This window comes from Oryctolagus cuniculus, chromosome 3, assembly GCF_964237555.1.
Source record: "Oryctolagus cuniculus chromosome 3, mOryCun1.1, whole genome shotgun sequence".
Classification (NCBI taxonomy): domain Eukaryota; kingdom Metazoa; phylum Chordata; class Mammalia; order Lagomorpha; family Leporidae; genus Oryctolagus; species Oryctolagus cuniculus.
Window position 1 is genome coordinate 90,927,877 of NC_091434.1, and position 144,179 is coordinate 91,072,055.

Consider the following 144,179-nt stretch of genomic DNA (forward strand, 5'->3'; position numbering starts at 1 on the left):
GGTCATCGTTTCAGAACTCTGTGAATTTACTAAAAAATCATTGAATTGATGCTTACCTGTATGAATGTCATGATATGTAAATTGCACCTTACTAAAGTTGTTTTAGAAGTGAATAAACCAATACATCTACAAAACAGATTAACCACTTAGGTAATTCCCCTCTGCGCTCCGGTTCCGTATAGAGCAAACGAATTTCTACACGATTTAGAAAGAAGAAATTATGATTTACATACACCTCCTTCATCCATTGTATTTCTTCTCTGTTCAAGTTAATGATTTAAAATTTATTTCTCCCTGATTGGTGACAACTAACCGAACACCAAAAAGGAAACCTGTTGAAGTGAAATGAATACTATGAAAAACAGTGACTTGATCAGCCCTTGTCCTGAATGTTGATGAACAACTTAATACTTTACCCCTTTTAGTATTTTTTTGTTATACTTAATACTATTGGTTGAACTCTTTAATTAATATACAATTATTCTTAGGTGTTTACATTTAACTGCAAAGTGATCCCTGTTAAATATAAGAGTGGGAATAAGAGAGGGAGGACATGTACAGTTTGGGACATGCTCACTCGGACTTGCCCCAAATGATAGAGTTAGAAACGTGTCAGGGGATTCCAATTCAATCCCATCAAGGTGGCATGTACCAATGCCATCTCACTAGTCAAAGTGATCAGTTTCAGTTCAAAATTGATCATAATGAAAGGACTAAGAGTCAAAGGGATCACATAAACAAGACTAGTGTCTGCTAATACTAACTGAAAGAATTAAACAGGAGAGAATGATCCAACATGGGAAGCGGGATACACAGCAGACTCATAGAATGGCAGATGTCCTAAACAGCACTCTGGCCTCAGAATCAGCCCTTAAGGCATTCCGATCTGGCTGAAAAGCCCATGAGAGTATTTCAGGAATGGAAAGCCAAGACACTCTGGCAAAAAAAAAAAAACCACAAACAAACAAACAAAAAAACCCAAACAAGCCTAAATGAAAGATCTCTGCGAATGAGATCCCAGGGGAAAGAATGGGCCATGAAAGAAGGCGGTACCTTTCTCTGAAGGGAGGACAGAACTTCCACTTTGACTATGGCCTTGTCTAAATAAGATCGGAGTTGGCAAACTCAAAAGGCTTCCATAGCCTTGGCAACTCATGACAAGAGCCTAGGGTGATTACTGACACCATAAACAAGAGTGTCAATTTGTTGTCAACAACAAGAGTCACTGTGCACTTACTCCGCATGTAGGATCTCTGTCCTTAATGTGTTGTACAATGTGAAATAATACTATAACTAGTACTCAAACAGTATTTTACACTTTGTGTTTCTGTGTGGGTGCAAACTGTTGAAATCGTTACTTAATATATACTAAATTGAACTTCTATATGTAAAGCTAATTGAAAATGAATCTTGATGTGAATGGGATGGGAGAGGGAGCAGGAGATGGGAGGGTTGTGAGTGGGAAGGAAGTTATGGGGGGGGGGGAAGCCACTGTAATCCAAAAGGTGTACTTTGGAAAATTATATTTATTAAATGAAAGTTAAAAAATAAACTTTATTTAAGATATAATATTGGAATGATACTTTAAATGCAATTAGTATTGTAGTTGTGACAATATAAAATACTATGAATACAGTAACTTAGTAGCAATAATACTTTAGCTCCAATCCTACATTATCTGAGTTAAATTAAAGGAGCAAAAATAAACCGAGGCTTGAAATAAGAGCAGACTGATCTTAAAAAACAAAGAGCAAACTCATGGCATGTTGGAGGACCTTTAACCTGACTGATTGACTGGTCAATCTATAGCAAATGAGCAGCGCTGCTTACTAAGCTCTTGACTTCCTTACAGTTCTAGAGAAATATCAGTGGTTGAGTTATATAGTGAGACTAAAGTTAATGTTGGGAAATTGCCTTGTCTGCACTACAGCAGTCTCTGTAGTAAGCCATGCCACAGACTTTCCAGCCCTTTAGCATTAATTTCTTAGTTACTAATCTATCCTAGTAACTAAGATAAATTGAAAAAAGCATGAAGGAAAAGGTAAAAAATAACCTCAATATTATACATTTGGTAACTATTAGATGTACTTTTCCTTCCCTTCCCATTGTTCTTACACAGCCCTGGCTACTAATCTTCCAGCAGTGCTATAGGGTATGGCTGGAGGTGGGAGGGGAGGGTAAGCTGAATTACAGAGGCACGGAAGGTAATGAAAGCCCCATTTCTTACATTTTTAGATCTTATATATGTGTCAGTTAAATTTATTCATTCACCATACATCTTTTTGAGACAAACTTATGCTCCAGGGGAATGTGACTCTATATGATTAAGAAACACTTGGTTTCTTTTTGAATGATTCACAATCTGGTGCAGGATAGGAGAGAAAGTGAAACATAAAAGCTCAGTACAGATATGGGAATAATGCTAGGTAAATGCAGACTTGGGTTCTATGCAGCCTAGGAGAGGGAATACCCACAGAGAAAATAAAGAAACCCAGAATGTCCTTGGCTATTCTGTAAGATTTCTAGGTCTAGAGAACAGTTTGCTGGGTAAGATTAGTCTCATAGCTATGCCAAGAGGTACCAGAAATTTCTGCTGCTTAATAATTATTCCCCATGACTGGCTGCTGATTGCTTTCAATTATGTTACTGGGTATAAATAAATTTAATCTATTCATATCCAAGTATAAAATTGTGGCAAAGTCAACTTCATAAATTTTACACATTCCTTAGCCTTGAAAATACACATGCCTTTTAGAAAGTAAATTAAGATGATGGAGAAAAATGATAGTCTGAAGCCATCACATATGTTGAGTGGAAATGTGTAAAACAAAATAGGAAGGGAAAATAAGCAAGAAAAAATGGAAAATAACTGAAGACCTCCCTAGTTCACAACATTGTTTGAGTATCTCTACCACTCTACGTGTAAACTTTGGCAAGCAAATACTGTTGTTGCTTTAAGTAATGATATGACCATAATGCAGCTTGTGGCTTAGGCCAAAGCAAATCATATGGGAAATTCGTTGATACCTTGTGCTCTCTAGAACCATGACATCACTTCACTGTGACCAGAAACCTGTCTTCTGACCTTGTTCTGTTCCTAATATGAGTGCTTTTCTATTGGCTCTATCATTGCAATCCTTCTCAGTGTAGTATCTAAGCACATAGCATTTGGACTGAATCCATGTTTCTTTATGATATTTTATTTTAGAAATCATTTGGTTGATAATCAAACATTGGACTAAGGCTCCACTATAGAATTCCTGTGAGACAGTGTTTCTTAAAGGCTAATTCATGGCCCCCCTGCATCAGAAATTACCCAGTGGGGCTCATTAAAATAGTATATTCCTGATTCCATCCCATGCCAGAACACACAAAGGTAGGCCATGGTGATTCTTGGGTTTGTTCAAGGCTGAAACTCTGAGCTAGCTACCACAGTAAAATTTCATAGGATTGAAATATGTAGAAAGTAAATGACAACCAACAGGCCCTTCCCTTAAGACTTAAAGACCAAGAAAATAGAAGGTTGATGACTTCAAGCTTGGGGAGGCCATCGAAGAAGACTATCAGCTATGCAGTGCAGTGGGAATCCATTAGGACTAGAGAAGACATTTTGGGAGACTGGCTTTCCATTCATTTGGTGCTGCTGTAACAGAACACTAAAGAGAGAGTAATTTATAAAGAACAGAAATTTATTTCTCACAGTTTTGGAAACAGGGAAGTCCAAACTTAGGGGGTGTGCATCTGATGGAAGCCTTCTCACTATCATCCCATGGTATAAAGTTAAGGAACAAGAGGACATGCACACATGAGAAAAAGAAGAGGACCAAACTCATTCTTTTTATTAGGAGCCACCTGCAACAATGGCACATTGATTCTGCTTTTACAGCATAACCAACTCTGAAGGTCCTGCTTCCCAAGATTGTTGTGGAAAATGTTTCCAGCACAGGGACTTTGGGAGATGTTTTCAAAGCATAGCACTGGCAGGCCAAGGTGGGTATTTCATGTCATCACCACTGTCCCAGTAAAGAGATATGTGAATTCACATCAGGAGTGATTTTCTACTCCATTTCTTTGGAGAATACTACTGTGTGCTAATTGGTGAGCTAACAGTTACGGAAGTACACAAAAATTGCCTAGGCTTTATCCTAAAGAGAATTGAGATTTATTTATGGAACTACATGGAAAAAAGCCCAAGGAGGGCAAGTAGTCCAGTGCTAAGATAGCATCAAATTAAGTGACATTAACAACGAAATGAGAAAGCACATACATTGTGTTTTTATAGACAATGAGCACAGCTGTGACTGCCAGGATAGGCTCTGCGAGTTCACCAGAAGTCCCACCTGTCCCTCACACGAGGATCGTCTGTCAGACCATCATCTTTCACATAGTTCCTCTGTGTTTTCTCTGGCAGATCTGTGAGGGATGCCGGTAATGATGCAGTTACCTTAGGAAGCTTCCTTTGTCTAACGCTTCCTTTGCATTGTTGAAGGGCAAGACAGTCTTGTTCAACCTGCCAGAATGGATTACAATTCCCCGTGGAGTCGACTCAAATTGAATTCCTACTCAGTTAATTAATTTGTTTCTGTCCTTGTTCTACCTCTTGCCACTGTCTTTGCCCATATGGTGCTGGGTTACAGAAGCATCACTTCATGAGAACTCAAGAAATACTCGTTATTATCTCTTATTCTCATCATTCCCTTCCACACTGTGCAATAGTACATAAGAATAATAGAGTTTTTTTCCTCAGGAATCCTAGAGGTGGAGAATTTCAGAAGTCACATAATTTATTGTCATTAATTTGATATTAGAATTGTCTCTACTATGCTGACACATATGCAAGAAGGCATCCAGGCACTCTCTGTCTTCTGGCTCAGCTCAGAGCACTATTAGAGATCATGAGTAAAGCAGGCAATTTGGTGTCCCAGGGCTTGGTCTGAATACTTAGACTAGTCCATACTGAAGTCCCAAGAATCTGCTTTGTTTCTACATGTGATTCTGCCTATCGCCATGGCTTCATTTCTCCTTCAAAGAAGCCAGAGTCTAGCACTAGAGCTGTACTTTGCCATTTTTGAAGTGAACTCTCATGTCCCTGTAATCTCCCTTCTTCAATCACTGACAGCAGGTCTCCTGCGCATTCTCCATGTGCCCTTCTTGGCTCATGCTTGTGAATACTTCATCCGGAGTGTGTGTGGGGGTAGGGAGTGAGATTTGTAGAATCATAAATTGAGGGAGGTGCACAGGTCCAGAGCGGCAGGCCTGGAATGAGAACATCAGTTCAGATTTGTGGGAGGCTTTGGGCTGTTCACTTAATAGGCCTGAGCCTCAATCTTCTCATCTGTCAAGTGGAAACAATAGTAATTACTATATAGTTTCTGCATGAATTAAAAGAGATGATGTGTGATGAACTGCTGAGCACCAAGCTTGCCTCTCATGACACTCAATTTAATACCCATGAATGCAGGCCTCTCTGGGCTTGTCTGAGATTGTGAAGTAGATAGGCAGTAATGATAACCCCTGGAGGCTGTTTCAACAATTGGTCGGCATGGGGTGAATATTAATTTGGAATTAGCCCTCAATGTCTCATCATATCATGCATTATCTCAAGCAAAGGGGTGACGGAGAGGGTAAGAATAAATGTGGGGTCTGGAAAAATATTTTATACAATGTATGTATTTATTTTTATTATTTGAGAGTCAGGGAGAGAGAGGAAGAGAGAAAGAGTGCTCCCATCTACTGGTTCCCTCTCCAAATGCCTGCAATGGCCAGGGCTGGGCCAGGCCAAAGGTAGGAGTTGGGAACTCAATGCGGGTCGGTCATGGAGGTGGCAGGGTCCAAGCTACTTGAACCATCCCTGAGGTGAAGCTGGAGTCCAGGAACAGAGCGGAGATTTGCCTATGTCCTAACTGCCAGGCTAAATGGACAAGATTTTAGAGATGGTCTTGTTTGCTTCATTCATCTCACACCTGTTGTCCCTTTTCTACATGAGACTGCCTTCTCCTTATCCTGGCAGCTGTCAGGTATTTTTCTTGAGCTGATTTATTACCTCAAGTATATCATCTCCTTGGATGTGAGAGATACAAAACAGTAATGTTCCCTGCTTCCCCCACCCCCGCCATTCTGTACTCCTGGATCCTTCCATGGCACAGAATGAGAGCTTTAAGGATAAGGAGATGAGACCCCACAAGCTGCATTTACTGCCCTCCTCCCTCTGTGACCCCCACACCAAGTGCATAGCTGCCAGTACCCATGATGTCATATAAATCCCTTCCTCACACTTCAGCTTGCAGGGGCTAGGGTGGATTTTTGTGTTCTTGCCAGACATGGTCAGGTTCAATGTGAATTCTTGTATGTCATGCTGTTAATGACCTGCATCTTCACCCAAAGCACTTTCTCAGGATAATTTCCTTGTTCCTCTGGAAAGAGAGTGTCACTTGTGTATAAATTTAATCTTGGATGTGATATAACAGAGAATCCTTGTTTTATTAAACTGGACAAAGTTTGTAATCTTGACACTAGTCAAGAGGAGAGCAGAAGACAGATGAAGCACATGGTTAATATGTAACTATTTTGTGTTAGTCAGGTGGTAGAAAGCAATTACATATTTTGGGTACATTAGGAAAGACAACACTTGGAAAGGCTATATGTCTAGGAGTAAGACCTCAGAAAAATTCCCTTCAAGACCAAATAAAGAAATTAGCCTTTCTGTTATCTGATGGTGGATGGAACAACACTCACCGACCTTGTCTACATGAACACAGGGAACATTTCTATGAGCAGATGTGTAGGAGGTTCTCTCATGAATCAATTTTCCACTGAACACCAGTGGGTTACCTTCTAGTTCAATTTGGTTCTGACCTCATCCACCTGGTGTCAGCATCATGGTTGATGGCTCAATCCCACAAGATTGCCCAACTTCAGATGCAAGGCACAAATGAGAGCCTCTCATGCTCCTGACCATACGGCTCCAAATCAGAGATTCTGATCACCTCTTCTAAGGTTTGATAATTTTCTAGAATTGGTCCCAGAGTGTGGTGGAATGAGAATGCCATGCCAAGATGGCTGCGGACAATGGAGCCTGCCAGGCAACAGGCTGTGATTGGATGGCTTCAGAAACCACATGGCAACGGAACCTGCCTGGCAACAGGCTGTGATTGGATGGCTTCGGAAACTGCCTGGCAACAGGCTGTGATTGGTTAGGGCATAGACCACCCCTTGACCAGATTGGCTGCCTTGGCTATATAAGCTGCTGTACCAACTGAAATAAACAAGTCTGTGGGCTGCTTGCCTCTGGCCTGCTTTCACCTGACTCCCAGGGTCTGTGTGGTGACTCTGCGCCTCTTGCCCCCACCACGCTCCTCTTCTCAGAATGAATCCACTTCAACAGCAGAGCTCAAAGAAACACTGCATGTACATCGACCTAGTGATTATGAAGGATTCCAACCCTGAAACTGCCAGATGAGAGATTCCCAGGGCAAAGTTTGTGCTGGCAACCGTGGAGGGGAAAGAGGAGCAGGAAGCTTCCTGGTCATCTCTGGGGCACAATACCCTCTCACTCTCTCCACATGTTGAGCAACCCAGAAATGCAGAAATTCTGTGACTCAGGAGTGTCTGAAGAGCTTTATCTCCATTTCCAATCCTCTGAGTTGTAAGCCCTGGGTCTTTGTAGTGACAGACCCTAGTCTGAGTCACTTCATTAGTATGAATCCATGTGTTATGGAAAGAGGCCCCTCATGAATAGCAAAAGATACTCCCACCTTTCACTCAGGAAATCCCAAGGGTTTCAGGAGCTCTGTAACTGGAAAGGGACAAATATATTTCTTATTATCCCACAGCATGCTACCTGAAGCAGCCTGCACTAAGGGGAGTGAATAAATTTGGGAGCCAGATAGATGATTTGTAAAAATTTTTAAATTTAAAAGTTCTTACTTATATGAAAGAGAGAGAGAGAGAGAGAGAGAGAGAGAATCTTCCTTCTACTAGTTCACTCCCCAAATGCCTGAAACAACCTTGTCTGGACCAGGCTGAAGTCAGGATCCAGGAATTCTATCCTTGTATCCCACATGGGTTGCTGGGGCCCTGGCACTTGGGTTATTTTCTGCTGTCTTTCCAGGCACCTTAGCATAAAGCTGGACTTGAACCAGCACTCTGATATGGTATGCTGGCATTACAAGTGGTGGCTTAACTGGTTGTGTGAAACCAGATAAATGGTCTAAATCTTGGCTCTGTTGCTTTGTGACCTTGATTAAATTACTTCGTGTCTCTGAACCTTAGAAACATCACCTATAAAATGGTGTGTATGTGTGTGTGTGTATGTGTGTATGTATATGAGTACCTACAGTTTTGACATCAACTAAAATATGTAATAGTATTTATCACAGTGCTTAGTTCATATCTACATTTCTTCCTTCCCGTCCTGTTCCGTCTTCTCCCTGCCCTGTGATTGCCTTCCAATCATAAATTTTTCTTGGTGTGTAAGTCAGTCATGCAGAAAAAGCCTCCACCTTCATCAGGCTGTTTGAAAGGAGCTAAGAAATCTGCTGCTGTATACTCTGTGTGCCACTGTTATGAAAGTGTTGTCTGGCTTCAAAGCACTAAAGGAATGCAAGCCTTTGGCAACTTTGCAAGTGTTAACCAGTTTGAAGGGGAGAGAAAGACATGAGCCACATGGAAGCTGTCTTTCATGGAGGAAATGAGGTAAGGAAAGAAGCAGTGGTAGTGGCTGCTGGGGTGAGGCTAGCAGACGCCATGATAAAGTCACACGGGTACCATGGGATGGGTAGTGGGTGTGGGGATGTGGAGTAATGAGGAAGGAGAAGCAAGGGCAGAGTGCATGCAGAGGACAAAGAGCCAGCAGCATTGGACTCGAAGCCTGCCAGGTACAGGAGTTTATGGTTCATCTCTTAAGTGTTTACATTCTTATATTGACATATTGACTGTCAAAAATGTAAACAGACATAAAGAAGTCGAAGCCTTCTTTTCTCTCTCCCCTTCTCTCTTTCTTCTTTTCTTTTTATTAACACCAAAGGTTTGCCTTTTGGCAAATGATCACGTAGGCACTTAACAGCACTGCAACGTCCAATTCAGCCCATTTGAATGAACAGTATCTCCCCAGGAGAACATTATCCACTCAGGCTTGATGGCACTGGGAAATCGTTTTAGCTTCTGGGCAGCATAGTGCCCACCCCCACCCCCCCAGTTCCTTCATTGCTGTAAATACTAATGCAAGGATTACAACACAGAATCCAGGGCTGTTTTGTTTGGCTTGTCATTACTATTTATACACACAAATACACACCTCTTTCCAAATTGTACCAAAGGAAACAGCGACACTGCATAGCTGCATATTAATTCATTTCCATGCAATGCTGGCCTCCTCTGAAAACATGCAATTTGGTTTGTTAAGAAAGCATGATTAATCTAAGAAGTATTAGTGGCATTCCAGACAGCTTCTAATTCGTGCCTGGAAGTATTTCTGCATCCCATTTTCATCAGGAAAAGAGATGTAACAATTTAGGGTCTAATGGTCAAATGGTTCTGCCACTACCCAGATAGCATCATTTATGCACCATGATTATGCTGATAGATATCTCCCATTTTGTCAGTTCCTTCTGTACCATTATCTACTCAGCTGGTTAGTTTCTGGCTTTCCTGTCATCCCCAAAGAAAAACAATTAGTTGTGTTCCCATTTCTGGTGCTAATCTTTGGTTTATTAGATATTTTCCCATAATTGCATTTCAGAGAATCTGCTGAGCTGCTGGAGAAGTTGGTGTGTAGCAGGCATGATTGTGAAATGTGGGAATGGTAATCCTGGGTTTCACCGGAAAGACAAATGTGGTATCAGAGGAAAATAGATTGTTGATGGTGGGGCTTAGAAAGAAACATTTGTTTTCCTCCTAGTCTTGGTTGTTAGATGAAATGATGACTTTGAGGAACAGGAGCTCTAAATTCTTTCTTCCTGCCTTGAAAGCACATTCAGTTAGGATTTTACGCTGGGTCCCTTCTCTCACTCTGTCAGGGGCTGGCACCCTGATGAAGACTGCTGTCAGCTTAAGATAAATCATATTTCAAACATTTTTTTCCCTTTCAGATTGGGCAGCCAGAATGAGTGCAAGGAATGTCAGTCTGTTGCCAGATCTGTCAATATTGGGTTTAGATCACAGTTAACTGGTGCCAGTTTAGTTAACTACCTGACAAAAAAGGCTCATAATATGCTGCAAAGAATGATTTCATTCTTAAAATGATAGATGCTCAAAGTCAGCAGGGATGCTGAAACTGACACTGGCCCTTTTAAAAATGACTTGATTGTGTTATGGAATAATGGAAGGAAGGGAAGCTTGACCTGGAAATAGATGGAGGTTGAAAAAAATCCCATCTTTATTTTATATGACTTATCTGCTAGTGTGTGTGTGTGTGTGTGTGTGTGTACACAATACCCTCCACTTGAGGCCAGGCAGAAATTTGTCATGTGGTAAAATAGCTTCTTGGTTAGCTCAGTCTGCTTGTAAGGGTCTTGTTGATATTTGAAATTCTAGGATAGAGTTCATACTTAAGACTGTTTAGGAATAGATCTGTTCAGTTGTATCTGTAAATAGGATCATCTGTGTTAACAAATAGAAGCAAAGAAAATACTATGGTTCATACACAGTTTATTTCTAGGTCTTTCATGCATCCAAGGCATATGTTTCTGGTCCGCTGATAGCTTTCTTACAAGTGACAGTTCAAGGATTCGTCCTTTTTTTTTCATCTGGCAGTTCTAGCATCTTATCACCAGCCTAGACCGGTGCTCCCTCATTTTTTTTTTTTTCACTTGTGAAAAAGCTTGTTTATTTCTCAAATGTTTACAATAGACAGGGGTGGGCTGGGGCTGAAGCCAGAAGCTAAAATCTCAGTTCAGGCCTCCCAAATGGCTGGTAGGAACTTAACTTCTGGAGCTATTACCTGTTGCCTCATAGGGTATGCCATTAGAAGGAACCGGGAAACAGGAGTTGAACTCAGGTTCAGCTGAACTCTGATATGGGTTGTGAGCATCTTACTTACTACCCTATGTGGTTGCTCCTGCTTCTCAAAATTTAACACATATAAATTAGTTGGAAAGCTTGCTAAAATGCAGGGTGTGTTTCAGATGGGAGGTCTCAGATTGGACCTAAGATTTTGCATTTCTAACAAGCTCTAGGTGATGTCAGTTCTGCTGGGTTCACGGATTCAGACTTTGAGAAGCAAGGATTAAAGCATCTCACCATCAGTTGCATTTAGCAAGAAAAGAAAAAAGACTAGGGAGCACGTTGAGAAGTTTTGTGGCGCAGGCGTGGAATTCACATATGCCACATTTGTGCACATTTTATTGCCCAGAACATAGGAAGTGGCTTCCTCAGCTCAAGGAAGGCTGGGAAATGTGGGTCAGCTGAATTTTCAGGAACAAATAAAAATTTTTTGGTAATCTTATGAAAATTCCTCCTAGATGTTCTTTCCCCCTACTCTTATCTTTTTTTTTTTTTTTTTTTGACAGGCAGAGTGGACAGTGAGAGAGACAGAGAGAAAGGTCTTCCTTTGCTGTTGGTTCACCCTCCAATGGCCACCGCGGCTGGTGCGCTGCGGCCGGCGCACCGCGCTGATCCGATGGCAGGAGCCAGGTGCTTCTCCTGGTCTCCCATGGGGTGCAGGGCCCAAGCACTGGGCCATCCTCCACTGCACTCCCTGGCCACAGCAGAGAGCTGTCCTGGAAGAGGGGCAACTGGGACAGAATCAGGCGCTCCGACCGGGACTAGAACCCAGTGTGCCGGTGCCGCAAGGTGGAGGATTAGCCTAGTGAGCCGCGGCGCCAGCCTTTCCCCCTACTCTTACTATTTTTTTTTTTTTTTTGGACAGGCAGAGTTAGACAGTGAGAGAGAGAGACAGAGAGAAAGGTTCCCCTTCCGTTTGGCCCCCCAAATGGCCGCTACGGCAGGTGCACTGCATCAATCCAAAGCCAGGAGCCAGGTGCTTCCTCCTGGTCTCCCATGTGGGTGCAGGACCCAAGCACTTGGACCATCCTCCACTGCCTTCCCGGGCCTCAGCAGAGAGCTGGACTGGAAGAGGAGCAACTGGGACAGAATGTGGCGCCCCAACCGGGACTAGAACCTGGAGTGCCGGTGCCGCAGGTGGAGGATTATCCTAGTGAGCCGTGGCCCAGCCATTATTATTTATTTTTTGAAACACTGGCCGTTTGCTGATCTTTTCTGGGAATGATAATATCTGGAACCTATCAATAATGGAGAAAAGCATGTGGTCTACAAATGCAGTAGAATATTATTCAGGTATAAAAAAGCAAAAGGTTGTTTTGAGCATAGTTTCATTAACCTTATAGATTAGAAAAGAGGTTGGATCATGATTTGCACACCCAGAATACTAAGGTGAAGTGATCCTAACATACCAAGAAAAATGTATTCCAAGTCCTCAGGGGATGCCTGAAACTTCAGATAGTACTAAAACCTATATACACTAAGTTTTTTCTACACATCCTACACAGACATGTCTATGATAATGTTTAATTTGCAAATCAGGCACAAGAGATAGTCTTTTATTTATTGGAAAACAATAATAACTATTAAAAAAGTAGAATGATTATAACAACATATTATAATAAAATGACGTGGCTATGGCCTCTCTGTCTCTCTTTTTAAAATTTTATCTAAGTTATACAAGTTTCATGTATTTCATATATACAGATTTAGGAACATAATGATGCTTCCCATACTACCCCCCTTCCTGCCCATGTTGCAACAATTCCTCCACTGCACTCCCGGGCCACAGCAGAGAGCTGGCCTGGAAGAGGGGCAACTAGGACAGAATCCGGTGCCCCAGCCGGGACTGGAACTCTGTGTGCCAGCGCCGCAGGCGGAGGATTAGCCTATTGAGCCACGGCGCCGGCTCCATATCTTAACTATTGTGAATTGTGCTGCAATGAACATGAGGGTCAGATAATTCATAGGCTAATTTTTTTGGTTTGGGTGAATTCCCAGGAGTGGGATGGCTGGATCATATGTTAGATCTATATTCAGATATCTGAGGTATCTTCATACTATCTTCCACAGTGGCTGTACCAGTTTACATTCTCACCAGCAGTGGATTAGGGCACCTTTTTCCCCACATCCTAACCAGATTTTGTTGTCTGTTGATTTCTGTATGAGAGCCATTCTAACTGGGGTGAGGTGATCCTCATTGTGCTTATTTATTTATTTATTTGACAGGTAGAGTTATAGACAGTGAGAGAGAGAGACAGAGAGAAAGATCTTCCTTCCGTTGGTTCATTCCCCAAATGGCTGCTATGGCCGGAGCTGCGCCGATCCAAGGCCAGGATCCAGGAGCTTCTTCCTGGTCTCCCATGTGGGTGCAGGGGCCCAAACACTTGGGCCATCCTCCACTGCTCTCCTGGGCCACAGCAGAAAGCTGGACTTGAAGAGGAAAAACCAGGACTAGAACCCGGCACCCATATGGGATGCTGGCGCCGCAGGTGGAGGTTTACCAAGTGAGCCAGGGCGCGAGCCCTTCATTGTGGTTTTGATTTGCATTTCCCTGGTGGCTAGTGATCCTAAGGATTTTTCATGTGTATGATGGCCATTTTATTTTCCTTTCTTGAAAAATGCCTGTTCAAACCCTCTGCCCATTTTCTAACTAGATTGTTGGTTTTGTCATTGTTGAATTTATTGAGCTCTTTATAGATTCTTGATGTTAATCTGTTATCAGTTGCGGCGGAGCCAAGATGGCGGAATAGTGAGGGCGCGCACCGATAGTCTGGGAAAATTTAGTTTAATAAAAGGGGAATTACGGTAGCCTCAGAAAAAAGAACCAGGAAAATATTGCAGACGAAACTCTTCTGGATCCAGTGGGCGTAAATTGGAGGACCTACTGGGAGAACAAGGTCGCCCACCACGCGCGAAAGCCTAGCCGAAGGACCGAGCCGCGGGACGGAGCCGCGGAAGCCGAGCCGCGGAAGCCGAGCCGCGGGACTGAGCTGCGCAAGCTGCAGGGTCTGCGCGCAAGTGCTCAAAGGGGAGTGCAACAGCGGGGAGACTTGGGACGTCCAGGGCTCCGAGTCCACACATCGGCGCTGGAAGGGGAGCAGACCTGCGTGGAGAGCGTGGGAGCCCACAGTTCGGGACACCAGCGGCAGACTCAACACACCAGCGCTGGAACGCGAGGGCGAGCAAGACAAAGAGCAGGCGCCATCTTGGACATACGTCATAAGCAGAGTGACCTCAGGTCTGCACCGGCCCTGAGCCTAGCAGAAAAACCTGACTCTGGGCGGGGCGAATCAACAGGAGATTAGGACCTAGTAAATTTGTGGTGCTACTGAACTGAGACTGTGAAAAAAGAGACGGTGGGGGAGAGAACTCACGGAATTCACGTGAGCACTCTCCAGAGACGCTACAATTCCGTAACTTTGGCAACCCAGTGGGAGACTGAAGGAGAATTTGAGCCCACTCCGAGGGCCGAACAGATTCCCTGTGTGGTCCTTGGGAAAGAGCATCCGATCTCTGGCTCCTGTGGGTATATCATTTGCCTGCTAACTACCTCCAACTTCGTTCAGCTGTGCAGAATAACTTCCCTTTTGAATCAAAAAAAAAAAAAAAAGAGAGAGAGAGAGAGAGAGAAAGGTTTACCACGCCCAACCTGGGAGTGTCACCTTTGGCACACCAAACAGAGCTCTCAGGCCACACCCATCTCAAGCCCTAAGGCTCCATCAAAAACAGATAGTCCACTTAATCTAGAGTCATAGTATAACAAGAAAAAGCACCACAGTGAAGAAACCAAATATCTCCAATATGACAAATAACAAACGCAAAAACCAAGGTAATAAAAACAAGGAAGTCACCATGAAGCCCTCAAATGAAAAAGACACCCCAATTCAAGATTATGAGGATGATGACATAGAAGAAATGCAAGAAGCAGATCTCAAAAAATTGATAAGAACATTAAGAAGTTCTCAAAAACAAATTCTTGAACTACAGAAATCCTTAATGGACAAGATAGAAAATCTCTCTCGTGAAAATGAAATATTAAGGAGGAATCAAAATGAAACGAAACAACTAGTACAACAGGAAACTGGGATAGTGACTGAAGTGAAGAATTCAATAGATCAAATGAAAAACACAATAGAGAGCCTTACAAACAGAATGGGAGAGGCAGAAGAGAGAATATCAGACTTAGAAGACAGAGAACAGGAAAGGATACAGTCAGACCAAAGAAAAGACGAGGAAATAAGAAATCTAAAACATATTGTCGGGAATCTTCAGGATACTATTAAAAAACCCAACATTCGGGTTCTAGGAGTTCCTGAAGGCATGGAGAGGGAGAAAGGATTAGAAGGCCTTTTTAGTGAGATATTAGCAGAAAATTTCCCAGGTTTGGAGAAGGACAGAGAAATCCTAGTACAGGAAGCTCACAGAACCCCTAATAAACATGACCAAAAGAGATCCTCACCACGACACGTTGTAATCAAACTCTCCACAGTGAAACATATAGAAAAGATCCTAAAATGTGCAAGAGAGAAACATCAGATTACTCTCAGAGGATCTCCAATCAGACTCACAGCTGACTTCTCATCAGAAACTCTACAAGCTAGGAGGGAATGGCGAGATATAGCCCAGGTACTAAGAGAGAACAACTGCCAGCCCAGAATATTATATCCTGCAAAGCTATCATTTGTGAATGAAGGTGAAATAAAGACTTTTCATAACAAACAGAAATTGAAAGAATTTGTTGCCACTCGTCCAGCCCTGCAAAAGATGCTTAAAGATGTGTTACACACAGAAACACAGAAACACGGTCATCAATATGAAAGAAGGTAAAGGAAGGAAAGCTCACAGCAAAAGATCACAGGGAATTCAAAGCATATATTAGAACTTATCTTTGGCAAATGGCAGGGCAAAGTTACCACTTATCATTAGTCACATTGAACGTGAATGGCCTGAACTGTCCAGTTAAAAGACACCGTTTGGCTGATTGGGTTAAGGAACAAAACCCATCTATTTGCTGCTTACAAGAAACACATCTTTCCAACAAAGATCCATACAGACTGAAAGTGAAAGGCTGGAAAAAGATATACCATGCCAACAGAAATGAAAAAAGAGCAGGCGTAGCCATCTTAATATCAGACACCATAAACTTTACTACAAAAACCGTTAAGAGAGACAAAGAGGGACACTACATAATGATTAAGGGATCAATTCAACAGGAAGATATAACAATTATCAATGTATATGCACCTAACTACAGGGCACCGGTTTATCTAAAAGATTTGTTAAGGGACTTAAAGGGAGACTTAGACCCCAATACAATAGTACTGGGGGACTTCAATACTCCACTCTCAGAAATAGACAGATCAGCTGGACAGAAGATCAACAAGGATACAGTAGATTTAAAGGACACTATAGCCCAAATGGATCTAACAGATATATACAGAACTTTCAATCCTACAGCTAAAGATTTTACATTCTTCTCAGCAGTACATGGAACCTTCTCTAGGATTGACCACATACTAGGCCATAAAGCAAGTCTCAGCAAATTCAAAAGAATTAGAATCATATAATGCAGCTTCTCAGACCATAAAGGAATGAAGTTGGAAATGAACAACTCAGGAATCCCTAGAGCATATGCAAACACATGGAGATTGAACAACATGCTCCTGAATGAACAATGGGTCATAGAAGAAATCAAAAGAGAAATCAAAAACTTTCTGGAAGTAAATGAGGATAACAGCACAACATACCAAAACTTATGGGACGCAGCAAAAGCAGTGTTAAGAGGAAAGTTTATATCAATAGGTGCCTACATCAAGAAATTGGAAAGGCACCAAATAGATGAGCTTTCTATTCACCTCAAGGATCTAGAAAACCTACAGCAAACCAGACCCAAATCTAGTAGGAGAAGAGAAATAATTAAAATCAGAGAAGAAATCAACAGGATTGAATCAAGAAAAACATTCCAAAAAATCAGCCAAACGAGGAGCTGGTTTTTTGAAAAAATAAACAAAATTGACACCCCATTGGCCCAACTAACTAAAAAAAGAAGAGAAAAGACCCAAATCAATAAAATCAGAGATGAAAAAGGAAATGTAACAACAGACACCACAGAAATAAAAAGAATCATCAGAAATTACTACAAGGACTTGTATGCCAGCAAACAGGGAAACCTATCAGAAATGGATAGATTCCTGGACACATGCAACCTACCTAAATTGAACCAGGAAGACACCGAAAACCTAAACAGACCCATAACTGAGACAGAAATTGAAACAGTAATAAAGGCCCTCCCAACAAAGAAAAGCCCAGGACCAGATGGATTCACTGCTGAATTCTACCAGACATTTAAAGAAGAACTAACTCCAATTCTTCTCAAACTATTCAGAACAATCGAAGAAGAGGGAATCCTCCCAAATTCTTTCTATGAAGCCAGCATCACCTTAATTCCTAAGCCAGAAAAAGATGCAGCACTGAAAGAGAATTACAGACCAATATCCCTGATGAACATAGATGCAAAAATCCTCAATAAAATTCTCGCCAATAGAATGCAACAACACATCAGAAAGATCATCCACCCAGACCAAGTGGGATTTATCCCTGGTATGCAGGGATGGTTTAATGTGCGCAAGACAATCAATGTGATACACCACATTAACAGACTGCAGAAGAAAAACCATATGATTATCTCAATAGATGCCGAGAAAGCATTTGATAAAATACAACACCCGTTCATGATGAAAACTCTAAGCAAACTGGGTTTGGAAGGAACATTCCTCAATACAATCAAAGCAATCTATGAAAAACCCACAGCCAACATCCTATTGAATGGGGAAAAGTTGGAAGCATTTCCACTGAGATCTGGGACCAGACAGGGATGTCCACTCTCACCACTGCTATTCAATATAGTTCTGGAGGTTCTAGCCAGAGCTATTAGGCAAGAAAAAGAAATTAAAGGGATACAAATTGGGAAGGAAGAACTCAAACTATCCCTCTTTGCAGATGACATGATTCTTTATTTAGGGGACCCAAAGCACTCTACTAAGAGACTATTGGAACTCATAGAAGAGTTTGGCAAAGTAGCAGGGTATAAAATCAATGCACAAAAATCAACAGCCTTTGTATACACAGACAATGCCATGGCTGAGGAAGAACTTCTAAGATCAATCCCATTCACAATAGCTACAAAAACAATCAAATACCTTGGAATAAACTTAACCAAGGACGTTAAAGATCTCTACGATGAAAATTACAAAACCTTAAAGAAAGAAATAGAAGAGGATACCAAGAAATGGAAAAATCTTCCATGCTCATGGATTGGAAGAATCAATATCATCAAAATGTCCATTCTCCCAAAAGCAATTTATAAATTCAATGCAATACCAATCAAGATACCGAAGACCTTCTTCTCAGATCTGGAAAAATTGGTGCTGAAATTTATATGGAGGCACAAGAGACCTCGAATAGCTAAAGCAATCTTGTACAACAAGAACAAAGCCGGAGGCATCACAATACCAGATTTCAGGACATTCTACAGGGCAGTTGTAATCAAAACAGCATGGTACTGGTACAGAAACAGATGGATAGACCAATGGAACAGAATTGAAATACCAGAAATCAACCCAAACATCTACAGCCAACTTATATTCGATCAAGGATCTAAAACTAATTCCTGGAGCAAGGACAGTCTATTCAATAAATGGTGCTGGGAAAACTGGATTTCCACGTACAGAAGCATGAAGCAAGACCCCTACCTTACACCTTACACAAAAATCCACTCAACATGGATTAAAGACCTAAATCTACGACCTGACACCATCAAGTTACTAGAGAACATTGGAGAAACCCTTCAAGATATTGGCACAGGCAAAGAGTTTCTGGAAAAGACCCGGGAGGCACAGGCAGTCAAAGCCAAAATTAACTATTGGGATTGCATCAAATTGAGAAGTTTCTGTACTGCAAAAGAAACAGTCAGGAGAGTGAAGAGACAACCGACAGAATGGGAAAAAATATTTGCAAACTATGCAACAGATAAAGGGTTAATAACCAGAATCTACAAGGAGATCAAGAAACTCCACAAAAACAAAACCAACAACCCAATTAGGAGATGGGCCAAGGACCTCAATAGACACTTTTCAAAAGAGGAAATCCAAATGGCCAACAGGCACATGAAAAAATGTTCAAGGTCATTAGCAATCAGGGAAATGCAAATCAAAACCACATTGAGGTTCCACCTCACCCCGGTTAGAATGGCTCACATTCAGAAATCCACCAACAACAGATGCTGGCGAGGATGTGGGGAAAAAGGGACACTAACCCACTGTTGGTGGGAATGCAAGCTGGTCAAGCCACTATGGAAGTCAGTCTGGAGATCCCTCAGGAACCTGAAGATAACCCTACCGTTCGACCCAGCCATCCCACTCCTTGGAATTTACCCAAAGGAATTTAAATTGGCAAACAAAAAAGCAGTCTGCACCCTAATGTTTATTGCAGCACAATTCACAATAGCTAAGACCTGGAACCAACCTAAATGCCCATCAACGGTAGACTGGATAAAGAAATTATGGGATATGTACTCTTTAGAATACTATACCGCAGTAAGAAACAACGAAATCCAGTCATTTGCAACAAAATGGAGGAATCTGGAACACATCATGCTGAGTGAAATAAGCCAGTCCCAAAGGGACAAATACCATATGTTCTCCCTGATTGGTGACAACTGACTGAACACCAAAAAGGAAACCTGTTGAAGTGGAATGGACACTATGGGAAACGGTGACTTGATCAGCATAGCCCTGACTGTTAATGAACAACTTAATACATTATCCCTCTTAGTATTTTTTTTGTCTGTTCTACTTAATATGACTGGTTTAATTCTGTAATTAATACACAGTTATTCTTAAGTGTTGAAATTTAACTGAAATGTGATCCCTGTTAAACATAAGAGTAGGAATAAGAGAGGGAAGAGATGTATAATTTGGGACATGCTCAAGCTGACTTGCCCCAAATGGTAGAGTTAGAAACGTACCAGGGTACTCCAATTTAATCCCATCAAGGTGGCATGTACCAATGCCATCTCACTAGTCCAAGTGATCAATTTCAGTTCACAATTGATCATAATGAAAGGACTAAGAGTCAAAGGGAGCACATAAGCAAGTCTAGTACCTGATAACACTAACCGATAGAATAAATAAAGGGGAGAGTGATCCAACATGGGAAGCGAGATACTCAGCAGACTCATAGAATGGCAGATGTCCTAAATAGCACTCTGGCCTCAGAATCAGCCCTAAAGGCATTCGGATCTGGCTGAAAAGCCCATGAGAGTATTTCAGGCATGGAAAGCCAAGACACTCTGGCAAAAGATCTCTGTGAGTGAGATCTCAGTGGAAAGAACAGGTCTTCAAAGAAGGAGGTACCTTTCTCTGAAGGGAGGAGAGAACCTCCACTTTGACTATGACCTTGTCTAAACAAGATAAGAATCGGAGAACTCAGAGGGCTTCCATAGCCTTGGAAACTCATGACTGGAGCATGGGGAGATTACTGATGCCATAGACAGGAGTGTCAATTGGTAAAGTCAACAACAGGAGTCACTGTGCACTTACTCCTCATGTAGGATCTCTGTCCTTAATGTGCTGTGCATTGAGATTTAATGCTATAACGAGTACTCAAACAATATATTTCACTTTGTGTTTCTATGGGGGTGCAAACTGTTGAAAGCTTTACTTAATGCATACTAAACTGATCTTCTGAAAAAAAAAAAAAGAAAAGAAAAGAAACTATCAACTCCCAACTTGACTCTCACTGGGATTAAACATGACAATAGGTCTGATCTGATTTCATCATCATTAAAAAAAAATCATCTATTATTTTTCACTTTATGTTTCTGTGTGGGAGCAAACTGTTGAAATCCTTACTTAATGTATACTAAGCTGATCTTCTGTATATTAAGATAATCGAAAATGAATCTTGATGTGAATGGAAGGGGAGAGGGAGCGGGAAAGGGGAGGGTTGTGGGTGGGAGGGAAGGTATGGGGGGGAAGCCATTGTAATCCATTATTCGTACTTTGGAAACTTATATTCATTAAATAAATAAAAAAAAATCTGTTATCAGTTGCGTAGTTTGCAAATACTTTCTCCCATTTAGTTGGTTGTGTCTTCACTTTGCTGAGTGTTTCTTTTTCAGAACAGCAGCATCCCAATTTGATATAATCCCCGTTTGTCAATTTTGGCTTTGATTGTCTGTGCTTCTGGGTCTTTTCCAAGAAGTCTTTGCCTGTGCCAATGGTTTGCAGAGATTCCCTCAATGTTCTCTTATAATTTGATTGTATTGGGTTATAGATTTAGGTATTTGATTCATTTTGAGTGGAGGGGTCTAGTTTTACATGTCTGACTGTGGAGATCTAGTTTTCCTAGCACTATTTGTTGAAGGGACTGTCCTTGCTCCAGGTATTGATTTTTACTCATTTGTCAAAGATAAGTTGATTGTACATGCATGTATTGATTTCTGGAATTTCTATTCTGTTCCATTGAATAACTCTTCTGTTTTTGTGCCAGTACCAAGCTGTTTTGATTATAAATGCCCTATAGTATGTCTAGAATTCTGGTTGTGATGCCTCTGGCTTTGTTTTCATTGTATAGCATTTCAGGATCTCTTGTGTATAAATATGAATTTAACATCTTTTTTTCTAGATCTGCAAAGAATGTTGCTGATATTTTGATTAGAATCATGTTGAATCTAAATTGCTTTCTTTACTATGGACATTTTGATAATATTGGTTCTTTGAATCCATGAACATGGAAGAATTTTCCATTTTTTAATGTCTTCTATTTATTTCTTTAATGTTTTGTAATTTTCATCATAGAGATCTTTGACATCCTTGGTTAAATTTATTCCAAATAATAATAAATAAAACAATAAAACAAAGTTCTTAATTCTGTTTGTAGGTATATTGAATGGCATTAATTTTAAAATTTCTTTATCAACATGGCATTGTCTGTATATAAAAAGGCTATTAATTTTTGTGTGTTGATTTTATAACCTGTCACTTTCCAAACTCTTTTTGAGTTCCAATAGTTTCTCAGTGGAGTCTTTTGGATCCCCTATATATAGAATTATGTCATCTGCAAATAGCGATATTTTGATTTTCTCCTTTCCAACTTGTATCCTTTTAATTTCTTTTTCTTGCTAAATGGCTCTGGCTAAAACTTCCCGGACTATATTGAGTAGCAATGGTGAGATTGGGCATCCTTGTTTGGTACTGAATCTTAATGGGATTACTTTCAGCTTATCCCATTCAGCAGGATGCTGAGTTTGTCATAAATTACCTTGATTGTGTTGAGGAATGTTTCTCAAATACCCAACTTGCTTAGGGTTTTCAGCATGAGAGGATGTTATATTTTATCAAGTGCTTTTTCTATATCTAGTGAAATAAATATATGGTTTTATTAATCATTTTTAAGGTGATGTATCATATTTATAAATTTGTGAATGTTGATCCATCCCTGAATATCCCGCCCCCTTCCCCTCCTCTCTTCTTCCTCCTCCCTCTCCCCCTCCTCTTCTCCTTCCTTTTCCTCCTCCCCCTCCTCTCCTTCCCCTTCCTCCTCACGTTCCTCCTCCCTCCACTCCTGTTCTTCTTCCTCCTCCCCCTCCTCCTCCCCCCACTCCTTCTCCCATTCCTCCTTCTTTACACCCCCTCCTCCCACTCCCCCTCCCCCTTCCTCTTCCCTGTCCTCCTCCCCCTTCTCCTCCTCCTGCTCCTCCTCCCCCTTTCTCCTCCTCCCCTCCTCCTCCTCCCTCTCCTCTTCTTGTTTTTCTTAGGTCTTTTTATTTTTATTTTTTTTTTTTGACAGGCAGAGTTAGACAGTGAGAGAGAGAGAGAGACAGAGAGAAAGGTCTTCCTTCCGTTGGTTCACTCCCAAATGGCCGCTACGGCCGGCGCACTGCGCTGATCCTAATCCAGGAGCCAGGTGCTTCCTCCTGGTCTCCCATGTGGTTGTAGGGCCCAAGCACTTGGGCCATCCTCCACTACAATCCGAAGCCACAGCAGAGAGCTGGCCTGGAAGAGGAGCAACCAGGACAGAACCGGCACCCCAACCAGGACTAGAACCCAGGGTGCCAGCGCCGCAGATGGAGGATTAGCCAAGTGAGCCGCAGCGCCGGCCTTTCTTCGGTCTTAATGAGATTTCCAATGGTTTGTCTTCTACCTTGGATATTCTTTCTTATGCCTCACCAAGTCTGTTGCTAAGGCTTTCCACTACATTTTTTATTTAATCATTCATAAATGAGAGTTTTGCAGAGTACAGTATTCTAGGTTGGCAGTTTTTTTCTCTTATGACTTGGATAAGTCTTACCATTCTCTGATAGCCCATAGAGTCTGATGGGAAGTCATCTCTGAGTCTAATTGGAGATCTTTTGAAAATAATCTGGTTGGCCAGCACCATGGCTCACTAGGCTAATCCTCTGCCTGCGGCACTGGCACCTTGGGTTCTAGTCCCAGTTGGTGCGCCGGTTCTGTTCCAGTTACTCCTCTTCCAGTCTAGCTCTGTGCTGTGGCCTGGGAAAGCAGTGGAAGATGGCCCAAGTGCTTGAGTCCTGCACCCACATGGGAGACCAGGAGGAAGCACCTGGCTCCTGGCTTTGGATTGATGCAGTGCAACTGACGTAACGGCCATTTGTGGGGTGAACCAACGGAAGGAAGACCTTTCTCTCTGTCTCTCTCTCTCACTGTCTAACTCTGCCTGTCCAAAAAAAAAAAAAAAAAAAAAAGGAAGAAAGAAAGAAATCTGGCATATCTCTCATGCACATTTTAGAATCTTCTTTATGTTTTCCTGTGGAAAGTTTGACAATAATGTGTCATGATGAAGATCTTTTCGAGTCATGTATGTTAGGACTTATGTGGTTTTTCTGTAATTGGATGTCCATTCTTTTCTGCAAAGTGGGGAAGTTTGCTATAATTTTTTCACTAAATAAGCTTCTAGTCCATTCAGTCTTTTCAGACTTTCAGGAACTCCTAAGACACATTTGTTGGGTCATTTGACAGTATTCCATAAATCTCTAGCTTTGTTTTTATGTTTTCTAATTTTTTCTTCTTTTTTTATCTGACTGAAAGATTTCCAAAGATTTGTCTTCTAGCTCAGATATTTTTTCTTCTCCTTCACCAAGTCTGTTGTTAAAGCTTTCCACTGCATTTTATTTGATCTATTGAATTCTTAATTTCTAATATTTCATTTTATTTCTCTTTAAAATCTCAACTTCATGGGAAAAATTTTCATTCATTTCATGTGTGGTTTTTTTTTTTTAGTTCATGGATTTGCTTCTGATTGTTTCTGAGTAATTCTATGATTAATTTTTTGAATTCCATTTCTGGCATTTCAACAATCTCTTCATCTTCACATTCTAACAATAGAATGTTGTTGTGCTCCTTTGTGTATGTGGGGGTAATGATGTCTTCCTTATTCTTGTTTCTTGAATTTCTGTATTTATTTTTAGACACTGATGGAGTTATTTGGTTTTTTCCTCTGATGGCTTTTATATTTGAATTATGCCTCTGTGGCTTTGTGGGATATCTGCACTTTTAATGAATACCAACAGTTGTGTGGTGGCTGTGGCCCAGGAGCTCTGGTCAGTACTCCAGGGTGGGACAAGTATCCCGGGTAGCACCCAAGTTTGGTGTGGTAGATCTCCTCTTGTTAACAGAAAGAGGGGGAATGGTTACCTCTTGGTGTGATCACAAAAGATCCTCCAAGGTGAGTAATGCCCTCATGTTAGCCCCCAGTGGGTTCAACACTCATCCACATCACTGTATGAATCACACAAATGATCTGTACAGTCCTCACTCTGAGCACGTTCCCCACTGCAATGATCTGCCCCAAGCAACCAAGGAGCTGTGGAGCCATACCCAGTGAGTGCCCAGAGTCCCATCTATACCCTGCACCCTGTCACAGAGTCACTAATCCCAGTGGCCTCAGTACACAAGGATCCCACAGATGCTGGGTGCAGAGGTTTCATTCTCTACTGCCAGCCTGCCCAGTTAACAGGGAAGCAGATGTTCCCCAGGCCAGCTCTGCCAAGGCATCTGTTGGGAGGCTAGGGGTGACTCACAGTCCTATGTCCTCCTAGCCAGTCTCAAAGTCACTGGGTCTATGAATTCTTCCTTCCACTAGAATCTCTGGACCATAGTCATACACAAGAGCCACTGGCTGATTGCTGCCCTCTCCTTGCCACTGCCAGCAATACTGCTGAGTAGTTGGCAGCCTGCCTTATCCTGTTGCTATCCATGTACACAGAAGCTTCTGCAGCTGCCACCCAAAGCCAAAATGTTGCCCACCCTTTCTCAGGTGGGCAGTGGGTGTTGTTGAGGGGAGCTTGGGGGGAGATAGACACATCCCTTTTGCTTCCACTGGGTCTGCGGGTAACTGCTCATAACCCCTAGCCCCTAGGGTTCCAGTTCAGACTCATGCATGCTCCCCCTCAAGCTATGTCACCACAATTGCTGCAGTCTTATCTCATCCCTGTCTCCAGGCTGCCACTGGGTCTGGCTCTCAGCTGCTGCAGTGGTGTGTTGTGTCTGTGTTTGCGTTGTGTGTCTACACCTTCCACCACACAGGTCTACAGCATTCCTCTTCCTTTTATAGGATTTTCAGTGTGGTTTTCTTTCTAATTCTCACTTGAAAGTGCACTTCCTACCCTTTTTTCCCTCTATTTATCCCTAGCCTAGTGCATTATGGCACAGCATGTTGTTATGTAATCTGCCATCTTGGAATTCCCATCTCTGTCTCTTTATATATTTACTGCAGTAGTCAGTTTAATAAGCAAGATAACTAATGAGCAAGTAGCATATACAGCATAGGTATGCTGGATAAAGGGATGATTTTGTTCAGAGCAGGAAGAAGCTTGATTGTGCAAGATTTCATCATGCTGCTCAGAACAACATGCAATTTAAAATTTACAAATTTACTTATTTGTAGAAATTTTCATTTAATATTTTCAGACCATGATTGATGGTGGTAACTGAACCCACTGAAAATGAAACCATGGGCAAGGGGTCTACTGGATGCAGAGTGGATGTGGCCTCTCTGTGGCAAATAGAGCAGCTGCGACGTGCAGTGTTCTGTTGCTCCTCCTGGAGCCCTCTGTAGTTTCTTGCAATGGCAGCACATATGTCCTTCTCCTTCCCCTATTCTTATTGCAGGATTTGCCTTATTCCTTAATGGAATAGAGTTTTCTTGCAGATGTGTGCTGTGTTTGTATTCATATGGTGCATTTTCCCCCAAGAGGTTTCAAGAGCCATTTAAGCCATGTAATTCATTTTAAATAGCTTAGTGAAAAGCTAGCTGGACTCAAACTCAGAGTACAATTTCAAAAATTGCATATGTTTTTTAAAAGTTGGTCATCAAACACATATAGAAGGGCATGCCTTGGGGTCAGTTCGTGTGACACTTGTTTGATTGCAGTTTGTGGTCATCACAACATAATCCAGTTATTTAAGCTGTAGATGAGAAATAATGGAGAGTTCTATTATTTCTACAATTTTATGCCAGACTGGGGCAGAGGAAATCCCCAAAGCTTCTATTAAGCTTTGATATGCTTTGCAATTATATTTTCCCAACTTAGATGTGGTTTGCAAAGTAAATGAGGTTATAGCAGTTGGCAGTTTTTCAAGCCTAATAAATGTGTTTGGCCCACAAAGCTGTGCTGATAAAATAGCTTTTTTTAGTTATTCCTGTTTTTTCACTTATACACCTGCATGGAATTGTTTGTTTAGCCAAGAAGAAGAAATCAATAACAAAGGAAGTTTATTGTTTCATAAATAAACTGCCAGTTCCTTCTCTTTCCTCAAGGGATTTGTTCTATTCTGTGATACTTCTGAACAAATGTGATATTAGATATGTGTTTCTAAGCTGTGGTAGAAATTTCATTTGATAGCATATATCAGGGACAGAGCCTACATACACAGAATCTACCAAAGTTTCAATGAATCTGCAACCATGTGTGCCAGTTTCTTCCTTTATGACTTTCTTCACACATTTGAGAAAATGATAGCTAGTTTCATAGTAGCATTTGCTTCATCTATGCTTACTTCTTTAAGAATAATTCTGTATTTTGGGTCCAACTCCACTGTGGTCCACCATTTACTTTGCTTGTGGTTGTTGCCTTGAACTCTTGGATCCTGGCCCCTCAAAGGTCTTATCCCTGTGTATATATAAGCAGGAGGGTGATTAGATCAGATCACCCTTCTTCATCTCGCCCTGTTCCTTCTGTTCACACTTAATCAAATACCTGTTTTATGCGACTTCACTAAGATGTTAGAGAAACTAAAGGTAACTCTGTCCTAGGAAGAGAAATATTTTCTTTTAATTTATTTGGGAAGCAGATAGAGAGAAAGGGGAGAGGGGCAAGGGGAGGGGGGGAGAGGGGAAGAGAGAGAGAGAGAGAGAGAAAGAGAGAGAGAGAGAGATTTCCCACATGCTGGTTCATTCTCTGGATGTCTGCAATGGCTAGGGCCTGAAGCTGGAAGCCAGAACTCAATGCAGATCTCCCACATGAGTGGCAGGGACCCACCTACTTGAGCCATCACTATTGCCTCCCAGTATCTGCATTAAGCAGGAGTCCAGAGTCAGGAGCCAAGCCAGTTGTTGAACACAGGCATGCCAGTGTGGGGCACAGATAACCTAACTAGTTCCTCAGCTGCTAGATCTAACTTCTCACCCTTTCCTTTATTGTAGAGAGAATTTTAAATTCCATGTCTCATCTGAAAGTTTCTATAATTCAATGGAAAACATAGTGTTTAAATTCTTTCTAGGTGTTCTCAAGCAAAAACTCAGTAGCTAGTCTTGTTTCCTGACTATGTTTCCTTGCTTTTGAAAGGAGGACCACCTCCTTCTGGAAAAACTCTATAGATCAGATCCTCACTTCTTATGAGGTCAGTATTGCCCTAGAATCCTTTCTTACCCATTCATCTGGTCTTCAGTAAAACCCAGTGGCAGGAAAGTCTAGGTGAATCCTGGAAATCTTAGTCCAATAGAAACAACCAGATTGAATTTAGAATCTCTCAGCCTAAAGAAATGGTTGTTAAGAATTCTTGTGGGGCCTGCATTGTAGTGTAAGTGGGTAAAGCCACCGCCTGCAACTCTGGCATTCCTTATGAGTGCTGTCGGGTCCCAACTGCTCCACTTCTGATCCAGCTCCATGCTAATGTGCCTGGGAAAAGCAACAGAAGATGGTCCAAGTACCTGGTCCTCTGCCATCCACATGAGAGACTCAGAAGTTCTTTGCTTGTTCTGGCCCAGTGATGGCCATTGCTGCCATTTTGGGAGTGAACCAATTGATGGAAGTTCTTTGTCTATGTCTCTCCATCTCTCTCTGTAATCCTGACTTTCCAAATAAATAAATCTTAAAAAAAAGTTCTTCTTGGTTATCCAGTGAATAACTACTGAATAGAATATCCAAGTGCACCCAAGAAACTCGCTCACTCCTAAACAAATATTCATTCTCAGAAACAGTAGTGTTGAGATGCGTATTAAACAGAAAATAGTTCTAATTTATAGTGACTCTTGGATTATGTTTGGAAGATTCAGGCAAGATTTCTCTCTAATCCTGGCTATTTCCATTCTCTAGGTCCAGGGTAGACTCTTGAATTTTCTGCCTAATAAGTACATGACAAGCTGAATCCATTACACTGAAGACTACACTGAAAATATCCAATTAAAGCTTTGAAATGGCCATTTTGGGGGATATTAGTACAGATCACATTCTTAGTTACAACAAACTAACTCCTTTCCCTCAAGTTTAAGAGAAGCACAATTCAGGTTGAGGTGGGAAGGTAGGCTCTCCCATTTCAGTGGCTTTGTTTGCTCTAACTTGCATTGAGAAACTTACTCATTATTTACTTGTATATTTATCTATATTTTGTAAGGCAAAAAACCCCTTGTTAGTTAACTCAATATAATTAAGAGAGATATTTCTTTCATCCCACTCATGTATATGGCTTCTCAGTTAAGGTTAGAGGATATTAGCATCTTGCAAGTTCCTAACTGCATGAATTACATATAATTCATGTGGTATATATATATATGCATATATATACACATATATATGTGTATGTGTTTGTGAATATATATATATGTGTGTGTGTGTGTATATATATATATTATTGACTGGATTGGGCCATTCTCTGCTCTAATAGCAAATTTGTCAAGACTCTTCTGTTTTGTGGGAATAAGACTAATTCTACCAGTGTTGAGTTTCTTAAACATTATATTTGTCTTTGAAGGATTAAATAGGAAGGAAAACATGAACTTCAAGAATATGCCAAAAATTTGAAGAACCCAAATCTTAGAAATGCACTTTGAAATTGTCTGGGAACCCAAAAAGCTGTTTGCACATTAATGTTTATTGCAGCTCAATTCACAATAGCTAAGACCTGGAACCAACCCAAATGCCCATCAAACAGCAGACTGGATAAAGAAATTATGGGACATGTACTCTATAGAATACTATACAGCAGTCAAAAACAATGAAATCTGGTCATTTGCAACAAGATGGAGGAATCTGGAAAACATTATGCTGAGTGAATTAAGCCAGTCCCAAAGGGACAAATATCATATGTTCTCCCTGATCAGCGACAACTAACTGAGCACCAAAGGGGAAACCTGTTGAAGTGAAATGGACACTATGAGAAATAATGACTTGATCAGCTCTTGTCCTGACTGTTGATGTACAATGTAATACTTTATCCATTTTAGAATTTTTTTTGTTCTAGTACTGTTGGTTGAACTCTGTAATTAACACACAATTATTCTTTTTTTAAATTTATTTAATGAGCATAAATTTCCAAAGTACAGCTTATGGACCACAATAGCCTCCTCCCCCCCCCCACCATGTCTTCCCTCCCATCCACAACGCTCCCCTCTCCCACTCCCTCTCCCCTTCCCCCTCATATCACGATTAATTTTCAATGATCTTTATATACAGAAGATCAATTTAGCGTATGTTAAGTAAAGATTACCACATTTTGCTCCCACACAGAAACACAAAGTGTAAAATACTATTTGAGTACTAGTTATAGCATTGATTAAACACCTAAGAGTAATTGTGTATTAATTACAGAGCTCAACCAATAGTTTTAAGTAGAATATAAAATGCATCTTTTGTATTGTTGTGGCTTCCCCCCGACCTCCCTCCCTCCCTCCCTCCTGTGGCCCTCCCCTCACCCACTTCCTCTCCCATCCCGCCCTTCATCACGTTTCATTTTCAGTTACCTTCATATACCGAAGATCAATTTAGTATGTACTAAGCAGGGATTTCAACAGGTTGCACTCACACAACCGAACCAGGTATAGGGTATTGTTCGACTAGTAGTGTTGTTTTTGAGTTTCATAGATAAACATATTAAGGACAGAGATCCTGAGTGGGGAGCATGAACCCAGTGACTCCCGTTGTTGATTTAACAATTGGCACTCTTATTTATGACGTCAGCAATCACCCAAGACTCTTGCTATGAGCTGTCTAGGCTATGGAAGCCCCTTGAGTTCACCAACTCTGAATTTGTTTAGTCAAGGCCATATCACAGTGGAGGTTCCTTCCTCCCTTCAGAGAAAGGCGCCTCTCTCCTTGATGGCCTGATCCTTCTGCTGGGGTGTTGTTCACCAGGATCCTTCATTTAGATTGTTTTTTGCCACCGTGTCATGGCTTTCCATGCCTGCAAGACTTTCATAGACCTTTTAGTCAGATCCGAATGTCCCAAGGGTTGATTCTGAGGCAGGAGCGCTGTTTTGGGCATTTGCCATTCTATGAGTCTGCTAACACACAATTATTCTTAGGTGTTTAAATTTTAACTGAAAAGTGATCCCTGTTAAATATAAGAGTGAGAATAAGAGAGGGAGGAGATGTACAATTTGGGATATGCTCAATCGGACTTGCCCCAAATGGTGGAGTTAGAAACGTGCCAGGGGATTCCAATACAATCCCATCAAGGTGGCATGTACCAATGCCATCTCACTATTCCAAGTGATCAATTTCAATTCACAATTGATCACACTGATAGGTCTCAGAGTCAATGGGCTCACACAAACAAGACTAGTGTCTGCTGATACTAACTGATAGAATCAAAAAGGGAGAGAACGATCCAACATGGGAAGCGGGATACACAGTAGACTCATAGAATGGCAGATGTCCTAAACAGCACTCTGGCCTCAAAATCAGCCCTTAAGGCATTCAGATCTGGCTGAAAAGCCCATGAGAGTATTTTAGGCATGGAAAGCCAAGACACCCTGGGAAAAAAAAGAAGACCTAAATGGAAGATCTCTGTGAGTGAGATCCCAGTGGAAAGAATGGGGCCATCAAAGAAGGAGGTACCTTTCTCTGAAGGGAGGACAGAACTTCCACTTTGACTATGACTCTGTCAGAATAAGATCGAAGTCAGCTAACTCAAAAGGCTTCCAAAGCCTTGGCAGCTCATGACAAGAACCTAGGGTGATTACTGATGCCATAAACAAGAGTGTCAAAGTGTTAAGTCAACAACAGGAGTCACTGTGTACTTATTTCTCATGTGGGATCTGTCCTTAATGTGTTGTCCAATGTGAAGTAATGCTATAACCAGTACTGAAACAGTATTTTACACTTTGTGTTTCTGTGTGGGTGCAAACTGATGAAATCTTTACTTAATATATACTAAATTGATCTTCTGTATATAAAGAGAATTGAAAATGACTCTTGATGTGAATGGAATGGGAGAGGGAGCGGGAGATGGGAGGGGTGCGAGTGGGAGCAAAGTTATGGGAGGGGAAAGCCATTGTAATCCATAAACTGTGCTTTGGAATAAATAAAAATAAATAAAAAAAAGAAAGAGGAAAAAAAAAGAGAAATTCTCTGAGAACCACAAGTGGAAACTGAGGTTCAGAGAGATCATATTAGGTTTTTCTTGTATACATCATTTAAAAAGTTTTGATGTAGAAGGAACAGCAATGTAGTCAGAACATTTATACATTGCCAAATCCTAAGTCAGTCAATTTAGGAGAGATTAAAGAGAGAAGAACTCAAAACAATGGTAGCAAAAATGTACTGGCTACGATATTATACAGATTTTACTGCAATGTGAACACAAATGAATATTTCTCAAAGTGTCAGAATCACAGATTATTGGAGTAATTATCTGTGGTCATCCAACTTCTTTATTTACAGAGCAGGCTTGGAGCTCTTGATTGGCCTGTCAAATATCACTCAGTTTCTTGGAAGTGAACGTAGGGTTAGCATTCAGCTTTTTAGAATGTTCACACAATTATCTTCTAATTGATGATTTTTGTGGAGGGGCTTTTGAGACAATCTTTGGGCATAAAGAAGCAAGATGCTTTTAGAAATGAAATTCACTTTAATAAATGCATCTAGATGCGTGTCTTAATTGTTGGGGAGTTCTAAGATTTCACTTGAAACTGGCTTTTTCTACTTTAAAAACTGCCTAAAACTTCTGTATTATAATATTTTTCCAGTTACATATGGGAAACATTTTGCTGGGCTTGCAAAGCATGTTATTTTATACTCATTAATATGACTTCTCTCCTTGCAGTTTTTCTTATCTTGTTCAGTGATACCCAAATTAAGTAAGTAAGCTTAGCAGCTTCAGCAGATGCTGTATTTCTCTACACACACAGGTTTTATTGACAGGCATTTAGTTCATGGGTAAAACTCTTGATTAATGGAATCTTGATGCCAATTAAAAAGCACTAAAATATTTAAGACTTAAGAGTTTAACTTTGTAATAAGCCCATGGGTAATTTTCATTTGGTCTTTTGGATTTACTTTAGATTGTAGGCACTGAGTTTTTCTTCTTCTAAATTAATATTTAGAATATTTAGTCCTATTAATAAAGGACTTGATGCAAAATTCAGGCAATGTGGATTGAGAATGAGTGTAAAATGTAGAAAATTCGGAAAATGGTAATTGAACACAGTATTCTTGGAATTCCCCCAAAGGCAATAAAGGGATCTTTCAGTTTGATGTTGGTTTTATGAGGCTCAGCAATTATGAGTGATTTTTCTGTTATCATCTGTAGAAGAGAAAGTCCTTTAAGAGACCTGGAAATCAGAGAATGCAAAATGCAGCCCAGAGAGAGGGTATGGAAATTCTTTTTAAAAATTTTATTTAATGCATATAAAATTAATGAATCTCATATATACATATTTAGGAACATAGTGATTCTTCCCAGCCTACCCTCCCTCCTGCTCATACTCCCACCCTTTTTTCTACTTCCTCTCCTATTCGCATTCTTATATTTACAAAGACCTAGCTTCGGTTAACTGTGTATTCATAACATTAACCCAATACTAAGTAAAGAATTCAATAGATAGTGTGCAGAAAAAAAGCCACTTTCCTCAACAGTCAAAACAAGGACAGTTCAAAATCATTATACCACAAAGTGTCAACTTCACTCCTATAGATTATCTTTAAGGTACTCTATTAGTTACCACAGATGAGAGAGAAGATATGGTATTTGTCTTTTTTTTGGGACTGGCTTATTTCATTAAACATAATTGTTTCCAGTTGCATACTTTTTATTGCCAAAGACAGGATTTCATTTTTTTAACCACTGTGTAGTATTTCATAATGTATAAATATACCACAATTTCTTTTTTTTTTAAAAAAAGACATTTATTTATTTGAAAGACATGGTTACAGGGAGCCATAGAGAGAGAGAGAGAGAGAGAGAGAGAGGCCTTCTACCCACTGGTTCAGTCCTCATATCACTGCAATGGCTGGGGCTGGGATGATCAAAGCCAGGAGCCAAGAGCTTCTTCTGGGTCTCCCACATGGGTGTAGGGTCCCGAAGACTTGAGCCATCTGCTTTTCAGGCCTTAGCAAAGAGCTGGATTGGAAATGGGGCAACTGAGATTCAAACTGGAGCTCATATAAGATGATGGCACTGCAGGTGGCAGCTTTACCCTCTACACCACAGCACCAGCCCCTATGTACTGCAATTTTTTTATCCAGTCTTCAGTTGATAGACATCTGGATTGAGTCCATATCTTACCTATTTTGAATTGAGATGCAATAAACCTGGGTGCACAGATCAGTTTTTCATATGCTGATTTCTTATGGCTTGGGTAAATTTCCAGGCGTGGGATAGCTGCAACATATGTTAGGTCTATATTCAGATTTCTGAGGTATCTCCACAGTGTCTTCCACAATGGCACAGCAGTTTATATTCCCACCAACAGCAGATTGGGGTACATTTTACCCATATTCTCAGCAGCATTTTTTGTTTATTGGTTTCTTTTCATTCTTTCTTTTTTTTACAGGCATAGTGTACAGTGAGAGAGAAAGAGAGAGAGAGAGAGAGAGAGAGAGAGAGAGAGAGAGAAAGGTCTTCCTTTGCCGTTGGTTCACCCTCCAAGGGCCGTGCGGCTGGTGCGCTGCGTCTGGCACACCACACTGATCCGAAGGCAGGAGCCTGGTGCTTCTCCTGGTCTCCCATGGGGTGCAGGGCCCAAGCACTTGGGCCATCCTCCTCTGCACTCCAGGGCCACAGCAGAGAGCTGGCCTGGAAGAGGGGCAACTGGGACAGAATCTGGTGCCATGACCAGGACTAGAACCCAGTGTGCGGTGCCGCTAGGTGGAGGATTAGCCTATTGAGCCACGGTGCTAGCTGTTTATTGGTTTCTGTATGAGACCCATTCTAACTGGGGTGAGATAATACCTCATTGTGGTTTTGATTTGCATTTCCCTGATGGCTAGTGATCCTGAGCATTTTTGCATGTTTCTGATGGCCATTTGATTTTCCTTTCTTGAAAAATGCCCATTCAAGTCCTTTGCCCATTTCTTAATTGGATTGTTTGTTTTGTTTTTGAGGTTCTTAAGCTCATTATATATTCTTAATATTAATATTTTTTCAGTTGCATAGTTTGCTAATATTTTCTCCCATACATTCAGTTGCCATTTATTTGTTGAGTGTTTCCTTTGCAGTGCAGAAGCTTCTTAGCTTGATGTGATCCCATTTGCCTAGTTTTACTTTTATCACTGGGGGCTCCTGGGTTGTATTCTAAGAAGTCATTGCTTATGTGAATGTCTTGGAGGTTTTCCACAATGTTCTCTAGTAATTCGATGGTATCAGTTTGTAGATTTAGGTCTTTGATAAATTTTGAGTGAATTTTTGTGCAATGTGTGAGGTAGGGGACTTGTTTCATAATTCTTCATGCAGAGATCCAGCTTTCCCAGCACCATTTGTTGAAGAGATTGCTCTATCACCAGGGGTTTATTTCAGCTTATTTTTCAAGGATAAGTTTGATGTAAATGAGTAGATTGATTTCTGGGTTTTTCTATTCCGTTCCATTGGTTTTAAATTCTGTTTTTGTGCCAGTACCAGGCTATTTTGACTATAACTACTCTGTAGGATGACATGAAATCTGGTATTCTGATGCCTCCAGCTTTGTTTTTGTTGTATGAGATTGATCTTAGAAGCTCAATCTCAGCCTTGGTATTGTCTGTATATACAAAAGCTGTTGATTTTTTGTGTATTGATTTTATAACCTGCTACCTTGCCAAACTTTTTATGAGTTCCAGTAGTCTTTTGGTGGAGTCTTTGCATCTTCTGTATACAGAATCATGTCATCTGCAAATAGGGATAGTTTGACTTTCTCCTTCCCAATTTGTATCCCTTTGGTTTCTTTTCCTTGCCATATGGCTCTGGCTAAAACTTCCAGGACTATATTGAATAGCAATGGTGAGAGTGGGCAACTTGTCTGGTACCGGGTCTCAGTGGGAATGCTTCCAACATTTCCCCATTTAATAGGTGGCTAGCCATGGATTTGTCATGAATTATTTTGATTGTGTTTAGCATTGTACCTTCTCTACCCAATTTGCTTAGAATTTTCATCATGAAAGGGTGTTGTATTTTATCAAATGCTTTCTCTGCATCTATTGAGTTAATCATATGGTTTTTCTTGTTCAGTTTGTTAACATGGTCTATCACATTGATTGATTTGCGATTATTAAACTATCCCTGCATACCAGGGAGGGATAAATCCCACCTGGTCTGGGTGAATGATCTTTCTGATGTGTTCTTGGATTCCATTGGTCAGAGTTTTCTTGAGGATTTTTGCATCTATGTTCATCAGGGAAATTGTTATGTAGTTGTCTTTCTCTGTTTTTATCTTTTTCATGTTTAGGAATTTGGGATGCTGGCTTAATAGAAAGAATTTTGGAGGATTCCTTCCATTTCAATTGTTTTGAATAACTTGAGAAGAAGTGGAGTTCATTCTTCTTCAAATGTCTGGTAGAATTCAGCAGTGAAGCCATCCAGTCCTGGGCTATCCTTGTTTGGATGGTCTTTAATACTGATTCAATTTCCATAATGTTTATGGGTCTGTTGAGGTTTTCTGTGTCTTCATTGCTCAATTTAGGTAGGTTGTTTGAGTTCAGGACTCTATCCCTTTCTTCTAGGTTTCCCAGTTTGTTGGCATACAGCTCTTTGTAGTAATTTCTGATGATTATTTTTTATTTTTGTGGTATTTGTTGTTACATTTCCTTTTTCATCTCCAATTATTTTGATTTGGGTTTTCTCTCTCCTTTATTTGGTTAGTTGGGTCAATGGCATGTCAATTTTATTTATTTTTCAAGAAACCAGCTCTTCATTTTGCTGGCATTTTGTATTGTGTTTTGGATTCAATTTGGTTGATTTCTTCTCTAATTTTAATTATTTCTCTTTTCCTACTAATTTTGGGTTTGGTTTGCTATAGTTTTTCTAGATTATTGAGATGCATTGATAGTTAATTTATTAGGTGGCTTTCTAATTTGTTGACGTAGGCACCAATTACTATAAACTTTCCTCTTAATACTGCTTTTGCTGTATCTCATAAGTTTGATATGTTGAATTGTCATCTCCGTTTGTTTCCAGAAATGTTTTGGTTTCTCTTTTGATTTCTTCTATGACCCACTGTTCATTCATGAGCATGTTGTTCAGTCTCCATGTGTTTGAAATATGTTTTAGAGATTCCTGAGTTGCTGATTTCCAGCTTCATTGCATTGTGGTCCAAGAAGATGCATGTTATGATTTTGAATTTTTGAATTTCCTGAGACTTGCTTTATGGCCTTTTAGTTTGTGGTCAGTCTTAGAGAAAGTTCCATGCAGTGATGAGAAGGATGTTTATTCTGCAATTGTAGGATGAAACATTCTATAGATGTCTGTTAGGTCTATTTGTTCTATAGTGTTGATTAACTCTGCTCTTTCCTTGCTTATTTTTTTCTGGTTGATCTGTCCATTGATGAAACTGTAGTGTTGAAATCTCCAATTACTATTTTTTTTGACAGGAAGAGTTAGACAGTGAGAGAGAGAGAGACAGAGAGAAAGGTCTTCCTTCCATTGGTTCACCCCCCTAATGGCCACCACGGCTGGTGCACTGCACCAATCCGAAGCCAGGAGCCAGATGCTTCCTCCTGGTCTCCCTGTGCGGGTGCAGGATGCAAGCACTTGGGCCATCCTCCACTGCCTTCCTGGGCCACAGCAGAGAGCTAGACTGGAAGAAGAGCAACCTGGACATAACTGGCACCCCAACCCGACTAGAACCTGGAGTACCGGTGATGCATGTGGAGGATTAGCCTAGTGAGCCACGGCACCACCCCCAATTACTATTGTGTTGGAGTTTATGTTGCCCTTTAAATCTGTTAACATTGGATCCCTGAACATGTCTTTAAAAAAGCCAGGCATTCTGTAATTTGGTGCATATATGTTTATTACAGTCACATCTTCCTGTTGGTATGATTCTTTAATCATTATATAGTGCCTTTTTTGTCTCTTTTAACAGTTTTTGTTTTAAAGTCTATTTTGCCTGATATTAGGATGGCTACACCAGCTCTTTTTTGTTTAAGTTAGCATGGAAAATCTTTTTTTAATCCTTTCACTTTCAGTCTACATGCATCTTTGTTGGTGAGATGTGTTTCTTGTAGGCAGCAAATAGACAGGTTCTGTTTTTTAATCCATTCAGCCAGTCTGTGTCTTTTAATTGAGAGTTGAGGCCATTTACATTCAAGATGACTATTCATAAGTAACGACTGGGCTCTGCATTTTTCCAAAAATATTCCTATTTTTACTTTGAATTTCCTTTAAGATTTTACTGGGAGATTTCCTTCTTTTATCATCTTTTGTAGTAATGTCCATGTTTTTGTTTTTCTGTGTGCAGTAGATCCTTAAGCATCTTTTGTAGGGATGCATGGGTGGGAACAAATTCTTCTAATTTGTTTACTATGGAAGGTCTTTATTTCACCTTCATTCGTAAATGAGAGCTTTGCAGGGTATAGTTCTGGGCTGACAGGTTTTTTTTGTCTTAAGACTTGAAATATATCTTGCTATTCTCTCCTGTCCTGCACGGTTTCTGATAAGAAGTCTGCTGTGCGTCTAATTGGGGATTCTTTGAAAGTAATCTGATATTTCTCTTGTCCACATTGTAGAATTTTTTTTTTTATGTTTTGCTGTGATGATTTTAATTACAATGTGTCATGATCAAGATATTTTCTGGTCGTGTCTATTATGAATTCAATGTGCTTCCTGTACTTGGATGTCCCTTTCTCCAAATTTTCTTTATTATTTTTCTATTATTTCTATTACTAATTATTTCTATTACTTTTCTATTATTATTTCACTAAAAAGGCCTTATAATTCTTTCTCTCTTTCCACACCCTCAGAACTCCTAGAACCTATATATTGGGTCACTTGATAGTATTCTGCAGATTCTGAACACAGTTTTTTAGTTTCCAATCTTCCCTTTCCTGTTTTTGGTTTGACTGTATAATTTCCTGTGCTTTGTTGTTAAGGCTTTCCACTGCATTTTTTATTTGTTCTATTAAATTTTTCATTTCATCTTGATTTCTCTTTAAGATCTCAATTTCGTGGGAGAAATTTTCTTTTATGTCCTGTATGGATTTCAGTAGTTTGTGCATTTGCTTCTGATTACTTCTATGTAATCTTTTTATCACTTTTTTGAATTCCATTTCTCTAATTTTTTCCATTGCATCATCTTCACATTCTAGTATTGAAGTGTTGTGTTTTTGTGGGGGTTTCATGTTGTCTTCCTTATTCTTGTTTCTTGAATTTGTGGGTTTTTATTTGGCATTTGTGGAGTAGTCATTGGTTTTTCCTTTGTTTTGTTCACTGTGGTGGCTTTTATCTTTCTATTAAGCCCCTGTAGATAAGTGGAGTGTCTGCTTTCAATGAATATCTAGATGCTTGTAGTGGGTATGACCAGGGAGCTCTGTTCAGTTCTCCAGGGTGAAGGGCATGTCTAGGGTGATACATTCAGGTTTGCTGTGGTAAATCTCCTTTTTTTCTTTTTTAATCAGAAGGCAGATTTATTCTGCTCAGCTGATCTCCTCTCCTCAAAGGAGATGAGTACCTGATTGCTAGCCCTAGTGTGTTTACTATTCATCTTCTCTGCCCCAAGGACCACTAAAGGATCTGTGCAGTCCTCAATGTAAGCTCAGATTCTCCAGCAATGTCTCTGACCAAGTAATCAGGAAGCTCTGAGCATGTGGAGTCTCCCGAAATGACTGCCAAACTTGAAGCCACACTGTGAGTCCTCCCACAGAACCTCATTTTTTTTTACAGTCCCAGCACACAAGCCTCCTACAGTCACAAGCATCCAGCCCTCTCTTAGTTCTCCCCACCAGAGTCAGGAGTCTCTGCTCATCTGGTGCACCTATTACATATGTCCAAAATGGTGCCCACTCTATTGGCTTGTTACAGGATGCCATTGTGAGGGGATCATTTTTTTTTTCTCCTCTAGTTGGCAGGTACACTATGCCCTATGGAGCTCCAAGCTGGGTTCCTTCTAGGCTCTTCCTGCAGCATTATTGCCTTTGGCTTGAGCTGCTGCAGTCTGATCTCACCTCTCACCTCACTCTCCAATGCTTATGCATATTCTCTCAGCTGCTGTGGTCCTGAGTTGCGGATGTCTATACCCTTCATATAGGTCCACTGTGTCCCTCTAATTTGCGTAGAGTTTGCTCTGCTGTTTTATCGCTAACTCTTCCCTGAGCCTGCACTATCTCCACTTTTTTAAAGTTTTTAGGCCTTTTATTTGGTGAGAGAAATGCATAGGAGGGTGAGGGACCTATCTAAGAAAGAAAGAGAAATCTGGATTCATACCAAGCATCAGGAGCCAGCAACATGGAGGAGCATGTAGGCCGGGAAGCATGTGGCAGGTGTCCTTAAGGCCATGTGCTCTGAAGGTGTGAGACAGCAAGGGGATCCAGGACAAAAGGCAAAAAGGGCTGGGCCCACCGTGTCCCAGGCCTTTAATCTACTTTCAAAGGGGGGTGATTAATTAGTCTGATTGGCCGGTGGGTACACAGGTGTGGTCAGGTTGGGGCATGAGGTCACACAGGGCATGGTAAAGGCCTGGCCTTCCAGCTCACAAAACTGATCAAATTTATCCTACATGCCTGCCCATGTCATTTTCCTCCTCAGAGACTCCATTTTCTTAATCCTAAGGGATGTTGAAGGGCATAGAATCATCACTTCTTCTGTAGATGCTTCCTGCTTATGAGGGATGTAATGCAGATCCTGCCTGTCCTGGGTCTGGAAGTCTCTGTCTTCCTTATCTAACAAATTGTCTTTGTGATCTGGAGCAGTCTCAGTCACCACCAATGTCTGTGTCTTCTGTATGGTCAGTTATTGCCAGAAATCGAGTTCTGAAACATATAAGTTTGGTAATTAGCAAAAGCAAAACTGGAACAAGACCAATTCTGAATAAGATGAAGGGAATATATCTTACAGACTTCTAGATAGTGGGTGGTGATAGATTAAAAAGTCATTTAGTTTGAGCATAGAGCATTATAATAAGAGACTCCTTTAGGAGTTTTATTATCAGTAACAGTTCCCAGAGAGAATCAAGAGAGACAGGTACATCATATCTGCCTTAAGGTGCAGCAGTCTTGATATCACAAAGGCGAAAGCCTTTACTTACCTTTTTGCTTTGAAAAGATACTTAAAGGTCTCTGATTGGCTTACAGGAATAATCATACGTGTCTTTTGAGTTCACCTGTGGAGATTTAAGAGCTAATTTAATCCTAATTTCACCGAGGTAGTCGTGCTTAGTAGCACCTGGTAGGGTCTCTTTCGTTTAAGCTCCAACTGATCTCAAAGAGGATCCTTCTATGAATGGCTTGCTCAGGAATTCCTAATGTTGGAATTTTTGTCAAAAGCTCTCTAATTCCTTGGAACACCTTCTGCAGCTCCCCTGTCCAGAACAGTGTTTGTCAGTATTGGGGGATTTTTAAGCAAATACAAAGCTTAGAATCCAAATCCTGGATCCATATTCCATAGAATTCTGTCATCAGCAATTCCCAATGTTAGAGCTTCAATTCAATTAAAAGTTCCTTAATTCTTTGGAACAACTCTGGTTGTTCTGTAGCTACCTTGTCCAGCATAGTGTCTGCATCAGTGCCTCTTTTTTTTTTTTTAAAGTTTTTTTATTCATTTGAAAGTCAGAGTTACACACACAGAGAGAGGGAGAGGCAGAGTGAGCGAGAGAAACAGAGGTCTTCCATCTGCTGGTTTACTCCCCAGTTGGTTGCAATGGCCGGGACTGCACCAATCCAAAGACAGGAACCAGGAGCTTCTGGTCTCCTGCATGGGTACAGGGGCCCAAGGACTTGAGCCATTTTCTACTGCTTTCTCAGGGCATAGCAGAGAGCTGGATGGGAAGTGGGGCAGTTGGGACTAGAACTGGCATCCATATTGGATGCTGGCACTGCAGGCAGCGGCTTTACCTGCTACACCACAGCACTGGTCCGTGCATCAAGGGCTCTTTAAAGGTGTATGCAAAAGCTTGGGATCCAAATCTTAGAGTCCAAATTCCACAGAATCTTGTCCTTTTCAGAAATCTCCTCAGCTTTTTTTTTTAGCAGTGCTGAGGCTTTTAACCATTCTGTACTCTGTATCTGACCTAATGTTAAAGCACACAAGATAGGAATGTCACAAAGACATGGATCTGAGAGTTCATATTTGAGACAGTTAACTTCAAAGAAACACCTAAGAATACAGGCAATGGAATCTGACACCTAGATATAACTGGAACTTATGATGTAGAAGAATATCACACACTATAACAAAATAAATCTTTGGGATCTAGTTTTACCATTCATGTTAATATTATAACTCTTTGAGGACAGAGGTCCTACATGGGAAGTTAGTGCACAGTGACTCCTGTTGTTAATGTGTCAGGGGATTCCAATTCAATCCCATCAAGGTGGCATGTACCAATGCCATCTCACTAGTCCAAGTGATCAATTTCAATTCACAATTGATCATAATGATAGGACTAAGAGTCAAAGGGATCACATAAACAAGACTAGTGTCTGCTGATACTAACTGATAGACTCAAAAAGGGAAAGAACGATCCAACATGGGAAGTGGGATACACAGTAGACTCATAGAATGGCAGATGTCCTAAACAGCACTCTGGCCTCAGAATCAGCCCTTAAGGCATGCAGACCAGGCTGAAGGGCCCATGAGAGTATTTTAGGCATGGAAAGCCAAGACACTCCGGAAAACAAAACAAAACAAAACAAAACAAACAAAAAAAAAACAAAACCACCACCTAAATAAAAGATCTCTGCGAGTGAGAACCCAGTGGAAAGAACAGGTCTTCAAAGAAGGAGGTACCTTTCTCTGAAGGGAGGACAGAACTTCCACTTTGACTAGGACCTTGTCTAAATATGATCACAGTCGGCAAACTCAAAAGGCCTCCATAGCCTTGGCAACTCATGACAAGAGCCTAGGGTGATTACTGACACCATAAACAAGAGTGTCAAATTGTTAAGTCAACAACAGGAGTCACTGTGCACTTACTCCTCAGGTAGGTTCTCTGTCCTAAGTGTGCTGTACATTGTGATTTAATGCTATAACTAGTACTGAAACAGTATTTTACACTTTATGTTCTGTGTGGGTGCAAACTGTTGAAAGCTTTACTAAATATATGCTAAATTGATCTTCTGTATATAAAAATAATTGAAAATGAATCTTGATGTGAATGGAAGGGGAGAGGTAGCGGGAGATGGGAGGGTTGCGGGTGGGAGGGAAGTTATGGGGGGAAAAGCCATTTTAATCCATAAGCTTACTTTGGAAATTTATATTCATTAAATAAAAGTTAAAAAATTAGCAATTAACACTCTTAATGCAAGATGTCAGTGATCACCTAAAGCTCTTGACATGAGCTGGCTAGGCTATGGAAGCCTTTGAATCCATAAACTCTGTCATATTCAGACAAGGCCATAAACAAAGTGGAAGTTCTCTCCTCCCTCCAGAGAAGAGTACATCCTTCTTTGATGACTGCTCCTTTCCACTGGGGTTTCACATAGGGAGGTCTCTCCACTTTTTCTTAAACTCTCTTCTAGACTAGAGCAATAAGCTTTCTCCATACTCCACCATCTTGCAACCTCATCCTTAAGCATTTTTGATAAGGCTGGATGAGAGATGACAAAGCCTCTTAATTACTGTTTGTTATGGAAGATCTTTATTTCATCTTCATTCTTAAATGAGAGTTCTGCAGGGTAAAGTATTGTGGGTTGAAAGTTTTTTTTTTTTTTTCTCTTAAGGCTGGGACTATGTCTCTCATTCTCTCCTAGCCTGTAGAATATCTGATGAGTAGTCAATTCTGAGTCTAATTAGAAATCTGAAAGTAATCATGAACATTCTAGAATTGTTTCTTTATGTTTTACTATTGAAAGTGTGACTGTTATGTGTTGTGGTACAGGTCTTTCCTCATCATATCTATCAGGAATTTTCTGTGCTTCCTGTGCTTGGATATCCCCTTCTTTTTACAAATTAGGGAAGAATTCTTGTGTTATTTCACTGAATAGGCCTTCTAATCCATTCTCCCTTTCCACATTTTTAGGAAATCTTAAGACCTGTGTGTTGGGTTGTTTGATAGTTTCTCATAAATCTGCAACACTATTTTTGATTTTTCCAATTTCTTCTTCTTTGGTTGGCTGACGAAAAGTTTTCCAAAGATTTGTCTTCTACCTTGGGTATTCTTTCTTCTGCCTCACTGAGTGTGCTGTTAAGGGTTTCCACTTCATTTTTTTATTTGATTTATTGAATTCTTCGCTTCTAATGTTTCACTTTGATTTCTCTGCAAAAATCTTGATTTCATGGGAAAAATTTTCATTCATGTAATGTATGGATTTCTTTCATTTGTGCATTTGTTTCTGATTGCTTCTGAGTTATCCTGTGCTTCATCTTTTGTATTCTGTTTCAATCATTTCTTCAATCTATTCATCTTCAGATTCTAATATTGAAGTGTCATTGTGTTCCTTTGGGGGTTTCATGTTGTCTTCCTTAAAGTTGTTTATTGAGTTTCTGAATTTATTTTTGGACATTTGTGGAGATACTTGGTTTTTCCCTATGATGGCTTTTATATTTGAAATATGCTTCTGTGGCTTAATGGAATTTTTTCTCTTTCATTGAATAGCCAGTGGTATGTGGTGGGTGTGGCCAAGGAGTTCTGGTCAGTGCTCCAGGATGGGGCGATTATCTAGGGGACACCCAAGTTGAACTTGGTAGATCTCCTCTTGTTAACTCAGAGAGGGGTGTTGCCTCCCTGTTTGCTTGATCACACCCTTACCTTCTCTCTTCCAAGGTGATTAATACTGGGTGTTAGCCCTCCATGGATGTCATACTCAACTCTGCTTCCATATGAGCTGCCTATAAGATCTGTCCAGTCTCCCTTATCCCTTTGCAATGACCCACGTTGGGCCCTCAGGGATCTCTGAGCATATGGAGCTGCTCACAGTGATTGCCCAGAGACCCAGTTACACCCTATACCCTCTCAGTGTTCTCACAGTCTCAGCACTCAGGGCTCCCATGTTTATAGGGTGGAAGTAGATCCAATCTGCCTTACTCTCCATTTCCATCTGCAGAGAGGCTGAGGGGTTCCCAGAGCTTGTTGCCTGTGGGGCTCTTCCTAGCCAGATTGAGCCCCAGAGCCCTCTAGCCTGTGACTTGTTGAGAGGTTAAGGGCACTCACAATTGTATGTGGTTGCCCAACCACCTCAAAACTCCCAGAAAATCTCATAGTCAGTGGGAAACATGGCTTTTTCCCTCTGGTAAAATTCCTGGGTCGCACGCATGCACAATACTCACCGTCTGCATTTCTACTCATTTCACAGTCATGTCAGGCTTGTACAAGAATCTCTGCAGGTAATGCTTACGTTGGAATGGCTCCCTCTCCCTACCTGTCGCCAAGTGCTCTCAGCAGAGCTTCGGGCTTTCCTCCACTGATAAGGTGGTGGCCGTCTCCACCAATGGCACCTGAACTGCCGCAGTTGCTCCTGTTGACAAGATGGAGACTGTCCCTGCTAGTTTCTGGGTGCTCACATGCGTGCTGCAGCAGCTAATACCTACTAATATCCAAAATGATGCCAGCCCTCTCACAGCTGGTTGCAGGGCACTGTTGTGGGGAGGAGATGGGGAAAGAGAGATGTGCTACTTATTCTTGCTCTGGGTGAACGTGCACCCTGTTACCCCCAGAGCTCTGGGCTGTGGTGTCGTTTGTTGTGTCCATGCTCATTCTGCACATCTTTACCTTTGAAATCAATCCATGGCGTCTCTCTTGCTTCTGCAGAATCACAACTGCAGTTTTTCCTGCAGCTTTCTCCTGAGAATACTTTCTCCACTTATTTTCCCTACTGTTTTGCCTATTCCAGAACAGACCTCCCTGAAGCTATTACTCCACCTTAGAAGCCGTGGGTATGAAAATTCAAATCCTGCACAGCCATATGGCTAGTTTCTTAGGACTCAGGTTCTTATAATGTTGCTCCATGAAGATTACAAAAGAATATGGAAGGGAATAAAAAAGGTGCACTGCTCAGTTGTGTTCATTGTGTCTGTGAAGACAGACACCTGCTCTGTATCTGTAAATCTCTTATTAATAACAGGGGAATCTCTTGATTCTGTAATGACATGAGGTCTAAAATTAGAACCTTCTAAATTGATATTATCAGTGTGTTTTGAGTCTCAAAGGAAAATATATTTATCAAATTTTAAAATGTCTCCTAGAGATACATATCCATTTCTGAGGATAGTTGTGAAGACACATGAATCAGTTTTATTCAATAGCAAACACTGGGGTTGAAATAGGGAAATCCTAATAAGCAATTGTCTACAACTAGAAACTAGATTTTGACTTTTAATAACTAATTAATATGAGCTATGGAGATATTTATAGAAATAATTATGGAATATTCACAGAAGTTTTGGCTTAAATCTATTTAGCTTAAGAACAGGTTTTGCAGTTTTACCTGGTGTGTGTTCATGTATCATATATTCTGTGAGTATTAAAATATTTCACCTTGTTTTCCTTTCTAAGGCAACATTTTTTTTTGATGGGGGAAGAGGGTCAAGAGATTTCTTAATGCGAAATTTAACACTGTAATCTTGAGGGACTCCACATGATTGAATACAGGATCTTCACTCTGACAGTTTAATGCATTTTACATAATGATGGCATTGCATGCTTCACTGTTCTTGAAAAAAAGAGCTTGTGTTAGGCCCCAGAGTAGCTTTTTTTTCCCCTCCCTGGGATTCCTGATCATCCTTTTCACTCACATCAGATCCTTAGGGGAATCTGTTTGTAGAAGGGATAAATTTCACCACTTGGAAGGAATGCACATGCTTCTCTGCCTTGAGTAAAATTATCTATAGAAAATGCCCCATGTACTGAAGGTATTTTGTCTAGCTTTCAAACAGCCCAGAAGATGAGCCTTCTGCCACATCTTGGTTCTTGGTTCCTTGTGGAAAATTCTGTGTGTAAGTGATCTGCAATTTTCCTAATGTTGGCAGCAAGGATATGGACTGTGACACCAGTTTCATCAATCTGCTTTTACTTACAATTCTTCCTGTGAAAAGATCATTCCCTGGGACCAAGAGGAATTTCTCCCTGTATGCAGGGATGGGTCAACATATGAAAATCAATAAATATGACACAGAACATCAACTAATTGAAGAATGAAAATCATATTATTATTTCAGTAGATGCAGATGTTGTATTTTATCAAATATCATGATAACAAACATTAAGCAAATTGGGTGCTCCTTAACACAAACAAGGCAATGCATGACAAACCCCCCAGATAGCATCACATTGAATGGAGGAAAGCTGGAAGAATTTCTACTAAGATGCAAAGCCAGACAAGGATGCCCACTTCCAGCACTGTTATTCAATATTGTCCTGGAATTTTTAGCCAGAGACTTTAGGCAAGAAAAAGAAATCAAAATGATATAAGTTGAAAAGGAGGATGTCAAACTATCTTTGTTTGCAGATGACATCATCCTATATTTAGGAATACGGAAAGACTCCACTAAGAGGCTATTAACACTTACAAGAGAACATGGTAGATTTGTGTAATGTAAAATAAATAAACAAAAATCAATAACCTTTGAATATACAGACAATACCATGGCTGAGAAGAAGCTTCTAGGATAAATACCCTTCACAATAGCTACAAAATTTTCAGATATGTTGGAATACATTTGACCAAGGAGGTGAATGATCTCTGCAATGAAAAATTCAAAACATTAAAAAAAGAAATAAGAGGAGACATAAAAAATGGAAAAATCTTCCATGTACATGAATTGGAAGAATTAATATAATCAAAATGTTCATACCACCAAAAGCAATTTACAGATTCAATGTGATCCCTATCAAAATACAAACAATATTCATCTCCGATATCAAAAAAAGAATGTTAAAATTCATATGGAATCACAAGAGACCCTGAATTGCTAAAGTGATCTTATATAACAAATACAAAGCCAGAGGCAACACAATACCAGATCTCAAGACATACTACAGGGCAGTTATAACAAAACAGTTTGGTACTGCCACAATAACAGATATGTAGACCAGTGGAACAGAATAGAAAGCCCAGAAACCAATCTACATATCTACAACCAATTTATCCTTGACAAATAAGCTGAAATCAATCTATGGAGAAAGGAAGTACCTTCAACAAATGGTGCTGGGAAAATTGTATCTCCACATGCAGAAGTATGAACCAAACCCCTAATTTACACGTTATACACAAATCAACTCAAAATGGATCAAAGACCTAAATTTACAACCTGATACCATCAAATTACTTGAGAACATTGGGGAAAGTCTGAAACGCATTGGCATTAGGCAAAGACTTCTTGGAAAAGACCCCAGAAGCACAGGCGATAAAAGTAAAAATAGACAATGGGATTACATCAAGCTAAGAAGCTTTGCACTGAACAGGAAACATTCAGCAGAGTAAAGAGAAAAATAACAGTATGGGAGAAAATATTTGCAAGCTACACAACAGAAAAGGAATTGATATTCATAATCTATAGGGATCTTAAAAATTCAACAACAGGAAAACAAACAGTCCAATTAAGCAATGGGTAAAATACTTGAACAAGCAGTTTCCCAATGGATGAAATACAAATGGCCAATTGACACTTGACAAAATGCTCAGGATCACTAGTCATCAGGGAAATGCAAATGAAAGCCACAATGATGTATCATATCACCCCAGTTAGAATGGCTATCATTTCAGAATTAAAAAACTTTGCTGTCAAGGATGTGGGGAAAATAGTACCCTAATACATTTTTTGTGGTAATGTAAATTAATACAGTCATTGTGGAAGACAATGTAAGATTCCTTAGTAATCTGAATAGATCTACTATATGACCCAGCCATCCACTCCTGGGAATTTACTGGAAGAAAATGAAATTAGCATATGAAAGAGTGATTTGTACCCTGCGTTTATTGCAGGTCAATTGGCAAAAGCTAAAATATGGAATCAACTCAGACGTCCATTAACCCATGACGGGATAATGAAAATGTGGTATGTAAACCCTATAGAATACTACTCAGTTGTAAAAGAGTAAAGGGAATTCTGTCATTTGCAACAAAATGGATGTAACTAGAAATCAGTATAATTAGTGAAATAAGTTAGTCCCAAACAGAAAATTATCATATGTTTTCCCTGATCTATGGTAACTAGTAGATTCCAAAAAATGTAATGTGTATAAGCGAAATTGACATTTTTGAGATTTGATTATTGTTATAGTCCTTATCTCCACTGTTGAGTAATAGTGTTTTTTTCCTTCTTACCATTTGTTGAGTTCTTTACTAACTGGAGGGCTAAGCTTTTGATTATAAAATAAACTGAAAGTATGTCATTGTAGAAATTAGAAGAAAGAATAAGAAAGGAAGGAGGAGGGAGGGTTGGGGGTTAGGGTAGAAAGTATCACTATGCTCCTAAATATGTATATATGAAATACAAGAAATTTGTTCATATTGTATAAATAAGAATTTATTTTAAAAAGGTCTAGATTAAACAAATCAAACATCTGAGTTTCATGTACTTATCCAGTAAGAGAGAAATTGCACTCTTTTTTATTAACTTTCTTTTATGTATTTTAATTTATTTCAGTTCTTGAATTCAGTAGATTTATTTTCTTAAGAAATATATAGTATGATTCCCATAGCACTGATGAGAAACTAAAGCTCAGTAATGTTAGTTGAGTTGTCTGTTGTGTTATAGTTTGTGAAGTACTTAGGTTATTTTTGATCCCAGTTAATGCTGAATTCAAGACCAATATTATTTCTACTGTTCCCTTCAGCCCCTAGAAAATGCAACTGCTGTTTTCTATGCTTTTACAGACATTCTCCAGTGTTCTGCAGAACACTAAAAAGACTGATAATTTTATTGTTTATTAATGTAATCATGGTGTTGTTAATAATAATAATACACTGAAAGCATTAAAATATGTCTTTGTCCCAAGTCCAGCCTACTTGGCACAAATAAACTTGCCTAATAATTATTCTGTAAAATTACTAATATTATATACAATTTTGGCTACTATAACAGTATTGAGAGCCCCAGGCATTTGTATGTCTGACTTTGACTGATAACTTCTTCTGGAGTGAATCTTAATGAACAGAATCTCTAGTCCAAGTTAAGAGATCTGTGTGATAGCTTGAGAAGAAAGTTGAAGACTGTCCAAGTCAGCCTTTTAACATTCTGGATGAATTATTTTAAACTGCTCGATAAATACTCTCAAGAAGCTGGTGAATTCGAGTTGTGATATGAAAAGAAAGCAGTATAGTAATAACTTTCTGCACTGCCAAAATCCTAAAGCAGTCAGTGTAGGATAGTAGATGGTAAAATCGATATCTAAAGGTTCTAACAAGAATATGAACAAACTAGAATATTGGGCTGTTGATAATCTGCTGTTCCAAATTCTACATATTTCACTATAAATATTTCATTGTATCTCTTAGTACTAAATAACACACAGGGGAGGCATTAAGTTTATTTTGATAATTTCTAACATTTTGATAGGCGGCAGCCAAGACCATCCTAACTTGCATGGGTTGCCTTTCAGTTGTTTGTCTGAGCCCTGATAGATTTGCTCCAGTGTGATAAGAGGAGGTTGGAATGTAGTGACAGACACAGCAGCGACTGCTTCCCTGAGGATTCAGAATGCTAGACTTAAACCAGCATTTCTATCTGGGAAGGAAGAGTTGATAGACAGGGATCAAAAAGGCATGACATTGCCAAGCTCAAATTCCTCCTTATAGGAAAAATTCCCCTCTGGCCATGATAATCTTTTTTTTTTTTTTTCTAAACTCCAAATGTACAAACTCTATGAAACACCAAAGGGCATTCTGTTTTTATTTTGTGTTTCTTATCTTTGTCTTCTCTGTGAAATTACAAATAATGAAAGGGCCATTTCCCTCCTCTGTGTTTTGTACAATGCTTGGTGTTGAGTGTACATAATGCTCATTAGAACATCTTGATTTTTTAGGTAAATGCTTAATATTTTTTCTTTCATAAATAGCACCTGATTGAGTTTAGATATATGTTTTCTGTTCTGTAAGGGCTGCCAGTAATAGACATTTTAAAAAAAGAGTTTTTTGGTAAAAATTTTTACAGCTGTAATTCATAACTTTAATTACCTTCCTTAAAGAATAAACTAAGCCATACAGTCATATCTAGTAGAGTTTTTTTAAAAGATATATTTATTTCTTTATTTGAAAGGCAGAGTTTTAGAGACAGAGGAAGAGAAGGAGAGAGATCTTCCATCTGGTTCACTCCTCAAATGGCCACAATGGCCTGGGCTGGGCCAGGCTGAATTCAGGAGACAGGAGCTTCTTCTGTGTCTCCTATGTGGATGGTATGGGTCCAGGAACTTGGGCAATCTTCTGCTGCTTTTCCAGGTGTACTACCAGAGAGCTGGTGGAGCAGCCAGAACTCAAAACGGTCACCCATATGGGATGCCAGTGCTGCAGGCCATGGCTTAACCCACTATGCCACAGCACTGGTCCCGAGTTTATTATTTAAGTTAACAGATAAGAATGCAATTTATATTATTTGTGAATGAGGAGTTTTGATACGATATGCTTGAAAGTAGATGGTTGTTTAAACATTTTTAATCTTTTAAATATAAACAAAAGAACTTTTGAAATTACATGACTAGCATTTGCTTGTGTTAACAAAAGATTCCAAATGATAGAGAAGTATTTGTTACAAAGGAAACTCTCTCCATACTGTCTTCCCATTTATGGCCTCTAGACCCTTCCCCCTATGGTGTCACAACAGTGAATATATTGCTCCAAATAGCAGAAGAGATTTTACAGGTGTGATTAAAGCTCTCAATCAGCTGACTGTTAGAGGGGAAGATTAATCCAGGTTTCCCAGGTGAGCCATCACATGAATCCTGAAGAGCAGAGCTGCCTCCCAACATGGGGCACAAGACAAAGCCAGAGAGAGTCCAAATGTAAGAAGGAACAGGTTTGTTGTTGCTAGTTTGAAGATGCTGAAGTTCATGTATAAGGAGGACCAGAGAGAGATCTCTTAACAGCTAACACCAGTCCTGCTTATCAACCCCGCAAATGAAGGGGAGCCTCAGCCTTACCGCTGTGAAAAATTGCGTCCAGGCACCATTTTGAATAAACTTGGAAGTAGGTTCATTCCCAGTTTCTGGAAAGGAACATACCTACCCAGTGCTTTATTTTCAGCTGTGTGACATAGCAAATAGGAACCAGATGTGCCTTGCTGGGATTTGACTTAAGATCTACAGAAATGTGATGCAATAAATGGGTATTGTTTTAGGGTGCTAAATTTGTGTGTGTGTGTTTTTTTTATTTTTTTAACTTTTATTTAATGAATATAAATTTCCAAAGTACAGCTTATGGATTACAATGGCTTCCCCCCCATAATGTCCCTCCAACCCGCAACCCTCCCCTTTCCCACTCCCTCTCCCCTTCCATTAACATCAAGATTCATTTTCAATTATTTTTATATACAGAAGATCAGTTTAGCATACATTAAGTAAAGATTTCAACAGTTTGCTCCCACACAGAAACATAAAGTGAAAAATACTGTTTGAGTACTAGTTATAGCATTAAATCTCAATGTACAGCACACTAAGGACAAAGATCCTACATGAGGAGTAAGTGCACAGTGACTCCTGTTGTTAACTTAACAAATTGACACTCTTGTTTATGGCCTCAGTAATCACCCTAGGCTCTTGTCATGAGCTGCCAAGGCTATGGAAGCCTTTTGAGTTCACCGATTCTGATCATATTTAGACAAGGCCATGGTCAAAGTGGAAGTTCTCTCCTCCCTTCAGAGAAAGGTACCTCCTTCTTTGATGACCCGTTCTTTCCACTGGGACCTCACTCGCGGAGATCTTTCATTTAGTTTTTTTTTTTTTTTTCCCCAGAGTGTCTTGGCTTTCCATGCCTGAAATACTCTCATGGGCTTTTCAGCTGGATCCGCATGCCTTTAGGGCTGATTCTGAGGCCAGAGTGCTGTTTAGGACATCTGCCATTCTATGGGTCTGCTGTGTATCTCACTTCCCATGTTGGATCATTCTCTCCCTTTTTGATTCTCTCAGCTAGTATTTGCAGACACTATTCTTGTTTATGTGATCCCTTTGGTTCTTAGTCCTATCATTATGATCAATTGTGAACAGAAATTGATCACTGGGACTAGTGAGATGGTATTGGTAATTGCCACCTTGTTGGGATTGAATTGGAATCCCCTGGTATGTTTCTAACTCTACCGTTTGAGGTAAGTCAGCTTGAGCATGTCCCGAATTGCACATCTCTTCCCTCTCTTATTCCCACTCTTATATTTAACAGCGATCACTTTTCAGTTAAGTTTCAGCACTTAAGAAGAATTGTGTATTGATTACAGTATGCAACCAAAAGTATTAAGTAGAACAAACAAAAAAAATACTAAGAGGGATAACATATTAAGTTGCTCATCAACAGTCAGGGTGAGGGTTGATCAAGTCATCGTTTCTCATAGTGTTCATTTCACTTTAACAGGTTTCCTTTTTGGTGCTCAGTTAGTTGTCACCTATCAAAGATTTATATATTAATTTGAGAGGCAGAGTTACAGAGAGGCAGAGGCAGAAACATAGAGAGAGGTCTTCCATCTGCTGGTTCACTTCCTAGATGGCTGCAATGGCCGGAGCTGTGCTGATCTGAAGCCAGGAGCCAGGAGCTTCTTCTGGGTCTCCCACTTGGGTCCTGGGGCACAAGGACTTGGGCCATCTTCTAATGCTTTCCCGGGCCATAGCAGAGAGCTGAATTGGAAGTGGACTTGAACCGATGCCCATATGGGATTGCTGGCACTGTAGGAGTTAGATTTATCTGCTATTACCTGCTATGCCACAGCACCGGCCTCAGTGTTTGTATGCTTTTTTTTTTTTTTTTTTTTTACTACAACAAGGGAAAACTAATACACCCCATGTCCACTCTTAGCAAACATAATATTTACTGTGATAGTCAGACTCTTTATTTTACTGACACATTTCTAAGTCTTAAGGTTAATATTAATCTTTAAAGAAATGTTTTTAGGGGCTAGTATTATGGTGCAGTGGATTAAAGCTGCTGCCTGTACACCAGCATCCTACGTGAGCACTAGTTTGTGACCTGGCTGCTGCACTTCTGATCCTGCTCTCTGCTAACGTGCACAGGAAAGCAGCAGAGATGGCTCAAGTACTTAGTTGCTTGCCGTCCACATGGGAGGTCTGGATGAAGTTCCTGGCTCCTTGCTATGGCCTGAACCAGTGCTGGCCATTGAAACCATTTGGGGATTGAACCATGGATGGAAAAATTCTGTCTCTGTTTTTCTTTCTCCCTTTCTGTCTATGACTCTGAATTTCAAATAAATAAATAAATCTTAAAAACAGTTTTTTAAAGAACATATTTATCTTCAAATTGACAAAAATGTATTTGTTTGTTATCACATATTATTTTAAAATACACATGTATTATGGAATGGCCTAATTGAGTTAATTGACATACACATTACTTATCATTTTACTATTTTGAGGTTAGATGTAATTAACCTTTATTATCATTATGAAGAAAGCCTTGTCAGGCAAAGCTAAACTTCTGTGAGAATGCTGAATTGTCATAATTTCCAATTCTGAATGCATAAATTGATATCCTTAACTAGTCCTATCAACAAGAATTTCAACCATATGGAACTTTAAAAATTAGATGGAAATCGGCCTCACTTGTAATTGTCTGCTTTGGATGTTTCCTATACAATGTACTCTTTTGTTTATAAATGAGTATCTTGAGTGATTTTACTTGTATTGTTGCTGTTTTTTGGCTTCCATGGTGACAGAAATTTTGACTTAGGGAATGAGCTTTCAATCAAGGATAGAAGGATGAGTGTGGAACTCTTTCTGTTAATGGCGCCTGTGACAGTGTAACCTGTCATGGTGTGCACTCCTGCTTTCTGCTCAAATTCAGGCTGTATTGAAGAATAACTAAGTAGATGACTATATATCCATAATGGAGGGAAGAGAATAAAAAATAAATGTATAGGAACCTTAAAGTTTGCTTTTCCCACTTTGATGGGAATGTGCAGAGCAAGCTTCTGTGCAGTTTTTCTGTAGTCATTAAACTAAAGTGGCTGTTGACCTGAGTGTTCATCCACCCGTGTGTTGCTGCAGGGTTTATCACTACAGGTTAATACCACAGTGACTGATGGGCTGGGCTCCAGACTCCATTTGACCCCATTGCAAGAGTCGCAGTAATGGAAATTTAGCTGGTAGAAAAATACCATTTAGGGCTGTACCTCAGCAAATGTATCAAAATGATGCCATTTCTTATGGCATTTTTAAATTTATTTTTTTAATTTATTTTTTAAGGAATACAAATTTTAAAAGTACAACTTTAGGAATATAGTTATTCTTCCCATTATACCCACCCTTCTACCCACACTCCTACCCCTCCTTCTCCTCCCTCTCCCCTTGCCAGTCCCATTATCCATTAAGATGCATTTTCAATTAACTTTGGGCACAGAAGACCAACTCTATACTAAATAAAGATTTCAATAATTTGCACACACATACACACACACACTAAACTGTTTGAGGACAAGTAACACAGTTAACTTTCATACTACAACTCATTGAGGACAGAGGTCCTGCATGGGGAGTTAGTGCACAGTGACTCCTGTTATTAAAATAACAACAGGATTAAATATTATATTTAATAACTCTTATGTATGGCGACAGTGATCACCCAAGGCTCTTCATATGAGCTGCCTAAGCTGTGGAAGCCTTCCGAATCCACAAATTCTGTCGGTATTTGGACAAGGCCATAAACAAAGTGGAAGTTCTCTCCTCCCTTCATAGAAAAGTACATCCTTTTCTTGATGGCCACTTCTTTCTGCTGGAGTATCATTCACTTCATGTAGAACATTTTTTGCCACATTGTCTCGGTTTTCCATGCCTGAGATGCTCTCATAGGCTTTTCAGCCAGACCAAGGAGACTTAAGGGCTGATTCTGAGGTCAGAGTATTACTTAAAGTGATTGTCATTCTGAGTCTTCTAACTTTCCATTTTCTTCCTATAACAGCTCTAAATGGGAAAGAAAGGTAACCATGCTTAGTTTAAGAATAGTACAAACATGGCTGCCTGACTGGTGAGCTGATGAGTTGGCCCATGTGTGTAAGGGTTGAAGGGCCTTGTGGGATAGAATGCAGGCAGAAGGAGGAATGACTCTAGAGTGATGAGTATGATTCCATAGGGAAGGCCTAGGTACCAGAGAGAAATGTGGAGAGGTGATGCCTCCCTTCTGAAGCAAACACTACCTGATTTGGCACCCAGGTCTCCATTTCTTCACTGGAAATTCCTGACATAGCAATAGCTTTGAGCAGATGAATGATGCCACGTGGCAATACAGCAGATTCCTTAGTAACTTCCACAAATGCTAGGAATAAAGGAGATTTTAGGATCTTGGAATATTTAGTCAGTAACTGGGGTAAAACTAGTGAATTTCAAAATATCAGTGTGACTTTGAACTGCAGGTGAGTGAGGCCTAAGGAAACTTTATATAATGTGGTAGCCAACTGATGGCCCCAACAATACTTGCCTCCATGCCTGCAAGTAGTTCCATTTCCCATTCAATAGGATTTCCTTGTGGTACCAACAGGATGTTTAGGAAATTGCAATGTGCACCTTCCAGGTTGGACATAAAAGGCACAGCATTGTCCACCCTTCCACCTTTCCTTTCTCTCAGTTCATGTGCCCTTGGAGAGCAACTGCCAGGTTGTGAGGATGGGAAAGAAGCCACGCATAGAGGCCTATGTGGCGAGAAATCACAGCTTGCCACTGTCAGCCATATGAGTGCACTATCACAGAAGCAGATGTTGCTGCCCTGGTCAAGCCTTCGGAGGACTTCAGTCCCAATTCACATCCCAGCTCCAACCTCATGAGAGATCCTGGATCACAACCACTTGGCTAAGTCATTCCTAAATTCTTTGAAACACAAAAACTCTGAAATAATAATATTTGTTGTTTTAGGCTACTAAGTTTTGGGATAATTTAGTATGCAGCTGTGGACACATAGGCACACACATATACAACATATTATAGACGTGTACAGTTGTGTACCCTTATCAACAAGGGTATATCCTTGAAGACCCCCAGTGGATGCCTGAAACTGCACATCAAACCAAGCCCTGTGTAAGAGACACTTTCAAAAAGCCCATGGAAAATGAGTTTTATTATAAAACTTTGCATAGATTTAAATTTTTTTTTCATCAAAAGAGGCTTATGTTTTAATTCTAATTTCCATGAACTTTTTGAAGTGCTTTTGATTGCTATTTTCCCTGATTTATTAATTAGACACAGTAAGAGGTTAGTAATAATAATAATTACATATAACATGGAACAGCTATAACAATATACTCTAGTAAAAGTTATGTGAATGTGGTCTCTCTCTCAAAATCTACTAATTGCCCTATAATAATACTTTCAGACCTAGGCTGACTGCAGGTAACTGGGACTGTGGAAATGGAAACCACACCTAAGAGGGGAGTATTGTCAATTCCATTGTCTGATACATTCTAAGATACTAGCACTTTGAGTGTTGCATGTTTTCTCATTCAGCTTTTTAATTTCTGCAGCCCCATAGTGCCTAACAACTTCTTGTTTGTATGTAGATTTTTTAAAATAAAAAATAACAAGTTGTCTTATACAAATCTCAAATTTCCCAAACTCTTTTTAAAAGTATCTAAAATATTTCACCATGGTAATTACTGCTATGGGAAGAATCTTTTCAGTGACATCACAGGCATCAGTGAGCGTAGAGTGAGTCTGGGGAAAGCAGCGTAGAGGTGCAAAAAGCCAGTCAAAGAAGTGACTGTCCTGTATTCATTCACTTCTCCCACTTGTTTCTACTATTCTTGTTGCTCTAGTTATGGCTCTGTAGTTACAGAATCAGGATGACTGTGGTTGTGGTGAGAAACAAACAAAAACAGATAGATATCCGGATACTGAGGAAAAAATCACTTTGCTCACTGCCATGACTTCTCATTTTCTTTTTCAGTAACCTATTGGTGACAAGACTTTTTGAGCTTTCTCTGTAACAAAAATAACTATCTGTCCCTTGTTTAAGGTATTCATCTACCAGTCACATTACTCACAAAATTTATATAATGTGTGGTTAATAATGAGAGCTCAGAAATGAAAAAATCATTATTTGTTAAGCATTCACATTGTTTTTGGAATTGAATACCCATGAAATGCTCCTGAAAACAACCTGCACTACTGTCATTCTACTAGTAGGGAACCTGAATCTAGGGATTTGTTTTGGGTCATTTCCAAAGGTTCCCAGAGAATTAAAAACTGAAGCATGATTGGAAACCATTCCTTCTAGGCCATTTTGAAACTCCTTTCTTTGTCTTACTATTCTTTTTTATGATTTATTTATTTACTTGAAAGTCAGAGTTACACAGAGAGAGAAGGAGAGGCAGAGATATAGAGGTCTTCTATCTTTTGGTTCACTCCCCACTTGGCCACAATGATCAGAGCTGTGCCGATCCAAAGCCAGGGGCCAGGAGCTTCTGCTGGGTCTCTCACACATGGGCACAGGGGCCCAAGGACTTGGGCCATCTTCTACTGCTTTCCCTGGCCATAGCAGAGAGCTGGATTGGAAGTGGAGCACTCAGGACTCGAACTGGTGCCAATATGGGATGTGGACACTGAAGTCGGCGGCTTAACCCACTACGCCACAGCACCAGCCCCTGTCTTACTGTTCTTATCTGCAACATCAACTACATGCATATGCAGGAAGAAAAATTCAGTGCTAGGTTTATCACATATATTTTTTCCTGTGGTATATAACATAAATTTTGTTTATTCAAAGAAGAAAGCCACTGTGCTAAGTTTAATAAATATTGGGGAATTGTAGATTAGAAAAATGAAGTGGAGATGATGAGTGCATTCAATTTCCCCAAAGTGTTCTGATGCATAGCAAATGGCACTAACAGCCTCTGGTTCATCATGAGCATCATCATCATCAGCAGCAGCATTATCTACATAACGATGATAATGGGATAACAGTAATGATGACAAAGATAACAACAGAAGGAATCCCAGTCCGAGCTAATCAGTTTTTACCCATGTATTCGGACATGTCTGGAATGTCTGGAAGAAGGGCTATTTACGTGAGTGACCATGGTGGTCTCCATGACAGACTACAGACTGAAGGAAAATAAATGGGTGGACAAAATTGGTTAAAAGATGATGAGCCCGTGGAGAAAAGGAAAGTGGCTTTGCAGTCCACTTTAGTTATTCTCTGCCTGATGTGGTTGCTGTGTGAGAAGTAACGGGATCTGTCCCTGTGCTCTCTAAAGGCTGTTCTGACACTGGCAGCTCCTACAGAAGCACGAAGTGGTGTTCTCAGGGCTGTTGATGATGGATGAGTAGGTACTGGAGGCCTCTGCATAGACCTGCTGGGGATTAGCACCTTTTGTTCTGCAGCAGCAGTGGTAGTATCATTGGACATCACCAGGACTGTTGACAATGAGGCAATGGCTTTGGCAAGCTGTGAAAGAGAACAGGAAATGGCTGATGCTGTGGTGAAGCAAGATCATTCTTTGGGAATACCTAGAACTATTTTGAAGGAATTTGAGGGGCTGTAGAGACTCTAAAACTGGGGAAGGCTGGGAAAAATCATGTACTGGAGGGTCTTGGCATTGTGGCATAGTGGGTAAAGCAGCCACCTGTGATACTGGCATCCCATCAAGTTCAAATCACAGCTGCTTTACTTCTAATTCAGCTGCCTAGTAATGCACCTGGGGAAGCAGCAGATGATGAATCAAATGTTTAGGCCCTTCCACCTAGATGGGAGACCTGGAAGAGGTTCCAGGCTCCTGGCTTTGGCCTGGTCTGGTCCTGCTGTTGCAGCCATTCAGGGAGTGAATCAGTGGATGGAAAATCTCCCTCCCTCCCTCTCTCCCTCCCTTCCTCCCTCCCTCATCCCCCTCAGTATGTGTGTGTTTGTGTGTGTGTGTGTGTATGTGTATGTCTCCCTCTATTTCTGTAACTTTGCCTCTCAAGTAAATTAATAAATATTTTCTTTAAAACATCACATATTGGTTTTCTTTTAGTGGGATGCTTTTTTTTTTTTAAATAATCAAGGCAGTGTTCTATCATAATAACCTGAAATCATTAGTAGAGAAATTCTTACCACAATCTACCTTATCTCTTTATGGTTTCTTTTCAGGAATGTCAAATTGGCTACTGGAGATGCATTCTCTTCAAAAGTCCTTAATAATTAAAATAATTATACTCTAGTACAAGTTATTCAAGTTAAAACAACAATCTCATATCTTATTTTCTGTCAACTCAACAAATATGCTTTAGGCCTATTAATAGAGCATTTATAATTGTATAGCACAATCTATTTCTTGCTCCTTGGCAGGCTGATGGCTCTTTGACTCTCTGCCCAGTGCTTGTTGGCCAGTGAGGCCTGAATGAATCTTCTAATATGATGATTTTTTTAAAATCCCAACCATGAGGTCTGAATCATGCTCCTTCCTGGATCCGCAAGGGCAAGCATACTGAAGGATGCCACAGCTGACCCCCTTTGAGGCACAACACGTGTGAGAATACATTGGTGTGGCAGAGAAGGATGGGCTTTCCTTTCCCAGGTGGATGTTCTACGAGTGGCTGTCAGCCGAATCCGTTGAGCAGCTATCCTGTGTCCAGCTTGTGATCTCTGAGATCATGGCAAAGCGTGCACCAGCATAATCAATCACACTGCCCGTGTGGGTGGTGACTCTAACATGGCTTATTTGGGGGCGTGTTCAGGTGAGGTTTCTATGTCTTTCTGAGGGATAGTGGCCACTCCAGTGTGATAATGAAGAGCATGGACTTTTCTACTAACTACTCTAAGACCACCAATTTTAGCTACTTAGGGGCCATTGCTTGTTTCACTGTAAATATCCATTAAGTGTTATTTTATTACTCTCTCAGTCATTTTTAATATGCCAGGTTAACCCAGGCTGATACTGATGAAAGCTGTGTCTCAGAGGGGAGAATCCTGGCCACTTTGAGGATTTCAGTAGCAGGGAATTTTAAATATTCTTACCTAGGCAGGGATCTTCCGTCAATAAGGCAAGCCCAACAGTTTCTGTATCTTCTTTTTCTTTGTGAAATTTCCAAGAGAAAGAGTAAAATGACCAAAGTTGCATCAAACGTTTTCTATAGCTTACATAATTTTTCCCGGAAGCACTGAGCAGATTTATGAACACTGGGACCCATCCTTGTGAGGCCAGGCTCAGAGAAGAAATTTTGACAGGCTGGTGGTTACCACATCAATGTCTGTTGAAATAAGTCCAGCAACTATGAGGTGAATAGACACTGGTACATCTCTGGAGTGTCTATTTTGAAGTCGTTGAAAATGTTGCAGAAGAACAGTTTGTAAAGAGTAAATGTTGCTCATGGTATATTATCAAATAAAAGGCACACAGTGGTGTGTAATAACATTGCATTTTTGTAAAAAAATAAAAGGCTGTATTTATAGAAGTAAAACTGTAAGAAATTAACAGAAACAACAGCAATCATCTTGAAGCAGAGAGAGTAAATTTAAAATAATCTTTGGGTACTTTTTTCTTATCAGGACTTTCAGTTTTTCTTCAACAATTATTTTTTTTATTTTGGATTAAGAAAAAATTACTTAGAGAAGTGAATATGAGCTGGTAAGCCACCATTTTGACTGTGAGCTTTCTAGAAGCCAAGATAGACAGGAGCATTAGTGGGTCCTGATTCACTGTGCCCATAAAACACAAATGAGTCCAATTGCCTGGGGAGAAACACAGTTCTCCTTGGCACTAAGGTCTACTAGACATTTATCATAAGGGCCCTCTTAAAGAGGTCACTGGGTCATATAAGAAACAATGTATTTGATGGCATCCTTAGAGTAAATATAATCCTGAGTTTGATAGGATTATTTTTCATAATTGCCCTGAAAGTATGCTGATGAGAGACTTAAAGTACATTCAGAAAAAGACAATTTAACAAGGAAACCAAAATGACACCATCCAATTATGTAATTCATTTATCAAGCTTAATCCAGTAAATATTTTTGAATAGCTTCAGGAGCAGAAGTATTTTCTATTCTTCCCTCTTTACTAAAGAATAAAGAATTCAAGGTTATTTGCCCTGATAAGGAGCAAGGCTTCACAGTATAATTTTTCTGTTACTGTGTAAATCTTTATCCTCTACCAGTTAGCTGTGCCAGATCTGTGGTGGAAGAGACAATCATCAGCTCATTTAGAAAATTAGGAGCCTCATATGAAAACATGCCTAACTGAAGGTTTTGGGAAAAATCTACAGAACATAATTTTTGAACAGTTCTAGTTTATATACACATGAACAAATCAGTTCTCACTATTTCCTCACAGCATCGCATTGCAATATAGGTGGTCTACTTTTTTTTTTTTTTCCTAAGCGGGCACTGGAGTAGGTGTTTAGCCTAAGGTTAAGAGGCCCATGTTGCACATGAGAGTGTCTGGGTTTGATTTCTGATTCTAGATCCTGACTTCATCTTCCTACTAATGCAGACTCTGGGAGGCAGAGGTGATGGCTCAATTAATTGGGTTCTTGCTATCCACAGAGGAGACTCAGCCACTGCAGGCATCTGTAAAGTCAAGCAGCTGATGGGAGCTGTCTATTCTTTTGCTTTCTTTGGCTCTCAAATAGACTATTTTTAAAAAACTTTTATTTAATATATATAAATTTCCAAAGTACAGTTGATGGATTACAATGGCTTTCCTCTCCCCATAACTTCCCTCCCACCTACAACCCTCCCATCTCCTGCTCCCTCTCTCATTGCATTCTCATCAAGATTCATTTTCAATTATCTTTATATACAGAAGACAATTTAGTATAAATTAAGTAAAGATTTCAACCGTTTGCACCTACACTGAAACACAAAGTGTAAAGTACTGCTTCAGTACTAGTTACAGCATTAATTCACATTGTACAACACATTAAGGACAGAGATCCTACATGGGGAGTAAGCACACACTGACTCCTGTTGTTACTTAACAAATTGACACTCTTGTTTATGGCATGAGTAATCATCCTAGGCTCTTGTCATGAGTTGCCAAGGCTATGGAAGCCTTTAGAGTTTGCCAACTTCGATCTTATTTAGACAAGGTCATAGTCAAAGTGGAAGTTCTCTCCTCCCTTCAGAGAAAGATACCTCCTTTTTTGATGGCTCGTTCTTTCCACTGGGATCTCACTCGCAGAGATCTTTCATTTAGGTGTTTTTTTTTTTTTTTTTTTTTTTTTTTTTTTTTTTCCCAGAGTGTCTTGGCTTTCCATTCCTGAAAAACTCTCATGGGCTTTTCAGCCAGATCCGAATGCCTTAAGGGTTAATTCTGAGGCCAGAGTGCTGTTTAGGACATCTGCCATTCTATGGGTCTGCTGTGTATCTCACTTCCCATATTGGATCATTCTATCAAATAGACTCTTAAAAATTATTTATTTTCATTTTATTTTAAAGGCAGAGAGGCATAGAGCAAACTCCCATCTATTGGTTCATTCTCCAAATGCCCTTATGAGCTAGGGCTAGGCCAGGTCAAAGCCAGGATCCCAGAAATCATTTGGGGTCTTCACATGGATGCGAGGGACCCATAACCTTCTGTCTCTCAGGGTGCACATTAGCAGGACTCTGGATGGGAAGCAGAATAGTCGGGACCTGAACCAGACACTCTAATATGGATGTGGGTGTCACAAGAAGTGAATTAACTACTGTGCCAAATGCCCATCCTTCCCTCTAAAATAAATTAATTAAAACTAAATTAAGGGGCCGGTGCTATGGCACACTAGGTTAATCCTTCGCCTGTGGTGCCGGCATCCCATATGGGCGCCGGTTCTGATCCCGGTTGCTCCTCTTCTGATCCAGCTCTTTGCCGTGGGCTGGGATAGCAGTACAAGAAGGCCCAAGTACTTGGGCTCCTGTACTTGCATGGGAGACCAGGAAGAGGCACCTGGCTCCTGGCTTCGGATCGGCGCAGCTCCAGCTGTTGCGGCCATTTGGAGAATGAAACAACAGAGAGAAGACCTTTCTCTCTGTCTCTCTCTCTCACTGTCTGTAACTCTACCTGTCCAATAAATAAATAAAATCTTTAAAAAAATACTAAATTAAAGTAAAATAAAAGCAGATGCAACCAAATACTGCATCTCTTAAGACTAAACAGAACCAAATAATTATGACAATTCCTTAAAGAGTTCATAGGACATTATCTTTGTGCACATTTCAAGACAAAACGATTGTATATCTGGTTGAAACAAATGTGTGCTTAGGCAACTGAATGAGTTAACTTATTTTGTTTAGGGCCCATCAGATAACAGTGGGCATTTATCAAAAGAAGAATGATGTGTTTCAAAATGGTTTTTAGGGTCTCTCATTTTGGTATTAACTAAATAGTTGTTATAGCAATTATTATGATGCTTCTCAGTTGCTCACCTTAACACTATGAAAAGACAGAATGTTTGTGTCCTTTCCAAAGTTGTATGTTGAATGGTGATATGAAAAAGTGCCTTCATGCCTGGGAATAGTATGTGCTTTTATAGGACTCCAGAGAATTCACTTGTCCTCTTTTTACCATGCCAGGTTCTAAAAAGAAGTTGGCCATCTGCAGATTGGAAGAGGGCCCTCACCAGAACATGTTGGATCTTTCAACCTTTAGAACTGTGAGAAATTCTGTTGTTTATAAATACCATGTGGCACTTTGTTGCAGCAACCTCGATTGATGAAAACATACTGTGTGATGTAGGAAAAGAGAAGACTGGTGTCTCAGTGGGCACATGGTAATGGTAGAAGTGCTGTCTGTGCCATGCAGCAGGTGCTTTCTATAACTCCTAGAAGAAAATCAACTGGTATATTTTCCATCTGTCTTTTTTTTTGCCATTCAAAAATAGTTGTATATTAGAGAGAAAGATCTGTACTGTATCCTGATGAAAATGGTAAACTCCTAATGAACTAGCCTGTAAATGTTTCTCGTTTATCAATTAGATCAATTAGTTTCTGCTGATTTTTCCTGTGGTTAAAGATATTTAAGGGTGGAATATGATTTCATTCCTTGCTAGTGGGATTTCTTGGTCATATTCTTATGTTTCATCCTCAGTGCTCATTAACTAAGCATAGTCATTGTGCCTGTTCCAAAAATAAAAAATGCTTGCAATATTGATTGACCATGAATCATGAGAAGCAACACTTCAAAATCTTGTGCCTGTCTCCTGATAGTTGTGGCTGAAATGCTACAATGTCTCCAGATGTGTTAAAAGCCAAGTATTGGCCCACTCCCCTCTGAGTGAGTCTACATTCTGTTGAGTGTGTACTTTTGCTTTCTCAGTAAAAACTTGATGATTGCTATTCACTTTTCTCCTTGCTCATGAATTCTTTCTTGAGGCAGAGTCAAGAATCTGAGTACCCAGCGGTGGTCACTGTCTGGTGTGGAACCAACTCTAGAACAAATCAAGAGATGTGCACCTCAGTGCATTCTTCTTATGATGAGTCTATCCATCTACCACTGAGCACTATCTTTTCCTTTTTTTCTTCTTTTTCTTTTATCTAACAGGACCCTAAGTCTCTCACCTTGGGTGCCAGATATTGAGTGAAGACACCATACTAGGCTGCTAGTGGAGAGGAATGAAACTCTAGACAGATACTCTCAGATGCCTCAGTAGTTTAGGGACATCAGTGATTTCCTTGTGCACATGAGCTTCTCCTCCTCTAGGGACTGTGGCTCCCCTAGATCCTTGGGTAGAGAGAGTTCATAGTCTATGTCATGCAGTCAAGTGGTCCTAAACACCATGTGACAGTGCTCCTGGGAAACTGGTTAGGCACAGCCCATGTTACACAGGTGACTGAATTTCTCTCTCTCTCCCTTCTCACCTCTTTTTCTCTCTTTAAGGTTAGTGGCTCTGTCTGTTTTTGTCCATCTTGGCTTTCATGAATTCTGCTTGCATCTCTACTGTTACCTCACCTACCTGCTGAGCCATTGCTGCCCCTGTAGAGGTGATCAAAGGCCAATCTTTGATCTAAACCAATATTTTTACCTCAGGCATAGTACAAAGATAAAAGCCATCTGGGGGAAAAACCCAACAACTATCTCCACAAATGCCTATAAATAAATGCAGATATTCAAAAAAATAAGTATAAAGTAGACAGCATGATGTCCCCAAAGGAACACAACAACACTTTCATCCTAGAATGTGAAAATTGCATATGGGCACTGGTTTGAGTCCCAGCTAGTTCACTTCTGATCCAGCTCTATGCTATGGCCTGGGAAAGCAGTAGAAGATGGCTCGAGTGCTTGGGCCCCTGCACCCATGTGAGAGACCCAGGGGAGGCTCTTGACTCCTGGCTTTGTATCAGCTCAGCTCTGGCCATTACAGCCATTTGGAGAGTATACTGGCAGATGGAAGACTTCTCTCTATCTCTCTTTCTCTCTGCCTCTGCCTTTCTGTAAGTCTGCCTTTCAAATAAATAAATAAATCTTAAAAAGTTAAAAAAAAGATTGAAGAAATGCAGGAAATGGAATTGAAAAAATTGATCATAGACTTACTTAGAAGTAATCAGAAGCAAATACACTAATTAAAGAGAGACATACATGAATGAAAATTTTTTCCATGAAATTAAGATTTTAAAGAGAAATCAAAATGAAATATTAGAAATGAGTATTTACATAAACCAAATAAAATGCATTGGAAAACCTTAAAAACAGACTCAGTGAGGCAGAAGGAAGAATATCTGAGTTACAAGAAAAATCACTGGAAACTTTATAGACAAGTAAAAAAAAAAAAAGAAGAAGAAGAAAAAGAAGACATTAGAAAACAATGTTGGGGCAGGGGCCAGCGCCGCGGCTCACTAGGCTAATCCTCTGCCTAGCGGCGCTAGCACACTGGGTTCTAGTCCCAGTCGGGGCGCCGGATTCTGTCCCGGTTACCCTCTTCCAGGCCAGCTCTCTGCTGTGGCCCAGGAGTGCAGTGGATGATGGCCCAAGTACTTGGGCCCTGCACCCCATGGGAGACCAGGAGAAGCACCTGGCTCCTGCGATCGGATCAGCACGGCGCGCCGGCCGCAGTGCGTCGGCAGCGGCAGCCATTGGAGAGTGAACCAACAGCAAAGGAAGACCTTTCTCTCTGTCTCTCTCTCTCTCACTGTCCACTATGCCTGTCAAAAAAAAAAAAAAAAAAAAAAAGAAAAAAAAGAAAAGAAAAGAAAAGAAAACAATGTTGGGGCAGGATACTATCAAATGACCCAACATATGGGTCTTAGAAATTCCTGTAGTCATGAAATGAGAGAATAGATTAAAAAGGCATTTTTATTTAAATAATTATATAAAATATCCCCAAATTGGAGAAAGAAAGGGATGTCCAAGAACCGTAAGCACATAGAACTCCTAACAGACCAGAAAAGATCTTCACTATGACATGTTGTAGTCAAATTTTCCACAGTAAAACATGAAGAAAAGATTCTAAAATGTGCATGAAAGGAAAGCCAATTACTTTCCAAGGATCTCCAATTAGACTCACAGCTGTCTTCTCATCAGAAACCCTATAGCCTAGTAGAAAATGGCAAGATATATCCCAAGTTGTAAGAGAAAAAATACTATCAACCCAGAATACTATACCCTGAGAAGTTCTCATTAATGATGAAAGTGAAATAAAGACCTTCCATAACAAACAGAAATTGCACCACTTGTGCAGCCTTACAAAAGATATTTAAGGATGTGCTACACACAGAAATACAAAACATGGTCATAATTATGAAAAAATGTGTACGTAGAAAATCTCCCGGGAAAAGTACAAAAGCAATCAACAGTAAACAATAGGAATATTCTTGAAAAAAAATCACAGGACCAAGTCATTACTTATCAATATTAACATAATATAAATGGCCTCAACTTTCCAGTTAAAAGACACAGAATGGCTGCATAGATTAAAAAACAAAACCCATTTATTTGCTGCCTACAAGAAACATTTCACCAATAAAGATACCTGCAGACTGAAAGTGAAGGGATGGAAAAATATATTTCATGCTAACAAAACCCAAAAAAAGAGCTATTGTACCTACCATAATATGAGACAAAATAGACTTTAACACAAAGACTGTTAAAAGAGATAATGAAGGGCACTATGTGAAATTACAGGATAAAGTCAACAAGAATATGGACTATAAAAAATATATATGCACCCAATTACAGGGCACCTGGCTATTTAATAAAAATGCTAATGGATCTAAATGGAGACATCGACTCCAATAAGGTAATAATGAGAGACTTCATTATCCCACTTTTAACAATCAACAGATCAACCACACAGAAAATCACCAAGGAAACAACAGAGATGCTCGACATTATAGACCAAGTGGACCTAATGGATAGCTACGAACTTTTCATCCTACGGTTGCAGAATATACATTATTCTCACCCATGAATGGAGTGTTCTCCAGGATAGACCATATGCTGAGCCATAAAGCAATCCTCAGCAAATTCAAAAAAATTGAAATCATACCATGCATCTTTTTGGACCACAGTGGAATGAAGCTGGAAATCAACAACTCATGAATCTCTAGATCATATGCAAACACATGGAAACTGAACAACATGCTCCTGAATGAACAATTGGATATAGAAGAAATCAAAAGAGAAATAAAGAAATTTCAGGAAACAAATGAAGATGAAAATACATGATATAAAATTTTTGGGATACAGCAAAAGCAGCGTTCAGAGGAAAGTTTATAGTAATTCGTGCCTATATCAAGAATTTGGAAGGGCACCAAATAAATGAGTTATCAATAAGAACCTAGAACAACAACAGTAAACAAAACCCAAAATTAGTAAAAGAAGTAATAAAATTAGAGAAGAAATAACCAAAATTGAAACAAAAAACCCAATACAAATGATCAGCAAAACAAAGAGCTGGTTTTTTGAAAAAATAATCAAAATTAATACAGCATTGGCCCAACTAAGCAAAAAAAATGGAGGGAGAAGACCCAAATAAATAAACTTAGAGATGAAATAGCAAATATAACAACAGATATCACAGAAATAAAATGAACCATCATATATTCCCACAAAAAACTGTATGCCAACAAATCAGGAAACCTAGAAAAATTGGATAGATTCCTGGAACACACAACCTATCAAAATTGAGCCATGAAGACACAGAAAACGTAAACAGACCAATAATAAAGATAGAAGTTGAATCAGTAATAAAGATCCTTCCAATAATAAAAGCCCAAATGCCAGTTCGAGTCCTGGCTGCTCTACTTCTGATCCAGCTCTCTGTTATGGCCTGGGAAAGTAGTAGAAGATGGCCCAAGTCCTTGGGCCCCTGCACCCATGTGGGAGACCTGGAAGAAGCTCCTGGCTTCTGTCTTTGGATCTGTGCAGCTCTGGCCATTGCAGCCAATCAGGGAGTGAACCAGTGGATGGAAGACCTCTCCCTCTCTCTGCCTCTCCTTTTCTCTGTGTAACTATGACTTTCAAATAAATAAACAAATGTTTAAAAAAAATAAAAGCTCAGAAACTAATGGTTTCATTGTTGAATTTTACCAGACATTTAAGGCAGAACTAAGTTAAATTCTTAACAAACTCCTAAAAAAATTAAACGTAGGGAATCTCCCCAAACTCCCTTCTAGGAGGCCAGCATCACCTAAATTAATAAACATGAAAAAGATACAATGGATAAAGAGAACTACAGACCTATTTCTTTGATGAACATAGATGCAAAAATCCTCAAAAAGTACTAGGCAATTAAATCCAGCAGCAATAAGAAAGATCATTCACCTGGACCAAGTGGAATATATCCCTGGGATGCAGTAATGGTTCAACATCTGCAAATCTATAACGTGATGTGATATATCACATTAACCAATTGAAGTACAAAAACCATGTTTATTTCATAAGATACAGAGAAAGCAAACTCATGACCAGCATCCTATTGAATTGGGGAAAATTTGGAAGCAATCTCCCTAAGAACCAGAACTAGACAAGGATGCTTGATTTCATTATTGCTATTCAATATATTGTTAGAAGTTTTAGCTAGAGTCATTAGAAAAGAAAAAGAAATTAAAGGGATACAAATGGGGAAGGTGAAAGGTAAACTATCACTATTTGCAGATAACATGATTCTATATACAGGAGATCCAAATGACTCTATGAAGAGACTATTGAAACTCATAAAAGAGTTATCAAAGTGGCAGCATATAAAATTAACAAACAAAAATCAAAGGCTTTATATTCATAAACAATGCCATGGCTGAGAAAAAACTTCTTTTTTAACTTTTATTTAATAAATATAAATTTCAAAAGTACAACTTTTGGATTATAGCAGCTTTTTCCCCTCATAACCTCCCTCCCACTCGCAATCATCCCATCTCCCACTCCCTCTCCCAACCCATTCTTCATCAAGATTCATTTTTAATTATCTTTATATACAGAATATCAACTTAGTCTATACTAAGTAAAATTTCAACAGTTTGCAACCATACAGAAACACAAAGTATAAAGTATTCTCTCTAGAGTGAGGCCAGATATAAATACATAAACTACTGAATATTTGAATAATTATTGAATAATAAAGGAGGATACAGCCAGAAAAAGAGTATCATTAGAGTTCATCATTAGTCTTTATCAGTTATTATGGCCACTAAAGTTTTCTATCTTATTCTACTATATTCAGGTTCTTATTAGAGACTGACCTTCTGTGAGTTTTGAAGCTCTGCACATGAAGGAAGGATAACACCCAGAGAAAAGCAATGAATATGAATAACAACTTGGAATTAAGGCCTCAGAGGGAGGTTTAAAGAAGCTGAAGTTGAGAATCTTGATATCAAAATAATGACTTCAAGATCCTGAATCACAATATAGGCACTTTCATCTTCATCTTCACAGTGAATGCATTATAGACTTGAAGCAAGTAAGATCATATTGGACCAAACAGGAAAAAAATACTCACAAATATTAACATGAGTTTAATGCTAAGAGGTACAGACAGAAGCTATAATTGCTCATGTAGAATGCTGTGGACACCTGCTGGGAGGTTTTAGGCAAAATAATGATATATATCTGCATTCCATTGATTCTTCTTTTGCTTTGCTGCCCTCCCCTTTTTCAATGGTTTGTTGATTTATTTTGAAAGTCAGAATTAGAGACATAGGGAGAGGCAGAGAGAGATCTTCCACCTGCTGTTTCACTCCCCAACTGGCCAATATAGCCACACCTGGGCCAGATCAAAGCCGGGAGCTTCTTCAAGCTCTCCTCAGTGGGTGGCAGGAGTCTGAACACTTGGGCCATCTGCCACTGATTTTCCAGGAAGCTGGATTGAAAATGGAGCAACCAGAACACAAACCAGGGCCCCATGGGATGCCCGTGTTGCAGACTGCAAGACTGCAGCTTTACTCACTACACCAGCATGCCATGCTGATTATTATTTTCTTCTTCCTTCTTCCTTCTTTCTTCTTCCTTCATCTTCCTCTCCTTCCTCTTTCATTTCTCTTCTTCTTCCTCCTCCTTCTCCTCTTTCCCTTCTCTTTCTCCTTTTTTTTTTTTTTTTTTTTTTTTCAGGCAGAGTGGACAGTGAGAGAGACAGAGAGAAAGGTCTTCCTTTGCCGTTGGTTCACCCTTCAATGGCTGCCATGGCCGGCGCGCTGTGCCCATCCAAAGCCAGGAGCCAGGTGCTTCTCCTGGTCTCCCATGGGGTGCAGGACCCAAGCACTTGGGCCATCCTCCACTGCCCTCCCGGGCCACAGCAGAGAGCTGGCCTGGAAGAGGAGCAACCGGGACAGAATCTGGCACCCCGACCGGGACTAGAACCCAGTGTGTCGGCACCACTAGGCGGAGGATTAGCCTATTGAGCTGCGGCGCCGGCCTCTCTTTCTCCTTTTCTTCCTCCTCTTCTCCTCCTCCTTCTCCACTTCCTCTCTCCCCTCACCCCCTTCCCCTTCTACCCCTCTATTTTCCTTTTAAAGATTTACACACAGATATTTTTCTAATTTTTATGCCTATTGTCTCTCTCCCACTAGTTGATAAGCTCCACAAAGGCAAGGACTTCTGGTTATTTTGTCACTTTCTGTATTCATCAGTGCAAGAAAGTTTTGAAATCTATCCACAGGTTTTTCATAATACACTGCACAAGTTTTCATAATACACATTTTCATGAACTTTTTAAAAACTACTTATATGCATGGATTTCAAAAATTTTTCTATGAAAATGTTTATCTTTTAATTCCATTTTCTATGAGTTTAAAAAATATTTATTTTTTTGAGAGGCTGAGAGACAGAAAAGGAGAGAGATACAGATAAACAGACAGTAAGAGTTCCCATCCACTAGTTCACTCCTCAAATGCCTGCAACAGCTGGAGATGGGCCAGGGCCATAGCCAAGAGTCAAGAATGAAATTAACTTCTCCCATCTACCACTGTTGACTCACAGAGGCTGCATTAGCAGGAAGCTGGAATCAGGAGACAGAGGTGGGTTTTGGAACCTGGGTACCGTGAAATGAATATGATGCAGGCATCTTAACTGGTAGGCTAAATATCTGCCATTCCATGAATTTTCTGAAATGGCCTCATATAATATCAAAGTCAAACTATACAGATAACTTTATGACTGCAAAATTAAACAATGATATTAAATAGAGGATTCAAGCCACCACCACCTTAATTCAGTGGATAATCTTAGTGTCATTAATAGTAGAACAACCAGATATTCCATGTTTTTTAGTGATGCAACGTGAAATTGATAACATCATATGTGGTATTATTTTTCTTTTCTTTTTTAAAATATTTTTATTTATTTATTTGACAGGTAGAGTTGCAGACAGTGAGAGAGAGACAGAGGCAAAGGCCTTCCTTCCATTGGTTCACTCCCCAAATGGCTGCAACGGCCAGAGCTACGCTGATCTGAAGCCAGGGGTCAGGGGCCTTCTCCCGGTCTCCCATGCAGGTACAGGGCCCAAGAACTTGGGCCATCCTCCACTGCACTCCCGGGCCACAGCAGAGAGCTGGACTGGAAGAGGAGCAACCGGGACTAGAACCAGCGCCCATATAGGATGCCGGCGCCACAGGCAGAGGATTAACCTACTGTGTCACAGCGCCGGCTCCCATGTGATATTATTTTTCCAAATGTGCTTAACTTGCATCCATACAGCCTTGGAAATAACTTTCAGTATATAATCTAAAGAACAAGGTAAGGGCCGGCGCCGCGGCTCACTAGGCTAATCCTCCGCCTTGTGGCGCCGGCACACCGGGTTCTAGTCCTGGTCGGGGCGCTGGATTCTGTCCCGGTTACCCTCTTCCAGGCCAGCTCTCTGCTATGGCCCTGGAAGGCAGTGGAGGATGGCCCAAGTGCTTGGGCCCTGCACCCCATGGGAGACCAGGAGAAGCACCTGGCTCCTGCCATCGGATCAGCGCGGTGCGCCGGCTGCGGTGGCCATTGGAGGGTGAACCAACGGCAAAAGGAAAACCTTTCTCTCTGTCTCTCTCTCTCACTGTCCACTCTGCCTGTCAAAAAAACAAACAAACAACAACAACAAAAAAGGTAAAATTTCCACAAGGAAGCATCCAGACAATACATACTGCTAGATGGTTTAGTCACTCAAAGAAAAAGATAAAAAGATAGATAAAGGATAAGACTATGATGTGTAATCTGTGGAATGGTTGAGTGTGTTTCGTATAAAGGGGGTATTAGGATCCATAAGGAAAGATCTAAGTTATTTTTAAAAAATATTTATTTATTTATTTGAAAGAACCAAGGAGAGGAGAGAGAGAGAGAGAGAGAGAGAGAATCCATCTGATGGTTCACTTCCTAGATGGTCACAATAGCCAGGGCTGCGCCAAACCAAAACCAGGAGCCAGGAGCTTCTTGCAGGTCTCCCATGTGGGAGGCAGGGGCTCCAACACTTGGCCATCTCCTGCTGCCTTTCCCAGGACATCAGCAGGGAAGTGAAGCAGCTGTGGCACAGGCCTGTTCCCATGTAGGATTCTGGCATTGTAGGCAGTTGGCCTTAGCTGCTACATCACAACTCCAGCCTGTAAATTTTAATATTAGGTGAAAGTAACATTTTCTGAAGTAAGATTGGTGAATGTGACCTGGAAATAGTAGCTTTCAAATGAACATGTAGAGTAGATCTCATTTAGGTAAAAATATGAACTATGTTTCACTTTCAGGAAAACAGTTTGAAGGCTTATGTACAGAATGATGGGATTATTGCCTTATATTTAAAGTTGGATTAATTGAACTTGGATTAATATTTATCATGTTTTCAACTGTTTTCTGTTCCTTATCTTTGTTCTTTGTTTCTTTCCCTGTTTCTGTTTTTGCCTTATCTAGTCTTAATAGAGCATTTTATATTATTCCACTTTGTTTCCTATATTATATCAACTATACTGTTGATTTTGCATTTGTAATTCATCCGGGCCTACTTGCTTCATAGGTAGCCCAAGTACTTGTAACAGTGTTCTGACACTTCCTTTCCATCTCTTACAACATTGCTGTCAGACATTTCATTTGTACATAATTGTTAATGGTTAAATATATAGGGGTTATTATCGCTATATTTTTTAAAATTGAAGTGGTTGCCTGAGAGAAAGAAATCTCAGTTATTTGATCCAGTGTATTAGATTGCTTGATTATTATTATTTTCTCCTTGCTTCCCTTCCTTTCTCTCTCCCTCCCTGTTTCTCTCTCTACCTCCCATATAAATAAATAATTTTTTAAACATATGATCCATTTCTAGTAAGCATTAGCAATATATATCTCTCTTTGGCCTCTGTCTTCTTTTTATCTCTTTCTTGCCATCACCACTAATACATTTATTTTGGATTTTTTTTATTTTATTAACTTTAAAATATTTTATTTATTTTCATTTCATTTAAAAGGCAGAGACACAGAGAGAGATATTCCATCCACTGGCTTACACTCCAATTGGCTGCAATAGTCAGAGCTGGGTCAGGCTGAAGCCAGGAGCCACAATCTCAATCTGGATCTCCCATTGGAGTGGCAGGAACTCAAGCACTCCATCTATGACCCGCTGCCTCGCACAGTGCACTTTAGCAGGAAACTTGATAGGAAATAGAAGACTGGGATATGAGTGTCCCAAATAGTGTCTTAACTACTGTGCCAAATATTTGCCCCTCATTTCAAATTTTTTAAGAAAAATATTTATCCTCATCATTAATCTTGCCTTGAAGTTTTTCATCTTCAACAGTTGCCTTCATGTTGAATGCATAGGATTCAAGTGAATTCTTGGAAGACACCTTGTCCCTCTGCTTCTCATCTTCAGCCTTATACTTCTCAGCTTCCTGGACCATACGCTCAATGTATTCCTTGCTCAAATGGCCCTTGTCGTTAGTAATGGTGATCTTGTTCTCTTTTCCTGTACTCTTATCCACAGCAGATACATTAAGAATGCCATTGGCATCAATATCAAATGTGACTTTGATCTGAGGAACACCACGGGGTGCAGGAGGTATGCCTGTGAGCTCAAATTTGTCGAGCAGATTGTTATCCTTGGTCATGGCACGCTCACCTTCATAAACCTGAATGAGCACGCCAGGCTGGTTGTTGGAGTAGGTGGTGAAGGTCTGTGTATGCTTGGTAGGGATGGTAGTATTGCGCTTGATGAGGACAGTCATGACTCCACCAGCAGTTTCAATCCCAAGTGATAGAGGAGTGACATCCAACAGCAACAGATCTTGAACATCCTCAGATTTGTCTGCAGACAGGATGGCTGCCTGGACAGCTGCACCATAGGCAACAGCCTCGTCAGGGTTGATGCTCTTATCCAGTTCTTTTCCATTGAAGAAGTCTTGAAGCAGCTTCTGAATCTTGGGAATTCTAGTAGAACCACCCACCAGGACAATATCATGGATCTGAGACTTATCTAACTTGGCATCTCGAAGGGCTTTCTCGACAGGGTCCAGGGTGCCACGGAAAAGGTCAGCATTCAACTCTTCAAATGGAGCATGGGTGCTGGAGGTATAGAAGTCGGTTCCCTCATAGAGAGAATCTATCTCAATGCTTGCCTGGGTGCTGGAAGAGAGGGTACATTTAGCTCGCTCACAAGCTGTGCGGAGACGCCTGACAGCTCTCTTGTTCTCACTGATGTCCTTCTTATGCTTGCGCTTGAACTCGGCAATAAAATGGTTGACCATTCAGTTGTCGAAGTCTTCTCCTCCTAAGTGGGTGTCTCCAGCTGTGGATTTGACCTCAAACAAATGCAACGAAATCATCAACTGGCTGGATAAGAACCAGACTGCAGAAAAGGAAGAATTTGAACATCAGCAGAAAGAGCTGGAGAAAGTCTGCAACCCAATCATCACCAAGCTGTACCAGAGTGCAGGGGGCATGCCAGGGGGCATGCCTGGGGGCTTCCCTGGTGGGGGAGCTCCTCCATCTGGTGGTGCTTCCTCAGGGCCCACCATTGAAGAGGCTGAGTAAGCCAATCCCATTGTAGATGCAGCATTGTTCCACACAGTAAAAGATGGAAGGACCCAAATTTGTAGCAAATTCTGTGGCAGTTTTAAAGTTCAGCTGCTATAGTAAATTACTGGGCATTCTCAATATTTGAATATGGAACATGTGCACAGGGAAAAGAAATAACATTGCACTTTATAAGCACTGTATCTAAGTGGAAAATGCAATGTCTTAAATAAACCTGTATTTAACATTGGCACCAAAAAAAAAAAAAAAAAAGAAAAATATTTAAGGGATTTTTTCCTACCAAAACTCTCCCTGATTTTAGTCTTATTTGCTCTTTTCATAAACAAGCAATGCCTTGATTTTGTTGTTTTTTAAATGTTTGATTTTACAATTTTATATAAATACAAACTGAATGTTTCACTGTTCATTAAAACATACATGTCCATAATTTGCTTACATGAGCAGTATTTTCCCAGGTGTTTGAGCTTTACATAGTATTCCAATGTTTTGAAACTTCCTTTTTTTGTCAACATGATTTATTTAAAAAAATATTTATTTATTTGAAAGGCAGAATTTACAAAGAGAGGGAGAAACAGAGAGAAGGAGATATCTTCCATCTGCTGGTTCCCTCCCTAAATGGCAACTGTGGCTGCAGGTGAGTCAGTCCAAAGCCAAGAGCCAGGAGTTTCACGTGGGTGAAAGAGGCCCAAGGATTTGGGCCATCTTCTTGCTGCTTTCTTAGGCACATTAGCAGGGAGCTGGACTGGAAATGGGGCAGCCAGGATTCGAACCAGTACCTATATGGGATACTGGTGTTGCGGGTGGCAGTTTTACCTGCTTTGCCGCAACACTGGCCCCAACATGATGTTTTTGAAATTGATCCATGTTGCTACAAGTAGAAATAAAAATAATTTAGCCATTTTGTCTATCATATAGTGTTTCACTTATGCATATGCAAAATGTCTTATTTAACAATATTTAGGTTCCATTGTTTTGATTTTATAAACAATGCTCCTGCTAACATTTTTTATTTCTTCTTGCATGCTTGTTAGAGAGTCGCTGGAAGATTCCAGTGTATATACAGGAGTGGGATTGATAGATGTTAGGCAAGGTTGATCTTAAACTTTATTAGATGTTGCCACATTGTGTTCCAAAATTCCATCAGCAATGAATGAAACTTCCTCCTGTATCACATCTGGCCAACACTAGAGTTTTAGACTCCTTAAATATTTTTCTTTCCTCCCTGTCTCCATTCCTTTCTCTCTCCTTCACTTTCTAGACTTTTAAAATGTGTCAATTTGATAAATGTGAATTTGATATATGTGAGATGACCTCACATTCTTTAAATTGCATTTTCCATATTACTATTAAAGTTAAAACTATTTCCACATATCAATTAACCTGGTGAATTTCCTGTCTTGTAAATTTCTCATTTTCTGCCAGATTATTGATTTATGCATTCTTTATGTATTTAGTATTCTAATTTTTTGTTAGTTATGTATTTTGCCTTTTTTCTCCCAGTGTGCAGCTTATTTCTTTCCCTTGTATGTTTTATGTTTCAATAATTTCAATATAGTGAATTTATTAATTTATTTTCAATATAGTGAATTCATTATCTTTTATCTGTCTTTTGTGGTTTTTGTGTCTTATTTAATAATTTCTTATCTCAATATTGTCTAATATCCTGTATCTTCTTCTAGAGTTTTTATAAAGTCATACTTTACACATTTAGGTAAATATTCCTTGAATTTTTCCAAAGTTTATATGGTATAAACTACAGAATTAGGCAGCATTGACTTATTGGGCCCTCCTTTCTGCATGCATTAAATACACTTCTGTGCTACATCAACTATCAATACTTGTGGTTGTTTTCCAGTTCCACACATCTATTTGGCTATCCTGAAGTCACTGTCGCCACACTCATGAATGACATGAAATGACATTTTTTTTGTATTGTTATACATCATTTAATTAGATATTATTGGCACATATATTGTTACTATTTGTAGTATGATGATCTTGAATTTTCCCATCTTGCTTAACTTCTCATAATGCTTTTATTATTGACTTGAGTCCAAAGACCCAGATCCTACTCTTCTTTTTTAAATTATTTGAGAGAGTTATAGACAGTGAGAGAGAGAGAAAGGTCTTCCTTCCGTTGGTTCACTCCCCAAATGGCTGCTATGGTCTGCGCTGGGCCAATCTGAATCCAGGAGCCACGTGCTTCTTCTTGGTCTCCCATACGGGTGCAGGGGCCCAAGCACTTGGGCCATCTTCCACTGCCCTCCCCTGCCACAGCAGAGAGCTGGACTGGAAGAGGAGCAACCGGGACTAGAACCCTGAGCCCTAGATCCCACTCTTAACTTTATCATTAACTAATTGCATGTAATTGGAAAAGCTACTAGTGTCACTAAATTTTGGTATTCTCTTTAGAAAGAGGTGGGTGCTAATATCTAATTTACAAGGTAGGGTTGTTGTGGAGGTTAAATAAGAAAGTGAATGTTGACATCCAGTCCAAAGTAGAGGGCCCCAAGGTGCTTGTTATTGTGAAAATTTTTATTTCTCGTTCATTATCTGACAAACAGCAAATACTTGATACAGGCTAATTAAATTAAATTTTATAGACACATATATTCCCTGGAGGCCCTTCTTGCCATCTGAAGTCCCAGCTTACTTTATGACATTTCTTTGGTTATGAAGTTGCAAGTTTCACTTGTTACCTCTTTTGAATAAAAATGTACTACCCCTTTCTTAATGAAATCCAAAACACTTGGCTGGGGAAACTATTTCAGAGGAGACAGCCTACATGAAGAGCACAAAATTATCTCTTAGTTTCAGGTGAAATAGGTGTGCTTTGCATGATTCATTAGAGATACTAAAGATGTCAGGGAAAAAATGGCCATTACAATTACGTGACTTTAAAGTATTTTCCAAAAGAGCCGTATCTGTCATCAGTTATGAAAGCTGACCAAACGCACATGATGACAGACAGACAGCTGGTTCTTATTCATATTAAGTTCCTCTCAAGCAAAAGGAATGTTAAGGCAATCTGGCCTCATATTATGTAGATTCCACCGTAATTACATTTGTTATTTCCAGGCAATGCAGTAAATCACGTTGTGGCAAGTAGGTGGATATTTCACAGAAGTAATTTCGGAGACCATTAAATAGATCATGTTCTGTTGAACTCTCTTCTGCCTCGAGACAAATAACGTCTAGTCCAGGCATGGGGGAGGGGGCAGATGAAAAGCAAACTTATTTCCTTTCAAAGATGGGAAAACCATGTATTTCCACGTGTAGATTTAAATGTGTAAGAAACAAAGGAGTCCAGTTAAGGCATAGGAGTGTCAAAGGAATGGGCAGACTGCCCCCATGCAAGAGATGTGCTATCTTTCTGTTCTCATTTCAAAGCTGCCAAGTCCAGCTGCTTCCCAGGCGGTTGTGTCCCTCCCCCAAACACACCTGCTATCCCAGTGCTTTACACTGCTGAGGGATAGACTGGCCATTAATTTCCACAGCACAGAGCTTTATGACCCTTCTGATTTCATTAGAGTTAGAAAATCTGTGGCACTTACTCTCATTCACACAAGGCCAAATGCATTTAGAATCCTTTAATAAACCAATTGCATAAAGACTAAATTCAGAAAAGATTCTAATATAGACACTAAATGATCATTTTGTTGTCTAAAAGTCGCTGTTCAAACTGGTCATGATTCTTCTTTTATCTTGTGATCTGACATCCCATTAACAGCAGCTTTCTCAAGTATTACCATGATGCAAGAAGAAAGAAAGCAAAAATGAATTCAACTTTAAAAGGCAGCCTCGCCTCCACCACAGATTTTTCCAGAATAAAATTCAGGTCCAAGAAGGGGGTATCTTTTGTTATAGACAGTAGAGACTTTGTTATCAATTGCTCAATGCATTTTAAACAGTTGGAGAACAGAAAATCTATATTAATTTAGGAGAAAACTGCCTGGAGGCCTTAGGAAGAGACAGCCTGTGGAAGACCTTCCCAGCTCTAGACAGTTTCTTGAGGGAGCGCACGGAATGAATCCATGTGGACTGGAGGCAGGGCTCTTCATCCACAGGTGAAAGGTAACTTGGTGCCGGATTCCATGAAAAAATCCAGTGCCATGGTGTTGAAGATTTTCACTTCATGTCTCTTTAGAGAATTGGACTCTTCTCCCTGTCCCCATGGCATCTTGTTTTCACTTGGGAAGTGCTCATCTAAGTTGCTTACCATATATCCCATTGGATTTCATTTAGAGAGCTTGAAATCAGAAGAAAGAGAGAGAGAATTATCAAAGCATTATTTGTATTAATTTTAAATTAGTATAATTACAGATTGAATTTCTATTAGTTAAATGGAAAAAATACTTTTTCCCTGGAATGCTTTATTTTCTCTTTTTTGTCTCATACTATCTGGTGGATATTCAATTTGCTGGGACTCCACAAGAAGAAAAGTAACTAAGAAGTGGCTAACAAAAAGAACTTCTATTCCTTAAAAAAATACCTTCTATTAGTGAAGAACATAAAATAAAAATGTAGACACTGTTTACATTCATTTACTTCATCAATATATGATGCTTCAAAAACAGCACAGAAAGAGCTTATTAAAGAAATGGGTCTTTCCCCCATAGAATGGCAGGTGTCCTAAACAGCACTCTAGCCTCAGAATCAGCCCTTAAGGCATTCAGATCCGGCTAAAAAGCCCATGAGAGTATTTCAGGCATGGAAAGTGAGGACATTCTGGCACAAAAAAAAACCAAAAAAACAAAAAAACAAAAAAAACCCAAAAAAACCTAAATGAAAGATCTCTGTGAGTGAGATTCCAGCAGAAAGAATGGGCCGTGAAAGAAGGAGGTACCTTTCTCTGAAGGGAGGTGAGAACTTCCACTTTGACTATGACCTTGTCTAAATAAGATCAGAGTTGGTGAACTCAAAAGGCTTCCATAGCCTTGGCAACTCATGACAAGAGCCTAGGGTGATTACTGATGCCATAAACAAGAGTGTCAATTGTTAAATCAACAATGGGAGTCACTGTGCACTTTCTCCCCATGTAGGATCTCTGTCCTTAATGTGTTGTACTATGTGAATCAATGGTATAACTGGTACTCAAACAGTACTTTACACTTTGTGTTTCTGTGTGGGTGCAAACTGTTGAAATCTTAACTTAATATATACTAAATTGATCTTCTGTATATAAAGATAATTGAAAATGAATCTTGATGTGAATGGGATGGGAGAGGGAGCAGGAGATGGGAGGATTGTGGGTGGGAGGGAAGTTATGGGTTGAAAAAGCCAGTGTAATCCAAAAGTTGTACTTTGGAAATTTATATTTATTAAATAAAAGTTAAAAATAAGGACAGAGATGAAAAGCCAAAAAAAGAAAAAAGAAATGGATCTTTCCTTCCTTATTTTGGGAAGGAGTTAAAATTATAAAATATTCTGTAGTAAAATTAACTTTTAAAAATATGCTTTATTATGTCAATGGAGAGAAAAATATTTATATGAATATCCTTACACAATGGATGCATGTCTATACAGACTTGAGCAGACCTATGGCAGATGAAGAGGAAATAGAAGAGGGATCACATGGTAAGCCAGGAAGCTAAAATGGACAGGGAGTGTGCTCTTTCTTCATGTCCTTGTGTTTGTGTTTAGGAAGTTATCATGAATCAGGCAGAGACTTCACCCTAGCAATTAATACAATCAGATATCTTCCCAAGGGTCCCACCATCAGAAGCCCTAAATAATCAAGCATCTACCCTTAATGCATTAACCATTAACAGTAACCCATTAGTGACTAACATAAGATTTTGGAAACAAAGCCTTCACAACATAGAATCTTGGGGCCAACCAAACTATGATTTAATCATGACAGTCTTTTCTCCAGCCTGGGGGAGAGGGCCCTGTGGCATGACACTCAGCTGGATGAGGATCCAGAATCACATGCTAGCTTTACCACTGACCACGTGTGAGACTCTGAACACCACATTTCAGCTCTTACCTCCCCCTGCCATCCCACACATACTTTCTTCCTTTGCTTGGCACAGAGTAGTATTATAATATATTTTTATTGATAATTGATGCAAGTTTGTGTGACCAGGATCTTTGAGATCCTGCCCTATTCAACAATTCACTGTTGCCATTTGTCACTCAACAGCACCAGTAAGTTTCTTTGTGTCTTGGCTAACAAGCTGATGTATAAGCTGACAAATAGCTTTTTTTTTACATATGCCAAGAAAGATTCAGTAAAATCCTGATTATTAGTTCCAGGATTGATGTTTTGGAATTAGGTTGTAATAATAAGAAATATTGGTTTTTACACATATGACAACTTGCACATCTTTCCTCCTTTCCTCCAGGAGAATGTAGCCCTTCTCCAAGGTGCGCATGGCTTGAGAAGTAGAGCACAAGTCAGATTTCAGCTTGACTCTCTCCCTCAGCTGGGCAGCACTTTTAGGGAACCAATAGTCAGGGTCCTTGTAAAATGACAAGTGCCGGCCCAAGAGGTAGCATGCATATGACAATTTCAGATTTCCTGTAACCCTTACATCACACAGAAAGAGGCTATTAAATTCCAACAGCACAGGGACAGTTAATTCAAGACTGTAGTGTCCAGTGGGCTCCCAAGTGGAAAACTTTAAAGGGAGCATGAGGAGACTATAAGAAAAAAGTGTAATAAAAGTTTAATTTACATTAACCTTAAAAATTAAGCTTCACTGATTTTTTTGATCCCCACTTTACAAGGTAAAATGTATGTAATATACAATTTATCATTTTGTTTACATTTTTAAGTATACAATGCACTGGCACTAGGCACATTAATAATGTTATGGAGCCCTCACCACTATCCACTTGCAGAACTTTTTCATGATCCCAGATTGAGACTGTGTATCCATTGAACAATACCATTCTCTTCTCCCCTAGCCCATGGAAACTTCTTTTCTTTCTGTTTCCATGAATTTGCCTAGTTGGTACTTCACATAAGTGGAACCATACAGTATGTTCCCTTTTGCATCTGACCTATTTCACTCAGCATAATAATTTTAAGGTTTATCCATGTTGAAAAATGTATTAGAATTTTGTTCGCTTTTTTTTTTTAAATTTAATGAATATAAGTTTCCAAAGTACGAATAATGGATTACAATGGCTTCCCCCCATACCGTCCCTCCCACCCACAACCCTCCCCTTTCCCACTCCCTCTCCCCTTCCATTCACATCAAGATTCATTTTCGATTATCTTAATATACAGAAGATCAGCTTAGTATACATTAAGTAAGGATTTCAACAGTTTGCTCCCACACAGAAACATAAAGTGAAAAATAATAGATGATTTTTTTTTTTTGATGATGAAATCAGATCAGACCTATTGTCATGTTTAATCCCAGTGAGAGTCAAGTTGGGAGTTGATAGTTATTTTCTTTTTTTTTTTTTTCTTTTTTTTTTTTTACAGAGGATCAGTTTAGTATGCATTAAGTAAAGATTTCAACAGTTTGCACCCCCATAGAAACACAAAGTGAAATATACTGTTTGAGTACTCGTTATAGCATTAAATCTCAATGCACAGCACATTAAGGACAGAGATCCTACATGAGGAGTAAGTGCACAGTGACTCCTGTTGTTGACTTTACCAATTGACACTCCTGTCTATGGCATCAGTAATCTCCCCATGCTCCAGTCATGAGTTTCCAAGGCTATGGAAGCCCTCTGAGTTCTCCGATTCTTATCTTGTTTAGACAAGGTCATAGTCAAAGTGGAGGTTCTCTCCTCCCTTCAGAGAAAGGTACCTCCTTCTTTGAAGACCTGTTCTTTCCACTGAGATCTCACTCACAGAGATCTTTTGCCAGAGTGTCTTGGCTTTCCATGCCTGAAATACTCTCATGGGCTTTTCAGCCAGATCCGAATGCCTTTAGGGCTGATTCTGAGGCCAGAGTGCTATTTAGGACATCTGCCATTCTATGAGTCTGCTGAGTATCTCGCTTCCCATGTTGGATCACTCTCCCCTTTATTTATTCTATCGGTTAGTGTTATCAGGTACTAGACTTGCTTATGTGCTCCCTTTGACTCTTAGTCCTTTCATTATGATCAATTGTGAACTGAAATTGATCACTTGGACTAGTGAGATGGCATTGGTACATGCCACCTTGATGGGATTAAATTGGAGTACCCTGGTACGTTTCTAACTCTACCATTTGGGGCAAGTCAGCTTGAGCATGTCCCAAATTATACATCTCTTCCCTCTCTTATTCCCACTCTTATGTTTAACAGGGATCAAAGCATTGAATAATATTGCATTGTGTATTGATACCACATTTGATTATCTACTTGTAAAATTATGATTGATCATTTGGGTTATTCCACCTTTTTCCTTGCATGAATAATGATGATATAAACAATGGTGTTCCAGTGTCTGTTTAAATTCCTGTTTTCAATTTTTTTGGGTATATACCTAGAAGTAGAACTGCTGGATCATATGGTAATTTTATGTTTAATGTATTGAAGAACCACCAAATTGTTTCCACCATGACTGCAGCATTTTTACCTTCCTACCAGTAGTGCACAAGGATTTTAATTTCTCCTCATCCTCTCCCAAACTTATTGTTTTCTGTTTTTATTCATTTCTTTAAATAATAGCTAGCTAAATGGGGTGAAGTGGTTTCCCACTATGGTTTGGATTTGGCATTTTGATGATAGTGATGTTGAGCATCTTTCCCTGTGCTTATTACTCATTTGTATATTTTCTTTAGGTAAATGTCCTTTGCCCATTTTATGTGGGATGTTTGTTTATTAATTGTTGAGATTTATATCTTATGGCCATTAATCCCTCATCAAATTCATATGTGCACCATAATTTTGTCCCATTCTGTGAGCTGCCTTTTCAATGCTGTTGACAGTCATTTGATGCCTATAAATTTCTAACTTTGATAAAGCCCAATTTATCTACATTTTATTTTGTTGTTGGTACAACTTGTTTTTATTAACAGTGATGTACCTCTACTTTGCACATTTTCCTATGCTTTTTTCTCCCTAACATTTACCTTAGACATGCCCTTCACCCTAGAGAACTGAACAGAACACCACACCTTCTAGGTATTCACTGAAGCCAGACATTCTACTACCCTACAGAGACATAGTACAAAGGAAAAAGCCAACATAGCAGACAAAACAAAGAAGAATCCAATGAGTATTTCCACAAATGCTAAATAAAAAATGCACCAATTCAAGAAACAAGAATAAAGAAGACAACATGATGCTTCCAAAAGAACTCAACACTTCGGTATTAGATTGTGAAGATGATGAGACTGAAAAAATACCATAAATAGAATTCAAAAAATGGACCATAAAATACATAGAAGTAATCAGAAACAAATGCATGAAATAATGAAATCCATACATGACATGAAATAAAATTTCTTCCACAATATTGAGGTCTTAAAGAGAAGTCAAAATGAAACCTTGGAAATGAAGAATTCAATAGAACAAATAAAAATGCAGTGGAATACCTTAACCACAGAATTTGTGAAGCAGAAGAAAGAGTATCGAGTTAGAAGAAGAAAGAATAGGAAATTATAATCGACAAAAAGGAAGAATAAATTAGAAGTCTAAAAATCACTGTTGCTAATCTAGAGGATACTATCAAATGACCCAGCATACATAGGCTAGGAGTTCCTGAAGGCATGGAAAGAGAGAAAGGATTAGAAGGCATTTTTAATGAAATAATTATAAAAAACTTCCATAATCTGGAGAAAGAAAGGGATATCCAAGTACAAGAAGCACATAGAACCCTTAATAGACATGACCAAAAAAGATTTCTCCAAGACACATTATAATCAAACTCACCACAGTAAAACATAAAGAAAATATTCATGGGGGTGCAAACTGTTGAAATCTTTACTTAATGTATACTAAACTGATCTTCTGTAAAAAAAAAAAAAAAGAAATTATCAATTCCCAACTTGACTCTCACTGGGATTAAACATGACAATAGGTCTGATCTGATTTCATCATCATTTAAAAAATCATCTATTATTTTTCACTTTATGTTTGTGTGGAAGCAAACTGTTGAAATCTTTACTTAATGTATGCTAAACTGATCTTCTGTATATAAAGAGAATCGAAAATGAATCCTCATGTGAATGGAAGGGGAGAGGGAGTGGGAAAGGGGAGGGATGCGGGTGGGAGAGACGATATGGGGGGGGGGAAGCCATTGTAATCCATAAGCCGTACTTTGGAAATTTATATTCATTAAATAAAAGTTAAAAAAAAACATAAAGAAAATATTCTAAATTGTGCATGAGAGAAATGACAGATTATTTTCAGCGGATCTCCAATTAAACTCAAAGCAGACTTCTCTTCACAAACCTTATAGGCTAGGAGAGAATGGCAAGATATGTTCCAAGCCTTAATAGAAAAAAACTGTCAACCCATAATATTATACCCTTCAAAGCTCTCATTTATGAATGAAGGTGAAATAAAGACCTTCCATAACAAACAGAAATTGAAAGAACTTTTCACAACCTATCCAGACCTGCAAAAGATGCTTAAGGATGTGTTGTGCACAAAAACACAAGAACATGGTCATCCCTATGAAAGAAGGTAAAGAAAGAAAATCTCTCAATAAAAATACAAAGGATATCCAAAGCAAAAAATAGGAATATTTATGGAAAATTGACAGGGTGAAGTTGTTACTTATCAATAGTCACCTAGAATGTAAATAGTCTCAACTCTCCAGTTCAAAGACACAGACTGGCTGAATGGATTTAAAAATAAAACCCATCTATTTGCTGTCTATGAGAAATACATCTAACCAACAAAGAAGCACACAGGCTGAAAGTGAAAAGATGTAAAAAGATATTCCATCCTAACAGAAACCAAAAAAGAGCCAATGTAGCCATCCTAATATCAGACAAAATAGACTGTAATATAAAAACTGTTAAAAGAGACAAAAAATGGCACTGTGTAATGGTTAAGGGATGAATTCAACAGGAAGATGTAACTATCATAAACATATATACACCAAATTAAAGGGCACCTACTATTTAAAAGAAATGTTAAGTGATCTAAAGGGAGACATAAACTCCAATACAATAGCAACATTCGCAAATCAATAATGTAATGTGAAATATCACATTAACAAACTAACAAAAACTATATGATTACATCATTAGATGCACAGAAAGAATTAGATAAAATACAATACTCTTTCATGATGAAAACTCTAAGAAAAATGGGTATAGAAAGAACATTCCTCAACAAAATCAAGGCAATTTATGACAAACCTATGGCCAGTGTCCCCTTTAATAGGGAAAGGATGGAAGAATTCATACTGAGATCTGGCACCAGAAAATGATGTCCACTCTCAGCATTGCTATTCAAGATTGTCCTGGAAGTTTTTGCCAGAGCCATTAGGAAAGAAAAAGAAATCAAAGTGATATAAATTGGGAAGGAGGAAGTCAAGCTATCATATTTGCAGATTACATATTCTCTTTATAGGGGATCCAAAAGACTCCACCAAGAGACTATTGGAACTCATAGAAGAGTTTGGAAAAGTAGCAGTGTATAAAATCAACATGCAAAAATCAACAACCTTTGTATACACAGACAATGCCAAGGCTGAGATTGAGCTTCTAAGATCAATCTATTCACAATAGCAACCAAAAAAGTCAAATACCTTGGCATAAATTTAACCAAGGATGTCAAAGATCTCTACAATGATAACTACAAGCCTTAAAGGAAGAAATAGAAGAAGATACAAAAAATTGAAAAATCTTTCATGTTCACGGATTGGAAGAATCATTATCATCAAAATGCCCATTCCTCTCAAAACAATTTACAGATTCAGTGTGATACCAATCAAAATACCAAAGACATTATTTTCAGATATACAAAAAATGATGCTGCAATTCATATGGAAACACAGGAGAACACAAATAGCTAAAGAAATCTTATATAACAAAAACAAAGCTGGAAGCATCACAATACCAGATATTTTAGACCTACTACAGGAAAATTGTAATCAAAAGAGCCTTGGACTGGTACAAAAACAAATCAATAGACCAATGGAACAGAACAGAAATGCCAGAAATCAATCCAAGCATCTACATCTAACTTACATTTGGGAAAGTAGCTAAAACCATTCTCTAGAGCAAGGACAGTCTCTTCAACAAATGGTGCTGGAAAAAAGAGCTTTCCACATTCAGGAGTGTGAAGACGGACCCCTACCTTACCTCTTACACAAAAATCCACTCAAAATGGATTAACAACCTAAATCTATGACCCAACATTATCAAATTACTAGAGAACATTGAGGAAACCCTGTAAAACATTGGCTCAGGAAAAGAGTTCTTGGAGAAAACCCTAGTGGCACAGCCATTCAGAGCCAAAATTGACAAATGTAATAACATCAAATTGTGAAGCTTCTGTGCTGCAAAAGATTTGTTCAGGAACGTGAAGAGGCAACTGACAGAATGGGAGGAATTATTTGCATACAATGCAAGTGATAAAGGATTAATACCCAGAATATATAAAGATATAAAGAAAGAGCACAATAACAAAATTAACATCCCAGTGAAGAAATGGGCAAAGGACTTAAACAGACTTTTTTAAAAAGATTTATTTATTTATTTGAAAGTCAATGTTACACAGAAAGAAGTAGAGGCGCAGAGTTGGGAGGCGTCTTCCATCCACTAGTTCACTCCCCAACTGGCCACTATGGTCGGAGCTGTGCAGATCCGAAGCCAGGAACCAGGAGCTTCCTCTGGGTCTTCCCGTGTGGGTGCAGTAGCCCCAGGACTTGGGCCATTTTCTACTGCTTTCTCAGGTCATAGCAGAGAGCTGGATTCGAAGTGGAGCAGCCAGGTCTTGAACCAGTGCCCATATGGGATGTCGTCACTGCAGGCAGCAGCTTTACCTGCTATGCCACAGAGCTGGCCCCTAGACATTTTTCAAAAGAGAAATTCAAATGGCCAACACACACATGAAAAATTGTTTAGGATCACTAGCTGTCAGGGAAAATTTAAATAGAAACCACAATGAAGTTTCACCTCACCCCAGTTAGAGTGGCTTTCATACAGAAATCAACAAACAATAAATGCTGGGGAGGATGTTGAGAAAAAGGTACCCTAATCTCCTGTTGGTGGGGATGTAAACTGGTAAAGCCACTATGGAAGACAGTGTGGAGATACCTCAGAAATCTGAATATAGATCTACCATATGACCCAGCCATCCCACTTTTGTGAATTTACCCAAAAGAAATGAAATCAGTAGATAAAAGAATTATCTGCACCCGCATGTTTATTACAGCTCAATTCACAATAGCTAATACATGGAATCAACCTAAATGCCCATCAACCAAAGACTGGCCAAAGACTTATGGGATATGTACACTAAGGTATACTACATAGTGGTAAAAAAATTGAAATCCTGTGATTCGTAACAAAATGGATGAATCTGGAAAGCATCATGCTTAGTGAAATAAACCAGTCCCAAAGGGACTAATACCATATGTTGTCCCTTATATGTGATATCTAATAGAGTACCTAAAAGGAAATCCATAGAAATGAAACTGACAGTTTGGAAAGCAATGACTTGAACAGCCCTTGTCTTTACTGTCGAGGAACAGTTTTTCTTTTTTTTTTTCATAATATTTGTGGAACTTTTTGCTTAACATCAAGTTAATCATATGTGTATGAAGTCAGTTGAAAATAGATCTCAGTAAAAAGTATGAGTGGGAATAAGAGAGGAAGGAGGAAGTTTGTAACTGTAAATCTGTGTATTCTCTATACATTCCTACAGACTTACTTCTAAGGGTACAGTTTAAAAACTTGCAATGGACCCCAAATCCCATTAAGCTAGGTGGCAAAAATGTCACCTTAAGTGTTAAAGTGATAATATTATGTGTTAAAGTGAGCATATACGTAGGATTAAGTGTTAAACTGATCATATATATATAGGATAAAGTGTTTGGCAATAATAATAGATAGAATTATAAGAGAGAATGTTCCAGCGTGGGAAGTAGTCCACACAGCAGACTCAGAATGACAATTGTTTTAAGTAGCACTGTGACCTCAGAATCAGCATTTAAAGCATTCCAGTCTGGCTGAAAAGCCCATGACAGCATTTCAGGCATGGAAAGCCAAGACGCTGTGGCAAAAAATGTTCTATGTGAAGGATCTCTGTGAGTGAGGCCACAGCAGAAAGAAGTGGCCATCAAAGAAGGATGTAGTCTTCTCTGAAGTGGGGAGATAACTTCCTCTTTGCTTATGGCCTTGTCTAAATACTGACACAGTCTGAGGGTTCAAAAGGCTTCCATAGCCAAGGCAGCTCATGTCAAGAGCCTCCAGTGGTCACTGACATCATACAAAAGAGTGTTAATTATTAAATTAACAACAGAATCACTGTGCACTAACTTCCCATGCAGGGCCTCTGTCTTCAATGAGTTTTATTATGAGAGTTAACCGTAAAACTTGTTCTCAAACAGTTTCTGTGTGTGTGTGCATGTGTGTGTGTGTGCAAATTGTTGAAATGTTTACTTAGTTAGTATTGAACTGGCCTTCTGCATGTAAAATTAATTGAGAATGAATCTTAATGCAGAATGGGACTGGGAATGGAAGAAGAAGGTTGAGGAGGGGTGGGAGTATGGGTGGGAGGTTGGGTATGGTGGGAACAGTCATTATATTCCTAAAGTTGTACTTATGAAATTTGTATTCCTTAAATAAAAGGTTTCTTTGGGAAAATATGTATATATTTTTATAAAATTAGGAAAACATAAAAAGAAGAAAACTCAGGGAACACAATTTCCCATCAGCATTGTCAGAAAACTGGCATATTTTGTGACTAGAATTTTTCTTTTAAAAACGTAACATTGACTTGACTCCAGTCTGCTTGGCAAAAGTTCCCTGATGGATCATAGTAAATGCAGCAAGGGATTAGCACATTTCGCTTTAGTATTTATGTGAGAACAAGTGTTCTTTTTTTCATTTGTGTTTATGCAGAGTTTGTGTATGTAGATTTGAGTAATCCTGGTGACAAAACAGTTCTAACCCTGTGAGACTAATTTGACTCCAGATGAAAATATCATAGCTGAGTTGAGTGATGAAAGCCATTCTGGACCTGAGCTATATAAATAGCAAAGAGAATTTTCTTAACAGTAAAGCTGTGGCTAATCAATGACGTTGAATCTGGGTTTCTCATTGTACTGTTCTAAAGCCACTCAGTTTTTATCCAAGCTTAGAGATTTACTGGGACCCTCATGAACCCAGAAATTTCTCCCCCCGTTACCCTTCTCCCCATTTCCTTGCTCATTAACACCTTCATTGGAGAGTTAGCAGGGCCAGGAGTGAGGACTTTATTTGGTGTTTTTTTTTCTCCTGTTGATTACACCAGCATAAAATTTTTGAATTACATGTGAATTTTATTTATCCAAATAGATATTGACTCCAGAGCCCTGAATAATCAACTGCCAATCAAATCTACTTCAAAAAATTATTTTAAAATCAAGACCAGATTTGCTGGTTATGCTTTAGGTGGCCATAGCTGGAAAGTCTTTAGGAGAAATATTGGGCTTCTGATTTGACTTTGATTGGCAGTTGATTATAAACACCATTTTTGATCAGATTAACTCAATCTTCTGCACTAAAGTCTTAGCACAGGAAAGACTTATCCATTTATGGTAATAAGAAACATTTACCTTAGTCCTATTGTCCTATATAAGATATCTCAGTTATGTGTGTATGTGTATGTGTGTGTGCGCACATGCATGTGTATAAATACTATATATATATGAAAATTATTTTCAAAGTAAAAGGTAACCAAAGTAACAATCTGCCAAAAGACAAAGCCATCATCAGGACCAGGCTTAGAGACTGCAAAGGTGTTCAAATGTTCCAAGATGGCAGATTAGGGAGCAACATGCTATGCTGGCCTAAGGATAAACAGTGAAGAGAAAAGTGTAGCAAGTATACTCTCAGGGGAGAATTGGAGACAAAACTGCATTGGAAGTCCTATGGCAGGAGGAGGAATGCCATGGACCTGTGTGGAGGGTGCAGACAGTGATTTACATGGTAAAGGCTTTACCACAGGGGATGGTAAACTTTTTCTCTAAAAGGAATGATAGTAAATATTTGAGGCTTTTTGGGTTCATATATGATCTCTGTTACATAGTCTTTTAAAAGATATTTTGAAAAAACACTTTAACTTTACAAAAAACACTTTAAATGAATAGGGCATACAAAGGCAGGCCAATGGCTGGATCTTGAATATGGATCTGACCTATAATCCAATTAAGAAAATGTGCAACATTCCAGGTATGATAAGTAATTTCAGCAAAGAAAAGTTAGATATTTTAAGAAAGAAGCATAGGTGGGCATTGTGGCACTGAGGTTTAAACTTCTGTTTGGGATGCCTGCATCCCATATTGGAATGCCAGTTCCAGTCCCAGCTACTCTGCTTCCAATTTAGCTCCCTGCTAATGTTGATGGGAAGCAATTGATGATGGTGCAAATACTTGAATCATTGCCCATGTGGGAGACTCAGATGGAGTTTCTGCTACTGGTGTCAGCCTGGTCCAGCCCTGGTTGTTTTGATCATTTGAGGAATGAACCATTTGATGGAAGCTCTTTTTGTCTTTCTTCATCTCTCTGTCTTTCATATAAGTGAATCTTCTTTAAAAAGAAGAAAAAAGTAAATAGTAATGATATACATGAAAAAAATTCATTATAACAAATATAAAGAATGCCTTTGATAGGCTCATCAATAAACAAATGAAAAAAATGAACTTGAAGCTAGGTCAATAAAAATTAACTAAACTGAGCAGGCGGCCCCGGCTCACTAGGCTAATCCTCCGCCTGCAGCGCTGGCACCCCGGGTTGTAGTCCCGGTTGGGGCACCGGATTCTGTCCTGCTTGCTCCTCTTCCAGTCCAGCTCTCTGCTGTGGCCCAGGAAGGCAGTGGAGGATGGCCCAAGTGCTTGGGCTCTGCACCCGCACGGGAGACCAGGAGAAGCACCTGGCTCCTGGCTTTGGAATGGCGCAGTGCGCTGGCTGTGGCGGCCATTTGGGGGGTGAACCAACGAAAGCAAGACCTTTTTCTCTGTCTCTCTCTCTCTCTCACTGTCTAACTCTGCCTGTCAAAAAAAATTTAACTAAACTGAAACAAACAGATAAAATAAAAATAAAAAAAACCCAAACAAAGAACATCTAAACAAAAATCAAACCCAAACAAAACACCCTAGGGCATCCAAGATGGGATAATGTCAACTGGTCTAACACTCATGTAATTGGAATGTCGGATAGAGTGGAGATAAAGGACAGAAATATTTAAGGACACAGTGACTAAGAAGTACCCAAATTGACCAACAGATGCAAAACAGATACAAGTCACTTATGGTACACCAATCAGTATAAAATAAATAAACAATCAACAGCCAAAACCTGTAAAGTACCCTGTATCTAGATTCAAACTGCTGAAAAGTGAAACCTCTTACTGAAGTCTGTGAAATTTTTGGGAGAGGACATAGTGTCTCTCCAACAGGCCAGTGGAAAGAAGCATGAGAGTTTTGTATGGACCGATGATAGGATGACAGGACCAAGGAAGATAGTAGCACATTTAAGGAAAATGTGTATCTGAACTATCCTGAATATCCTGACTTTTCCAGAATACCTAGCTTCAATGTTTGTAGGCCACCTGACAAACAGAGAAACTACTTTGGTTATCTCTCTAAATTCCAAAACAGAGTGCCAGATTCTAGCCAAGAGTGATAGCATGTCAGAAACAGTGATAGAAGCCGAAAGGAGATCCAGAATAAACAGCTACCCTTGACCTTGTTTCCAAGCTCTAAATCATATCCTTTTTGTTTAGCCAAAAAGAGCAAGGGAGGGGAAGGAATGCATGAGCAGAACCCAAAAGCAAGGAAGTAAATCTTCCACAGTCATAACCAACCAGGTGTCTCTGTTTCCTGTTGGGATAGCAGGCGCTGAGTTAGGAATCTGGGCTCCCCAGGACAGGAGCATCCTTAATGGGTGTTCAGTGTGCTTTCGACAGAGAGCAGACTCCAGAGCTGGCTTTGCGTTAGCCCTGCTGGAGGGCTGAGTCTGTGCTGTTGACAAGACTGCTTCTGAAATAACTCTTGAATGAAGACAACCCAGACTCTGGGCCAAGTTAACAGTCTGTTTTCTCTGACCCTGTCGTAGGGAGTCTGAATCCTTTATAACAACACCTTAACGATGTATGGTCTTCAACTCAGCCTTCACCTACCATTGTTAGGTACAATTTTACTTGTTATTGTTCTGCTCCCTTTCACATTTCCTGTAGAAGCTATTCTCAATCTTCAATATTACTCAAATTTATTACCCTACTCCATCCACTTCACCATTAACAGATGACATGCGTCTGATCTTCATAGAATACACATCATCCCTGCTTGGATAATAACATATGTATCTCATCTCTTATACTCAAGGTAGTGCCTTTGTTCTTCTTTCAAATGACCTCACTAATATTAACACCCCTTCAGGCAGACTTTTTATTCCCCCCTTTCAAGAAGATATGAAGCCTTCGAGAAGGTTCAAACTGAGGTCTGAGGAACTGCTGAGCCTCTGCTCTTTTTACTACCTTATGCTTCCTCTAGACAACAAATCAAACCAAAACAAAAGTTAATCCAGAGCAAGCCTTCTTTTTGATCTGCTCTAGATATCTTTTAATTAGGAGAAAGAATTTAAAGTTTTAAATGCCTTTGGCAAGGCAAAAGGTGAACAGAAGTTACATTCAAGTGCAACTATCATTCAGGGATAAGTTTTTGCAAGTAGAATTTAATGAGCAGCAAGTGTGGAGTGAAGAGCATGATGAGAAGAGAATGGTGTGTGGAGAGGTTATACTAAGGATCCAACTTGTGAAAATAGGAAACTAGAGAGACTCAAATAAAGACATTGAGAGCTTCAGAATTTTACCTCATATTGGCTCTGCCTGAGACTAGTGTCTGCTAATACTAACTGATAGAATAAAAAAGGGAGAGAAGGATCCAACATGGGAAGCGAGATACACAGCAGACTCATAGAATGGCAGATGTCCTAAATACCACTCTGGCCTCAGAATCAGTCCTTAAGGCATTTGGATATGGCTGAAGAGCCCATTAGAGTATTTTAGGCATGGAAAGCCAAGACCCTGGAAAAAAAGAAGACCTAAATCTCTGCAAGTGAGATTCCAGCAGAAAGAATGGGCCATCAAAGAAGGAGGTACCTTTCTCTGAAGGGAGGAGAGAACTTCCACTTTGACTATGACCCTGTCGGAATAAGATCGAAGTCGGAGAACTCAAAAGGCTTCCATAGCCTTGGCAACTCATGACTAGAGCCTAGGGAGATTACTGACGCCGTAATAAGAGTGTCAAATTGTTAAGTCAACAACAGGAGTCACTGTGTACTTGCTTCTCATGTGGGATCTGTCCTTAATGTGTTGTACAATGTGAAGTAATGCTATAACTAGTACTGAAACAGTGTTTTACACTTTGTGTTTCTGTGTGGGTGCAAACGGTTGAAATCTTTACTTAATATATACTAAATCGATCTTCTGCATATAAAGATAATTGAAAATGACTCTTGATGTGAATGGAATGGGAGAGGGAGTGGGAGATGGGAGGGGTGCAAGTGGGAGGGAAATTATGGGGGGGGGAAGCCATTGTAATCCATAAACCGTGCTTTGGAAATTTATATTTACTAAATAAAAAATATATAAAAAAAGAAAGATAAAAAATATGCAATCTGACTAATTAGGAAAGAAGAAAAAGGAAAAAAAAAGAACATGGCAGTTCCTTTAAAAATAAACAATGATGGAAAGGTTAGAGAATGACTTATGTGGAAAGTAACATATTAGAGGTTGTCTTAGCTTTCATGACTATGATCTGCCAACCTCAACAAATATGTATGGTAACGTGTTAGCCAAGATTTTACTGTAGCAACAAACCAACCAAAAGACTCATTTGTGTATTCATTCAGAGACACCTGTGGTGCTAGATGGTGGACTGGTTAAATTTAAGGACAACATTACTTGGTTTCCATTTGAAAAATTCCTCCAGCACCCCAACATTTTGTTTAATTTGATGAATTGTGGAACCATTCATTCTCCAGAGGCTCAAATAAGAAAAATTGTATTTAAATGAACCCTGGACATTTGGTTCAGCAAACTAATGTGATCTGGAGTCATTTTAGACTTTGAGTTTTCTTGGCAGCAGGAGGAACTGTGTTTCTGTGGACCAGATCCAGGTCCAACTTCTCATTCAGTTCTTTACTTACACTGAATACGTCCTCATTAAAAGTAGACTGCTTGGCTGTTTGTCTCTTGGAATCGATCTGCTACAGGACATAAATGCTCTTTTCTAATGAGATACCTTCTTGTTATTGCATAAAAGTCACTAAGGCTTTGCCAAGAATCTATATACACAATTTATGGCAAGCATGTAATCACCCTTAGAGTAACTTGAAAAACTATTTCTCACTAAGAAAAGTTCTGAACTAATGCATTATGGTAGAAGCTTTATCCCAAAGGTTTCCTTTTAGTCATTAGAAATCTTGGTTTTTACATATATAATTTTATGTAAAACAGTTGGTTATTGACAAGCTTTATTCTATCACAGTCTTAACCAGGAAATGTATTAAATCAGTTGTCAATAAAGTATGACTGAATGATGCAACTCTTTCAAGAGGTCAGTGTGCGATGAGGAGATTTTACAGAGATGCTTTCCATGCTGGCCTCTCAATAGATAACTTTTGCTCTGTGTGATGGTTTTTCCTGAGCTTTCTGAAGCATAGGACTAAAGTAATGGGGTTGGTTGGTCTCAGAGTTAAGCCTGTGTCCAGGGAACACACATATGCTAATTTTTACAGTAGGGGTTTGAACCATGACCTAGGCTTCATTATGTTAAACTCTAGCCTACTGAACTCACTAACAAAGGAGAAACCTGTGTCAAGTCTGAAGAGAAACCAATGTCAAGAGAGAAACCTAAGAGAAACCTGTTATCAAGTCTAAAGCAACTAATGCAGCTACATTATCCCAGCATCACTGCTAATTTTTTTAAGATTTATTTATTTATTTGAAAGTCAGAGTTACACAGAGAGAAGGAGAGGCAGAGAGAAAAAGAGAGAGAGGTCTTCCATCCGCTGGTTCATGCCCCAATTGGCCACAAAGGCCGGAGCTGTGCCGATCCGTAGCCAGAAGCCAGGAGTTAGGAGCCAAGAGCTTCTTCTGGTCTCCCACATGGGTGCAGGGGCCTAAGGAGTTGGGCCATCTTGTACTGCTTTCCCAGGCCATAGCAGAGAGCTGGATCAGAAGTGGAGCAGCTGGGATTCAAACTGGTGCCCATATGGGATATGGGCACTACAGGTGGCAGCTTTACTGCTTAGGTACAGCACCTGCCCTGTTACTATTGTTACCATTCATGAAAGGAATGCTGGGAATGCTCTCTTTAGGAAGGGTTTCTGACATACCTTACAACGTTAAAGAATTTTTCAGTAGCAGGCATTGTGGCACAGTGGGTTAGGTCACAGCTTTGGACATCCATATCAGTATGTGTGGTTCCAGTTCCAGCTGCTCTGTGCTTCTAATGTAGCTTCCTGCTAAGTACAACCTGGGAAATACTAGATGACAACCAAATTACCCGAGTCTTTGCACCCATGTGGGAGACTTGCATGGAGCTTCAGCCTCCTGGCTTTGGCTTAGCCAAGCTCTGGCTGTTGCAGGCAATTGGAGAGTGAACCAGCAGAAAGGAAGATATCTCTCTCACTCGCTCTCTGTCTTCTATCTCTTCTTCTGTGTCACTCTATCGTTCAAATAAATAAGTAAATCTTTAAAAAAATCATTCTTCCAGGATTCAATAGCACAGATTTTGTGCCATGTCAAAATCATAGGGAATGTATTATTATTATTATTATTATTTTTTTTTTTTTGACAGGCAGAGTGGACAGTGAGAGAGAGAGACAGAGAGAAAGGTCTTCCTTTTTGCCGTTGGTTCACCCTCCAATGGCCGCTGCGGCCGGCGCGCTGCGGCCGGCGCACCGCGCTGATCCGATGGCAGGAGCCAGGAGCCAGGTGCTTTTCCTGGTCTCCCATGGGGTGCAGGGCCCAAGCACCTGGGCCATCCTCCACTGCACTCCCTGGCCACAGCAGAGAGCTGGCCTGGAAGAGGGGCAACCGGGACAGAATCTGGCGCCCCGACCGGGACTAGAACCCGGTGTGCCGGCGCCGCTAGGCGGAGGATTAGCCTAGTGAGCCACGGCGCCGGCCTAAGGGAATGTATTATGCCTTGGACTATTATGGTGTAGCTACTGGTACTTTGAAAACAGAAGGAAAGCTTTTCTTTCTTTCTTTCTTTCTTTTTGGAAAGATTCTTTTCTATCATTATGTCACAAGAAGAAAATGACACAAGATAATGGAACTAGTGCCATCATTATTCACTTTTAGAGGGAAAGTGAGATTTGACTTGACTTCTGACTAATGCATCATCCTGAGAATCACTGAAATACACTACTGATTGATCGATCGATTGATTGATTGATTCATTCTTTTTATCAAAATATTTATGGAGATTTTTCTGGATGGCAGAAGTCTTAATAAGTAGTGGGGTATACAAATGATCAAGATGGACAAGGTCTTATTCCTAGGGAGCCTATATTATAACAAGAGGGAGTATAGTCAGTAAATATGGAAACAAATAATTCAGTGCTGATAGTACATAATTTCTCAAACTTCTAGGGTATACAAGGGGTTAAAAATTATAGATAAGCTCCATGGAGATTTTCTATTGTATGGGGTGAAGTAAATGTTGTCTACAATACCATAATTGAAGCATTCTTAGCATGTTTGCAGTTTTTATTAAGGAGCTGGGCTTTGAAGTTATGCATCCTTGCATTTGAATCCTGTCTTCTCTTTTTGTTAACTCTATGAACTTAGATAAGTTTTTTTTAACTTCTCTGAATATTGAGTTTCTAGTCTAGAAAATGATGCAGGCTTGCTGCAATATAAGTACAATATAAGTCAATTGCATGACACACTGTAGTTTCTCAGGTAATACTAGTTCTCCCCTCCTTTGAAAAACAATGTCACCTCTTGCTTGTTTGCAAAAGCTAGGCACAAGGTATTTTGATCATTGGGTATAGAGAGTTTAGAAATACAGTAAAGAATTTAGGCTATGTTATGTCACAGAATGATTTTATTAAAATACAAGTAATTCCCTCAAGAACATTGTTGGCTTTAGGTTCAAAGGCGGTTCCATCATAAGCCTGCTTTCCAAGATAAAATGAACATTTGCTAAATCAGATTTAACCTTTCACTGGTGATTTGCAGCAATCTTTTTTTTTTATGACAGGCAGAGTTAGACAGTGAGAGAGAGAGACAGAGAGAAAGGTCTTCCTTTTTCCATTGGTTCACCCCACGATGGCTGCTGCAGCCGGCACTGTGCCGATCCAAAGCCAGGAGCCAGATGCTTCCTCCTGGTCTCCCATGCAGGTGCAGGGCCCAAAGACCTGGGCCATCCTTCACTGCCCTCCCAGGCCACAGCAGAGAGCTGGACTGGAAGAGGAGTAACCTGGACAGAACTGGCGCCCCAACTGGGACTAGAACCTCGGGGTGCCGGCGCCGCAGGCAAAGGATTAGCCTAGAGTGCTGCAGCACCAGCCTGCAAGAATCTTCTAACTTTTCAGAGTGGGAAATAGAGCAGACAATAGGTTAAGGAGAGAACTGCATTACTTAGAACTTTTCATCTCTGTGCTCTGATCCAAGCAATCCTGTTTCAGGTAGAGGTTTGGTATTTGAAAAGCAAAGGAATCAAGTTTTTTGGCACTCTGTAGTCTGAAACATTTATCAAAATAAACCCCAGGAGCCAGGGTCTGCAGGAGCCTTTGGAGATCAGAAGAATGTTGTGCATGTGGCAAGGGGTGTGGGAGAGGGGTGATGACTGTGCCTGGGGGAGCTGCCTTTCTACAGATTTCTGGGCTTCAGCTCTGCTGTGTCTCTATTAGTAACAAAACACCCACCTTTTTCAGCCTTAGGCATCTGGCCACATCCCTAGATGCTGCTCTGAAGTCAGAGTGACACACAGAAAATATCTGTGTTTTAGATTCCATAGTGCTTGAAATAAAAATGATGATAATAGTAAGAATAATAATATTGGTTATAATTATAGTCATGCATTTAATACTTATATAATTATAAATAATATTATAGAAGATACTTGCGTTAAAACAATTTCTTTAAAAATTTATTTATTTATTTGAAAGGCAGTGACATAGAGAGAGAGAGAGAGAGAGAGAGGACAGGAAGAGAGAGAGAGATCTTCTACTTCTGGGTCACTCCCCAAATGGCCACAGCTGTTGGAGCTGAGCCAGGTTGAAGCTAGAAACTGGGAACTCCATCCAGGTCTCCCACAGTGAGCAGCAGGAACCCAGTTACTTACACTATCACCTGCTGCTTCTCAGGAGCATTAGGAAGGAACTGGATCAGAAACAGAGTACCTGGGACTGTAACCAGTACCTCAAAATGGGACGTGAGCACCCCAGGTGGCAGTTAAAACCACTGTGCCACAAAATCCACCCCAAATCACTTTTATTAACAGGAAATATTACAGAAATAATAATACTTGGTATACTTTCTAGTAATTTGGCATGTATTGCCTCTGTGAAACATCAACCAAAATATTTTGTGAAGGTGCTATTGTGTTCCCATTTCACAGGGAAAGAAACAGACTCAGTTTGAGCTAAGTGAAGGAGCTGTGTTATGAACTCAGGCATTAAAACTCTGATGCCTCAGTTATTAGCCATATATTTTGACAAATCTGTTATTGAGCTGATGACTTGAACCTTTGGCAACATCATCAGTTGTGGTCAATAATGCTAAAATAGCAACATAGTTATGGAGCACCCCAAACCTGGCTGAATTGCTTTAGAACCACCCAAAGTGTTCTATTTGCAACAAGCTATTTACTGACATCAGAGTGAAGCAAGGTGCAGAACAAGAAATCAGTGAGCTTTTGCTTTATTTCTGGGCTCTCTGAGGGGTTAGGGCTAAAGTTTACTATAAACTGAAGTTTGGGCTGAGAAATCCAGGTTCAGCTGGTGTCCAATCCAGGTTGTTCTGTAGAGCTTCTGACCTTCCTCTTTCTGGGCCATGATATTGTGTTCTTTAGAGAATGTTGATGATAGTGAGTTCCAGTCAGTCTTGGGGTATATGCAAGTACATCTTGCATGGGACCTGTGTATCCTGGAAAAAGAAATACCTCAAAACAAGACTAAACATCTAGATACTATCTACTGGAGGGATCAATGACCTTATGAGTCTTGTGGTCAGGGATCCTGTAGGGTGGCTGCATCACTCCCTCAATGTGGTTAGCTAATTTTAGTAATGGACTGGTTTGCAGTCATAAAAGCAGGACAGGGAAACTGTTAAGTTAAGGGAAGGAGGCTGGTATTTACTATCTGCATCCAAGGTGCAGTATAGGGACTTAGTTTCAATGTGTGCTTCTGAGTCACTCCATCTTCCCCAAAAGAAATATGAGGGGTTCTCAAAAAGTTCATAGAAAATGAGTATTACGAAAAAAATTATGGAGATAGACATTTGGCATAGTTGTTAAGATACTGCTTGGGGTGCCTGCCCGCATCCCCAACGGAAGTACATGGGTGAAGTTCCGGCTACTCTGCTTCTGATTCGGCTTCCTGCTGATGTGCACCCTAGAAGGCAGTGATGATGTAGTTAGGTTCTTGTTGATGTAGGCAAGGAGGTAGTTAACAAAAAGGAGCTGAAAATTCCCAGCACCTGTGCTGCAGGCTTGCATGCACTGCAGTCTCACGTGCACCCCTCAAACACCACTCCTTTCCATGCTGCTTGTAAACTGGCATCAGATAAAAATATTCAATGCAGCTGATAGCTGCATCCCCGAGATGGCCATTAACTATTACAATGTCATTATTATAAAATTACCATGGCCAGTCTTCCCACTCCCATCATGAACTTGATGCCATGACACTTTTGAGATTTCTGAAATGGGACAAGGAAATGGGCGGTCTCCAGTTTCTCCCCAAACTGCTTCCCTTTGAATGGTCAATTAAGCCTCACCCCAGACATCACTCCTTATGCATGCAGATCAAATAAAAGGATGGCCTCAAACCTTGTTAAGTACAGCTTTCTCTCTCCTGAGCTTGCCTGCACTCATTCCTGAGGGTGTACTTTTGCTTTAAATAAATCTTGTTTCTATTCACCTTTATCTATGGCCAGTCCTTGAGTTACTTTTTAAAATTATTTTTTAAGGAATACAACTTCATGCATTTAATATACAGAGATTTGGGAACATGGAGGAAGAAAAGAACATGGACATACTCAGGTGCCACTCCACAACACTGACGCCCTCCTGGGGATCTTGGACTGAATTCCTGGCTCTAGGCTGGGGCCTACTTCTTCTGGGATTTGGGAATAAACCAGTGGATGGAAGATCTCTGTATCTGTTTGTCTCTCTGTCTCTGGATCTTTTAGACAGCAACAAAAAAATAAATAATACAAGTCTACACATGGGTTTCAAATGTCTTTTGCTTTTATAGCACTTTTTCTTTTAAAAATATTCACTTATTTACTTGAAAGGAAGTTAGAGAGTGAGAGTGGGAGTGAGAAAAAGAGAGAGAGAGAGAGACAGAGGGAGATTTTATCTACTGGATCACTCCCCAAATGGCCACAACAACTGGGGCTGGGCCAAGGTGAAGCCAGGAGCCAGGACTTTCATCCGGGTCTCCCAGGTGGGTGCCCAAGCTCTTGGGCCATCTTCTGTTGCTTTCCCAGGAGATTAGCAGGAAGTTGGCTCTAAAGTGGAGCTGCTGGGACTCTAACCAGCGGCTCATATGTGATGCTGGTGTTGTAGGTGGTGACTTAATGTGTTGTAGGTGGTGACACCAAAACACAAGCCCCTGCCTTAAAATAAACTTGTTTTAATCCCATTTATTGAACTATCATCATTCAGAGAATGTATCTTTTACCCTCAATTCTAGCTGGTGGTATATTTTTTAATGGAGGCTCTAGTCTAATTAACATATCTAGTAAATCAGTTGAGTGAAAAGGAAGAAGCATTTGAGATTTGGAGAGAATTTAAACCATAGGCCATTTGAAGTCAAAATGGTTCTTTTCGTTTCGTTTCGTTTCCTTTCCATTTTTTTTTGACAGGCAGAGTGGACAGTGAGAGAGAGACAGAGAGAAAGGTCTTCCTTTGCTGTTGGTTCACCCTCCAGTGGCCGCTGCGGCCGGCGTGGTACTTATCCTGGTCTCCCATGGGGTGCAGGGCCCAAGCACTTGGGCCATCCCCCACTGCCCTCCCTGGCCACAGCAGAGAGCTGGCCTGGAAGAGGGGCAACCGGGACAGAATCCAGTGCCCCGACCAGGACTAGAACCCGGTGTGCAAGGCGGAGGATTAGCCTAGTGAGCCACGGCGCCGGCTCTTTTTTTTCTTAATATCAATTTACATTTTAGTTATTGTTTTTTTTTTCTTTTTAGAGAAATTGACCCCATTAATTTTGTGTTCATGGACACAAAGCCAAGAGGATTTCAGACATCACCTTTCCAAGTTTTGGCCTGCTCTTTGGCCAGTCACTGAGCCCGACTCCAAAGAAATCTCTCAGGCTTGTTTGCTGCCAGGCTGCAAGGAGGTGAGAGTTTTCACCTTCTGATTTTTGTTTAAAAAGTTGCTTTCATCCAAAATAAAACGCCCTGATGTCCAGAAAAACTGAGATGGGGGTCATCAGTCACCTCAGGGGATTCATATTGGGCAGGGATTTTCAAAGACCTTACCTGAAGCAATACGAGCTAGGTTCTACGCTTGGAAAAGCAGCCTACAGGCTTCCCGTGGCCCCAAGGATAAACAGCCCTCTCTCATCCTTTTGGCTCAAAGTCGTTTGGTGGTTTTAATGCCTTTTTACACTGTTTAATCAATCAGAAGCTCTGATTGGCTATTCAAAGCCCAAACTAGCTTATTGGCTTAGTATTTTGGAGTCCTACAAGTAATTCAGAGCATTCCAGCCAGACCCACTGACCAATACATGTGTAAACTTGCCTCAGTGAATGTTAATCCAGGAAATGAAGCTAAAAATGATAGAAAGAAGGAAAAGGGAAATTCATGTGATTCTGACTTACTTGCCTTGATTCAATAAATGAAATTCACTTATCCACTGAGTAAACATTGTGAGCAGCTACTGTGTCTAAAGCCCTGGGCTGGGAGATGCTGCTGTGAATAAAACCAATATGGGGATGCAGTGTTTTAAGCCAGCACTTGCTTCCCACACGCTGGTGCACCTGGGAAGGCAGCAGAGGTGCTTGGGTCCCTGTCATCCACGCGAGAAACGCAGATGGAGTTCCTGGCTCCTGTCTTCATCCTGGTCTAGTCCTGGCTATTGCAGCTATATGAGGAGTGGACTAGCTGATGGATCTCCCTGTCTTCTCTTTCTGCTTGTCGAATAAAGGAATGATTTTGTAAAAAAAAAAAAAATCAAACCAACATAGTCTGGCCCCCTCAACACACAGTGGTGGAGATACATCAGAAATGAAAATAAAGTGAGATTCCTGGCCAAGGGGGAATAAGAGGTTTTTTTCCCAAGACTTGAAGGATTTCATTTTGTCAGGAGATTCACTTTCTTACCTATGATTACAAAGGGAAAAGTTAAGAGTATAAGGCAAAATAAATATCTTTCCTTCCTGTCTTAGGTACATGACTAAAGCTCCTAGAACAAATAGAGATTAATAAGAGAAAAGAATACAAACTTGATTAATGTGTTTTATGTGACAAAGGAGACTTTGGAAATGAAGACAGCAAGAAACAGATAAACGTGTGCAGTTTTAGGTGTTGGTTCTGAGTGGACAGTCATGGAGAAATATAATTGCAGGACAAAAATGTGTGATCTAATGGTACTAAACTAGGGGAACTTAATAAGGACCTTTTGTTCCGCTTCTTCTCAGTGTCCCTGCAACTTTGAGGCTAAGGTCATTTTCCCTCAGTGGGGTGGGTGGGCACTTCTGGAATGAAGGTTTGATGGTCGACTTCAAAGATCATTCTTATGGTCTGCTTCAGGTGGGAAGGGCAGTGAGATCAGAGAGAAGTTCCTGCTTTGGCTGTTTCCTTTAATACCACTGGGCCATGCTTTGATGTACTGTATACTGTGCCTCATCAAGAGCTGTGATTACAGACAGAAAATTCAGAATTCGGATGGCTTAAAAAGGGGTTAATAGTGAAAGAAATAAGTTTCTTGTCGCTTGCAGCAATCAAACAGAGGCCTGCCTTTCAGGGTATTCTGCCTGGGAAAACCACTAGGATTGATGGGTGTGAAAACCGCAGCCTGGAAGCAGCAGTTTCATGAGTTAAATGCTTATTTGAGTAGCTCCTGGTCTCCATGGGGAGACTGAGACCTGAAGTCTGGAGGTCTTTCCTGGCAGCCTTTAAGGAGGAATTATAGCAATGAAAGAGGTGTGAAGACCTCTGACTTTTACACCTAGCATGCCATCTCTTTCCTCAGGTTTGAGCGTTGCAGCCTGGTGGTGGCTTATGGTAGATGAGACTTCCCAAAGGAAAACAAACTAAAGCCTCTCTCCTTACAAAAAATAAAAACAAAAAAAGCAGGGAGGGAGAAGGCAGGGATGCTTCATTGTGAAATATTAATGGATTCAAATGTGCCATATTTCTCAAAGCTTTTTCTGCTATCATTGCCTTAAACAGTTGTTTTCTTTTCATATTTAATGAGTACAACCTGAAATGGTTTTTTCCCAGCTCCTCCCACTTTAGGTTTTTTCTTTTCCTTTTTAAAAAAACACAGAGCTCACTTGTTAAAATAGATTTACTAATATATACATGTGCAGAATTCATGAACCTATCTAAGTATGCTTGTAACTGATATTACACAGGAATAGTGTTTGATGTATTTAAAGCAATTACTACAAGATTCTTATTGAATATGGGGTACATCAAAGAGTTCATGAAAAATATAATTAAAAGTATGAATCTATTTTGTACAAAAAGTTTTGAAATCAATACATAGTTTTTCCCAAATTATGCATTTTATATTTTTCATAATCTGTATTATGAAAAAACCTTCTTTCACACAAAAATAAGCTCATGAATTTAATTTCATAGTTTCCTTTAATTTTTTGAAGTGCTCTTGTACTACAATGCTTTTCTTACTAATGGAGGATATGGGCTTTTAATTAGCATCCAATTCCCACAGAGAAACTATGATGTATCCAGTACATATGCTGGGAACTGCCGATGAACCATTTCAACAAAATGAGTTTTAAAGGTCTTATTGGCTGACCCAGACAGCATTCAGTTTACAAAGTAGACAAGGAGTTTTGTCGGACATGACAGAAAAGTTGGGTGGGTTTTGTAAGGTGACTTGAGTGGGCACAAGAAAACAAGTGCAAAACTGCTTGATAACATCAGGGTGCTCTGATCACTTTGCTGTGTGGTTTGAAGCGGAGGGGTTTCCTTTCCATGCCAGCTCAGGTGGACTGGGACCCTTTGATTGGCTGCTATGGATCTCTGGCTTTTTAGAAACTGACTTGTTTGGGGATTTTCCATCAGCTCTATAATGATTTCTTTGATGATCAGATCTTACAAGCCAAAGCTTAGCTTTCAGTTTGGTGAATGAAATCTTGACATGAGCGATTCCATTTGGAGCTGTCTGTGGGACCTGGTGTAGGAGCTTGTTTGAACTCAAAGGCCTTCCAAATTTTACAGAGCAAAATCAAAGTCATGCGAATCATGAATCTTTCCTATCTTCATTATTTTTGTATAGCTTGTTTCTCTTAATAATAGAGAAGTTACTGCCCCTGACTTGTTCGTGTTCCGACTTTCTTGCTAATATGGTTTAATTGTTGAAAACTGAAAAGGCATTAATCCTAACTGATACTGAGTCACTATTACGTGACAGATGTTGTCTTAGTCACAATGATCTAATGTTGAGATCACATGCTCTTCAGTAGCAGAGCAGAACGCTTCCGAAATCCAAACACCTCAGGCAAACCCTAAGGAAGGGTGCTCTTTACTCTGGCCCCAACAGCTTTAGGTCGGTCTTGATAACACAAGAGTTTCCTCAGACAGCATTGCATCTTAAAATGGAAAGCAAAGCAAAGCAAAACAAAGTGCAACAGATAACTTCCTAAGCTGCTGGTGATTTGAACATGAAAGGAAAAAGCAGCCTAGCAAGGTTTATTTGAAAACACTTTGGTTGTCTACACAAAGGGGCTCTTGAGCACTACTGAGAACTTTCCATTTAATGAAGTACCCTTTATCTCCTTTCACATGTTTGAATTTTATTAACTTATCTTTTTGCATAGACTTCTGCTTTAAGGAATTAACCTCCTACTCCAGTCAGGATAAAGGTTGAAAGTGGTTGATTGTGGACTCCAAAGTACAAATTCAAGTGCTCAAAGAGAACGTTTGGCAATACTAACTAAACCCACATAACTTAAAAGATTTTTTTTTGTGTGAATCATTCACAGATAATTTATGAATCATTTGCAGAAGAATCTTTTTGGGAAAAAAATGTGTGAATGGCAGTTTTGTGTTTTCCAATGTTAACTGCACTCCTACAGAAGAACTGTTACATTTTGCTTTCTGCAAGGGATCTGCAAATAGCTCCTTGCATGCACACTTGGGCCAGAAACTTTGCTCTGAAATGGAATTTGCATGCAATGTCCTGACTGTCTTGAAATCCTTTTCAACCAACAAATATTAATGGAGTATTGTTTTAAGTTCTATGAAGAAAGCATAGTTTCTCTTCTCAAGAAGCTTATAGAATATTTCAGCAGTCAGAAATTCTAATAAAAATTTGTGTAGTGAATACTGTCAGACTGGAGAGAAAGCCCCAGATTCCTGAGAAATTGTGTCATGAGTATTATTTCTCAGCCATCATTTATTCTTTTAAAAATATTCATTTACTTGAAAGGGGGAGAGGGAGAGGGAGAGGGAGAGAAAGAAGGAGAAAGAGAGAGAGAGAGAGAGAGAGAAATGTCATGCTCTGTTTACTCCCCAAATGGCCACAACAGCCAGGGCTGGGTCAGGCCAAAGCCAGGAACCAGCAACCCCATCCTGGTCTCAAACATGGGCAGCAGGGGCCGAATTATCTGATGCTTTCCTAGGTGCATTAGCAGGGAACTAGATCAGAAGTTGAGTACTGAGACTTGAACTAGAACCCTGACATGGGATGTGGGCATCACACACAGCTGCTTAATCCATTGTGCCGCAATGCTGACCCACTCAGCCATCATTTAAATAGTTTCATTATTAGTGCTCAAATTCCTTGAGCACAGGTATTCAGGAAATCCAAGTTTTGTATCCTCCATGTTTTTTGAAGCTATTCCCATTCTCTGTGAATTTTTCTCCTATTGTGTAGTGTCTGAAGTTTCTGTAGAGAACACTTAGTTTTCCTGTTCCTGTTGCATGTTACATAAGGAGGCGACATAACAACTTTGTCACTATATATCAATGATAGAACATTGCGTATTTAGAGATTTAGGAAGGAAGTTGGCTTGAGATAGTCATTAATTCATTCTCTGTCCCAATGCAGAAGAGTGACAACACATTCCTGCTCTGTTGCCTGCTCTAATGGCTCGTGATATTTGGGTCCTGCCTTCCATAAAGGGCTGCTCTTGAGGATAGACACAGATTTTGTTATATCCTGTCAACAGAGCTGAAATATAGCTGAGGAAAAACTGGTATCTTTTCCTCATCCATTGCAAGGTTCATGGCTGACTTCCCTGTACCAAAAGACAGATAAACAAAAGACAGTAGAGGGGCCAGGGTGTGGCCTAGTGGGTAAAGCTGCAGCCTGCAGTGTCGACATCCCATATGGGCCCCAGTTCCAGTCCTGGCTGCTCCACTTCCAATCCAGCTCTCTGCTATGGCCTCACAAAACAGTGGAAGATGGCCCAAATCCATGGGACTCTGCACTTGCATGGGAGACCTGGAGGAAGCTCCTGGCTCCTGGCTTTTGATCAGCACACTGCGGAGTGAACCAATGGATTAAAGACCTCTCCCCTTCCCCTTTCTTTCTCTGCCTCTGCCTTTCGTAACTCTGCCTTTCAAATAAATCAATACATCTTAAAAAACCCAAAAGACAAAAAAGCTAAAAATGTATTTAAACAAAGTTTTAAGTGACATGGAGCCTTCAGAAATGAAGACTCAGAAATGGGGACAAATGTAGTTTGATGCTTAGGTCTATGAAGAGTGGACCACTGTGTCTGATTGGACAAAAAGGAGACATTATATAATGGCAATAAACTGGGAGAACTCAGTAGAGCCATTTGTTCAGATTCTTCCTGGCATCTTTGTACTTTCATTCCTTTCTTCTGGGTCTAGGACAGAGCACTTGCTACATAAGGACCTTTGATAAAAAGTCAGAGAGACCTTTCTGCTTCTGGGGTGTTCTTAAATTACTAAGGAGTCATGTTTTTGGGATAGCATGTCCTGAACTCCCACAGAAGCAAGATCTCTTTCCGTCAGGGCTAAGTTGCAGATTAACTGACCCATTAAAGCTGGAGCAGTGTGAATGAACCACTCCAGCAAAGCAGTTCAGAGCAATAGTCTATACGATTTCACTTAGTAAGCCCTTCCAGGATAACAAGGAATATTTTCAAGAAAGGTTCGAGGCTCCAAAGAGATAGAGAGCAACAAGATTGAAATGGCCTACAACCAGGGATTAAGTAATTCCTGAACAACCACTGCATTTTGCCTTAAATCCTCCTACTGAAGCCAAATCCTTATTCAAGTGTCCCTTAAAGCATAGAAAAGATATAACCAGGATCCATCCTCCCATGTTTAGTTCAAGATGTATTTGTCTGTCTTTTGGATCAAAAGGAATTCACTGAATTGAGAGAATGGTATAGTTGGCCATACAAGGGTCTAATCACCAGATTCCAAAGTCATTTGCTTCCCCAGTTGATAACTCTGTTGGCTAGTATTGTCCAGAGGGATTTATTCAGGGGAATTCCAGATCCAGATAGAGAAATTCCAGGTGTGGAGTAAAATGTAACTACAACATACATGTAACCTACTGGAGTTACTGAAGCCTACTTTGCCACTATAAAATACAAAAAAGAACATTGTTTACCAATAAAAGGAAGGTAACAGCACCACTAACCAACCTGGAACTTTGACATGAGCTGATTATTCACTTGTCAGCCCCAATTTCAATCTGTAAGAACCTTCATCCCTAACTCCTTTGGGGAGCTTGGGTAATTACTGCCCGCTCCCTTGCTCTGTGCTTTGCAAATACATACCTACTTTCTTCTACCATCCCAATGTCAATGTTGGGTTTTCAGGGTGATAGGCCAGGAGATCCATGTTGGGCAGCCCTATAGCAACACCTCCAACTCGTTTGGGGTTGTTCTGTGACACTGTCCCTCCTTTTATCCTTCCTTCATGGCTATTCAGAAATGGCTTTTCAATGCCATTTACCAATGCCCGGCACCACAGCTCACTAGGCTAATCCTCCACCTAGCGGCACCGGCACACTGGGTTCTAGTCCCGGTTGAGGTGCTGGATTCTGTGCCAGTTGCCCCTCTTCCAGGGCAGCTCTCTGCTGTGGCCCAGGAGTGCAGTGGAGGATGGCCCAAGTGCTAGGGCCCTGCACCCCATGGGAGACCAGGAGAAGCACCTGGCTCCTGCCCTCGGATTAGCGCGGTGCGCCGGCCACAGCGCGCTGGCTGTGACAGCCATTGGAGGGTGAACCAACGACAAAGGAAGACCTTTCTCTCTGTCTCTCTTTCTCTCACTGTCCACTCTGCCTGTCAAAAAAAAAAAAAAAAAAAAAAGACTTACAATGTCATTTACCAGTATATTAATGTCTTTCTATTGTAGAATTTAGGAAATCAGAGATTGAGCTAATTTTTAAAATTGAAAAAGACTTTTTCTATAGATTCAGTTAATTTGTCTTCATGCAGCTCTTAGATACAAAGTGATGGAATAGCTCTGTGATTAATAAGTACTTATTGCTTTATGTGTTCATTATAAGCTACTGCCTAACAGAATTCTTCAAAAAAGAAATCAAGGATTAGATTGTTCAGAGAAGTCTTCTTGTCTCTGTTGAAACTTTCTGGCTGTATGTGGTTAATGCTCACAGGATATGGGTTGGGGTCCATGTGGAAGAAATTCTTACTATAAAAATTTCATGAAATATTATGACTGCTGAAGTTACAGGTAATGAATCAGTCATAGGTATATACATTGTTATTGCTCAGATGGTAGACTCATATTTCTGATTTATGGTGTAGTATTTATCCTATTTGAACAGAAAAACAAATAAGCAAATTTATGTCATATGGTATCTCTTATTTTAATATCTGTTGTGCAAATAGGAGAAATCCAGTTTGGGCAAAATGATGCCTCAATGGATAGCCCCATAAATATTACTATGAAAAAAATTCTACTCTCTGGAGGCAACAGCGATGGACCATGAAGATGACTCCTATTCAGCGAACAATTACAGGGCTCAGGAGAACGAGACAAAGTCTTTCATCTTGTCCCTGACTGGGGCACAATATCCTGACCTCAGCAAAAAATCAGCTTGTTCCCAGATGTGATATGATGAAGTGAGTGGTGCTGCCTCAAGGTCATCTAATTTAGAGCTCTATTGAGGGGCTTATGGCTCTGGCTGGATGGAGTAGTTCTTATCAGACTAATTTTTCTGCTGATATCAACTCTAGGAGACAGATAAATACGAAACAAATAAAATACACTTTATGGTGTCATTGGAGCCTAGACTTGAGGGGCTAAGAGTTCATGGAGAGAGAAAGGATAATGTGGCGAGTCCTCCATTCACTGCTGATTTTACACATTGGGATGGGGCACACAGGCTGTGATGAAAGTAGCATCCTAGAACTCTGGCAGCTTCACTGAGAATGGGATACAAATTTAGAATTAGGAGCTAATAAGATCAGGGCTTGGAAGTCCTGCATGCTGAGAAAAGAAAGCTGTAGGGAATGGAGAACAGCATTCTCTGTGCCATTTCCTCCTGTGTGACTTCTAAAGCTCTATGTGCCCAGGATGAGACACACAGAAACCCAGCAGATTACAGTTGCTTAGAGGCTGAAAAACCAAGCTTCAAGTATTTTGACAGAGTACTGGAGAAAACTGGAATTCAGGCTTGCCAACAAGGGTCCTTCATAAACACCTCTGCCTTTCATTTAAGACTCCTAAAGGACCACACCTAAGGAGAAAAGAAAAAAAAAAGAATGGAAAAAGAAGGACTATCTCCCAACCCATTTTATGAGCACAGCACAATATTGAAATTAAAAGCTAGCAAGGATGATACAAAAGGTAAAAGTTAAAAACCAATTTCTTACATAAGTAAAGATATAAAAATCTCAAATATTAGCAAAGCAAATATATCATGATCATGTTAACTTTATTGTAGAAATATGTTTGTTTTAATTTTAAAAATAAAATCATCATTACAATAAGATTTTGAGAAATTGACATGATCACCTCACTTATGCAGAAAAGCCACTTAATAAAAAAAATCAGCACTCATTCACATTAAAATTTCATAGGTTCTAAAAACAGAAAAAAAATTTTGTTTTGACTGGTAAGGGATATCTGTAAAATCTTGTAGCTAATCACTTCATGGGGAAATAGTAAATGTCTTGTTTCCCAAAGTCAGGAATAAGACAAATGTGTTCAGGGTCACCATTTCTATTCAATATTATGCAGGAAGGCCTAAGACATTGTTATAGAACAAAAAGATGAAAATCCAAAGAGTGATAAATTTTTAAAACTACAGTTGCTTGGAGATGATGTAGTGTGTTCATAGAAAATCCAAGACTCTACCTACCAGCAGAATACCTAAGTGAAGTAGGAAGGTCACTAAATACAAGGTAAATATTCAAAAAATTTTTCTATTTTTCTATGTAATAGCAATGAGCATGCAGATAAAAAGATACTTTTTTTCAATGGGATCAAAAGCCAAAAATACCTAGGTGTAGAGCTATCAAATGCTGACAACCTATTATGAACAGAAAATACAAAATGTTTCTGAGGTAAATGAAAGAAAATCTAAGTAAATAAAGAGAGATCTTATTTCCATGAATTGAAATATGTAATGCAAAGATTTCTATTCCCCTTAAATTGATTTATAGAATCAATTGGATCCCAATCAAAATCCCACCAGAATTTCTTTAAATTAAAATTGATGTGCTAATTTTAAAATTTTTGTAGAACAGCAAAAGATCTTGAAGAAGGTTAAGTTGGAGAATTTACTCCACCAAATATCACCATTTATCATAAAGCACAATCATTAAAACAGCACCATCATAAAGAGCAACAGATAGATCACTGAACAGAAGAGTGAGTCCAGAAACAGATCTATAGTCACTTGACTTCCAGTAAAGGTGCATTCCTAATGTTTTTTGAGGAAAGGATTTTAAAAAGTAAACTGGACTAGATTAGTTCAATATCCACATAGAAAAAAAATGAACCTCCTTGCCATTAACAAGGTCTCATTCCAGATGGACTTAATGGGCTTAATTAACTGTGAATCCTTAAATATAATATCCATACCTGTGAAAAAATAAAAAAAAAGACCTTCTAAGGATTAACAGAGGATAACATTTCCATGATCTAGGAATGAGATTTGGATTTCTAAATGGACACAAAAGCACTAAACCATAAAGGAAAATGTTGTTCAATTGGACACTACGTTAGGCCATTTTTATTGCTGTAACAAAATACCTGGGACTGAATTCTTTATAAATAACCAAGGCTTATTTAGTTTACATTTTTGGAGATTGAGAGTCCAAGATTGGCTGGCCTTATCTACTCAGCCTCTGGGGAGGAGCTCCTGGCAGATGGCATCACCATCCCAAATTGTGACCAGCTCCCTGGTGAATTTAATCAAGAAATGCATCAAAAGGGGCTGTCACACCAAGTAATTTATTGGCAGCAAATAAAGAGATCATAGAGAATTTTTTCCAAAGCTGAATGTGTCTGAGCAAGAGAAACCTGTTATCTTCTGTTTTAAGGCAAAAAAAAAAACATGCAAGAGGGGAAGTTCATGTCATTGCTTGTAGAGGTGAGTATAAGTTCAGTGCAGTGGCAGCCAGGAAACAGCTCCAGCATTTGTCTCTCATGTTAAACTCCACTTGGCGGGGGGTACTTTAATATTACAATGAAGCAAAGAGTGACATTTGATGCTTTTTGGCCCTTCTACACTGACTGTATCTTTGCAATAGAGTCTGAACCAGCTTGGGGTGGTAGGTGATAGCATCTCTCCCCAGAACATTACTGAAACCTGAAAACAACAAAGGAAGATATCAGTCAGCATAATGTTTTCCAAATTCCTAACAGGGATCACTTTTCAGTTAAAATTTAAACACCTTAGAATATTTGTGTGTTAATTACAGAGTTCAACCAATGGTACTAGAACAAAAAAAAAATACTAAAATGGATAAAGTATTACATTGTACATCAACAGTCAGGACAAGAGCTGATCAAGTCACTGTTTCTCACAGTGTCCATTTCACTTCAACAAGTTTCCCCTTTGGTGCTCAGTTAGTTGTCGCTGATCAGGGAGAACATATGATATTTGTCCATTTGGGACTGGCTTAATTCACTCAGCATGATGTGTTCCAAATTCCTCCATCTTGTTGCAAATGACTGGATTTCACTGTTTTTGACTGCTGTATAGTATTCAATAGAGTACATGTCCCATAATTTCTTTATCCAGTCTACTGTTGATGGGCATTTGGGTTGGTTCCAGGTCTTGGCTATTGTGAATTGAGCTGCAGTGAACATTAATGTGCAGACAGCTTGTTTGTTTGCCAATTTCATTTCCTTTGGGTAAATTCCAAGGAGTGGGATGGCTGGGTTGAATGGTAGGGTTATCTTCAGGTTTCTGAGGAATCTCCAGACTGAATTCCACAGTGGCTTAACCAGTTTGCATTCCCACCAACAGTGGGTTAGTGTCCCTTTTTCCCACATCCTCTCCAGCATCTATTATTGGTAGATTTCTGAATGTGAGCCATTCTAACTGGTGTGAGGTGAAACCTCATTGTGGTTTTGATTTGCATTTCCCTGATTGCTAGTGATCTTGAACATTTTTTCATGTGTCTGTTGGCCATTTGGATTTCCTCTTTTGTAAAATGTCTGTTGAGGTCCTTGGCCCATCTCTTAAGTGGGTTGTTTGTTTTGATGTGGTGGAGTTTCTTGATTTCTTTGTAGATTCTGGTTATCAACCCTTTATCCGTTGCATAGTTTGCAAATATATTTTCCCATTCTGTCGGTTGTCTCTTCACTTTCCTGACTGTTTCTTTTGCAGTACAGAAACTTCTCAATTTGATGCAATCCCAAATGTTAATTTTGGCTTGACTGCCTGTGCTTCTGGGGTGTTTTCCAAGAAGTCATTGCCGGTACCTATATCTTGCAGGGTTTTTCCAATGCTCTCTAATAATTTGATGGTGTCAGGTCGTAGATTTAAGTCTTTAATCCATGTTGAGTGAATTTTTGTGTAAGGTGAAAGGTAGGGGTCTTGCTTCATGATTTTGCATGTGGAAATCCAATTTTCCCAGCACCATTTATTGAATAGACTGTCCTTACTCCAGGGATTGGTTTTGGATCCTTGATCAAATATAAGTTGGCTGTAGATGTTTGGGTTGATTTCTGGTGTTTCAATTCTGTTCCATTGGTCTATCCATCTGTTTCTGTACCAGTCCCATGCTGTTTTGATTACAGCTGCGCTGTAGTATGTCCTGAAATCTGGTATTGTGATGCCTCCAGCTTTGTTTTTGTTGTACAAGATTGCTTTAGCTATTCGAGAGCTCCTGTGTCTCCATATGAATTTCAGCATCATTTTTTCCAGATCTGAGAAGAAGGTCTTCGGTATCTTGATCGGTATCGCATTGAATCTGTAAATTGCTTTTGGGAGAATGGACATTTTGATGATACTGATTCTTCCAATCCATGAGCATGGAAGATTTTTCCATTTCTTGGTATCCTCTTCTATCTCTTTCTTTAAGGTTTTGTAATTTTCATCGTAGAGATCCTTAACATCCTTGGTTAAATTTATTCCAAGGTATTGGATTGTTTTTGTAGCTATTGTGAATGGGATTGATCTTAGAAGTTCTTCCTCAGCCATGGCATTGCCTGTGTACACAAAGGCTGTTGATTTTTGTGCATTGATTTTTATACCCTGCTACTTTGTCAAACTCTTCTATGAGTTCCAATAGTCTCTTAGTAGAGTTCTTTGGGTCCCCTAAATAAAGAATCATATCATCTGCAAAGAGGGATAGTTTGAGTTCTTCCTTCCCAATTTGTATCCCTTTAATTTCTTTTTCTTGACTAATAGCTCTGGCTAGAACCTCCAGAACTATATTGAATAGCAGTGGTGAGAGTGGGCATCCCTGTCTGGTACCAGATCTCAGTGGAAATGCTTCCAACTTTTCCCCATTCAATAGGATGTTGGCTGTGGGTTTTTCATAGATTGCTTTGATTGTATTGAGGAATGTTCCTTCCAAACCCAGTTTGCTTAGAGTTTTCATCATGAATGGGTGTTGTATTTTATCAAATGCTTTCTCGGTGTCTATTGAGATAATCATATGGTTTTTCTTCTGCAGTCTGTTAATGTGGTGTATCACATTGAGTGTTCTGCGCACATTAAACCATCCTTACATACCAGGGATAAATCCCACTTGGTCTGGGTGGATGATCTTTCTGATGTGTTGTTGCATTCTATTGGCGAGAATTTTATTGAAGATTTTTGCATCTATGTTCATCAGGGATATTGGTCTGTAATTCTCTTTCAATGCTGCATCTTTTTCCGGCTTAGGAATTAAGGTGATGCTGGCTTCATAGAAAGAATTTGGGAGGATTCCCTCTTTTTCAATTGTTCTGAATAGTTTGAGAAGAATTGGAGTTAGTTCTTCTTTAAATGTCTGGTAGAATTCAGCAGTGAATCCATCTGGTCCTGGGCTTTTCTTTGTTGGGAGGGCCTTTATTACTGTTTCAATTTCTGTCTCAGTTATGGGTCTGTTTATGTTTTCTACGTCTTCCTGGTTCAATTTAGGTAGGTTGCCTGTGTCCAGGAATCTACCCATTTCTGATAGATTTCCCTGTTTGCTGGCATACAAGTCCTTGTAGTAGTTTCTGATGATTCTTTTTATTTCTGTGGTGTCTGTTGTTACATTTCCTTTTTCATCTCTGATTTTATTGATTTGGGTCTTTTCTCTTCTTTTTTTTTAGTTAGTTGGGACAATGGGGTGTCAATTTTGTTTATTTTTTCAAAAATCCAGCTCTTCCTTTGGCTGATTTTTTGTAATTTTTTTTGGATTCAATCCTGTTGATTTCTTCTCTGGTTTTAATTATTTCTCTTCTCCTACTATTTGGGTCTGGTTTGCTGTAGATTTTCTAGATCCTTGAGTTGAATTGAGAGCTCATCTATTTGGTGCCTTCCCAATTTCTTGATGTAGGCACCTATTGATATAAACTTTCCTCTTAACACTGCTTTTGCTATATCTCATACGTTTTGGTATTTTGTGCTGTTATCCTCATTTACTTCCAGAAAATTTTTGATTTCTCTTTTAATTTCTTCTATGACCCATTGTTCATTCAGGAGCATGTTGTTCAATCTCCATGTGTTTGCATATGCTCTAGGGATTCCTGAGTTGCTAATTTCCAACTTCATTCCTTTATGGTCTGAGAAGCTGCATCGTATGATTCTAATTCTTTTGAATTTGCTGAGACTTGCTTTATGGCCTAGTATGTGGTCAATCTTAGAGAAGGTTCCATGTACTGCTGAGAAGAATGGACAGGCTGGCAGGACAGAGATAAATATCTACACCCAGTAACTGTGTAAGCCTTATGTGCTGAGACTCTGGGGGCTGAGTGGTTACATGAGAAGGTACAGGGTGTATCTGGGTCTCTAAGAAATCAGTAGATGCAGCTACACATGCTAGAATCTCTTTGGTTGCCTAGAGCAGGTCATTGCACCGAGAATTGTGCTCATACTGAGGACTGCACAGATCATTTGTGCAGTTCATATGGTTGCATGGAACACAATAGGGGCTAGCACCCAGGCATTGATATCTCCCAGGCCCAACTTGGGTGTTAATGTGGATACTCACCCCACCCTGGAACACTGACCAGAGCTTCCTGGCCACACCCACTGCAAACCTCTTGGTTTCCACTGAAAGTGCACACATTCCACAGCGGCATAGCTCAAAAATAAAAGCCACCAGAGAAAAAAAATCAATTACACAAATGCCTAAAAACAAATGTAGAAAATCAAGAAACAAGAATAAGGAAGACTTCATGCCCCTCCCCCAAAGGAACACATAAATATTTCAACATTAGAATGTGAAGATGAAGATATTGAGGAAATTCGCAAAATGGAATTCAAAAAATTAATCAATTACTCAAAAGCAATCAGAAACAAATCCATGAACTAAAGAAAAACATAAACAATATGAATGAAGAGGATCCTGTGGACCCGTGTGGAGGGTGTGGATGTACAGCCCAAACATGAGCACAGTGCACAGCTGCAGCAGCCAAAAGCTGGAGAAAATATATGAATGAAAATTTTCCCATGACATTGAGATTTTAAAGAGAAATAACAATGAAATTAGAAATGAAGAATTCAATAGATTAAATTAAAAATGTGGTGGAAAGCCGTAACAACAGACTTAATGAGGCAGAAGAAAGAATATCTGTGGTCAAAGATAAATCTTTGGAAATCTTTCAGTGAGACAAAACAAGAAAAATTTAGTAAACTTAAAAATAATGCTGGAGATTTATGGGGTACTATCAAATAACCCAACATATGGGTCTTAGGAGTTCCAGAGTGTGGAAAGAGAGGGTGGACTAGAAGACCTGTTTAGTAAAATAATTACAGAAAGCCTGCCCAATTTGGAGAAAGAAAGAGATGTCCAGGTAGAAGAAGCACATAGAACTCCTAACAGACATAATCAGAAAAGATGGTCACCATAACACATTGTAGTCAAATTTGCACAGTAAAGCATACAGTAAAGATTCTGAAATGTGCACAACAGAAACACCTGATTAATTTCAGAGGATCTTCAATTAGACTCACAGATGAATTCTCATCAGAAACAATACAGACAGGAAGGGAATGATGAGAAATAATCCATATTTTAAGAGAAAAAAACTGTCAATCTAGAATACTGTACCCTGCAAAGCTCTCATTTATGAATGAAGCTGAAATAAAGACCTTCCATAACAAACCAAAATTTAAAGAATTTGTCACCATGCATCCAGCCTTACAAAAGGTGCTTAGGGATGTGCTACACACAAAAACACAGAAAGATTGCATCATTGTGAAAGAATGTGAAGGCAGAAAAACCCCCAGGAAATGTAAAAAAGAAATCCACAATAAACAGTAGGAATATGACAAGGCCAAGTAACTACTTATCAATAGTCACCTTGAATTCAAATGGCCTCAACTCTTCAGTTAAAAGATACGGTCTGAATAAATGGCTTAAAAAATAAGATCCATACCAGGGGATTCCAATTCAATCCCATCAAGGTGTCATGTACCAATGCCATCTCACTAGTCCCAGTGATCAATTTCTGCTCACAATTGATTATAATGATAGGACTAAGAACCAAAGGGATCACATAAACAAGAATAGTGTCTGCAAATACTAACTGATAGAATAAAAAAGGGAGAGAATGATCCAACATGGGAAGTGAGATACACAGCAGACCCATAGAATGGCAGATGTCCTAAACAGCACTCTGGCCTCAGAATCAGCCCTTAAGGCACATGGATCTGGCTGAAAAGCCCACGAGAGTATTACAGGCATGGAAATTCAAAACACTCCAGCAAAAAAAAAAAAAAAAAAAAAAAAAAAAAAAAAAAAAAAAACCCTACATGAAAGACCTCCGCGAGTGAGATCCCAGTGAAAAGAACAGGTCATCAAAGAAGGAGGTACCTTTCTCTGAAGGGAGGAGAGAACTTCCACTTTGACCATGGCCTTGTCTAAATATGATCAGAGTCGGCAAACTCAAAAGGCTTCCATAGCCTTGACAGCTCATGACAAGAGCCTAGGGTGATTACTGATGCCATAAATAAGAGTGTCAATTTGTTAAGTCAACAACAGGAGTCACTGTGCACTTACTCTTCATGTAGGATCTGTGTCCTTAATGTGCTGTACATTGTGATTTAATGGTATAACTAGTACTCAAACAGTATTTTTTTCTTTGTGTTTCTATGTGGGTGCAAACTGTTGAAATCTCTACTTAATGTATGCTAAACTGATCTTCTGTATATGAAGAGAATCGAAAATGAATCTTGATGTGAATGGAATGGGAGAGGGAGTGGCAAAGGGGAGGGTTGCGGGTGGGAGGGAAGTTATGTGGAGGGGGGAGCCATTGTAATCCATAAGCTGTACTTTGGAAATTTATATTCATTAACTAAATGTTAAAAAAATAAGATCCATCTATTTGTTGCCTACAAAAAACACATCTCAGCAGAAAAGATACGAGAAGACTGAATGTGAAGGGTGGAAAAAGATATTCTACACTAACATAAACAAAAAAGGGTAAATGTTGCCATACTAATATCAGACAAAACACTAGGTACCAAATGGACTGATATCTACAGAGCGTTTTACCCTACAGTTGCAGTATACACATTCTTCTCATCAGTGCAAGGAACTTCCTTTAGGACAGACCTAAGTGAGTCCATAAAGCAAGGCTCAGCAAATTCAAAAAAGGAAATGTAACTACAGATACCATAGAAGTAAAAAGAACCATCAGAAATTATTACATAGAGCTGTATCTGATCAAACTGGGAAACCTAGAAGAAATGGTTAGATTCCCAGACAAATACATTCTACCAAACTTGAGTCATGAACACACAGAAAACCTAAGCAGATCAATAACCAAATACAAATTAATCAATAATAAGTACCCTTCCAACAAAGTAAAGCCCACACCAGATGGCTTCATTGCTGAATTCTACTAGATATTTAAAAAACTAATTCCAATTTTTCTCAAGCTGTTCAAAAATTAAAAGTAATCCTCTCAATATCCTTCTAGGAAGCCTGAATCACCTTAATTCCTAAGCCAGATTAAGATACAACAGAGAAAGAGAACTATAGATCAATATCCCTGATGAACATAGATACAAAAATCATCAAAAAATATTAGCTAATAGAATCCAACAACACATCATAAAGACCATTCACCTGTGAATGAATCACAAGTGAATTGTATCCCTGGTATGCAGGCATGATTCAACAGTCACAAATCAATAAATGTGGTGTCATATTAGCAAACTGAAGAACAAAAACCATATGGTTATCTCAACAGATGCAAAGAAACCATTTGATAAAATATAGCATCTTTTCATGATGAAAACCTTCAGCAATTTGGGTATAGAAGGAATATTACTCAACAAAATCAAGGTATTTTTAGAAACCTATGGCTTCCATCCTATTGAACTGGGAAAACCTGGAAGCATTCCCCCCAAGATCCAAATAGACAAGGATGCCAACTCTAATCATTGCTATTTAATGTAGTCTTGGAAGTTTTAGCCAGAGCCATTAGGCAAGAAAAATAAATCAAAGCGTTACAAATTTAAAAGGATGATATCAAACTATCGCTATTTGCAGATGACATAATCATATATATAGGGGATCCAAAAGACTGCTGATAGAGTCTTTGTAGAGTATTGGAAATCACAAAAGAATTTGGTAAATTGGCAGGACAGAAAATCAACATGGAAAAATCAATAGCATTTGTATACACAGACAATGTCATGGCTGAGAAAGAACTTAAGATCATTCTCATTCAAAATAGCTCCAAAAAATTAAAATACCTTGGAATAAATTTAATCAAGTAAGTCAAAGATTGCTATGATGAAAATAGGAAAACATTAAAGAAAGGAATAGATGACATTAAAATATGGAAAAATCTTTCATGTTCATGGATTGGAAGAATCAACATAATCAAAATGTCTATACTACCAAAAGCAATTTACAGATTCAATGTGATCCCAGTGAAAATACCAATGACATTCTTTACAGATCTAGAAAAATATGATGCTAAAGTTCATGGAACACAACAGACTCCAAATAGCTAAAGCAAACTTATACAACACAAACAAAGCTTGAATCATCATAATACCTAATTTGAAGACATCCTACTGGGCAGTTGTAATCAAAACAGCCTGGTCCCAGCACAAAAACAGACTTGGCCAATGGAACAGAATATAAACTCAAGGAATTAATCCATGCATCTACAACCAACTTATCTTTGACAAAGGTGCTAAAATCAATCCCTGGAGCAAGGAAAGTTTCTTTAATAAATGGTGCTGGGCTCCACCCCCATCCAAATGGGATTCACTGTTCCTGCTTCCCTGCCTGCCCCCCAGCAAAGTTTTAAGAGCTCCTGTTCCTGAACATGTGTCTCTCTTTTCTCTCACTCTCTTTCTCTCCATCTCCTGATCTCTCTCTCTCTCTCTCTCTCTCTCTCTCTCTCCGGGTCTCTCTGGATCTCTCTCTTAACTCTCCTCTCTCTTTTCCTTCTTTGCCGTACCCCTGTAGTCTGTTGGGTTTCCCCCCAATAAACCCTTTCCCTTAGAAAAAAAAATGGTGCTGGGAAAACTGAATCTCCCCTTGCAGAAGTATGAAACTAGACCCATGCCTTACACCTTATGCAAAATTACAGTTAAAATGGATCAAAGACCTGAATCTACAACCCAATACCAACAAATTACTAGAGGTAATTATGGAAATACTGTAAGACATTGGCATAGGTAAAGATTTCTTGGAAAAGACCCGGAAGCACAGGCAATCAAAGCCCAAATTGACAAATGCATTACACCAAGCTGAGAAGCTTCTGCACTGAAAAATAAACACTCAGCAAAGTGAAGAGGCAACCGACAAAATGGGAGAGAATACTTGCAAACCACACAACTGATGAAAGTGTTAACCACCAGAATCTATAAAATCTCAAGAAATTCAAAAACAACAAAACATGCAATCTGGTTAAGAAATTGGCAAAAAACTTGAACAGGCATTTTTCGAAAGAGGAAATTCAAATGGCCTACAGACACTGAAGAACATGCTCAGGATCACTAGCCACCTAGGAAATGCGAATCAAAACCATATTGAGGTTTCATCTCACTCAAGTCAGATGGCTTTCATATAGAAATCAACAAATGACAAATGATGGTGGGTGTGGGGAAAATGGGACCCTGGTCCACTGTTCGTGGGAAGGTAAACTGATGCAGTCACCATGGAAGACACGGTGATATACCTCAGAAATCTGAATACAGACCTACAGTATGACCCAGGTATCCCACTCCTGGGAATTCACCCAAACCAAAAGAAAGAGTTAGCTGTACACCCACATTCATTGAAGCACAATTCACAATAGCTAAGATATGGAATTAACCCAGATGTCCATCAACTGTTGGCTGCATACATAATTTATGGTATGTATACACTACAGAGTACTATTCAGCTTTAAAAAAATGAAATCCTGTATTTTGTAATAAAATGGACAGAACTGCAAACAATTATACTTAGTGAAATAAGCCAGTCACAAAAAAGACAGATATGATGTTTTCCCTGATCCAGGGTAACTAGTAGAGTACTTGAAATGTAATGTATTGGAGTAAAATAGACATTTTGAATCTTATGATCATTTACAGCCATTATCTCTTCCATTGAAGAAGTGTTTTTTCTTATTCATACTATTTGTTGAACTCTTTTTACTTAGTTTAGGATTATCTATATGATCACTAAGTAAAATGAAAATAGATCTTTAAAAATTAAGAGTGGGAATGTGAGAGGAAGAAGAAAAAGGTTTGGAGTATGGACAGTAAGGAGGGTAGACAGGTAGTACCAATATGTTCCTAAATCTGTATATATAAAATACATGAAACTTGTATAACTTAAATAATTTTTTTAAAAATAGAATAAAAATAAATTGAAAAATATATTCAATGCAATTAGCATACAATATATTTTCTTTTTGATTATTTAGTAATATGGGGAGTAATTTTTACTCATATTGGCAATATGCATATAAACTGTACTAGTAGATATACTGCAAAAGTTCCAAAGAATGGGAAAAATGCTAATTTTACAGTTTATATAAGAACCATGAAGAAAATGTTTAAGAAAGAAAACATATACCAGAAGATAATTAAGAATTAATGGAAATTATTTCTCATTAGAGAAGTTATCATAAATGTCATCAGGTATAGAGGATTGACATACAATTGAATGAATGAAATCTTGAGGAAATTGTGGTCAGAGTTATGTTATGAGTTTACAGAATCTTTAAAGAAGGAATAGTCAGTTGTCAACATGTGATGGCTGAAATTCATCTCTATTTAAAGTACTGTATAATAACAATACAGATAGTAATTCAGCTCGCAGTCTCATTTTTCATAAATATCTCATTGCATGCTAGATGGATACAAATATAGATATTTTAATAGTGGAGAAAATATTGGTTTCTATATTGGCCAGTGAGTTGTTTTCAGTGGTGAATTTTGGAACTAGAGTAAAAATGCTTTGTTTTGTATGTATTTTTTAAAAATAATGAGTCTTCATTAGTTTTGTATTAAAAAAAGAGAAGTGTAGGAGAAATTGTCTTCTTTGAGTAGGGTATGTATGAGTTGTTACAAGTATAAATAAAATCATCTCAGAATCATCATAAATTTTCTAATGAAGTCTGAGATATTTCCTAATATTTGACAATCTATCCTCTGTAATTTATTCTATAAATATTCATGTCCATGATCTTCAGGATTTTTCAGTAATAAATTAGGGGCCAGTGCTTTGGTGTAGCAGGTGAAGCTGCCATCTGCAGTGCCAGGATCCAGTATGAGCACCAGTTCAAGTCCCAACTGTTCTGTTTCTGATTCAGCTCCCTGCTCATGTGCCTGAGAAAGCAATGTAGAATGGCCCAAATCCTTGGGCTCCTGCACCCATATGGGAGACCTGGCTTTTGCCTGATGCAGTGCTGGCCGTTGTGGCCATGTGGGGAGTGAAGCAGCAGATGGGAGATATCTCTCTCTCTCTGTGCCTCCTCTTTCTCTCTGTAACTCTGACATTCAAATAAATAAAAATGTTTTCCTAAATAAATACAATTAGCAAGGGGTTAATGTGTGTTTATTGTGGAATATGAAAGACATTAGAAGATATGACTTTCCATCAATCTCTGTTACCCAGCTGGCTGTGCTACAAACTTCTGAAACAGGACCCCAGAATAATTAAAATATATATAAAATACTGTTGTTGGTACTTCTTTATGTTTTGCTAGCCCAGTAAATTCACATCATCATCTAGTTACAGGTTTTATTTTACCGTGCAGAGCAGATGTTTTGTGGTTGAGGCATGTTGACTTTATACCCTCTTAAGTTCCAGTTCCCAGCCATGGGGATGAAACCATAATTTAGATCCAACCAACAGAGAACCCCATCACCATGATCACAGTGATGGCTACAGACATGAGCATGTGCTCTTAGGCAGGACAATTAAGGTCCTTCCCAGGGATGGACTATAAGAAATGGATCTTTCCTTTTGCTTGGATTCCCAGTGAGACTACCAGTTACCCAAGAGTGGAAGACAAACAGAAGCCTGGTAATGTAATTTCCACTCTTAGATGTTGACATTGATGATGGTGATGTTGATGACAGCAATGATGAAGATGACAATTAAGACCATAATAATGCTGATGGTGATGAAATTATAAGCCATGTACCTTTCTAAGCGTTGTGTGTGTGTGTGTGTGTGTAAATGCATTTAATTCTCACAACAAATGAGGCAAATATGATTTTCTCAATTTTACAGAGGGAGAAATTGAAGTGTACAATTGTTTAGTAATTCACCCAGTTAATAAGTGGAAAGACCAGAGGTTGAGCCCCAGAAGTCTGAACCTAACATTATATATGGTCTTACCTTAATAGACTTTTCACTTTTATGACACACAAATTATTTTTAATTAAAAATAGTTTTGATTAAATTTCAATTTTTTTATTTTTGTGAATTCAGATTAATAAATCTTAATGATGAAATCTGGTTATCAGTGATACCTCTCTTATTCCACATAAAGTCTTCTCATCCTCTACTATACTCCAGTCACAGCTCAGCAAGTCAGTCCTACTGCCCTTGGAACAGCTTCAAACAGATGTCATGTCACAGTGTTCACTTGAGCCTGCCCTCAGAACTTCTCAGTCCTGACTTTGGGGTTCTCTCATGCTGCAGCATGGACCAGCTATGAAAATCCACTTCATGTCTCTGCATGTGAAACCTGGAAGTACAGATAAATGATCACTCTCTTGAGATTATCCTTGACTAACCCTAGATAGAACCAATGAATGTTTCCATTTTTAATCTCCGAATAGATGGCTGCCATACTCATTTCATGAGGTTCCTCAGAATATCCTACAGAATCAAACAACAGTTGCCCATAGTGAAGCCAATTCAGAAGTATAGCCACATTCTTTATGTCATCATTCTTATTCCTCAATCCAGCATACTGGGATCTCTTTCCAAACAAACTTCCTCCATTACAGGTTTTAACTCAGGCTCTGCTTTGACAAAAATCCAGGATTATTGCTTTTATTTTTGCCAAGTTTTTATTTTATAATTTAAAATAGACTTTTATTATAGAATATGTGAAAACTTTCTATTGGCTATAGCAGCGAAGTAGGAATTAAGGTTTTCAAGTTCCCTGAAATTTTTGAAAGTTCTTTTTTCAATGCAAAGTATTTGTTGATGGACTAGACTAGATGTACTGAGCAAAGATCTGTAACACTGCTCTGGAGATGCTGGTGGTTGTCTACTCTTCAAACACCTGATGTAGGTTTACAATTCTGTGATTGAATTCCTTTTCAAGTATAACGGTCACAATTCATGAAATCACTTGTGATATTATCACATTTCAATTTCATGAAGATGATTCACTTAATACTTGAGAACTTGTTGGAGATTCCAGAAGGGGAAAACAACTACTCATATACCCCTGAACAAGACTGGTGCTCCCTGATGGGGAAGGTTGTCTTGTTCAGCTCAGCATGCAGCTCCTGGAAGGACACATGTGAAGTGGTAAGGGAGGAAGAGAACTCCCACTTAGCCAGCCAGATCAGCCAAATTAACTCTGGCTATTAATGGGTAACATATGTCACAGCCATATTTTCCTCACATCGAACTTAATACATGAAAATCAGAATAGTAATGTCAAGTGAAAAAAATCAATCAATAATTAACATCAGAAAGCATCATGAGTTCTGCACTTAGTGTTTACTTCCTCAAACCGCATTCAAATTTTATTTAAGGATGTGGTGAGATTAGATCTATGAATTACACATTGGCACACTAGGTAGTAATAAAGGGTGTGGTTGGAAGATTTTAATATTTTTCTTATAACCCCTAATCATGTTATTCAAAGATATTATCAAAGATTATAGTCAAGCAGTAGCCACAGCTTAAAAAAAAAGCCCCTAAAGTGGTATTTCACAATTGCCTAGCAATTATCCAAAATGAATGGTAGCAGGCAAAACACGCATACACACACAACCAAAGTCAACCAATCTACCGCTGATGCTCCAAAGCCAAGATACACTCAGCTCCTTGTAACTAAGCCAGAACCATTTCCTTACCAAGCTAGAGCCCTCCCTAAGCTACCAAGACCAGTTCAGAAACACCACAAATTTGCTGCAAACCAAACAAGTGGTGAATGCTGTGTTATATTTAGAGCTGCCTGTAAAATACATCACTGATAGTTCACCATTACAGCTAGAAATAAATAACTGGTGTAATCATTTAAAATTGAAGGACTGAAATAAAGATAACACCAAGAATCATGGTCTGTTTTCCAAGTAATAACTGTAATCTTACAACTGGTTGACATAACAATAGGAAAATATCATAACTGACCAATTATGAAAACAGCACTGAGAGATGTTCTTCAAAAATGGATCCAAAGACTAGCATCTTTGAATTTATGATGAAAGATGCATACAAAGGTTTTTCAGGTAAAAATTATGTATTGTATTATAATACATATATAATCAACCTCTATAGCAGTGGATTCTGCATCCATGAATTAAATCAATTACGGAACAAAAATATTCAAAATATACTTCAATTGCACCAGACCTATACAGGTAATTTTTCTTGTACAATTACCCAAACAATATCATATCAAAATTCTTTAGACAGCATTTACCTTCTATCTAGTATTATAAATAATCTAGGGATGCTTCAAATTACAGGAGACTATGTACACGCTGTATGCAAATACACAGTACTTCTCTTTTTTTTCAACTTTTATTTTATAAATATAAATTTCAAAAGTACAACTTTTGGATTATAGCGACTTTTCCCCCCATAACCTCCCTCCCACCCACAACCATCCCATCTCCCATTCCCTCTCCCATCCCATTCTTCATCAAGATTCATTTTCAATTATCTTTATATACAGAAGATCAACTTAGTATATACTAAGTAAAGATTTCAACAGACTGCACCCACACAGACACATAAAGTATAGAGTACTTTCCAGTTGTAAAACATATTAAGGACACAGATCCTACATGGGGAGTAGATGCACAGTGACTCTTGTTGTTGATTTAACAATTGACACTCTTATTTATGACGTCAGTAACCATCTGAGGCTCTTGTCATGGGCTACCAAGGCTATGGAGCCTCTTGAGTTCACCAACTCCAATCTAATTTAGACAAAGCCATAGTTAAAGTGGAAGTTCTCTCCTCCCTTCAGAAAAAGGTGCCTCCTTCTTTGATGGCCCATTCTTTCTGCTGGGATCTCACTCGCAGAGATCTTACATTTAGGTCATTTTTTTTTTTTTTGCCACAGAGTCTTGGCTTTCCATGCCTGATAAACTCTCATGAGCTTTTTAGCCATATCTGAATGCCTTAAGGGCTGATTCTGAAGCCAGAGTGCTGTTTAGGACATCTGTCATCCTATGAGTCTGCTGTGTATTCTGCTTCCCATGTTGGATCGTTCTCTCCTTTTTAATTCTGTCAGTTAGTATTAGCAGACACTAGTCTTGTTTATGTGATTCCCTTTGACTCTTAGTTCTTTCATTATGATCAATTATGAACTGAAACTGGTCACTTTGACTAGTGAGATGGCATTGGTACATGCCACCTTGATGAGATTGAATTGGAATCCCCTGGCACATTTCTAGCTCTACCATTAGGGGTAAGGCCGAGTGAGCATGTGCCAAACTGAACATCTCTCTCTCTCTTATTTCCACTCATATTTGACTGGGATCACTTTTCAGTTAATTTTAAACGCCTAAGAATACTTGTGTGTTAATTAAAGAGTTCAATCAATAGTATTTAGAACAAAAAAAGTATTAAAAGGAATAAAATAGTAAGTTGTCCCTCGACAGTCAGGACAAGGGCTGATCATGTCATTGTTTCTCATAGTGTCCATTTCATTTTAACAGGTTTCCTTTTAGGTGCTCAGTTAGTTGTCACTGATCAGGGATAACATATGACATTTGACCCTTTGGGATTGGCTTATTTCACTCAGCATGATGTTTTCCAGATTCCTCCATTTTGTTGCAAATGACCGGATTTCATTTTTTCTTACTGCTGTATAGTATTCTATAGAGTACATATCCCATAATTTTTTATCCAGTATTCTGTTGATGGGAATTTAGGTTGATTCCATGACTTAGCTATTAAATACACAGTATTTGACATGAAGTACTTGAGTATCTCATATTTTGGTATTTGGTAGTGATCCTAGAATTCATGTGCAGTAATGCTGAGGGACAATTGCATACATACAGCAAAGAACACTGTATAAACAATAAAGAGTATAGCTCAATAAGTTTTGGATAATGATTTGCATACATGATCAGCATCACAATCAAGATAGAAAGCATGGCCAGCACCCCCATCTCTTCCCATCCTCTTTCAATTAGCCTCAATCATAATTCCTCCAAAGGTAACTGACACTCTGATTCCCATCACTGTAAATTAGTTTTGTTTGTTGTTGAACTTCACATATAGAATCATACATTATGATAGGCTCCTTCTTGTCTGGCATTTTTAATCAACATTTTATCTGGGATATTTGGCCATATTTTTTCTTGTAGTGGTAATTCCATATTTGTCATATATTCCATTACAAAAAAATGTATCACAATTTGTTTATCTTTCCTAACATTGATGAACATTTTGGGTTATTTCCATTTTGGGAATCTTACAAATAATGCTAACATAAATATATTTCCATATTTTGATGAATATTTGTTTACATTTTGGTTGTATAGATATCTAAGACTGTAATTTCTGTATCATGAGATATGGAGGTACTTTAAAAATTTTGTGGAAAATGAAATTAGAAAATAAGCTTATTTGGGTACAACAAAATTTGAAATCTGTGTATAGTTTTTTCATAATACACATTTTTTCATAGAATCATTGAAGACCACTCATATGCATGGATTTTAAATGTTTGTACCAAAATAGACTTTTTTTTAGTTCCATCTTCCATGAACTTTCTGATGTTGCCATCATATGTATGTGGTTAGCTTTAGTAGATATTTCATATAATTTTCTAAAGTACTTGTACCAACTTATACTCCCCTGGTACTGTCAGGGTGCTTTGTTTTTCTTCACTCTTAACAATAATTGTTGTCCATTTTGTCATTCTGGTGAGTACTGTTATGTAACTATGGATGGAATGTGTATTTCTCTGTTCATTGATGATTTTGAGTGTCATTTCATATGATAATTATAATTTGTTTGTAGTCCTTTGTAAGTGTCTAGTTGAATTTCTTTTGCTAATTTTTGTATTCTTTTCCTTAATTTTATTAATATTTAATAATATAAGTGCTTTGCTAGATAGGCTCATTTTAAATATCACCATACTATGCCTTGAGTTTTCATTGTCTTCATAGTATGTTTTGATGGATAAAAGTTCTTGATTTTTAATCAGGTCTGCTATGGTTTGGACGCAGTTTTGTCTCCCAAGGGTTCATGTGCTAGAAGCTTAGTCACCAGTGTGGTCATTTTACAGTAATAGAACCTCTCATAGATGGGCCCGGATGAAAGAATGAAAGGTAATAATTAGATAATTGAGGGCATTACCCTCAGAAAAAAAAGTACTGGTGCTGTAGAATGAGGTAGTTGCTATGAGTGGGTTGCTATAAAAAAAGTAATCCAGGGCCCTGATTCACTCTTTCTTGTTATCTCTTCTACCACAGTGCTACCATTGTGATGCTGTCACATCAAATAATACCCAAAACAGCTCAAAACCCATTATTACAACTCATTTCTACTTCAAGACCATTGAGCTTCCAAAGTTTCTATGAAGCAAGCATCACCTTAATTCCTAAGCCAGAAAAAGATGCAGCATTGAAAGAGAATTACAGACCAATATCCCTGATGAACATAGATGCAAAAATCCTCAATAAAATTCTCGCCAATAGAATGCAACAACACATCAGAAAGATCATCCACCCAGACCAAGTGGGATTTATCCCTGGCATGCAGGGATGGTTCAATGTGCGCAAAACAATCAATGTGATACACCACATTAACAGACTGCAGAAGAAAAACCATATGATTATCTCAATAGACACCGAGAAAGCATTTGATAAAATACAACACCCGTTCATGATGAAAACTCTAAGCAAACTGGGTTTGGAAGGAACATTCCTCAATACAATCAAAGCAATCTATGAAAAACCCACAGCCAACATCCTATTGAATGGGGAAAAGTTGGAAGCATTTCCACTGAGATCTGGTACCAGACAGGGATGCCCATTCTCACCACTGCTATTCAATATAGTTCTGGAGGTTTTAGCCAGAGCTATTAGTCAAGAAAAAGAAATTAAAGGGATACAAATTGGGAAGGAAGAAGTAAGTCAAACTATCCCTCTTTGCAGATGATATGATTCTTTATTTAGGGGACCCAAAGAACTCTACTAAGAGACTATTGGAACTCATAGAAGAGTTTGACAAAGTAGCAGGGTATAAAAATCAATGCACAAAAATCAACAGCCTTTGTGTACACAGGCAATGCCATGGCTGAGGAAGAACTTCTAAGATCAATCCCATTCACAATAGCTACAAAAACAATCCAATACCTTGGAATAAACTTAACCAAGGACGTTAAGGATCTCTACGATGAAAATTACAAAACCTTAAAGAAAGAGATAGAAGAGGATACCAAGAAATGGAAAAATCTTCCATGCTCATGGATTGGAAGAATCAGTATCATCAAAATGTCCATTCTCCCAAAAGCAATTTACAGATTCAATGCGATACCAATCAAGATACCGAAGACCTTCTTCTCAGATCTGGAAAAAATGATGCTGAAATTCATATGGAGACACAGGAGACCCCGAATAGCTAAAGCAATCTTGTACAACAAAAACAAAGCTGGAGGCATCACAATACCAGATTTCAGGGGCAGTTGTTATCAAAACAGCATGGTACTGGTACAGAAACAGATGGATAGTCCAATGTAACAGAATAGAAACACCAGAAATCAATCCAAACATCTACAGCCAACTTATATTTGATCAAGGATCCAAAACCAATCCCTGGAGTAAGGAGAGTCTATTCAATAAATGGTGCTGGGAAAATTGGATTTCCACATGCAGAATCATGAAGCAAGACCCCTACCTTTCACCTTACACAAAAATTCACTCAACATGGATTAAAGACTTAAATCTACGACCCAACACCATCAAATTATTAGAGAGCATTGGAGAAACTCTGCAACATAAAGGTACTGGCAAAGACTTCTTGGAAAAGACCCCAGAAGCACAGGCAGTCAAAGCCAAAATTATCATTTGGGATTGCATCAAATTGAGAAGTTTCTGTACTTCAAAAGAAAGTCAGGAAAGTGAGGAGGCAACTGACAGAATGGGAGAAAATATTTGCAAACTCTGCAACAGATAAAGGGTTGATAACCAGAATCTACAAAGAAATCAAGAAACTCCACAACATCAAAACAAACAACCCTCTTAAGAGATGGGCCAAGGACCTCAATAGACATTTTTCAAAAGAGGAAATCCAAATGGCCAATAGACACATGAAAAAATGTTCAAAATCACTAGCAATCAGGGAAATGCAAATCAAACCACAATGAGGTTTCACCTAACCCCGGTTAGAATGGCTCACATTCTACCAACAGTAGATGCTGGAGAGGATGTGGGGAAAAAGGGACACTAACCCACTGTTGGCGGGAATGCAAACTGGTTAAGCCACTATGGAATTCAGTCTGGAGATTCCACAGAAACCTGAATATAACCCTACCATACAACCCAGCTATCCCACTCCTTGGAATTTATCCAAAGGAAATGAAATTGGCAAACAAAAAAGCTGTCTGCACATTAATGTTCACTGCAGCTCAATTCACAATAGCTAAGACCTGGAACCAACCCAAATGCCCATCAACGGTAGACTGGATAAAGAAATTACGGGACATGTACTCTATTGAATACTATACAGTAGTCAAAAACAATGAAACCCGGTCTTTTTCAACAAGATGGAGGAATCTGGAATACTTCATGCTGAGTGAATTAAGCCAGTCCCAAAGGGAAAATTTCATATGTTCTCCCTGATCGGTGACAGCTTACTGAGCACCAAAGGGAAAACCTATTGAAGTGAACACTATGAGAAACAGTGACCTGATCAGTTCTTGTCCTGACAGTTGATGTACAATGTAATACTTTATCCATTTTAGTATTTTTTTTTGTTCTAGTACCATTGGTTGAACTCTGTAATTAACACACAAATATTCAATTCAATCCCATCAAGGTGGCATGTACCAATGGCATCTCACTAGTCCCAGTGATCAATTTTTGTTCACAGTTGATCATAATGATAGGACTAAGAACCAAAGGGATCACATAAGCAAGACTAGTGTCTGCAAATACTAGCTGATAGAATCAAAAAGGGAGAGAATGATCCAACATTGGAAGCGAGATACACTGCAGACTCATAGAATGGCAGATGTCCTAAACAGCACTCTGGCCTCATAATCAGCCCTTAAGGCACATGGATCTGGCTGAAAAGCCCATGAGAGTATTTCAGGCATGGATAGCCAAGACACTCTGGGAGAAAAAAAAAAAAAAAAAAAACCTAAATGAAAGATCTCCGCGAGTGAGATCCCATTGGAAAGAACGGGTCATCAAAGAAGGAGGTACCTTTCTCTGAAGGGAGGAGAGAAGTTATGGGGGGGAGCCATTGTAATCCATAAGCTGTACTTTGGAACTTTATATTCATTAAATAAAAGTTAAAAAATCCTTTTGATAAATTGGTGATTTATCATTAGCAAGAAAACACTTTTTCTGGTCATCCTTGATGGAAAATAACTTGGATACTAACTAATTCCAACTTTACTTTCTTCTACATTTTTTGAAAGGCACACACACACAGAGAGAGAAAGAGATAGAGGAAAGAGAGAAAGAGAGAGCGAGAGAGAGCGAGCACGTGAGTGGTTTCATCCACTGTAAATGCTCTTAATGACCAGGGCTAGACTTGATCAATGCCAGGAACTAGCAACTGTCTCCAGTTTTCCCATGTTGATGGCAGGAGCCCAGTCACTTCAGCCACAACCACTGCTTCCCAGTGTCTGCAGTAGCAGGAACCTAGAGTAAGGAGTTTAGCTGAGTATGGAACTCAGATAACCTGATATGGGTTGCAGGCATTTTAACTGGGACTTTAACCACTCCTCACTCTAAATTTGCTTTTCTGCCATCTCAATTTTTTCACTTGTCCAGGTAGAATGTTTGCTAGAGTTCCTCTGCCTTGTCTGATGGTTCTTGTGATCTGAAAGTCCTAGATAAGTATAGCATAGTCTCTCTAGTCAGTTCTTTCTCCTGGGGAGTGGGGGTAGATAGTGTGTGTGTGTGTGTGTGTGTGTGTGTGTGTGTAGTGGGTGGCCCTTCCCAACTTGACCAACATGCTTGAGTACACAAAATTTTCTACATCTTAACATATTCACATATATGTACATATAATTGATTTATACCTGATGGAAATGAGGCTGAAGATTTCCTCACACTATTACTGACATTTGAAACTGTTATTATCAACTCCAGCAGTATTTACCAATCTAAGCAAATCAGTATATGGAAGAGTTATCTGTGGCCTAATGTTTATAGCAGCTTAACTGCTATATCGAACTAACTAGATATGGAACCAACCCAGATGTTGATCCACTGATGACTGGATAAAGAAACTATGTTATATATATATATATACATGATGTAAAAAAGGAAAAAAATGAAACTGTTTTTTTACAACAGAATGGGTGCAACTGCATACCATTATGACTAGTGAAATACGCCAAATCCCAAAAGACAAATATCATAGCTTTCCCCTGATTTATGGAAACTAATATACAGAGTACAAAAATATGTAATATATATAAATGAAATTGATATTTTGAGATTTGATTATTGTTTATAGCCCTTGTCTATACACTCCAGGAACAGTGGTTTTCTACTTACTAATTGTAGTGGAGAGTTAAGATTGTGATTATAAAGAAAATTGAATGTATGTCCTTGTAAAGATTAAAAAGAAATAAGGAAAGAATGTGGGAGAATGGAAGTGAGGGAGGGAAGAAGTGAGGGTAGGATGGGAAACATCATTATGCTCTTGAAACTGCATATGTGGAATACATGAGTTTGTTCCCTGTTTATAAATAAAAAAATTAAAAATAAGTAAAAGTTGGATCAAAAATTTTCATTTTGTTTTTTTTTTTTTAAAGATTTATTTACTTTATTTGAAAGGCAGAGTTACAGAGAGGCTGAGGCAGAGAGAAAGAGAGAGAGAGAGAGAGAGAGAGAGAGAGAGATCCTCCATCCTCTGGTTCACTCCCCAGATGGCCAAAATGGTTGGAGCTGTGCTGATCAGAAACCAGGAGCCAGGAGCTTCCTCTAGGTCTTCCATGTGGATACAGGGGCCCAAGGACTTGGGACATCTTCCACTGCTTTCCAAGGCCACAGCAGAGAGCTGGATTGGAAGTGGAGCACCCAGGACCTGAACTGGCGCTCATATGGGATGCCAGCATTGCAGATGGTGGCCTTACACGCTGTGCCACAGCACTGACCCCATTTTGGTGTTTTAATATATACTTTTATGATACTGAGCTGAGCATCTTTTAAAACATATTTTAAAACATATTTACTGTTTAGTTTTATTTCTTCTTCTGTTTATTTCCCCTTACAACCTGTGTTCATATTTGCTTTGGGTTGTCTTTTTCTTTCATAAATATAGTAAGAGCAAATCTTTATTGCTATTGAATATTAAACCTTTGCTTATTTTATAAGGATACAACAAAACATGCAAAAATAGAATTAAAAGATAAATTTATTTATAGGCAAACATTTGAAAACCGTGTAGTTTTTTCATAATATACATTTCCATGACCATTTTGAATACCCGTCATATATTGCAAATATATATACATAATATGTGTTTTATTTCTGTCCTTTAATTTTTATAGATGCTTTCAACTTTTAAGTATTCAGTTTTGGTGGTATTTTTATGTTTCTTGGCTTTTTCTCAATAGTCTTGTTAACTTTAAGGTGTTGATTAAAGCTTCAGCATATTTATTGCTACTAATTTTTGTATTTTTGAGGTTTATATCTTGAATTTACTTGGAATCTATTCAATTATTCACACTTACATGTGTTAAAAATAATAACATATTTCCCCTCATATATAGCCATTTTACTAAGGAATTTTACTGAGTAATCAATCCTCCCCCACCATTTGAAAAGTCTTCTCTGTCATGTACTGAATTCCTGTATTGTGCACATGCTATGTTTATATCCATCCATCTGTTTCTTTACTTTCTACTTTGCCCATTAATCTCACAGGATTTCACTGTAACTAGAGGAGAAATAGAAGTCACCCAGAGATCCTGAGCAGATGGAAAACAGGAGTTGGGGAGGGGGGGGTTTTTCAGTATCAACATTTTAATTAAAAAAAAATGACTCTGAATGTGTTCTAGCCCCAAAATTCAAATAAAAAATATAGGCTACAATATAATGACTCTAAAGTCTTGATGTTGTTTTGGATTTTTTTCCCTGTTTCCCCAAGGTTTATTCTTAAATATTTCTTCTTGATTACTTTAGAACTATTCTTTTAAAAATGCAATGTGTGTCCATACATTATGGTACGATATTTAAAAGTGATAAATTAGCACAAATAATACATTTCCAAAAGTTATTGTTTAGATTTCCAATGTTCATCCATTAATAACAACAATTTTGAAGACTGGAATATTTTTAGAGTGATTAGCTTGGCAGAGTATAGAAAAAAATGTTACCAGAATTATTTACTAAGGCTTTGACTTTCAATATGTGCTCTCATTCACTTGCATATTGCTGCTGGGGAATTAACGTTCTGCTACTTCAGATTTGACCCACCCAACATGGGCCATCTGGGACATGAATTTCACTAGTCATTCAATGAAAAGGGAGAAAAATGAAAATCAAGGAGCATTGAGATAGATTTTTTTTGTCTCTTGCACAGATCTGACCCACACAAGCATCTTTACAAATATGCATGATTTCTGTTAGTATAAAAAATAATAGAATTCCTAATTTCACAGTCATTTTCCTTATCTACACACACATACAGAATCTTTGGGTTTTTCACAATGTTCCAAACTATTCACTTCATATTTAATATAATTTTTGTTTGGGAATGGAAAATTATACTACTACTATGTCACAAGTTCATACAAGTTAACTAAATACTACCTCTCATACCGTAAATATTAGTTTTAGATAGGTAGATGTATGTGCTACCACTATTTATACAACTTACTGCTTATAAAACTAGAACTTGCCTTGTCGGTTTTTTTTTTAAAGATTTTATTTATTTGAAAGTCAGAGTTACACACAGAGAGAAGGAAAGGCAGAGACAGAGAGAGAGAAGTCTTCCATCTGCTGGTTCACTTCCCAGTTGGCCTCAATGGTCGGAGCTGTGCCTATCCAAAGCCAGGAGCCAGGAGTTTCTTCCAGGTCTTCCACATGTGTGCAGGGTCTCAAGCACGTATGCCATCTTCTATTGCTTTCCCAGGCCATAGCAGAGAGCTAGATTGGAAGTGGAGCAGCAGGAACTTGAACTGGAGCTTATATGGGATTGCCGGTGCTGCAGGCAGCGGCTTTTCCTGCTATGCTACAGCGCTGGCCCCACCTTGTCATTAATATAGTAAAATTTGAATAAAAAATGTGATTCAGAGAAGAGCTCTAAAAATAGAAAAGGATTATTAGCATCAGAGTACAAAGTTTTATGAATGTTTAAGATAAAAGGAGAGTTAAGTAATAATTTATTTCACATCTTCCTTATTTCAATAATGCTTCAAGAATAGCCATTCTAGACCTGCTACAGTGTAGCTGTGACTCCTAGATTTCTTTTAGATATAGTTAAGTCTTATATTTAAGTCTTAAAGTCTCAGTTGGGGCCAGCACTGTGGCATAGTGTGTTAAGCCACCATCTGCAGCAGCACCTCCATCCCATATAGGCACAAGTTAAAGTCCTGGCTTCTGTACTTTCGATCCAGCTCATTACTAACGTGCCTGCAAAAGCAGTAGAAGATGGCCCAAGTGCTTGGATTCTTGACATTCATGTGGGAGATCCAGAAAAAGCTCCTGGCTCCTGGCTTTGGTCTGGCCCAGTCCTGGAGTTGCAGGCATTTGGGACGTGCATCGATGGATAGAAGATCTCTCTCTCTCTTTCACTCTTGCTCTCGCTTGCTCTCCATCCCTTCCTCTCTATCTTTCCCTCTCTGTAATTCTGATGGTCAAATAAATAAATAAATCTTAAAACAAACAAACCTCCAAGTCTTAAGGTTTTGGTCTGAAAACTCATTATAGCAGGTGTGTATTTAAGAAATTGTTTTCTTTAATTTAACTGGTGTCTTTTTTAAAAAAAAAAGATTATTTATTTCTTTGAAAGAAAGAGTTACAGAGAGAAAAAGAGAAAGAGAGAGAGAGAGAATCTTCCAGCTGCTGGTTTGCTCACCAAATGGACATGACCTGCACTGGGCCTGGCCAAAGCCAGGAACCAGGAGCTTCATCTGGATCTCCCATTTAGGTGGCAGGGGCTTAAGCATTTGGGCCATGCTGCTCCACTGTCTTCCCAGGTTCACTAGCAGGGAGCTGAATTGTAAGTGGAACTGCCAGAACTTGAACCTGCACCCATATGGGATGCCAGCACTGTAGGCAGTGGCTTAACCCACTGAGCCACAGCACAGGCCCCAGCTGCTGTCTTTTATTTGACTAATGTCCAGCTATTTGTCAATAGTGGATATTTCAAACAATTATTATTTTATTATATAGGAAGAAAACATAGTCTAAGATGACTCTAAATTTTTCTTGACACATCAACATTTATGTAACATCAATATAGTGGTAAAAATACTCAATGCTTGACATATTTTTAGTTATTATTAATAACTGTTTTCCACATTAATTTCTTGGCTGCACTTTCTTTAGATTAAGCACTGTTTACCATAGCCATCACTCTAAGGATATTCCTTTCTCTGGGTGAGCGCAAACTCCCAAGGGGGGAATAAGAGCAGATGACACATCTGTCTGGGTTCAGAACCAGTCGGAGACACTGATGGAATTGATATACAACTATACAATTTATTACTCAACTGACTCATCAGTGGTCAAGGAAGGATCTCTGTGGCACAAAAGACCCAGATTTCCATTTGCTTTATCTGTTAATGGATTCTTTGCTTTTGTTAGTGTCAGTGGTATTTCATTGTCTTGAACTCTTGGAGTAGAGCACGCAAAATTCCATTTCCATTTTGACCATTTTTCCCATTTGGCCAAACTCCAATCATACTTGATTCACTTCACTTTTGGCAATTCAGCTTGATGTCCTTTTTCCCATCCTTACTTTGTCTTTCCATAAATTAGGTGAACTCTTGGCCCACATTCCTCTGAAACTATTGGTGTCACCAAACCTGTGTATACTATATCCAGACCTACAATTATCTCCAGTCAGCACCTTCACCTTTACCCACTTACTTTTTATTAAGGTGAATTTTACATCTATTCAAGGTTTAGGCTACTCATATCTCTTTTGTTTATTCTTTAATAATTAACTCTAATTCCATTACCTTTCCCATCTGAGTTCTAAAAGCATTGTGAGTCTGTAACACACAATTAAGCTCTTTTTAGTTTTTATGATTATTCTGTGCACTTGGTCACTTGAAAGAGATTTGAATATAGCTTTTTTGGGCCTGGAATGTGTTTTCCCCTGTGCAAGTCAGTGTCAGGAGGCAGGCAGCACACAGTGCCATGGTGGCTCCTAGAGGCTCTTCACTTTGCTCTCCTCAGGATGTAGTCTGCAACTATGATATAAAGTGCTACTGTAATGGAGTAAGAAAAGGGAAGGGGATAAACAGCTGGCATGCATTTTTTAAAAATTTAGAACAGTCCTGGTTTACAGCACAATTAAGAGGAAAGTACCAAAATTTCCCTCCTACCCCTTTCCCTGGCACATGTATAGACTTCCCCATTATCAGCACCTTCCTCCAGCAAGGCGACTTTGTTACAGTGGATGAGCCTACAGTGACACATCATAATCACTGAGTCCACAGTTCACTTGGTCTTCACTCTTGTACATTTGATGGTTTGGACAAATATATAATGACAGTATCCACTAATAGTTTTAGCTATTAGTAATAAAGATTTTCTGGCCGGCACCGCGGCTCACTTGGCTAATTCTCTGCCTGTGGCGCCAGCACCCTGGGTTCTAGTCCTGGTTGGGGCGCCGGATTCTGTCCCGGTTGCCCCTCTTCAAGTCCAGCTCTCTGCTGTGGCCCGGGAAGGCAGCGGAGGATGGCCCAAGTGCTTGGGCCCTGCACCCCATGGGATACCAGGAGAAGCACCTGGCTCCTGGGTTTGGATCAGCACAGCGCACCAGCCATGGCAGCCATTTGGGGGGTGAACCAGCAGAAGGAAGACCTTTCTCTCTGTCTCTCTCTCTCACTGTCTAACTCTGCCCTTCAAAAAAAAAAAAATAAAGCTTTTCTAAACATCTGCATGCAGGCGTTTGTGTGGACAATAGTTTTGACTCCTCTGGACAAATATCAAAGAAGGTGATTACTGGATCATATGGTTTATTAGATTTCTCATCAGTATCATAAACATTTGACAGCAATTACTTATGAAGAAAACCATATTTAATTTGGCTCAGAGTTTTTTTTAAAGAATTATTATATTTATTTTGAAAGACAGAGGAATTACAGAGAGAAGTAGAGCGAGAGAGAGAGAGAGAGAGAGAGAGAGCTTCTGCTGGTTCACTCCCCAAATGACGGTAACGGCCAGAGCACAGCTGATCCGAAGCCAGGAGCCAGGTGCTTCCTCCTGATCTCCCATGGGGTGCAGGGCCCAAGCACTTGGGCCATCCTCCACTGCACTCCCGGGCCACAGCAGAGAGCTGGACTGGAAGAGGGGCAACCGGGACAGAATCCGGCTCCCCAACCGGGACTAGAACCTGGTGTGCCGGCGTCACAGGCGGAGGATTAGCCTCTTGAGCCATGGCGCCTGCCAAGTATCTTTTAATGTAAGTGCCTATTTTAAAAATCTGATTATTTGTTGAGTTTAAAATTTCCTTGTGTATTTTGGATAACAGTCCTTTACCAGGTATGCCATTTGCAAGCATTTTCTCCCAGTCTGTGGCTTACCTTCTCATTCTCTTGACATTTTCTTTCACAGAGCAGAAAGTTTTTTTATGGAGTTAAGCTTATCAGTTCTTTCTTTCATGGATCATGCCTTTGGCAATGTAACTAAAATATCATTACCAGACCTCGAATTTTCTAGGTTTTCACCTATGTAACAGCCAGTTACTTAAAAAGCCTTTCTGTAAATGCTACCCAATGAGGGTCCATCATTTTCTGCAAGGGAAGCAGGGAAATGTAACTGTTAAACTAGTCACATCACAGCTCCTCCAGATCTAAGGATTCTAGCAGTAGGGAAGAAGGGAGGCTGGTTACTGCAGGGGCCCTCTGAGTCTCTGTGACACATGCATATAACATGAGACTTCCTTTCTGTCTAGCTGCAGGGACACAGCAAGTGTTTGTATTGCTTTCCTGAGCAGTGGTGAGGTAAATAAACTATACATATTTGATAAACCTGGATGTATGCCTTAGATTAGGCAGAGTATTTCCTTTTCAATTTGTCTCATATTCTTTATTCTTTTCCTAGAAATATGTAGAAAAGTCAGGAAAAATTTGAAAATATAAAATTCAGTGCAAAACATGTTCATTTATGATCACTATGTTTTGTTATGTTGAAAAAAATAATTACTACAGGAGAATCTAGATTTTCTAGGCTCCTGGTTTATGGTATCTAATATTCTTCAATATGGCCCACAATTCAGAGTCTGTTATACATTGATTTTTCAATATCAATATACATTGATTTTTTTTCACCTTCAAGTTGCAAGCCTTGGTGGCAACAAATGCAGAAGTTAGCTAACATAAGTAAACTGGCTCTGTATTCTTAGATTTTAAACAAGGAATATTCATGATAAATATTTGCTATTATATGTGATGCTGTTGTGGATGGCCATTAAGAGTCTGTCTGCTTCAACCAGGGGATGTTTTCCTACTTCTGTTAGACACAAAGGAAGCCTCCTTTTGTTTCCTGATCACAGCTCTAATTTTCCCTGCTGGATGAATTCGCAAAGTTGAGAATCTGAGAGGTCTTAACATTAGCAGAATCTACAAAGCGCCAGAGGGGCACAAAACCTGTGCAGGAAACATTTGCTCTCTAGGTTTGGCGGTGTGGTTGCCACAGCTACCAAAGCTGCTGATTTCCCTGCTTTGTGTTCATGTGGGAAGAGAAGCTCTCAAAGTGACAGGGTCTTCATTATACAACCAGTGCTGCAATTCATTTGCTTTGATATTCACATTTTAATCTACCATACCTAGTCTTAAATAGGACTTTACTGTGGGAATACTCATTCAGAGAGGGGGATGGGTAGGCAAAGTTTTATCAATCAAGATCAAAGATCCTTGAGAGAATGCATCTTTAATTATGATTTCTCCCTGGACTTTGCCACTGTTTCATATCTTGATTTGAGCCCATGTCAGGGGACTGCATAGTTGCCTCTGCCACAAAGAGTCATTGATTCACACACACACACACACACACACACACACACGTATGTGAAGGTAATTCAAAAAGTTTGTGGAAAATGGAATTAAAATATGCTTATTTTGGTGCAAAAAATTTGAAATCCATGCACACAAGTGATCTCCAAAAAGTTTCAAAAATGTACATTATTAAAAATACTATGCCTGGATTTAAAAATTTTGGAGGTCAAAATAAACTTATCTTTTAATTCCATTTTCTGTGAACATTTGAAATAATTCCCAGTATATAATATATATGTATTTATGTATACAGATATTTACATACTACATGCCTCAATTTAAAAATAGTTATCGGGACTGGCATTCTGGTGTAGTGGGTTAAAACACCACCTGCAACATTGGCATCCCATATGGATATGGGTTCATGTCCCAGCTATTCTACTTCCAATCCAGTACCCTTCTAATGGCCTGGGAAAAACAATGGAATGGCTTGAGTATTTTGGTCCCTGAAACCTATGTGGAAGACCTGGAAGGAACTCCTAACTTCTGTCTTCAGCCTGGTATAACCCTAGCTATTGCATCCATCTCAGAAGTGAATCAGCGGATGGGAGATCTCTCTCTCACTCCATTCCCCTCCACTTCACCCTCTCCCTCTCTCTCTCTAATTCTGGCTTTCAAATAAATAAACCTGTAAAATAGTAATCAGGATTAAATCACATCGGCCGAACTCCATCAAGTTTAAGTAGCTATTCAGATATAATTAGATGACAAATCATTTTATTTATTTTAAT

At 39.3% G+C, this 144,179-nt stretch overlaps 1 long non-coding RNA gene and 1 pseudogene across 1 annotated transcript; one reads left to right on the plus strand and one right to left on the minus strand.

The window, feature by feature from the left end:
- Positions 1-8,159: 8,159 nt before the first annotated feature.
- LOC138849110 (uncharacterized) lies at positions 8,160-65,037 on the plus strand. The gene is made up of 2 exons (XR_011387530.1): positions 8,160-8,694; positions 64,463-65,037. It is a non-coding gene; the product is annotated as an uncharacterized lncRNA (long non-coding RNA).
- Positions 65,038-75,010: 9,973 nt separating this feature from the next.
- On the minus strand, positions 75,011-76,071 carry LOC103348830 (heat shock cognate 71 kDa protein pseudogene; annotated as a pseudogene).
- Positions 76,072-144,179: the final 68,108 nt, after the last annotated feature.